This window comes from Phaenicophaeus curvirostris, chromosome 7 (assembly GCF_032191515.1).
Source record: "Phaenicophaeus curvirostris isolate KB17595 chromosome 7, BPBGC_Pcur_1.0, whole genome shotgun sequence".
NCBI lineage: Eukaryota > Metazoa > Chordata > Aves > Cuculiformes > Cuculidae > Phaenicophaeus > Phaenicophaeus curvirostris.
In genome coordinates this window covers 20,472,468-20,616,646 of record NC_091398.1, presented here as the reverse complement: position 1 = coordinate 20,616,646, position 144,179 = coordinate 20,472,468, and the positions used below count along the sequence as shown (strand labels likewise).

Sequence of the window (144,179 nt, the reverse complement as noted above, 5' to 3'; positions counted from 1 at the left end):
ATAGAATCCTCAGTTCTAGGAGAAGTAAGGAGGTGGGTCGGAACGGCCACCTTGGACTTCTGGAGGGCAGACTTTAGACTGTTTAGAAGGCTGGTTGATAAACTTGCTTGGAAGGCAGGAGCCAAAGAGGGCTGGATACTCTTCAAGAAGAAAATGCTGGCAGTGCGAGAATAGGGCATTCCTACATTGCCGAGAAATGAGCCATCAGGAAAGAAAACTGATGTGGCTGAGCAGAGAACTTTGGGTGGATCTCAGAAAAAAAGAGGGAAGTATATGAGCTTTGGAAGAACTGGCAGGCATCTCGGGAGGACTACAAGGATGAAGTGAGAGAAGTGCAGACAGAAAATCAGAAGGGCCAAAGCCCATCTAGAAGTTAAATTGGCCAATTCCATGAAAGATAATAATAAAAATTTCTATAAATATATTAACAACAAAATGATGGCCAAGGAGAATCTCCATCCTTTACTGGATGCAGGGGGAACAATAGTGACAAAGGATGAGGATAAGGCTGAGGTACTTAATGCCTTCTTTGCCTCAGTCTTTAATAGTAAGGTCAGATGTTCTCAGGATACCCACTCCCCTGAGCCAGAAGACAGGGAGGGAGAGCAGAACAAAGCCCCAGTGACTCAAGAGGAAATGTTAGAGACCTGATTGACCAATTAGACATTAACAAGTATATGGGATCCAGCTGAGGATATTAAGGGAGCTAGTGGAGGTGCTCACCAAACCCCTTTCGATCATCTACCAGCAGTCCTGGCTGACTGGGGAAGTTCCACTGGACTGGAGGATGGTGGATGTTACACCCATTTACAAGGAGGGCCAGAGGGAAGATCTAGGAAAAAACAGGTCTGTTAGTCTGGCTTCAGTGCCAGAAGAAGTCAATAAATAATTTGATAACAGAATCTACACTAAGTGATTTCCATCACATATAATTTTAAATAGATACCAGCTTGTAATATGTTGCTTTGTAGGAATACCTTTGATGTTGAAATGAATGTGAATATCTACCTGTCCCTAAATGCTGTTTATATAACTTTAAATGCACAGGATTTTTCTAGCAGTAATATTTTTTCATTATATCCACAGGCACTAGAAGCGCTTTTTACCATCTACATCACTCAGCAAAGGGTGCAAAGAGGAATTGTTTAGAGAGGTAAAGCTTTTTTCTACCTGCTTTGTTTTCTATGTTTAGCTATCTTAAATCAGGTTAGATAATAGTTTAGATGTCCAGTGAACTTTGTGTTTGTTTCCCAGGCTAAATAATGCAAGTTTCATTACTAAAATCATTTGAAATGGGAAAAAGGCAAAGCAAAAAAAGGAAAATATACTGCACAGTAAACCGCTGCAGTGATTCATAGAAGCAAGTAATGTGAGCTCACAGATTATCCAATCTCTACTTGCTTTGAGTCTGATGTGCTCTCTGAAATGAAGATCCAACAATCCAGGCAGCTGTTCAGCAGCTACAACAACAAATACCAAGGATTGAGAAAAACAGAGGCCTTTCCCCCTATTAGACTATAAAATCAGGGGTTTGTGCCTAGTTGTGAATGGTGGGTGAGATCTGGTAGGTTCTTGTCTGGCAAAACGAAGTCACACTCTGTCATACATTTTTTTTGAATATATCAATTACTGTTTGAAAAGCTTTTTTTATAATAGAATCTTCTCATGGAGGATTATCTGTGCATTTACAGATGTGTCTCTGCATAAGACCTAATATCTTGATCAGTTGTTCTATAAGAAACAAAAAAAACAGTATAAAATAATAGATTTTAAACAGATTTTAAAAAAGCCTATATGAAACATTAGCAATATTTTAACAGTCATTTGGTTTTGCTTCCTTTTGTTATACTCTACACTCTACAAATAACTTTTTAACTACCTTATAAATTGAAGATATTTATGATGCAATTCATAGTTATCCATGCTCTATAAGCCACATAGTAATTGTAGCTAGTATTATGAGTCTGTATTATCTGTAGGTCTCTGGACCCAGTAACGTTTTAGAAGATGGAGCTGTTGAATTGCTTTTAGCTGGTTCAGTAATGGTTGCAATTGTTTTGCAGTTGACTGCAATTCTGGGCATCATTAGTTAAAAAAAGAAATTGCAGCAACAACAAAATAAGAAATAATCAACAAATTACATTCCTAATTTTTGCAGTTAGCTTGTAATTTGTTGATGGTTCTCTAACAGATTAAGACCTAAAAGCATAAAAAAGGAGGTAGTTTGTAATGTAAGGTAAAAAACAAACAAACAAACACACAAACACAAAATACTGAATTCACCCTGATATAATTCTATTGGAATTTAATGAAATTACACATTTGAAAAACAGGGAAAAATTTAACGAACCAGAACCAGGAGTCGTATTCTGCTTCTGCAAGGGATGTGGCTACAGTAGAAGAAATAGACTGGTTTGGGGGAGAACGAGGCCAGGGTTACCACAGGAGGTGCTCTGCAACCTTTATGCCAGCCTGCACCTAGATTTCCAGCTACCATTTCAATTTCATGTTTTACGGCTGAACATCCAACAACTTGAACTTGCCAAACTTTGCTACTGCGGTGTACGTAATGGTATGAGAATTGCAGACACTGTGCTTTCTCTGGGAATGAAATTATCATCTTGTTCAATCCCCATGCCCAAACAGGGCTACCCAGAGTAGGTTGCTCAGGACCATGTCCAGATTGCTTCTAAGTATCTCCAAAGATGAAGAATGAGGCTCCTTTTGTATGCAATGGAGAAGCACTAGCACATACCTGGAAGTGGGAGTAGCTTGTTCTACTTGAGGTTGGGAGGGAGACCTCATTAATGAAGTCTTATATTGTAGTCTTTTAAAAAAAGTGGGGAGGGAGAGGAGCCGACATGAAATATTTCTATCCCCTTCCCAGACATCAGAAAAAAAGGAAATTTAAAGATTTATGTCTATTAATGATTTATTAAATACAGTTCAATTATCTCACTGGTGAAAAGAAGTATATTGTGTATTTATAATGGAGAAATAAAACTATTCCCTGCAGTCATCTTAATAAGATGGTTGTTAACCATTGGAAAACTATTACATTGAGACAGGGATTTCCCTGAGACCAAAAAAGAGGTACAGAGATGGGTCCTCTGTGGCTGATGTGCTTGGACTTTTTAATGAATGACTGGTATTAACTAAGACAGTCTTTTAAAATTGTGTTGCTGTTTTTAAAGTTGTTGGGGTTTGATCTGTTTCAATAGCTTTGTTAACACTTTGCAATGAACACTGCAAATCATAACTTTTTAAGGGAACTTAAATCTAACCTATTTTTTATTTGAACTGAGTGGAATTTCCTTAACTCTTGCCCATATTAGAATAACTATTTTTAAAGCTCTCTGACAGCTCTATTTCTCATTATGATAGAGTAAGTCAATGAGTTGTCTATTAAAAAAAAAAACACAATGAAACAATTGTAACAAATTAGAACCCTTTTCCACTATCTCTGCATAACTTTGCATTCTGGCTGCATTTTGCATTAATTGGGTTTTGAGACTGTCCCTTTCCAGTTCTCATTTTCCCAGCAAAGTCTTTGCATGACCTGAGCAAAAGAGAGTAGCCAGTTTTACCAGGAAGAGTGCAAGGAGGAAAAACAAGGTAAAACTGAACCCCCCCCCAGATCTTACATTGTATATTTTAACAGACAAAATTTGCTTATGCAAAGTGGAGATTTGTAATGGAAGCAGTCCCACTGCCTTTAATATTTTAATACGAAAAATATACAGTGCTAAAGTTTGTATACATTTCCCAGTCAGTATATTTTGTTTCCTACTGGGCTTTCAGTAGTCATTGAAGAGAAGCTGTGGTTGGAGAGAAGGCAGTTGGAGGAAAGGACAGGGGGGAAAAGCAATGCACACGGGGATCTGGGTGCAGACAGGCTCGCATTGAGACAAGGAGCCTGTGCTTCCTTCAGCTCCTGCTGGATCTGCGCCTTAGCCTGCAGTTTCTGACTCTTGCAACACTCTCTGTTCCTTTTCTAGGCAGTTCTGTGGCTTCCATAGAAATCAGTGGGTAAACGGCCTTTCTCCTGCTTGTTTCCTGGCCACAGCAATTTCCTCTGTGTTTCTTAGACTCTCTATGGTGACCGCTTTTTTTCCCTTTCATGCTGACTTACATAGGAAAAATCCCAAATGATCATCTGTACTCAATTTTCTTCAGCGATTTAACTCTTCCTGCCACTGATGTTGCTTTACCAAATCTTTCTGAGCAGCTTCTCAGCCCAGATCCCTGTTCCAGCATCGCCCGGGTAGGACAACATCTTAGTTTGTGATGGGATTTAAAAGCCATGTGGAAAATCTTGTAGGTCGCCGAGTCTGACACCATATCAAGACAACACACAAAGAAATACACTTGACAGGTGGTATGAATCTTCCTAAAAACTGATAAAACATCTTCCAGAAACATCTTTGAAATCTGTAGTTTGTTCTTTGTTCATCAGTTCTCTCTAACATGTGGCAAAATGCTACCTCAAGTAGGAAGAAGCAGCCCTCTAACCGGCAAGATTCAATCATTGTTACGAATAATATCAAACTCTGCACAATGTGTTATAACGTGAAAACTAGTCCCTGCATTCAAAGAGATACTCTGGTCCCTGTAGAACGCAAGTCTCTCAATCCTAATGGTGATCTGCTCAGAACAGTAAGAGGGTAGCCAGTGACTGCAGGAAGAAACGGACGGCTCCAGAAACTGGGTCTTTCCAGCTGGTACATTATACTGAGTCACCAGACTGGCTGATTGCATTGACACCTGCAAATCTCATCTCAAAATAAATAAAACGTATTCCAGCACATCCCAGGGGAACCCAGCTGGGCCCACCAGCGCCTCTCTAACAAACTTTGTGCTTTCTGAGAAAAACATACAAGCAGGTGACATTAGCGAAGATCATTGAATCATTCTTGTCAACAGCGTGGAAAAGCATTATTGTTCTGTGTCATTTGGCTTTCAGTGCAGTGATTTCAGATAACAAACTGCTCATTTGATTCTTTAGCTTAACACGTGGGTAATGTCCTCTGCTGCTGCCTTTGGGACACGGCAGAAAGTAGTGAAAGCTCCAACTGCCTGCAGTGAGATGGAAAACCACGCGAAATAGATACCTGTCCAGGGACTGTTTATTTTGTTATGAACTACACTTTAGTTTAACATATTTAAGTAGCTGTGGAAGTAACTTCTGACACATTTTCACTTTCTAAAACTCATCGGTTCTCCTAATTCACCCAAGAAGTCCTGTAGCATTTTCTCTTTGGAAATCATGCCAAGAGCACCCAAATAGCCAGAAAATGAAGGATAAATCTTGGCTCCAGGCTCTAGTTGGTGCCATTAGTGAGAGGACACAAAGCAAATTTTTTTGAGAGAAAGATAGGGTAGGTCATTGAGATGACATTGCTTTACAGCTAAGCTCATAGGATCTGGTTATATCCCAAGTTTTCCTTCTCTTTTTAACCAATATTTTTGTTCTCCAATGACAACTCATTAAGAGAAAGGTCCTCCGGCTTTAACAAATTCTACCTATGGTGTAAGTCTACGAAGTAGTATTCTGTCTGGGATTTTTAGGGTAGTTATTTAAGGATTGCCAGAGTAGAGGATTGCCACTTCCAGGACATATATTATGTTATATTACTAGCTTGTTTGATTGCATTCAAACTTCAAAATCTAATCTCAAAATAAATAAACTATGTTCACAAGGTCCCAGCAGAGGCATCCTGCTGTCTCAGTGATGTGATAAATAACAGCAAAAACCTAGATCCTACTTTTGCTCAAAAATATATTTCCTTATTGTGGAAGATAAAAGAATCCTTCTCCTTGAGGCCTGAAGGAAAAGAAGTTATCAGCTACCGGGACAGAAGAAAATAAATCACAAAAGACTTCTCAAGGCAAGAAAAGATAAAAGGGAGAGAGTTGAATGTTGATTATTATTTTTCTGAAATGGGGATTAAAAATAGCTTAAGAAATACCCAGTTGTGAAAGCTTTCATAGAACACATCAGGGATGAAAACAACTCAAAACATAACAAAGACTAAAAGGATCCTTTCCTGAGGCTAAAGCAGATTGCTTTCTCTGAGCTAGCAATGTATTGTTTCAAGCATGGCTGGAAAGAGGCTAATAGTGTTTCGTTTGTAGCTGTCCAGAAGATGGAAGAATGTGCCCTTCTGTGACTAATGAATGCATGCAGGAGAGCTGTCAGAGAGCTGGAGTTCCGTGAGGCGGCAAGAGGAGTATTGTGAACACGTGTAGCCTATGGGATCAGATCATCCCTATGTCAGAGTCTGAGTGCAGTATTCATCCTGTTCATCTCAAACATCCCGTGATTGCATTTGTTTTAATCCTTCTTTCTGTGAAGACGGACCTTCTACGACCTTTAAATGTCTTCTTCTCTCACCCTGTTCACCTGTTACAGGCATGACAAAGCGGCAGAAGCCCAGTAATAGCACATCTGTAGCATACAACGGTGTCTATAGACTGGCCAGTTTCAGAAGGTCACTGTTCTGTATTTAGAGCTAGAGAAGAAAATGCCAGAGTTTCTGGGAGGGGCAACTCTCAGGTATTTGTGTCTTGGTACACAAGGCAGTTCCTGTTTCTTGCAGCTTTTTGGAACTGCTCCTGTACGCTGACAGCCAAATCTATGAAGGCCAAAGCTATAAAACGAAATATTGGAGATGAAACCATCAAAGGGATTTTTTTATCCCAGATGCTCAAGAATTATATTTGGCATTTCTGCCTGGTCAAGCCTGTCAAGCCAAACGCAATTTCTTTTCTTTATGTTCAGCATGTTTGCAATAACTCTGTAAAGCCTATAGAAAAGGTCTGGACCTTCTGCCAAGAAGGGCCATGTTTTCAATCTTTGTGGCAGGTAACAATAAATGGAGCATTATTCAGGATGGGACACTAAAGGATTTAATACAACGTCCATTTTTAAGTACAGGCCTTTTTAGCATAAGCCTCTCCCCAGTACTGCATTGTTCCAGGACAGTCTTCATCAGCTGGTATTCTGAACATCCCACAGCAGAACCTGGCAGTTTGATAATACAGTCAAGTTATTTGTGTTTCTGTATTACTACTGTTTTACCTTAAAGCGTAAAATTTGAGGTTTTTTTGGTTGCAGCCTGAACTCTAGATAAAGAGTTCTAGAAAAACTCCAGGTAAAGCAGTGTAGCTGACTTCTTAATTTAAGACAAAAAGAATTTAGAGCCCCTTATAGAACTATAGCTGAAATAGTACATACCACTGTACAAAGTACTTGACACCCAAGACAGTACAGAAGGGATTTTGTGAGCAAAAACATTACTCTTGTTTGATTTATGTTTAAGAAAACAGGATTTAACAGATCTTTGACATACATAAAAGGAATGCAGCAGCAAATCCTTCACTATCACCCAGGTCTCTTTTGCCATAAGCAGTTTCTAAACCTCCAGATTTTAGGCCAGCCACTTGGGTCAGAAATGACTGACAACTCATGTAACTATCATGTAATGAAGTGGTTGGAAATTACTTAATTTACCCTCCATTATGAACCCTTCATCTGCAGCATCCCTAGCTACTGTTCTCCCAAAGCCAGCTGCTGTCTAGAGCTGAATAGTAGCAGGCCTATTAAGCCTCTTAAATACTTGCATTATAATTCTGCAATTGGGTGGCCAGAACCTTAGTCTGTGCAGTTGCTTCTATAATTAAGATTCTATCAGTGTTTCTATTATGAACCCCGTTTTCAGCCCTATATAATTTAAAGAGGCTTCTTTTCTTTTTTAACAGCGAAGCAAACCTATTGTCTATGATTTCATGTACATTGTGTTATTTCCTAGTTAATAGTCAAGCAAATCTTTGAAACTTTCTAACATTTTCCATTTACTCTGAGCCCTCTCTTAACCATTCACCAATGCACCTTTTATTCTGAATACATGCATTTAAAGGTTATTCTCCTCTATTATGCCTGCTCTTAGTCATACACTCTATAAATACGCTTAACACTATCCTTCAGGGCAGAAATTGAGGTCTGACGGCTACACAAAATTGGACAAGCCAGAGTTAGGTTTGCAGGTTTAGAGTAATAACTTCTGGAGGCAGAGGAGTGAGGACATTAGTTTCACTAAGCCTATTCCAATATTCAGGCCCACATTTTCAAAGCTTTGTAGGAGCAGAAGATGTCTATTTTGGAGTTTCATCTTCAGTCGTGGAGTCTCAGGTGAAACCACTGTGGCCATAGGAAGCAAGTAAAGATTGTAAAAAAAGCCATTCTGTCAGAAATGTATTACCACAACACCTTTAATTGTCAAACCTGTGCCCCTTTCAGATTTGTCTGAAAGCTACTTACCAGTGTCTAATTCAAGCAGAACTATTGTGCCTTCAGCAGCTTTGGGAAAACAGGCAGTCAACCTGTACTGCAGCCAAGTCAATCACTTCCACAAGTTGAAGTGGTGGAAGCTTTAGTTAATTTCCAATGTTCTATTAATAGCAACTCCACGATTCAGTTTTGCTGAGTTTCTGGTTTCTGAAATAAAACCTTCAATTCTGGCCTTAACTCACTTGGGGAAGAGGTCTGTAGATTACCTCCACAATTCCTCTCCCCCTGATCTGTTGATGGCATCTGCACTCCTCAGTGCAAATTACAGCAGTCAGAGGAACTGTTCCTGATAATAACCAGAGCATGACAACACTGACTACATCTCTAATACATGCCCATGCTAGCAGCTCCAAGGGAAAAGCAGAGAGCAATTCTGCCAGCTATCTGCTGCCTAAGTGTTCTCCTCACAGGGATGCAGTGGGCTAGGTCCGATCCTGCTGATCCCTTCCCTCCCGGTGACATAAGGAAGCTGCCGCATGTTGCAATATTATCAAGTCAGAGTTTTCAGTTGGAGGCTTATTAGCTCCAGCTCTTTCTCTCCTGGATACAAGTCACTCCTAATTATCTCACAGAAATTGGTTTCCCTCCCTTGTGCATTAGTGTAAACCAGTGATAATGCAATGAAAATTGATGGATTTTTACAGTGGTAAAAAAGGTCTAGCAGTCAAGGCTAGGCTTTCTGAGTTTGGAGTGGCCTTTTTGTGCCTTGCAGAGCACAAGAGAAGAACCAGCCTTGCAGCATTCTCGCTGGAAAGACTATGCCTAAGAGCAACCTGTCCAGTTACTGCCTTCCTCCCATGCATTTCATTCCCTTTTCAACTGCATAGCAACTAATGACCATAAAACCAGATTTACAGAAGCCCCACATTACTCCTGTATTTAATTAACTTCTAGAGCATCAGACCATAGTATTTAATCACAGCCTGCCTAGTTTCAGAGCGTTATTTGGTCTGAGGCTCCCTAATGCTTGGCGTCCATCCAAAGTGCTTCACTGCTAACTTCTCTTTACATTTCAGGCAAGGTCTGGTCTTTTCACAGCTGTTCCTAGCAGCAGGTCAAGAACAGGTTCAGTCTCACACCTCTCACGTTTGCACACATGCTGACCATTGATACCTTACTTTTTTTATTAGATAACCTCAGTTCCAAAACACCTGCTGCTCCTAAACTGAGACCGTGGAGAGTGTTACGTGAGTACTCAGCAGCCTAATAGATGGGTGTAAAACTTCTACGTGTCATCAGGTTTTTACCAGCCATTTGTGCAACCTGGAGCTACTTTTTTTTTTTTTTTTTGTAGACTTGAAGGTTCCGTGCTTTATGACTTCTGCTGACGTGAAGTTCTAAGTATTGACGGTGCACAGCCAGGTGGATGTCTTCCAAGTAGCCATAGTTTGTTCCCTGTTTGCTTGCAAAGGAGATAAAATTTCCTTGGGCACTGCTAACAGATGAGTTGTTCTTGAACATACATCACGCTCTTTACAGCTCCTTCCAACCCCAGTCCTGCTCTGCTGAGACCAGACTTAACGAGTAGATATTGTAACATGCAATTCCTCATCCTGGGAAATACTTTAAGAGCAGGAATTAATAAGGTCATGCATTGATTAGGGGATAAAAAAGTAACGACCAAGAGCTATCTTTAGACCCATCCTGTTCTCAGTCACTGGACACTGCAGCTCTGTTGCTGCATAAAACTAACTCCTTCAGTGCTTGTTTACTGGAACAATCCCTTTTATTACTTTACCCACTTAAGACGTGGGTCTTCCCATAACTCTGACAGTATTCACTTAGTTTAATTTTAAAGGCATCCATTAATTAAAACTATTCTATTTACTGATTATTAACAATGCCTCAGAAGCTTTAGTTCTGATGTATTTGTCTATGTTTGAGCTTAAGACCATTTGAGCAATAAATCATCATTTTCTGCCTGTCTAAGCCTCTAAATGATTCGGGTCAAACTGGCTGGTTTGTGCACAGTATTCCAGTAGCTTCCTTCCTGCTACACATGTCTGGGTTTCTCTGTCTACCTTTATTCCTGTTTGCGCAGCACCAACCATACAGAAGGGTTTAAGGAAAATAAAAACCAAAACCTCTGCTTTTCTTCAGCCACTGTGTTTCCTGCTCTGCAGCAGCATGGTGGCCCCTCCAAAACTGTTTGCAACGTGTGCTCTGCAAAGGGCAGCGTGGCAGTTTCATCTTTTACAAACTGGATTTTAGCCAAGAGCCATAGCTGATGGTTTCAAGAAGGCCACTTCCCCATCCATCTTACTCAGACAATTGTATGCAGTCTGCAAACTAATATTCCTCATTTACACACGTGTGCCTTCTACTTCATTATTTTATTAATGTAGTAGAAGGGGGCTGATTTATGTATTAAATTAATTATTATTCTTACCAAATGATGACATGTTGTTATCCAGGAAGATGCACTTGCTATCTCACAACTAATTCTGCCAATTAAGTTTTCATGATTCTACCACAAAGCACAGCTCATTAACCTTAATTACTTTTGAAATGCAGCTGCTGAGTTACACACAGAAAAGAACAGGTAGGTTCTATCTGTTAGTTAATTTCTGCAAATGGAGTTTGTTGTCATTAGGTCTTAAATGATACTTTCAGGCAATCTTGTTCCCTATTTCCCAGATAAGTTTTGTGCCTTTCTCACCTAAGAGGGTTTTAAATGTTTCTTTTTTTTTTTACAGGCTAGCCTTTCACCACAGAACATTGGACTGAGTTCAAAGATATTTTCTCAGATAAATCTGGCATTTCATTTCAGCCCTTAATGGGAATCAATGGACATGTGCCGAGAACATCCCTCTTCAGAGAGGTGGAACCAGCCCAAAAGGAGTGATGGCAATTTGATGGAAAGCTGAGATGGTGTGGTAAGGCGAATGTTCCTAAGAAAAAGCATCTCATGTCTAGCAGTAATGCATGTTGTTTCTGTCTCCAGAGAGGGGCACAGTTCCTATTTCTCTGAAAAGGTTGAGTTGAGTGATTAAGAAGAACAAAACGTGGCTGCCTATTTCTGGGTTCACCACATGTGGGCTTGAAACTTCTCCAGACTTCCTGAGGAAGAGTGGAATAGAATTTCTTTGGTTCTGTGGGAATAAGACAAACTGACAATTAATGCAACAGTACTGAATGGCTCTCAAAGGGTATAATGTCTGAGCAGACTCATGGAGTTGCAAAATCTCTGTGCCTTGTTTTCCCACTAGCACCTTCAGGAAGCATGAAGAGTGTTCCTGCTTTGACAACACCTCAGTCTTGTAACTGCAGTCTGAATATTTCATATTCCCTTTTACAAAAAGCTGTATGCAATAGCTGCTGCCAATGCCAGGGTGCTTCTACCTCCTCCTCAGCCTGTCACGCACCTCTTTATGGTCACAAGACTTGAATTCAGCCACAGAAGTGTTACAGGCAATGGCAGAGGCTTTCTTCACCTTCTACTTTGTATGTGGTGTGTTTGGCTTTGCAACTTACTGGGAACTGGGTAATTGGAAGTGAGTCTCATGAAATCAGCACCAAGCAATTTGGCCAATCCAGCTTTAAGGCTGTTTACATATTTAGGGGCCAGATGGAAGTGTGTGGAATACTAGAATTCACATCAGTGGTTTTCAAGCACAAATTCGTAAAAATGACAACTTTTTGATGGCAAAAGACTGTTGCTCTCTTTTATTCTAGTGGTGGTGGACAGAAGTATTGAGTTTGGGTAACAGTCAACTTCTTTTCACAAAGAAATCTAATTTCAGATTGTTTTGTTGTGATCTTTAATGACATGGAAAAGGACCTCTAAGAGATATTTAACAATGTGTTTCACTGTGACGTAGTACTCATGTTATAGTAGTCTCTGCTGAGAGATAACTTATTCAGGATAAGGTATGCAACACACTAAAGCAAGGATTTAGCGTCTTCAGTGAAGCACATGAAAAATTATTACATCTTAGCTCACGAAAAGTTATTACATCTTACCAAACATAAACTCTGGGTAGGAAATGGCTGCCACTAATGAAATGTTTATCAGTTCCAGAGCCACTCGCCTCTTCATAATCTCTGGGGAAACAGAATTGTCATGAATATCTATTGTAGGTTCTAAAACACCCTGGAATTTATGGGGCATTGGCTGGGGAGAGAAACAATCCATTGCATTGTTGCTTGAATTGTTGGGATTTTTTCTTAACACAGGACTAATAGTTCCAGTCCAAAGGCAAGGTAATGAAAGTGAACATACCCTAGAGAAGCTTTCACCAAATGAAGCTCTTCACCCACAGATTTGTTCTCAACAAGGAATGGGCAGACATCACAGAGCCAGTCAGCCAGGAGGACAGCATCTGGCTATCATCTGCCTGATAGCCACAGAAAACCTACAAGCAATCCACAAAATTGATGGTGAGTACCTAGCAGCAGAGGAGAGGTGTCATACAGGAGCCACCTTCCCAGAAGGAAGTGAAACAATGACTGTTTGCCACCAGCTATGGATCCTTTAGAAAACTTTGGATGAAGGGTGGTGAACCACAGCTGCTGTCAAACACCTAATAGCAAGAAAGAAATGAATATGGTTGATGTTCTCCTCCCAAATCTAAATGGCATGTGCATGGAAGCATAAGACTTGCTTAAGCCAGCATAGTGCTTAGCTTTATTTGTGTGATTTCTGTTTTATCAGCTCACTGCAGCAAACGTTTTGTACTGTATTAAGAGCAAAGAAATTCTTGTAAGATATAGTTTATTTACATATTATTCACTTAGCCCTCTTACTTTGTATTGCTGCCTCTAGGTATACTAAAGTTGATTTTTTTCTTGTAGTGATGATGAGGGATGGTGTGCAGGGATGTAAGCATGCCTGAATGGGCACACAGACACAATTCAGAACTGGCCACACCTTCCCAACTAGAATGCCTGGAGAAACACTGGATGTCTGCTCCAGAGGAAACCCTTGTTACAGAGAGGTGGCCAAGGATGGGAAGGGGATCAGTCACCTCTGCAGGCAGCACTGGGGTAAATCCCAAACAAAGTGCAGAGAGGTTTTTAATACTAATCAGTAAAACACTAGCATAATACAGGAGAATATAAGCTCAAAGGAAATAAGGTATGGGTTTCTAATCATGCTAATATGGATTTCCTTCCCGTGCTTGATTGAGGGTCTTTAACACTGTGTTCCAGTGCTGTTTCTGCATTACTGAAAATGACCAGCCAGGGCAGCTCTCCTTGTGGAGGTCACCTCTCTCCAGATCTGTAGTACCAGGACCTTGAGGTGCTGGTTTGCATGAAAATGCTGTGCCAAAGCTTCATGTGAGGCCTTCCACGCACAAGGGATGCTCTCAAAAAGATTGTCTAAACCTTAGATTCTTAACAATCCTTGACAAACCACTGTCCACCTCCTCCAGCTAAGCTGTGGCATCAGGCCAGATCAGGGATGGATTCTAATGCTGGAGATGTGGTGCACGCCACCAACTAGTGGATTCCACCTTGTATGAAGGAGCTGGAGAGCAGATCTCTGCCTGCTGCATGTCACCTCACCCCACGAGTCTGGAATGAAACACTACCCATTCCCTTGTCAGTGCCTGTGGGGATGCACGCCGTGGAACAGCTTATTCGAAACACTGCTCTTGGGCAGCATTTCTCACCTAAGACCATAGAATCATAGAATAGTTTGAGTTGGAAGGGACCTCAAGGCCCATCCAGTTCCAACCCCTCTGCCGTGGGCAGGGACACCTCCCAGCAGACCCGGCCACCCAACCCCCCATCCAGCCTGGCCCTGAACACCCCCAGGGATGGGGCAGCCACCGCTTCCCTGGGCAGCCTGTGCCAGGGCCTCAGCACCCTCAGTGTGAAGAAATTCTTCTTTAAGTCTAGTCTAAATCTGCCCCTCTCCAGTTTGTAGCCATTGCCTCTTGTTCTATCGCTACCAGCCTTTGTATACAGTCCCTCCCCAGCTTTCCTGTAGCCCCTTTGGGTACTGGGAGGTCGCTATAAGATCACCTCAGAGCCTTCCCTTCCACAGGCTGAACAAACCCAACTCTCTCAGCCTGTCCTAATAGCAGAGGTGCTCCAGCCCTCGGACCATCCTTGTAGCCTCCTCTGGACCCGCTCCAACAGCTACGTGTCCTTGCGTTCAGGATTCCAGAACTGGACACAGCACTCCAGATGAGGTCTCACATGACGGGAGCAGAGGGGCAGAATCCCCTCCCTCGCCGCCTCCGCCCCTCGTGGCGCTCGGCCGAGCACTGCAGGATGAAGGGAGCCGCCGGCAGGCTCGCCCGGCCCGGCTCGCCCTCCGTACGTCGCGCGCCCCCGATTCTATCGATTATCGCTTCCCTTAGCGCCGATTCGGTCCCGTTCGCCCTCCCGCGCCGGCAGCGCCGCTCTCGGCCGCCGGGGGGCGCCGCCGCGCTGGGTGCGGGGTGGTGGGGCGAGCGGGCGCGCTGCGGCCTCCGCCCGGCAGGGGGCGCGGCGGCAGCTCCGGGCGGTGTCGCGGTTCCCGGCGTGCCCCGCGCGCGCCCCCGCGGAGCCGGGCGGGAGGGGCGGGGCAGCCAGTGCCACGTCCCCGCTGCGAGGGGCCCGGCGCCGCCGCACCATGGGCGGCTCGCAGAGCGTCGAGATCCCCGGTGGGGGTACCGAGGGATACCACGTCCTAAGGGTAAGTGCGGGGGCGGCTCCTTCCCGGGGCGCCCCGGCCGCCGCCCGCGGGCCCGTGGGTTGGGAGCCGTGCAGGAGGTTTAACAAGGCCAAATGCCGGGTCCTGCACTTGGGGCACAACAACCCTATGCAGTGCTACAGACTAGGAGAAGGCTGTCTAGAAAGCTGCCTGGAGGAGAGGGACGTGGGGGTGTTGGTTGACAGCGACTGAATATGAGCCAGTAGTGTGCCCAGGTGGCCAAGAAGGCCAATGGCATCTTGGCTTGGATCAGAAACAGCGTGACCAGCAGGTCCAGGGAGGTTATTCTCCCTCTGTACTCGGCACTGGTGAGACCGCTCCTCGAATCCTGTGTTCAGTTCTGGGCCCCTCACCACAAGAAGGATGTTGAGGCTCTGGAACGAGTCCAGAGAAGAGCAACAAAGCTGGTGAAGGGGCTAGAGAACAGGCCTTATGAGGAACGGCTGAGAGAGCTGGGGTTGTTTAGGCTGGAGAAGAGGAGGCTGAGGGGAAACCTCATTGCTCTCTATAACTACCTGAAAGGAGGTTGTAGAGAGGAGGGAGCTGGCATCTTCTTGAATCAGATGCTGCCATGGCTCGCAGCCTTGCCTGCACCACAACACCTTTGCCACGGCAGCCAGAGCATCGCTGCCCTCCTGGTAGGAAAGGTGCTGGGTTAGTTTTTGTTGGTACCAGAACGTTTTGGACCAGCGCTCTGTCTAGAACTTGCCCTGTGTTTTAGACATGTGGAAGAGTGTAAGACTGCTACTTAGGTGAATTAGACCAAGCAAGGAGGTGTTACACTAGCTTGCTAGCAGCATGTCTACACACACTGTGTACAGAACTATGTCTCTACAACTGTTTAGAACACTATAGTGAGAAAACCCCCAAAAATTGTATTTCATGTGTTAAAAAATGATCCATAATGCATTTAAGAAGCAAACACTGATGTTCTGATCAATTCCAAACATACATCTGTTAAAATTTGCATATAGGCTAAAGTTATGGTGATATTTGTTCCTCCCTTACTACTGGTATATAGTAATCCAATGTTAGCTAATATGTAACAATCCATTTTGGTTTTTCTTCCTCTTCCTCAACCCAAAAAACACTTTTGCAGTTTGGTAAAAATGGCAGATTTTTATTTTTTTTTAGCATAAGTGTCACATGCTTTTTACTTTTGAGAGTTGTAAAATCAGTCAGTATTCTGAAGTTACTCTGAAGGTTATCAGTTCTGTCAGATTGCTCAGTTCCTACTGTTTGATTAAAGCACGTAATGAATTGAGTTGTAGCTCTTCTATGAAGTATAATTATTCTTTTTTTTTTTCTTGTAGTCTTGCATGAATCTGGCTCCTTTTCATCTAGACACCTTTTGGTTGTAATGTTTTTGCTACGACTTCAGTGGCAATGTTTGCCAGTGTTCGGAAATGTAGTTGTCAGGTGCACCTTAAAGTAGTTGGTTTCTGAGAGGACAGCAGTGTTTACATTAAATGCAGGAAAGCACCTGCCTGCTGTGTTAAACAGACTGATATCTGCGTTTTTTCACTGTGATGCCTTCTTGCTGATATCTTCAGATGCTACAACAATGAGCAAATGTTGTTTTTCTGTGGACGGGCATCAAATTGATTATGATGTCCATCTAACAGGATATAGGCGAGTGCTTATATGTGGTTGGGAGTGTAGATTCAGAGTAGAGTAAAATTCTGAAGTTTCACAGTTAAAATTTGGAATGTTTACATTGAAATGCAAGTGACTATAATTTTCCTTTGTAGTTTTTCCAAGTCTAATTTTGCAGTCAGTATTCTGTAGTAAGTTTTGCTGAAGGCATTATGCATATCAGCTTGCGCTGTTTGAGTAGCTCAACACGAATGCTCTTGTCTGTCTGCCTGCATAGACCAACCAGGAAATGTTGCTGTTTTCTTCTAACTTGTTTTCAAATAGACTTTCTTTCCAAGCTCCGTATTGTAATCAGATAAATGAGAATGGTAAAAAACAAGTGGCAGTAGTCTTTCTATGTTATAGATCTAAGATAAGGTCGAATTTCTTTGATAGCACCAGACTTCTAAAAATAACATGCAGTGGTCATTCTTTAAGATTTCAGTAGTTGCTGGAAAACTAGAGAAATGTCAGGAAAAACTTTTCAATTATCAGAAGATTTTATTTGGGATGGGCAGGTAAATGAGTGTGTTAAAAGGCCATGAAACAAATGAGTGAGGTGGTTCAAAATGGCATAGAAGCCAGGAAGTTGCCAGAGGGATGGGCAAACTGAGACTGCTACAAGTCAGAGGTTTCTCACATTGAGGCTTTCAGACTGTACATTCTGCCTCCCTATAAAACAGGTGTCAAATCTCTTCTGGTTGCAATAATAAAGGCATCAATAATTTCTGATGTGATTTCTGCAGGTTACTTAAACCTTTTTGGCAGCTCCTGCTAATATTCAGTGTGGTACCATTTTCATTGTGAGCTTTATTATCAGTGCTCTTGTAACAGGAAATAGGAACACTTCAGGGCCAAAGTGTGGAAGGAAAGCGATTTCATCAGGTGCCTACTTGACAGAAAAAGTTGCTGTGCCTTGCATTGTTGGGGTGTCTAGGCTTTGAAGGGTAGCCCTTTTTTATTGCTTAAGAGGGAGAGAAAGTTACGAACTGTTTTTTTAGCCTGGTCTCTTCTTAGGTGGACCCAATAATTGGTCATTTGTTTGAAACAATTCTTTGGAATAAATTTTTATTCATCATGTGTGGTTTTGTTGTTAGACCTCCATGTACTGATTGATGTGATGTGCTCATAAATTTTTCTTTGAACTAGCACCTCCCATGCTAGTAGCATGCAGTAGTGCTGTTTACCTCTAGGGATTTTCCACATCAGTAGTTTTTCTCCTTCATACATTTCTTTTAATGTATGTTACATGGCTGATTAGAGCAACTGTCCATGTATTGCCCAATGTGTGTTTCTGCTTTTCAAAACAGAATGAAACAAAATTTGAAATAACTTTCTTGTTCAGCACTGCAAAACTGCCATAGTTTGCCTGGCCTGTTGTAGCGATTTATAAAATTTCTTCAAGTAATAGATGATGTTATGTGCTGTTCTCCCTAAATGGTACTGAATAGTAGTGCCCAAAGTTTAGATTTCTAACTTTTGAGTGCTTTGGTTTGCCGTAGTGGAGATACAAACATGTTGACTTATTTTTTAAGAGAGGCTCACATTTTAAGAGCTCAGGTTAAATTCTCTGTGCTAAAGTAAAATTTGTTGCTATGTATAGGGAATCTATTTTCTTAGAAAAAGCTTATAAAGCTTTTTCTCTTGAAAACTAGGTGTTTCATAAGGAAATTCAATACAGTTATACCTTGTAATGCATTAAAGTAGCTGACAGAAATAAAATAGATTCTATCAGACCTAACAGGGATTTCTTATATGTGGCACCAAATGGAATTTTATTACCAATTACAGAACGAGTAGAAGAACTACAAAAATCTTACTTCAGCATTTTGTTGGCAATAAAGTAAATATTACTTAGAAAGCGTTTCTTATGGAAGGAGCATCAGAGCTTCTGCTCCTTCAAAGTTGTGTGCTTAGCTTTTGAAAGTTTAACTGGACACTGGTATAAATTATCTGACTGTTAACAGTGAGAGTCTTAATCTGCCTCTGAAAATCAGGGTTTCCATGTCTAATTCCATATAATGTAGCATTGCTTGTGCAGGACTTAAGTTTGTGACCATTGTGTTGCTGAGCAGCCTTATTATAATGTGTAATATGTAATCATCTACTCTATGTAGGCATAGAGTGGTGGTGTTGGGAAAGGTTGTCAGCAACAAGAGAAACTGTATTTACGAGAAGAAGAAGTCTTTTTAGTAATGCAGATTAAAATAAGCGTCTTGACCTTGAAACCGTTTTTCTTGCTCAATTTTTGACAGTGAATTAAAAGTGAAATAGATTAGTGTGTAATCTTTTGTGCTCAGCAGGTCTGCTGTCTAAGTGCTGCCATCTCAGTGAGAAACTCAAGTCCTGCAACTTTGTACAAGACTGAAATGGTCATAGAGCCCTTCTCTGCTTTCTGACATTAAGCGCTCTTGATAGAGGTTCTCTTCCTTTGCTCTTAAAAAGCTCCAGTGGCAACAGTTCCGAAGCTTTCCCCAGGTACTTTGTTCCACTGTTTTTCTCTACTGTTAGGAAGTCATGGCATTTACGTGCAGTTGTTGGCAAATTGCATATGTCTGGAATAACAGCTGGAATTGAGAGAATTGGACTTCCCAAGCTGCCATGGATGGTATCTTGCCTGCACTGGCATCTGTTGTAAATGGTATTACTTGATTATTTCACAGTGCTTATTCGATTACAAAGGCAAGCTATGGCACACCTACTTGGGCATACAGCAGAGCTGCACAAATCCAGATTGCTTAGGAGGTCAAGAGTTTGTGTACGTGTGCGTAGAATCTTTATTTCCATCATTAGCAAGAAGGTTTTTGTGACCTTGTATTTCCTAAGGTCCTTGTTTATACTTTGTTGTTGTAGTTCCTGGAAGAGAACCATGGCCACAGAGCTTTGAGCTGTGTTGTGCATTTGGCACTGCGTGATGGTGATGAATTGTGCAGGTAGCTTGCTGGAAATAAGGTGATGTGACATAAAACCTCTATGGGGTCTGTGTGATTGTTGCCCGTCTTTAAGGAGGAGACTTTTCACATGGGGTGAACTTGACACTTCTGTTTTGCATTCCTGGGATTTCCAGGCATAAAAATGCTTTTCCATCAGTGATGTTGGGCTCAAACAAGTTAGGGAAATAGGAAACATTTTGTAGCTGAACCTGTGTGTGGCAGCATGAAGAAATATGGTGACAGAAGGGATGATGCTTCTGAGGTGCAAGTATGATGCTACGATAAGAGCTTGATCTCTTTTAGGTACAGCTTCCTGGTAGTTTTTACATTCCTGCTTTGAAACAAACCATGCAGAGATGTTCAGTATTCTGTAATGGATCCAGGGAAAGATATTCAACATCCCAAGATACTTCCTGCAAACTAATAGTTTGGAACTTGGAGACTTCGGCAGTACCTAGTTTGAGGCAGACTGTAATTAATTTACTTAGAATAAAAAATCTGCACATTCCAGGTGTCAGTGAGCTTGGCATGGAGGGATGCTGACCTTGTGTAACTTTCATTCATTGTAGATTTTCCTTCAGATTTTAAAAAATTACTTTATTGAATACTAGTTACTGTTGGTTCACAGTATTCAGGTATAATTGATCAGAGGTTGTGGATAGGGATATGGTATCAGGCGTTCTGTTGCTTCATTTAAGACATTCATTTGGAAATGGAGGAAAATCTTTGAATAAAGGGTGAGCCATGTCAGGACTGCTTTGCAGCTGTCCTACTGGCTGAATGAAGTCTGGCTTTTCGTGATTTCAAGACCATGACATGTATCTGATCCTAACAATCTGATGTGTTACATGAATAAATGTATCAGTTTGCTGGATTTACTGATTTTTAGTTATGAGTTGTAGAATGACATGTTCTGTCTTTTAAATTCTTGTTTTCCCAATAACTTCTGAAACCATCTGCCAATTTCATTTTGGTATAAACCCTGTATGTTAGGCTCATCAAAACCAGAAAATGTAAGTATTTCTAGGGCACATGCAATAGGCGGTGGAATGAGAGAGAGGCTATTAAACTATTTTCATGTCACCTCCCTAAACTGAGGGAAGAGCAACAAACAGCACAAGCTTATCCTGCATTAGCTACTAGAAGAACCACATCAGAGGAGAGGATGTTTTGAGTGACTTATTACAAGAGACAGTTCAAGCCTAAGAATGCAATTATGGAGCGTGTCCATAGGAGACCAGAGTTCTTTAATTTTACTTTCATGAAACTGTTTATGTAAACTTTCTTTGGCAGGAAGGCCTTGAGTACCCAGTTTAATACGTAAATGCTTTCTGCACTTGAGAAGAATAGTTCATACGGTATATTTTAGCCTCTGTGTAGCTTTTCGCATAAGCTAAAACTTCTGTTTGTGGAGGCTCTTATGAAGTAGTTCTACATTCTTGAAAGTTCTAATATCTAAACTTAAAAATGAGCTCTAGGGGCAAGTGACTAATGCCAAAGCAACATCACAGTGTGCCCAGGAGTTTCTATGCAGCTGGTGCCGGAGGGTCTGCTACACGAAGCTTAGCTTGTACTTTTACCCTGTTACCTGGTGCACAGTTTGCTACCTGATCTCTAGTTATTTTTGGCAAGAGACATCTTGAACTGAGAGATTGGGTAAGTGACATGGAGGCAGTAGTTTGGATCTAGTTAGCGGGACTGCAGGTTACTTTTGTAGTTGAGAGCTGTGGTTCCGTACCGCTAATATTTGGCAGGAAGGGTGAATATTTTTACCCCTAGTTGTATAAAACTATTATCAAGGAGCATGCAGGCATCTTGGAGAGACACTTCTGTAGCAACACTTCAAGTTCTAGTTGGAAAATACAAATGTGAGGTTTGGGGATGTTATTGCTGCCTTGTTGTTTTTAATTACTTTGGGATAATGTTGGTTTCTTGCTTTTTGTTGCTTTACAAATCTTGGACAGTAATCAGTGTGTGTGATGTGACTCTGAAACTACTGATTCCAGATTATCTTTTCTTTAATGAATGTTTAGGTTATGTTAATGTTCTAAGCTTCTGGCATCTGTTACAGAAAGCTACCCACGACTCATCTGAGCGTTTTTCAAAGCTCTGGTTTTGTGAATGCGTCAGGCAGAGATAAATAGTCTCTTAAGAAGACAGTGTTAGTAGTAATCAAGCTTAATTTTATTTTCCATTGGAGATTTTGTTCTAGATGAGTCATATTAAGAAAACTCAATTCCTGCAGAATCAGACTGGTATTCAACAAGCTATCAGATATGTACCAGTTCTGTCAGATGGAATAACTTGTAGTGTAAGAAACCACACTGTAAAGGTAACATCTGTAGATCTTTTTAAAAGATGAATGTAGCACATAAAAGAAGAAGCAGCCAACTGGTAAAATGAGTCAGCTTACAAATAAAGAGAGATATTCTCTGCTACAAAGGCTGTAGACGAAAACTGAGAGCTATATTGGAATTGCTTTTGTCTGCTGACAGTTCATGTAATGGTGAAAAAACAACACTGGCAAAACATCTCTCAGTCACTCCATTTGAAATGAAGAGCGTACTTCAAGCTTCTGGGAGCAATGAGTATCCAATACTTAGGCTTTGTCCTAGTGGAGTGGTTGAATTATTTGAGCTCCCATAGCTCCAAAATTGCATGTGTCTCTTTTCCTGCAGCTTGTTGGTATGTTAATGAATCACTGGCTGTACAGATGCCCTCTGTCTCAAGAATGTCGATAGGTGATGTTTAATCATGAGATCACCCATCCTTACACAGATATGACTGTTCTTTTCCTCTAGTAGGCATAAGAGAAAAAGCAGTGTCCAGTGTTTGTACTTCTGTGGAAAGATTCTGCTTTATAACCAACTTTTTCAGAATTCACTGACCTTGTCTTTGACCATGATCTCCTTTATTGAAATAAACATCTCCAGTTTATTTGCTGTGGCTGTTCAGTAATGCATGTCCCAGGGAGTAGCCACTGTTCAGTCATTCCTCAATAATTTATAAATCACTGTATTTTTAAATGTTTCTCTCTCTCCTTTTTTATTTAAGGGAGAGATTTTCAGTCTGGAAGGTCATATTTGAACACTTAAAAATTGTACATACAAACATCAGTAGCTTCTAGAAGTACCATTTGCAGAAGTTGAAATATAATACTAATCTATGAATCGGCACTGGGACATTTGTTAAATTCTTGTTTCAACTTTGTTAGGTACAAAAAAACTCTCCGGGACATAGAGCTGGATTGGAGCCGTTCTTTGATTTTATCGTGTCCATTAATGGTTCAAGATTGGTAAGCGTGTTGCTGTTTTATAACTCTGAATATAAACAATGTGTTGAGAATCTTATTTTCATAGGCAAACCATTGCATTTGTTTTATTTGAATGTATATAAAATATTTCTAATATTTCTCTTTAGTTTAAAATGAGAAAGCCTAACTGAATCAGAAATGGATTTCTTCCACCCTGTGGTTATAATTCTATCAAAAATCTGGCTGGATAGTAAGCATGAAGACAGACTGACAGACTGCAGATGTCTGCTCCCTGCAGACATTTGTGCCAGCAGCAGATAGTACTGCCTGGTGATCCACCACTACTACCTGCTTGTGTTAGTGCCACCCTAGTTCTGTCTGTAAAAATTGCTTGTGTGAGAACTTGCAAACTCATTGCAGTAAAACAGGTTGTTTGAAAGAGTTGCTCTCAAAGCTGTTAGCTGGGCAGGAAGCTTTCAAGCAGAGCTGTGGTGGGACAACAAACCACCAGGGCAGTGGAAAAGAACAACTGTGGTTAAGCTCTTGCACGGATAAGGCTGGATCCAAGAAAGCCTCTGAGAAGCTGCAGGGCACAACATATCACAGGTTTAATTGAAGTGCTCTCATGTTTGGAAAGCATAACCTATTACAGTGAAATCTTGGGGTTTTGCTGAAGTTGTATTCTAGAGTTGTGAAGGGACTGGAAGCTTCTTATAAAATAGCTCTAGATATGTATTCTGATAATGTGCAATGTTTGTAGGACTTTTGAAATACAGAAGTGGTGCTGTAGAACTGGATGCTTGCTGAGTTAAACACTAAACCGAGCTCTTGTTTGAACATTTGCAGAATAAAGACAACGACACTCTCAAAGACCTGTTGAAAGCAAATGTTGAAAAACCTGTAAAAATGCTCGTGTACAGCAGCAAAACACTGGAACTGAGAGAAACGTCAGTGACCCCCAGCAACATGTGGGGTGGCCAAGGCCTACTGGGCGTGAGCATTCGCTTCTGCAGCTTTGATGGGGCCAATGAAAACGTATGGCATGTTTTGGTACGTATGGACTAGTGTTTGTCCTACTGTAGCTTACTGTTAGTTTTTGGGGGATTTTACTGAAAAGTAACTTAGAAAGGAGTGCACAGTCCATGAAATCAAATTGGTCTGTTTTCTCTTCATTGATTTTTGGATTTGGAAAGACTTTTGAACTTGAACTGTATGTCTAAGTATATTGTCAGATCTCTTATTTACATCAGTACTTCTGCACAATACTCGGGGCTTCTTGTAACTGTACCAAAGGAGACTGTTGTTTGGCCACTATACCACTAGTTCAGTGACGAGTCTACTTATTGTGTTGAAGACTGGACCAATTTGTCTGTTTGAACCCAAAACTTGTGTAAAGCGCACACCCAACTGTTCTGCTGCACCCTGACAGTTACAGAGTGTTTTGTAACTTTCCATCTTAAAACCAGGAAGTGGAACCAAATTCTCCTGCTGCATTAGCTGGACTTAGACCTCATAGTGACTACATCATTGGAGCAGATACAGTCATGAATGAGGTAAGTATATGAAAACAAGATTTTGAATTTTTATAAACTTAAAAAAAATTGTGCTCTAATATTAATATCTAAACTAGATTTGAAATCTGGGTTGTGCCATGTGTCTTCTGAGTTGTGCCACTGAAGCATGTATTAAAGTTGGCCTGGTGATAAAAGAACAGCACTGCAACAACTGCAACGTGTAGCAGTTACCAAGTTCTGTTACAGAAAGTTAGAACTAGGAAGATTACTTTTTTATTTTGTTGTTTGATATTAGAATAAAGAAAACCCTTATTTTTATTCTTTTCCAGTCTGAAGATCTCTTTTCTCTTATTGAAACACACGAAGCAAAGCCATTAAAACTTTATGTGTACAACACAGACACAGATAATTGTCGGGAAGTGGTGATTACTCCAAATTCTGCCTGGGGTGGAGAAGGCAGGTAAGGAGACAATGTGTTACCGGGGTCGGGACAACTTTGTTATAGGACTATCACAGAAGCTGCTTGCTTCAGTTTTCTACAAAGAATGTTCTATGCAAGCCATTTCTGCTATAATAAATTATATATTTACTTGAAATTCAGATTTTGTTACTAGTGATGGGAGATATACACAGTAAATTAGCTAACACAAAAATGCACAGAATGCAATGGTTGCTTTCTGCTTTAGACTGCTAGTTGTATATTCTTAGTGTTGCACAGTACCAGAACTGCAAAAAACTGAGTTGAATTCCAAGCTATATGCCTGATAAAACTGGGTAGTTTAAGTGAAAGTGAAATTTATTGTGTGCTAAATGCTTGTTGTTAAAAGAATTTTGTTTCGGTTGTCTTGTATTATTTCCCCATAGAAAATAAGGCAACACTTGGTAGGGGGAGGGAAAGGCTGTACTGAGCTTAGCTTGAAACTTCTTGGCACCTTGAGTCATACATGCATTGCTCGTTATGGAGTTCGTAGTTATAAAGTCACTTCACTGACTTTTAAATGTTCATATTTTAAAGCCTAGGATGTGGCATTGGTTATGGATATTTGCACAGGATACCTACACGCCCATTTGAAGAAGGAAAGAAAATTTCTCTCCCCGTACAGTTGCCTAGCGCATCTCTCAGTCCCCTCAAAGATGGCTTCACAGAGGTGAGTTGTAGTCGCTTCTTTGGCTTGGTAAAAGTGGACTATGATTTTATATTGCTTTTCTGTTTTTATTGGTTCTTGTGGAAACAAACCCTAATGATGTAACTTTCTTTCAATAAGGTTCAGCTGTCCTCAGTTAATCCCTCAGCCACGTTACCCCCTGGATCAGCAGGCCTTGAACAGAGTCTTTCAGGACTTTCAATTAGTTCACCTGCAACTACTGTCAGTAATGTTCTCAGTACAGGTTAGTGTGAGAGTAAATAAATTCTGAAATGTGTAGGGTTTCTGACTGTTTTTACATTCACAGATGCTTCTGTCAATTTAATAGAAGGCAGAAGAGAGAATAAAATCTACTCTTCCCCAAAATTTTCTCGACAACAAAGGCTTGAGTACTGTAATTTTGCTCTGCTTGCTTGCAACATAATCACAAACAACTTCTGTCAGAAATATGATACGTCTTATTCAGAATACTATTTTTCTTCAACACTTTTTGGTTAAAGCAGATAATAATTCTCCTGTAAGCAGTTACTTACTTTTACTCCTTGAGGTAGGGAACTGAAGTATGAATAGAATTAATGTTTTCCTGTGTACTCCACCAGGTGTTCCAACGGTTCCATTATTACCACCACAAGTTAGTCAGTCCCTTACCTCTGTGCCACCCGTCAACCCAGCAACTACCTTACCAGGTGGGTAGGTAAAATGTCTTAGAACATTTCTGAAACAATAATCTTAAGGGAACAAGGGAAGAAATGTGTCTTTTCCACCGCTTTCTGTGGGGGCAGGAAGGCATAACTTAGATGTTTCGTGTTAAAGTTCTCTCTGCATCCTCTACAATTTTTAGATTTTTTTTTTTTTTTAGAGTACTGCACAGCATGTCTCTAGCACAGAAGACTGAGTTGGCAACAAAGTTTAAAGTCATTTACCTTTTAGGGTCCTCTGCACAAGAGATGCAGCATTCAGGATTTCTCAGGAAGGGATTAGCTTTGCTGTTTGCAACATTTCTTGAGTTAATGTAGTGTTCCTTTCCATACTTCATAAACTGTATGTTGCAAAATACTTCTGCAAATGACTTCACAGTCTCTGGTTTTGTCCTTTGCACCTGGACATCATGACAAGGAGAAGGATCTGAGAAGGCACATCTTGCCTTTTTCTGCATTCCTTTCATCTCCATTTTAGGAAACTCCTTTTTAATACTCAGCTTGATCACTCTTCCTGGTATAAATAGAGGGGTAACAATAGAGAACTATATGTTGCAGTTACTGTTTCTGTATTATATAGTAATTTATATCGATACAACAAAAGTAAAAGTCTGTCTGCAAAGTGGTGTGCATTATTTCCTGATAATAACTAACATTTCAAACACTAGTATTCCAGAATTATTCACAGTAGATAAGATGAGGATCTTATAGGATTTTGTCATGTAAGTGGTGCCCTGGTAGAGGACTCAATTTTTGCATTCCAAAACACTGAAGGAGTTGTGTTTTATTTTGTATGCTATGAGATGTGTAGATAAAGTTGTATCCAAAAGTTTTAAATAATGTTTGGAGGTATTGCTTTCTAACATAGAAAAACTGCGTAGTAGAACTGAGTGCATGCATACATGCATAAAACAGCAAACTACTACGTTCAACTTCTGTTGACGTTCTCTTCTTCCCCAACCCCTTGTTCATCCCTTCACTGAAACCTCCAAATATGAATTTTCTTTTCACCTTGAAATAATTGCCTTTAATGAGAGATGAACTTTGAATGCAAGCCTGCTAATTCCTTGCCATAGCATTCTACTTCCCTTAGAAAAATCTGAAGGATTGAGATTATGTATTTGCTAGTCCAGGCTTCCTGCAATAGGTATCCATTTTCATTGTGCAATTTCAAAGCTGAAGCTCGGGTGAATTTGCATTCTTTTATGTAAAAGTGATAATCGGGATGTAAAGCAATATCAAATAAATTTAAAATATCAATAAGATCTCAGAAACAGTTAGGAAAAAACAATTTTAAGTTTTCAACTGTAACTTTTCCACTCTTCTCTTAGGACTGATGCCATTACCAGCAGGGCTTCCCAACCTGACTGATCTGTCCAAACTTAATTTACCTGCACCACATGTTGTTCCAGAAATCATACAGCCTGGTATGTGCTTCTGCAAGCTGAAATACTATAATAGCAGGTCTCTCCTTGACACTCTTCAGAGTCACCTGGTGGAGTGCTGAAGAGGATAAATAGAATGTTTGCCTGAGGTGGGAGTTGACAGTACTGCCCAGATGAGGTAGACAAGGAATGTCTTTATCTAAACTAATTCTAAACCTGTGTCTATACTTGTTATTTCATCTTATATTATGTGATTTATGGTCTCAAAAGAGATTGTGCCAAGAATGAAAGCATATAGTTTATGGGTAGAAGAAGATACGAGATGTTTCCTTGTCTACTGGATGACGAGATCGAAGCACCCTGATTGAATGCCAGCAGTACAAACTAATACTAGATTTATGGTTTTGAATAAAACAAAACTGCTGAAGGTGCAAGTGAAGCAAGCAAAAAGAAATTGCAAGCTTACCTGTATTAACTTGTTTCTGGCAGTTTAAGTGAATGCTAGAAAAATCTAATCATATTATCAATGCATTCCCTCTGGGGAAGGTAGAAGCAAACTTGAGTTGATGCTGATTCTTTAATTCTGAAATCTGAAAGGTATCAGGCTTTGAAACCAGCCTGCTGAGTCAGTGGTCCAAATATATCATGCTCATACTAAGTTAAAAAAGCTGCTTCATTTCCAAGATTGAATAGGAGATTAGAGAAGGCAAAAATGTTAAGCAAACAGAATCTCTCCAGATCTGTGGTTTGCAGCAGCTCACTGCCTTTTTTTTTTCTTTATTTTTTCTTTAGGTTTGTCACCCCTTCCCTCCTTGCCACCTCTGAACCTAATGGGAGTACCGCCTCTATCAATGCCACCCAAATGTGTTCCTCTGCTTCCTTTGGTCACAGAGGCATCTACAGCGCCTACAGATTTGCTTCCCTCCATTACTCAAGCTGGAAGCTTTCCCATCAATGCTGGCGCTACTGTAAATGTAGAACAGACCTCTGCGCTCACCTTGGATAGCACTACCCCAACTTCTAAGGCAGCTGTTGTTGATGGATCAAGTGAATCCTCTACAGTTAATGAGAAAACATCTGGAGTCACAGATACACAGGCTTCTGAAACATAACTCCAGATTGCTAAGTTGGATTGGCTTGGTATTTCTTTAGCCATGGGATACATATTTGAAGAGCAAGCTATCATTTATTTCATACTAGTTTGTACTTAATCTTTAGGAGTCCTGTAAATAATATGGAGGTATAATAAAAATAAAAAGGGGTTTATAAAGCGTGTGTGGTCAGAGGGCAGGAAGAGTACTTGTATGTAACCAAAAAAAAAGTCAAGGTGGTAAATAGAATTCCACTGCCAAACTCGGAGATATATGTTTTTAATATAGGCTGACAGCCTTAGCCTGCTAGGCCTGTCCTTGCTTATAATTAGCAAATTTTGCTTCTGATAGAAATGAAGCAGTTCTTGCGTGTGACATTTATGTACCATAGTTCTTGTTCTTTGCAAGTGTCACGTTACTACAGTGGGGATGAGAACATTTAGTCCGAGTTGTAAATTTTAGTACTGCAGAACTTCCACCTAAAGGTATTTCTATTAAAGTTGCTGAGTGACCTGTTAACTGACATCTCGTTATTCAGCTTGTACACAAATCTTTAAGCTCTTGAGAGATGCTCAAGCCATGTTTTGTGACTGCTGCTGCATTGTTTCATGTGCCCACTGTAAAATGGCATTTGGAAGGGAATAAAGGAAATGTTAAATGTAGCACACAATTTGGCACTTCATGACTACTGTAAGACAAATTAATGGGTTAAGCATACATACAGCAATAAATTCCTGGAATTTTATCCTTTGTGTGACAAAATATATTTATTTGTTTAATGCTTAAATCGTCATTTAGTTGGTTTTAGCTCAGCTCTTTCTAGCGCAGATCCATGAAAGGGCTCTCCTCTAGAGCAATGGATCCAAGAGGCAATTCTTAATGAGGGACAGGATCAGCACTAGCAGTTAGATCAGTTGCAGCAATGAGTCATAAAATCTGCCTGCATGTGACTCATGCTTGCCTTTTTTAAATTGGTGTTCGGATGAAAATTGTAGATTAAACACTTCTACAAACTGGTGTGCGCTGTGCTCCAGGTGGTAGCCTTTGCTCCTGCTATCGGGTACTGTTGATGTGGAAAACATCAACAGTACATCTGTAGTACAGAAGTACGACTCTAGTGCTACACTCCTGGGATTTCATTTACATGTGTGCTACAAGCATATGCAAACTGAAGTCATACAATCGGCAGACTGGAGCTGAAGTCCTTTTCAACAGCAATACAATCCATGTGGCGATGTAGTGTGCCTGATGAGTGTTTGGGACAGTAGTTGCTGATCATTACAGCTGAATGAATTCATTCAAGTGAAAACCTTATCCAACACCTGTCTCGTCTTTGTATCACTTCAGTGTTTGTCTTTCCTCTGACCAATCACCTGCTGTGTCAAAAGCCTGTCAGACCCCAAATACTTTTTTCACACTGTAAGTGGTTTCTTTTCTCAGCTGCTTGGAGTGTGAAATCCCTCTGCCTTGGTAAGGAGGAGGTCACTGTTTCTCAGAACGTATTTTTGACTTATCTTTGTAGATCTGTTGTCACATACCTCAGAATTAAATCTTTACCTGAGAAGAGGCACGTTCTTTCTTTGTATACAGAGAGAGGCTGTTGGTAGTAAGCTTCATAAAGCCTTGCAGGTCTAGTAGTCTCTCCTGTGACTTCCTTACATGCTGCCACAGCTGGAGCAGCCATCCTTAGTTTCCTTACCTAACCCAAGAATGGTAGAAATTGGTTTTGTCACATACCAAATGCAGAGCAATTGCTGATGGTAATTGGATGCAGTGAACTAGAATCCTCAAATAGTGTTTTTTCTTATTACAGCATGGCACAGTGGCCTTTTGAGTAACAGCTGAAGTGAGCTGGCATGTTCCTGCCCTTCTGTTCAGCAGGCTGGCTGATGTTGTGCCCATCTACAAGAAGAGTCAGAGGGAGGACCTGGGGAACTACAGGCCTGTCAGTCTGACCTCAGTGCCAGGGAAAGTCATGGAACAGGTGATCTTGAGTGCCATCATGAAGCACATGCAAGAGAACCAGGTGATCAGGCCCAGTCAACATGGGTTCATGAAAGGCAGGTCTTGCCAGACTAACTTGATCACCTTCTATGACAAAGTGACCCACCTACCGGACGAGGGAAAGGCTGTGGATGTGGTCTTCTTGGACTTCAGTAAAGCCTTTGACACAGTTTCTCACAACACACTGGGCCCCTCACCACAAGAAGGATGTTGAGGCTCTGGAGCGAGTCCAGAGAAGAGCAACAAAGCTGGTGAAGGGGCTGGAGAACAGGCCTTATGAGGGACAGCTGAGAGAGCTGGGGTTGTTTAGCCTGGAGAAGAGGAGGCTGAGGGGAGACCTCATTGCTCTCTATAACTACCTGAAAGGAGGTTGTAGAGAGGAGGGAGCTGGCCTCTTCTCCCAAGTGACAGGGGACAGGACAAGAGGGAATGGCCTCAAGCTCCGCCAGGGGAGATTTAGGCTGGACATTAGGAAAAACTTTTTCACAGAAAGGGTCATTGGGCACTGGCAGAGGCTGCCCAGGGAGGTGGTTGATTCACCTTCCCTGGAGGTGTTCAAGGCACAGGTGGACGAGGTGCTAAGGGTCATGGTTTCGTGTTTGATAGGAATGGTTGGACTCAATGATCCTGGGGGTCTTTTCCAACCTAGTGATTCTGTGATGCTGAAGCTGCAAACTTTTGTAGGTGGTGGGCAGTTATCTCTGGTAGCAGACAAAATAAAATGCCTAGTTTGGAGTCACACACTTCTTACAGTCCCTTGTTGCTAACTTATGGATCTAGCCTTTTGCTAGGTATGAGAGCAGTGGAAGTAAGGCAATGTTTAGGTGTAATCATGGGCAATTCTGCTAAAGATAATGACTTCAAATTTGAAGATAATTCAATGGTGCTGCATGTAGGCTACAATCTCCCAGTCATAAACACGGAGAAGTCAAAAACTTACCAACAGAAGCAAGGACCTTGAAGTTGTAATAGTGCACTCTGCCCCTGTTTAAGAATTCTCTCAACTCGATTTAATGAAACAGAACCTTAATCGCTTCTGGCAAGGGATTTGGATCTCCACCCCCCCAAAAAAAGAGAGTAAGGAGGAATAAGGACTTAAGATACACCAGAGGAGTGATAGCCAGTAAAACCATTTTTCCATGAGTTCCTGTATTCAGCTGTTAACGAACAGTTACAAGTGGGCATATTAGCTTTGTTTAAAACATTGACAATGGAGTTCCTTAACAAGTATTTACAGCAGACAAGAAGGGAGATGTGCCTTGCATCTGATTAAGAATGATTAACATGTGTGACGTACTGTAAAATGGAGAAGGTGTTTTCCTGCTCCACCAAGGGCTGCTCTGGGAGCAGTGCTGCTCAGCGGTACGTGTGTGTGTGTTGTGAGTGCTGGGCTGTCGCTAGGGCTCTGCTTGAGACACCATGAACACACGCTGAAGAGCAGCATTTTGCGGCTTGAGGCTCTGCCGGTCAAAGCAGGAACGTGGACAAAGTGTTAACAGTGAACGTGTGGAAGCTTTGGTGGGGTCAGAGAGGGGGCTGCTCCTGCCAGCCATCTTTTCCATCAATCCTGTCCAAAGTTAAAACTCCCTATTGCAAATGGAGTGCCATTTGTTCCCTGGAAGCAGCTGGGCAGGGCCAGGAGATGGCGTGCAATAGTTTCTTTTTGCCGAATGCACAGGCTTATGAAGCGATGAGGGTGGTTGGTCCCACCCCCACCCTCAGCAGCAACTGCAAGCAAATGGATGCCAGCTGGATGCTGAATGAGAGCACTTTGAGGAATCACAGATAACTAAAACCAACTGATTCAGAAGCAGAAATGGGCTGAGCTTAAGCTGTTTCTCAATTCTGGAATTTTGCTGGCAGTTCGCTGACTTAAGCCAAGGTAACCACGGGGCAGGGTGAAAGTTTGTTTGGAAGAAAGCAGATCCTTACAGGCAGGGACTCATTTGAGATACCATAATGCTGAAGCAGAGGCCTGGGTAGTATTGCCAGCCTCTCAGTGATGTAAGTGCTGATTATGGAATTCAGTTGAAGGAGGCAGGATAAGCATCAGTGATGTCTGACCGTGGCGCCCTGTCTTCCTCAATCACAGACAGGCTTTGCCTGCACTAGCCAAATACACGTGTTCACAGTCTCTCCTTACAGTGGAGGCTCCACTGGCACCGAGCTCAGATTCTTTGGTTCATTGCTTGGACTTCAACACCTAGAACTGTCTCATTTCAGGATTGAATCCTGTAATGGTAGGCAAGAATCTGGCTGCAAAAGTGTGTCTTCATTTGTAGGTCGTAACTAACTCATACTTCGTAGTCCTGCTCTGTATGTTCTTCATGGTGGTGCCAACATCTTAACGCACATTCGCACAGCCAAGCACACACTGACTTGCACCATGTTGCACTTTCCAGCAGTAACTTCAGCTCAGAAAGGGAAAAAAAATAAAAAAAAAAAACACCTTCAAACTGATTTGCCTATAACACACACGGTAGAAACTTTCCTTTTTTAGCTGTGGTGTAATGGGGCCAACACATGCTGCAGCACAGTTTTAAAGTGAAATACTTAAGGTGCGAGAATAAATCTCAAAAAAAAACCAACCAACCAACCAATCCCAAAACCAAACAACCCAGCACCTTAATCAAACAGAAAACTTCATTTAGCTCAGGTGAACCTCCAGTAGCTCTGCCCTGCAGACCTGGTGAAAGAAGTAAAGCACAGTAATGTGCCATTTTACAGAATACCTAAGAGATTAGCAGATGGTGGCTAGAGAGCTTGTAAACTGAGCAAGGAACAAATACATCCTTTTCCAGAAGCCTCAATTCATGTTTATCCTTATGCCTTGTGAATACATTATGTTGCCAGGGTGAAGCTAGCAAATCAGAATTTCACTTGGGTGAATGACTGGTGTTTCTTAGGAACAGCCTTTGCACACTATTTCAGTTGCAAGTTAGTACCAAAGTGCTGGGTTTATGCTATGACATACTTGGCATACAAAAGCACATCAAGACTGAGAGTTCAAAAGCCGCAGACCTGGCATGTGGAGACTTGGTCTGGTTGAGAAGATTTAGGTGGGTTCAATGATTTTGTTACCTTACTTGCTCGCAGTGGGAAAGTGCAGTCTCATCTCTGTCTATAGCCACACTCCTGCCCCTCCTTGCACCTGGAAAAGGCAGGGTTTTGTCCTGAGAGGAAGCTGCAAACATTATTACTCTGTCCTGACAAGCTGATTACAGCCCCTATCAAATAATCACGTTCTCAGCCTTGAAACTTTTATCCTATGGGATCAAAAGATACATTTCATCCTTAGTTGTACAACATAGTATTTTTACTCTCTGAACTGTTTCTTTTCTTGTGCTAGGTCCAGTTAATCCACCTTAAAAGCTGCATTCCAGAATTATCACTCAGCTCACCCACAAGAAAGTGCTTCAGAGACCACAGAGGTCAGGCTCACCTTGGGCAACCCGTGGCAACAGTGAAAGCCTCTTCTGCCAACAAACAATCCATTTTAATAACAGTCCTCCTCTACCAGAGCTGTTTGCTCTGCCAGCAAGTGATGGCATGTTCACATCCTTTGTTCGTGGCCCTTGCAGCTTAGGCGAGCTATGAAACTCCAACAGAAGCTAAAAAAAGAAAACATGAATGATGAGCTGAAGATGCAAAGCCTGTGGTCAACATAGGATTGCTACTTACATAAGAAAATCCTGCAATGGAAGATTATAATATTAGCAAAAGCAATGCAGAGCTATGAGCTCTCTATTTGACAAGGGGTGCTGGATGTAATGGGGGTCACTGAAGGTCACATTTTCTGGACCTTGTGCAGAAAGGACATTATAGTACTGCCCAGATCCTGCTCCCTGAAGATATCTCTTCCCAGCCCTTGCAATTTATCAGCCAATATCCTCTGCTGGCAGCTTTCATGAACAAATAGCTCATTTCAGTGTTCTTGCTCCTAAATGAACAATAGTCACAAAAAACAGATCTTCAACCAGCACCACTACACTGTCACCTGGTAGAAGAAAAATAGCTTCCATTTCTTTGCACTGGACAGAGAGAGAGAGAGAGCGAGCGTGCATACGAACGGTTTAGTAGCTAAGACTTAGTAGTGACCATCTTGCTACCATCTCGCCTTTATCCTTCAAACTGATTTTCCTTGAAATTCTGTCCTTGGAGTCTTCAAAACAGCCATCTTTTAAAACAAGCTGAAGATTTCAAACCTCTCATCCTGCATTTCCAACCACTTGTTGTGCAGCTTGGAGCAGGATTGGCATGTACTATCAGGTTGTGTTTAAACAATTTAAAGAAAGAACCTGGGAACTGAAGCTAGCTCAGTGAAAGAGCATAACTTAAGCAAGAAATATTATCTGTTGGAAACAAAAGTAAATTTTTTTATAAACAGCAGCTCAGTATTAAAACTTACTGGGCATCAGTCAGGTTGCTAAAAGATAGAACTGTATGAAAAAATATGACAAGCTATCTCACAACACTGTTTGTGCCTTCCAATGAGTTTGTGTTCACGTGAAACAGGGAATGGAGCAATGGTGGTCCCAAGCAGTGACACTACTTTACTAAGGCTTGGAAGTCTGACAGTAGGAGATGGTTTTGTACACATAGACAGTACTTGAGTAAAATCCTGTTAGAGACCAACTGCAACTGCTAAGAAAATAGAAACCAACTGGAAGTCTGTGTATTGCCAAGTAACATGCTGGGCACTGGAATGGCTGAATTTAAATTACCTTTTGTTTCAAGGTTACATTTTTATTTGAAGCAGATTTCTTACTCATCTTGCTGGTAACACCTATTTAGAGAGATGGCAACAAAAAGCAAACAAACCCGTGCTTGCTCTCTAGGCACTGTTTAATAATGAAAAGGAACTTACTGTTCCTAACCCACTTCTTGACTGTTTTCATTCCTAACTACAAAAAAAGTAGTAAAAATAACATTCTTCTGGATTGCACTGTGCTTCTGATTATTTTTAGCCTAAAAGTACACATCATAAAGGAGTAGGGAGACTTTGAGGAATTTGGGGTGAAATATCAAGAGCTTTGAGGAACTGAACCAAATATTTTTCAAATGCTCCGTGGAAACTGCCATGCATCATTCCTACAGAGGCATGGCACACTCATGTGTCCTTACCTGGCAGATTCACATTGCTGGAGTTCCATATAAGGAGAGTCTGTCCCAGAGCCTTTAACCATCTTGTAGAAGTATGCACTTCAGCCTTGAATCCTATCCTTACAAAGCTTACCTGTCAGCCTCCAAACTTCTGCCTCCGACAGCTCGACACCATCTTGCAATAAATACATTACCAGTGGCTTCTCTACTGGACTTGCTGCGTCAGTGCCTGCTGCCAGAGCCCATGCTGCAGAGGTAATATTTCAGGATAATGCCTGAAGGCACCTCAGGTTCTTGTCCACTATATCATCTTCTTCCCCTTTTTTGTCTCTTTGCTTTAGTCCCCATGTTATTTCTAGATGGGGCCTTGTAGTTTCACTCAGAAAGTCTAGAAAGTATTGCCAAAAACACAGGGTAACTTCTTGTGGTGTGTAGAAAGAGACATGCTGAAAGAAAGCTGTGAAAGGACAGAAGCCAGATGGCTTTCTCCTTACTAATCACTGCATTTGGCACTCTGCTTGGCTGTTCCACAGAGCAGAGGGGTCCTACTGTCACCTCTTGCCTAGGATTCCTCATCTGCTGTTTCACCACAGGGAGTGCCTGTGCTTTTTGAGCTACCTCTTCTTGGACCTTCCAAGAAAAGGAGTGGAAGTCGGCACCCACATCCACTACCTGGTGGGCTCAGAATACCTTGGTCTCCACCATAGCCTGTGCTCCACTGCGGAGCTCTGCAGCTTCAGCGGAAGACGTAGGCTGGCCTGAGAGAAGATCATGAGTCAGTCAGTGGGAGAGAGTGCCTGAGGTACCACATCCTGTCACTGTGAAGGCACAGCAGTGGTTTTCAAGAGGCAGGTTAGCAACAAGCAGCTTGCTTGCACTCATACCTGTTGCCCACTGGATGAGAGGCACCGTGCTCTCTTCAAGGAGAACTCTTCAAAAGGAGTAAGAGTAATAGAAAGCTGTTGTTACCACACACAGGACTGAATGTGAACAACCTCTGTGACTGATTATGATGCTGAGAACAACTCATGGGCACAGCGCAGTTTCAAGTGCAAGGTCTTTGCTTCAAGCCCCATGTGCCATGCAAGGGGGATATTGGCTGTTTAAACAGCAGATGTGCTTCATTAGAGGAGGGTCTTTAATTAGTCCTGTACTATCTTCTTATAAAGACTAGCAATGTGCTTTCTGAAGGAAAGACAGTATTTAAATTGATTAGGCAAATAATAAATAATACCCCCAACCTCCTGTCTGCAGCAGTCTCCGAGTGCTGGGCATATGGTGTCTTTCCAAACCACATGGCAGCCAGTGAGGCTGAGTTGGTGATTATTATTTCACCCGCCTTTTCCAGGAAATAAAACATCTGTTTCATCCTGACAGTGGGACTCCCCAGCAGTTAAGCTAAGGTGGTTGAAAATGAATATAATTGAAAATTATTTTAAGGAAGCAGAAGGCAGCAACAGACTTTTCAAATTTGATAAGACTTCAGTCACCAATACTTTGACAGCCATGGAATTTTTCATGGCCATAGTCAGCAAGGACCTGTGTTTCACAACTCAGAGAGAAATCTTGGTTTTGAAAAAGGGCATCTTTTCTGCTGGGCTCAAGGGAAAAGTGGTTGTGGCTCTCGATTTAGCACAAGTGGAACAGCTGTACTTGTTGCAGGTCTCAGTCCTTCTGATTAACAGTGGTATTTCTCATCTGTTCAACAACAAAGGCAGCTTGAAGTGCTTGAAAACTTGGACTGTTAGTGTGAAAAAAGGAGCATGAGCAGACATGCCATTCTGCAAAATACATAAGCAGATTAAGGTGGTTTTGGGGTGTAGAACAACTTCTAGAATTATCTATTCCCCTAGTAAGTTAAAACCAGTATTATTGACCATGAATGATTAGCCAGCGGGCTGACTGAATAGCTTAGCTAGGCAGCAGTGAAGGGGAAGGGCAGCTGTAAGTCTCACCTCCTGGAACAGCAGCAGAGCCCAAAGTGGTCAAAAGAGGCAGCCCCAAAAAGAGGGAGAAGTATTTAGTGCAGCTTGTACCGTCACAGTGGTCTGGTAAAACTGAGCAAAAGGAATTTTAGACCAAATACTTGTAATAATTCCTATGCCTCAGATTCAGCTGTATAACAATCTTAGCAAGGAATTGTTCAAATCCCCTTCAGAAAAGGATAAAACAAAGTCTTGGGTTCAGCAACCTAAAGAATAAGCCTGTGCTGAGTCACTGGAACAAGATGAAAAACATTTGCTGGTTTGTGGGATTCATCTCATATCCAGCAGAGTCTGCTCGCAGACACCGTAGTGCTCCTCTTTGAACTGGTTTGGCTCGGTGGGTGGATGGGCATTTAGTTAGCAGTGGTCACTTTGGATGGAGAAGGGTTTGGAGAACCTTTATTCCACAGGCATTCACTGAGAACAGATTCCAGCTGGCTGCAAGCACTCCCACTAGGATGTGAAGCACAGTGAGTTCTTAAGCGAGCGATTCTTCTGAGCACCTTCGCCAGCAGGTAAGCAGAAGCGCCCTGGCATGCGTGACAGCCCCGAAATGTACAGTCAGTCATGATTGTGCCACCTCTTAGGAAAGACCTGATTCTGCTTCAGTTCAAAGCAACAGATGTGGACTAAGCCTTCCAAAAATTTGTATCCATATAAGGCAGAAAAACGTAATAAAAAGGAGTCCGAGTCCAACCAAAGAGACAACAGAAAAGCAAAATGGATCTTGGGTAAATGAGACTTTGCCTATTGCACCCACTTCTCTATTAGCTTTGACTAGGTAAAAAAACAATAACTGCCCAGCCTCCTGCTGCTGCCCTAGCTGTTGTCCTTCGCTCAGCAATAAAATCAGCAAATGGCACAAAGCTGTAATAGAGGCTGCTGTTCCAGCTATAGACTCAGAGCTACTAAAACTAGGCAAGATCATTTCCTTCTTCCACCTTCCCACCATAAAACATCACCAAGAGTTTCTGTGCAAGCTTCACATTCCTGGATGAGCTGGAGAATATTTTGAGAATAAATTCAAACCTCAGTTTGATAGCCGCGGATTATATACCCACAACTATTAAAACTCTTACTGTGTTTTGCTTGCCTCACTGCAAGTAAGGGGTGACATTTCCTTCCCCATTATGGTCTTTGTAATGCTGTGTGAAATGGTGTTTTTTCAAAGCTACACTGCAAAAAGAGTGCCGTGCTTGCCTGTTGGCTACACATCCACAGGTGTCTTTGCTGTCAGTTATTGATGCTATCAAGAAAGCTGCATCCCTTAAAAGGCTTCCAGCTGAATTTAAGCTCCAGACCAGATACTTTCTCTCTGCAGGGTAACTTTTACCATCAAATCTTACTGGAACAAGAAGGCTTTAAAACTAGTTAAAAATGAATGAGGAAATCAGTGATACCAATTATACGCCAAATGAAGAGAAGTCCCTCTGTCTCATTAGCACTGTTTAATTATGCTTGGATTTAAATTCTAAATATAGTTCATAATAATTCACAAGGGCAAGTGTTTGCTTCCACTGTTGTAATAATTTTCATATCTGGTATGTTTTCTCTCTTCTATAAGACCAATAGTTACAAGGACCTGTCTGCTTGCAACATAAATAAAGAAGGTGTTGGTGCTTCACCCCTCAGAAGTGAAAAATGTTGGTTAAGCAATGGCTTATGTTTGGTATTTACGTTCTTGTGAGAGTCCAGAGGTCTCAGATGACTTCTTAGCTTCCTGTGCTGCTGATGTGTGAACACATGTAGAAGGTCCCTGATACAGGGTCCTACACTCGTATTAAGGAAGAGGCATTATATTTTCAATATGTATGCGTGTATAATTTAATATATATTACTCACATATCTATCTAACTACCTCTTTAAATGCAAAGCATGAGAAGACAATGAAATTTGCCTAAGTTTGCAGGAATTTGAATTGTATCTCCCTAGTCTCAATCAAGCACTTGACCCAATCCATATCTCTTTGGAATTAACTTTAATGTCTTTGCCAGTTTGTGATTATATTTATCACATATATATATATATAACCATTATAAACTTGGTAAAAATACTATTTCTAACTACTTGACTTAGTCCAGTTATAAGTAGATTTCTGCAGGATTCTAGAAAGCCACCCTTAATCTCACTCTTCCATCAAGGGGTTCAGCTGACAAAGAGAGGAGACCAGCTCTTTCCCTGCAGAACTGGCCAGAGCCAGTTCTCAGCTCACTGTGAGGAAACCTACTCTTGGGGCATGCACAGCGCACCTGTCCAGAATACAAATGAGGGAATCTCTTGAGTTTGAGGAAGGTGGAGTTTAAACAAGCATTTCTGCACCAGCCAATGGCAATGGAGGGAATGGCGCAGTTCAGTGGGTAGGAGAGAAGCAAACACCCCTTTTCTCTTCCAAGCCTGGTTAGAAATTCACAGTGTTAAGAAGCCCTATCTAAGAAGACAAAGATTTCCAAACCATCATCAGCATTTTTAAAAGCACAGTGGGTGCAAACATGCTGCCTAGCCTGGCACCAGTCTCTGCTAATCCTTTATCAATGGTTTTGTTTGACTCAGAAATACTATTAATTAGTCTAGCCACATATAAAGGCTATTGATCGAGTGAGAATTTTACTGCCCTCAGAGCTGCAAGTTTATTGCACTTACAAAAAACATTTTACATTTGCATCCTGAGTTAGTACGTATCTGCCGAGAACAGATGTAATTGCTTAGTCACAATGCGCAGAGGCACCTGATGCTCAGTGTCAGCTCAGCTTTGGGTGTCCAAAGGAGAGTGAACATAGATGCAGTATTAGAGATTAGCTTTGGACGCTTCAATTCATGCAGGACCTACAGGAATAATCACTTTCAAGCCCATGGGATATGGGATAATTGGAACACCAGGTTTTTCCTACATTAGTTTAGTCATGGAACACTTGAAAAAGATGGGGAGTTTTTGTAATTCCTGCTCTCTAGAGATAATTATGCAGAAATGGTGCTGAGTGCTTAAAAGCTGGTAGCACTCAGATCACCGTGGTGGCTGCTGTGATCTTTGTTGCTTCTTGGAAATTTTCATTCTTTTTAATCCCTCAGCAAACAGCCCAGCCCACCATGAACTGTGTCCTAAATCTCTCTCATACGATAAAAAAGATTGGCTTGGTCAAGTATTTGTGTGATGGCGCAATAGAAATACTAAACTAACTAGCTACGTCAGGGCCCCGTGGGAACTGGTGTTGGCTCCCAGGAAGATGTTTCCTACATCTCTCACTGCTGGTTTTTCCTGATGCTACAGATCATCTCTGCTGTTTGTTGTCAGTCAGGTGAGAGACAATCTCTCCTCACCCTCTTGTCCTCCTCTTAACATGACTCATTTTGGTCAGTGAATGAAGCTAGGATGCCACCCACAAGGAATACTCTTTGTTCCAAGCCCTGGCTGAAAAGTTTCCTCCTTGTCAAACCGAGCAGAGACCCACAAACAACACTGACAGCAAACTCTAATCTCTGGCAGTTTAGGGGGCTGTAATGCAAACATGAAAGAACATAACTGCTGGATACAACTTGTTGCTTTAACGAGAACATGCCCTTGGGGTTTATGACAAACAAATTCCAGTTGCTTTATTGCATTGTGTCTCAATTCCCCCCTGTCGTTTCAGCTGGATTCAGCGCACTGTTGGATCATGCCTGGAGAAGGAAGTTATTTGTGCAACTGTGGAGGGAAGGAGAAAATCTCTGGCAAGATGTCCACACAACGAAAATTTGAGTATACTGGTAGGATAGCCAGACGATTGCCCCCATCAGAGAGGTGCTCCTCCTGAGGGAAAGCCAGCGCACCAAAGCCCAGCTGCACGGGAAAGCCTGGCTCTGGGGAAGCCCCTCTTCCTCCAGGGGCTCTAGAGGCTGCACGGCCAGGCAACGGGGCAGCCTGAGTGAAAGGCGAAGAGCTGTCCTGCACTAAGCTAAAATCTAAGCTGCCATCTCCAGAAGCGCCTCTCCCCCTGTTCCCTGCACCCACTGGTGCTCACGCCTGCTTCCCAGCGTTAGCTGCCACAGCTCCGTGGCTGCTGGGGGCCTTGGCTCAGCTCTCGGTCCTCCCTGAGGAATAACCCAGCCAAAAAGAGCACCCAGGCTTGCCAGCTGATGAGACTCTGGTCTGGAGCCCAAAGGAGGCCGTGGGTGTGAAGAGCTTGGGGTGAGCCCCGGGTTAGCTTACGTCAGTGGCAAAAACCACATCTCCAGCTAGGACTGTAAAGCAGCGTGGTACTAAACTGTGGACCAAGAGCATCATCATAGCTCTCACACCTTTTGTGACTTTAGTCCAGTAGCACTTTTTCCCTTCAGTCACACAAATGAGTGGAAACCAGTATTTTTATAATTATTAAGACAGAAACCTCTGATGTATAACCACACCCTAATAGAATCAGCTTATGTGAAGCACTCAGAGAGCTTTCACATTAAATATTTGTCTTGGTTCAAAAATACAAAATCTTTAATGGTAAAAGGATATTCAATTGCCCTAAAGCACTTCAGCCATGCTATTGGGATTAGTAACAACTACATTATATTTTTTAAGCAAAAACCTCTCTTGTAGGTCATATGTTGCAATAGCTCTCGCTATTTCTTTTACCATATTAGAAATTAGTTTAGAACTACTTCCTATCGTTAATTCACCTTTGTCAGCACATGTCCTATTAATAACATGTTGGAAATCATTCACAGTGACTATCACAAAGAAATCCATGACTTGAATATGATAAAATGATACTTTAAAAGGCTTCTGAGTTGCGATTTTATCTTTTTAAATTACAAGAATAACAGTAACAAGACTAAAATCCAAAGCAGAGAGAAGACCACCTGAATTACAATCTTTCCGGCTATTTTCAATTACAAATATGTTCTGTGAATCTTGCTTCAAACTATTAGGTGTCGATGAATGCATTTTATAGATTCATCACTATAGTATTTGAGCACATAAAGGTCCAAAGTTTCTCAACAAAAGACTAAGGCTTAACACAAAAATCGAGGAGACAAAATTCAGAAGTTTTAGAGTTAGGTTGTTTTACAGATCCCTTTCCCAAGTCTATAACTCAATACTGCCTTGAACTCTAAACAGAAGTCAAGCTTCACTTCGGAAGCTTTGATTATTTCAAGATTCATCCTCCAACTCAGATGGATTGTATAAACCACGTGTTTTCCTCCACCTTTTGTTACAAGTTATTCCTCTCTGCTTTACATAAGCCGTAAGAGAAACAGTTTTAGTATTTGTGAATTGATAGCTGAATGCTAACAAATACTGATACCCCATGCCAATTTCTAGGAAAATTAATGTTACTAATATTTAAATCCTCTGCCTGCAGGAGACAGAGAAGCCGTGGTGTGATACCCCAGAGGGATGAGCAGCTTCGATAGCTCAGTAACAGCATCCGCTGCTCTGGCATTGCCATTCCTGAGCTCTGTGTGAAGTGCAGACAGGTGAAGGTAGATCTTTAGCAGTCTGAATACAGCACCTTGCTTTGCCATCTAGTGGATGCTGGGAAACCATGTGCTTCCTTCTGCCCTGGGCTGCTGGCAGGTATGTCTCACGCACACTGCCAGTGACAAGCAGAGTTTCGATCTAAGTCTTTGCTACCAGCTATTATACCAGCTTATATCCACCCAGTGCATGTTGGCTGAGTCTGAAAGTGTTCTGGACACACAGCAAGTTACCTAAGGGAGCACAGCTGAAGTCACACCATCCGTCTGGAGCCTTGTCTAGCTGACTCCTGCTTGTTCTTCACCAGTTTCATATAGGAATGGCTCATATTGTTTTTTCTCTATGATCTCTGTGCCTTGTCTGTGTTGCTCCTTAGCACAAAACTAGCAAAATCCTTTGCAAAACCCAGAAACAGGAAACCATGACCTGACTCGCAGAATTAAAAAAAAATAAAATACAAAAATAAAGAGGCCTTCACATTGTTGCCTGATGTTAGTCAACAGAGCACATCAAAGCATGCCCCAAAATAGAAAAGCTATATCAAAGTAATTCAGCTGAATTCCTCTCCATGGTCTCTATAAGGAGAAAAAGCCCCAGCCTTCACAGTTTTCACCATGTTTTGTTTAACATGCTACCTATACAATGTAAGTTTTAATTTTTCCAGTATATTAAGGTATTGAATATAAGTGCAAGAGGATGAGGTTCATTAAAACACAGGATATAAAGGATGAGAGAGAAGTAATTCTCTTTTAACTGTAGGGGTTTTGTTAATCAGGTGATGGGACAATAACTTTCATGATACGCCGATTTGTTAGATTGGAATGTGTTTGGGCTCAGCAGCAGAACCGTCCCAACATCTGACAGCTCTAGGAAGACTCAGCGTCTGATTCATCCTTATGCAACCCTCCAAGCAACATAAGGATTTTGTGGTGCCATATAAATATATGTAAATTGATGCTTAACCAATGGAATATGACACTCCAAATGCAAGTGCTCACGTGTAGCTTCCCAACTAGTATGTTACTTACCTGGCTTTGCAGTAGCAGGGTATGCAGGGAGGGTATTCAGTGCACCAGTCAGCGATGAGAGCTCTGCCAGCTGTCTCTGAGCCACAGCTGCAAGCCTGAAAAGAACCATTTGTGCACTAGTTAGGGTGATTATTTTTGTCATGAAGAAAGTTTTCCATTATGCAAATGTACAAAGCTGTGCAATAACTTTTCATGTGGCTGTTCAGAGGGACAAACCTAGGAGAATGAAAGAAGCTACACCTCCTCCCTAAGTCAAAAGAAAATACTTTCTCCCAAAGTCAATCCCGTGTATGCAAGCATTTGGCAGGACCTGCTCCTCTGTCATGCTTAGCCCAAGGGCAGATGAGGTAGAAGGTAGGAATCTGGGAGCATGGGGGAACATGTTTTACTTCTTTGAATCCTCTAAGTCCTTGCTAGTCCTATCAGTTTTAGGGGAAACTGTTATTCTACCAGTGAAGGCAAGTGAAGATGTACTGGATCTGCTCACACATGCACAAAGCAGCATGATTCTTGGTGCTCTGTCCTGCAAAGCTCTCACCAGCACTAGTGAGCAGCCTGTTCACTTTTCCAGCTTTCCCTCCAGGCCCACTGACGTCATCAGTATGGCCCAACAGGTTAAGATAGTAGAAATCTTTTCTCCTGCTTTTGTCTTTCATTCACACTACTTTGAATTCTTTTCTGGAAGCGTTAGTGGGATAGTGGGAAAGAACTCATGCTGCAAATCACATCCCCGTGTATTCAAATGTTGTTTCTCAAGGCCCTGCAGACATCACCCTGCTCTTACACTGATGCTTACAGGGATCTTTGCTGTCCATCCAAGTGCAAACCATTGCACATTTCAGGAAAGCATCCTCCACAGATTATAGACCGGCTGCCTGGTGACATCCTCTTCCAACAGTCCTGGAAGACTGGGGAAGTCCCACTGGACTGGAGGCTGATGTTGTGCCCATCTACAAGAAGGGTCGCAGGGAGGACCCAGAAAACTACAGGCCTGTCAGTCTGACCTCAGTGCCAGGGAAAGTCATGGAGCAGGTGATCTTGAGTGCTATCATGAAGCACATGCAAGAGAACCGGGTGATCAGGCCCAGTCAACACGGGTTCACGAAAGGCAGGTCTTGCCAAACTAACCTGATCGCCTTCTATGACAAAGTGACTCGGCTGCTGGGTGAGGGAAAGGCTGTGGATGTGGTCTTCCTGGACTTCAGTAAAGCCTTTGACACAGTTTCTCACAGCATTCTGCTTCGGAAACTGTCAGCCTCTGGCCTGGACAGGCGCACACTCTCCTGGGTGGAAAACTGGTTGGATGGCCGGGCCCAGAGAGTGGTGGGAAATGGAGTGAAATCCAGCTGGAGGCCAGTGACAAGTGGGGTTCCCCAGGGCTCAGTTCTGGGTCCAGCCCTGTTCAATGTCTTCATCAATGACCTGGATGAAGGCATCGAGTGCACCCTTAGCAAGTTTGCAGACGACACTAAGCTGGGTGGAAGTGTTGATCTGCTGGAGGGTAGGGAGGCTCTGCAAAAGGATCTGAACAGGCTGGACCGCTGGGCAGAGTCCAATGGCAGGAGGTTTAACAAGGCCAAATGCCGGGTCCTGCACTTGGGGCACAACAACCCTATGCAGTGCTACAGACTAGGAGAAGCCTGTCTAGAAAGCTGCCTGGAGGAGAGGGACCTGGGGGTGTTGGTTGACAGCGACTGAATATGAGCCAGCAGCGTGCCCAGGTGGCCAAGAAGGCCAATGGCATCTTGGCTTGTATCAGAAACGGCGTGACCAGCAGGTCCAGGGAGGTTATTCTCCCTCTGGACTCAGCACTGGTGAGACCACTCCTCGAATCCTGTGTTCAGTTCTGGGCCCCTCACCACAAGAAGGATGTTGAGGCTCTGGAGCGAGTCCAGAGAAGAGCAACAAAGCTGGTGAAGGGGCTGGAGAACAGGCCTTATGAGGAACGGCTGAGAGAGCTGGGGTTGTTTAGCCTGGAGAAGAGGAGGCTGAGGGGAGATCTCATTGCTCTCTATAACTACCTGAAAGGAGGTTGTAGAGAGGAGGGTGCTGGCCTCTTCTCCCAAGTGACAGGGGACAGGACAAGAGGGAATGGCCTCAAGCTCCGCCAGGGGAGATTTAGGCTGGACATTAGGAAAAAACTCTTCACGGAAAGGGTCATTGGGCACTGGCAGAGGCTGCCCAGGGAGGTGGTTGATTCACCTTCCCTGGAGGTGTTTAAGGCATGGGTGGACGAGATGCTAAGGGGCATGGTTTCGTGTTTGATAGGAAGGGTTGGACTTGATGATCCGGTGGGTCTCTTCCAACCTGGTTATTCTATGATTCTATGATTCTATGATCCCAGAGCACTCGTGGACACCACACCAGCCCAGTTGTCCTAGAAGTTGCAAGACCAATGCCTGAGGTCTGCAAGAAGCACTTGGACCTCCTAACATATCCGAGACCTTACAAAAGCTGCAGTCTGGTGGACCCCATACTGTGTCTTACTTGATTCCAGATTAGAGATGGTGGGTCTAAATGTAGCACAGTTGTCAACAGTCAAAAATCAGGTATTTGCCTTTCCTCCCACAGCGGGGGAAAGGCCTGTGCACAGCTCTGAGGAAGGGAAGCAGGTACAAGGCTGGTTATCAGTATCACATATCTCAGCAAAGCTGAGCATGGAAGGAAAGCCATGAGGTGGGCTGTACACAACATACCTTCAACATACATCTCTGTGACTTGAACCTTTGGTGCCCTGGCTACACACCGGCAGTAGCAGAAGACACGAGACTGCAGTGTTTGTCTGGTTTGTGGAAAGGGCACCTGGAAGCACATGGCAGGTTACCAGCTCTGTTTATTTTATTAGACTCCTTTAATCAATCTGTGGTCACAGAGACACGAAATTACTGGATTGTTACATCTCTGAAAATGTTTGCAGTTTTGCCTTTCCTACAAATACGACAGAGTCCTCAGCTCCACAGTCCATGGCTCCCTGGAGCCAAGTAAGCTCCAGGTCTCAGGAGAGGTATTTACACCCCGAAGCCCACAGCAGGATGGCACTGGGACTGTGGAAGTGACAGTGCCCTGGTCCCGGTGACACAGCCGCAGGCAGACACAGCGGGCTGGCAGGCACATGGCGAGACCACAACAGTGAAACAGCATCAGGCTGTGCCGCCAGGCGCCTCTCCCCTGAAAAAGCAGGGGCCTCCCTCTGACAGCAGGTGATATGTAAAAAACCCAATTTTTTAAAAAAGAAACAACAGCAGTTGAGACTGCAGTGTTCTGCACATCCTCATCAGGAGACTCTTGCCACTCTGCCACCAAACTTTGAGGCGGCCTCTGCCCAGCCACCCCCCCACCCAGGCTGGGCTGCCTCATCCCCCTTCCCTGTGCACTCTCCCACTTCTGGAGAAGACCAGAAAGTCCCAGAGACACCTCACACCCTTCCTGACGGTCCCCTCCCCCCCAGCAGTGCCCCTCACCCTCCCAGCTCTCTGTAGAAAACACAGTGGCAGGTAACGAGAGGGTGGTTGCCACCAGCCCAGCCAGGGCCTCTCTGCTGCCACAGCCCCTCTGTGCCACGACAGGGGCAGCTTCAGCCCCAGCAAAGCTGATACCTGGAGCAAAACTGGAGCAGTGATGCTGTTCGGGACCTGCATCCAATCCCAAAACTGGGTGTGCCATGTCCTGCCTGACTGGGAGATCTGTGGGCCAGGGAAGCCTGGCCAGGCTGGTCGCTCTGTGGTTTCCTCATGTTGGGGAAGACGTCAAAGCTGGAGCAGAAGCACCCAGACTGCTTCCTTTCCAGGGCTTGCTTATTTTAAAACACACCTTCACAGGTTAGGCTGGCACAGGCCAGCCCTGGCTCCTGCGCAGGGTACCAAGTGTGCCCCACAGCAGCGGCTCGGCACTTCACGCACCCGTGACTCGCATACCGAGAGGGCTCGCTGCTTTGTGCGCTTTTGAAAGCCTCTAATTATACAGCGGTTTGCTCATAGCCACAGTGTGTGGCCAATAGCACTCGGGCAGCCAGCCAGAGACACGATTCCCTTCCACTCCCCTTGTGAGTGCTAAAGGCACTTTTTAGGAAACTGAAATATTAACTAGCCTCTATGAAAATGGTATCTACCAACCAGCAAAGCTCAAGTGAAGGGTGAATAGTGTTCCACGCTGAGACCTGAGTAACTTCAGTGCAAACATAAATAAAATAAAATCGTGCCTAAACATGGCTGTTTTCCAGAAACAAGCCAAAAATCTTTTAACTCTGGCTGCAGTGACCCGTAACACTACAATCATAGTAGAAAGTGCAGAACTTCTCTTACTGTCACCTGTTTCATACATAGGGTTTTTTTATTAATACATAGCAATGCAGTATTTTGTCATCTTCCAGTAAATGCAGAAATTTAAAATCATTTATGAATTCAGAAGCCTTTTATTTTCAAGGTTCATTAAAGATTGCCTGATGAAGTTTAACTTCATTCCTTTTGCTCACTTGCTGTTAAATCGCTTAGGAAATCTAGTGATGGATGTGATGAAATTAGTAAAATGTGCATGGAACAGTCTGAACAACCGATGGATGACTTACCTAGGATAGGATCAGCATTCATCCACAGCTGCTCAGGCTTCTAGACTCAGCCGCAAGGGTACTTCTGTCCCAAGCACCGATTGCTGAGCACCAGGCACCAAACATTAACTCAGGTATCTTCTTGTGACCACAGAGTGACACCACAAGGGGATACAAAACAAAATTAACAGTACTGTAAGATGCCGACACAAATATGACGGTGTGTATGAAGAGGTAAAAACCTCACAACTTTGATTAAAAAGATGAGATCATAACTCTCTTTTTCTTCCATGTATTTCTATATGGATCTTTGTTTAAAGTGAGTTTAAGGTTTCAGAAATGTGTATTTGCAAAGCTGGAGGAAGTGCCATTTAATCAGCCACAACAGCCTATCCCCAGATGCTAACGAGGAAAAACAAGTCTGTATGCAATTAGTTAAATGCAAAAAAACCCACTTTTTTTTAGGTAGCTGTAAAATTTCCAGTCACTTAAGTAGTCCTCTATTACATTGCCAAACTTCCTCTAACTAGGGTTAACCATAATAAATTCCAGATAAATAAAAATACATTAACAAAATCCTCCATCTTTTCTTTAGGCAAAACATTCTTCGATCTGATTTCCAATATTGACACATCCAGAATAAGAAGGAATGAAATCAAACGTGAGCCTACAGCTGTGGCACACACTCCTTGAAGCCTGCACCCGCATTGTAGTGGGTGAAAAGGATGCAGACTCAATACTCTGATGTAATATGAAGCAGAAATAATCACTATTTGAGTCTAATTTTACTCTACGAGCTAACCATTTTATTCCACGATTACAGAATTCTAGAAAGACCCACCTTCTGATAAGGAAGCAGCACTTAGAGTTGCTTCTGTGAGGTTTATTCAGTGGCACGATGCTTTGGTTACTTCAAAACTTCATGATGTTTACGTTTCATAGAATCCTCCCTTTTCACCTCCAATGTTACTTCAACTAATTATTCTGTTACTGACCTTTTTTTTTTGAAATTAAAAGAGAGTTTGCTTTAAATCGCTCTAGTGTAGCTCAGTGATATGCTTAGCCAATTTGCCCTTCCTTGAAATGCAAGAACACACAATGAAAACCTTGACATTTCAACTGTCATTGTTTATTACTGTTTTGGCTACATTCTCTACAATTTCAGCAGCATCTTAAAGAGACAGTTAATGTTTCTTTATATACAATGAAAACAAAATGGCTTGCAACATCAGAAACAAGAGCAACAGTTTAACTGTACAATACTAAATGAAAACCTGTGGTAATACAGCCTCCTTTTTCTGCAACATGGACAAAATTACATATAGGTATTCAGCATCAAGAACAGGATAGGAAGTAAAAAGAATAGTGAACGGGAGAGAGATACGCTGTTCTGAAAAATATGTTTCTACCATACAAGGCAGTGAGAAAATGTTTCACATTTTAAAATATCTGTACAAGCCACAAGAAACATTTCCTTGTTGACAGGAACTTCCCAAAATGGAGAATAACCATGAGTAACTTCTACATCTAGTATCAATGCTCTCTGCAGGTTGAGAACGCAATAAACTGACTTAAAGAACTGTACTTTATACTGCCAACACAGATCGGTTTTACATGCCTTGATTGTTAATGAATTACCTACTCTTAATCTCTCTATAACGTACAGTTGACTTGCACCTTAAGGAGGTCATTTGATGCGCAAAAGTAAAAGCAAGGTCATTTAGCAGCAATTAAAAGCGCCTTGAGGGAGACTTAAAAAAAATACAATATCCAATTAGAAAAAGCCATACTTTAAACATTTGTACAGGAATAAGTCGCTGAAATTTAACTGAAAATGTGACATCTGTACAACAATTTACAATAGAGCTAGAAGGGAATTTATCATTATTCCTGCATAGAACATTATACATGACCTGTTTGCATTTGGTTTCATACTGTTGCTTGCTTATATCAGAAGCCTGGAAAGTTTCACAAGTTTCAATACCACAGCAAATATAATATTTTTAGAAAATTGAGCAGATTTCAAAATTAGCAACCTATTTGTGAAATAAGTACCAGGAATTCCATATCACCCTTCCAATCTAAATTCAGTGAAACACCACCACATTTTTGGAGGTACAAGCCTGAGTTGCCAAATAAAATACTACAATTTTATTTGAGTAATCTGATACAGAACTTATCTTTGACCATCTTGCACTCCTTACTTTGGTATCAAAAAGATCAATGTCTTGGAAAGATGGCAGTTTATTCAGTTTATAACCAGGCACGGATTTTTCCTGTGTTTTCAAATTTACTCACTACCTTTTTTTTATTTAAATAATGAAAAACTACCCTTCATGTTAGAACTTTCCAGTATCAACCAAACGTATTTTAAGTATTAAAAAGATTATTTACAATGTTCCCCAGAAAAAACTAAAAACCTTTTCTTCAGTCTTAAACACAGTATACCTGTTAAGTGTGTAACAGGCAGTGTCATCCTTCAATGTTTAAAGGTATTTCTCAGAAGGGTACATTTATTCACAGTCCATGATCCATTCCAATCATACAAATGACACTATGTAGGAGGACTTCAGTCTGAAAACACAGTTATCAAACTTGTCCTGTGTAAAAACACTCAAATGCTTTCAAGCTCTGCATCTGGAAACTACACAAAGGTATCATGCCATTCCTCAGTTGGAGAAATTTCAGTATGAAATAATGCTTGAAGTAGGTGGTGTAGGGGATGCTGCTAGCCCAGTCATATGCAAGTTTCCTGAAGAATTTGATCTCCTCATATGAGGAAGAAGATAAGGATCATTAGCCAGCTGGTGGACATCAAACCTATCCTCTTTTCGGTATGCTAAACAGCGTCTGATAAAGGCCTAGAAAAGAAACATAAAAAGTTACAATACCATTCCAAATAACTATGTCTGGTTACTAGCAAATAAGCATGTCCTCCTGGATAAATGAGTTTCTAAACAAATTCTCGTTCTTATGTAATTCAATTCAAATGACAGTGCAACATTTTATCACTGAGTCCAATGAAAAAAAAAGTAACATCACAGCAGAAGGAAAAAACAACCCAGCAAATTAACTGGCTTCAAATAATCACACTTCAAGTATGCATTTCCATGTTTAGGAACTATATTTACAAATAAAACATTAGCTCACACAACTAGAATTCTGCAGGTGTTATCCCTGTACAGCTTAGTAAAAATCAGAAGGCAAATGTCAGTGGACTGAAAAAATAGAAAGGAACTCTACAGAGCTTCTAAAACCATTCAGCTGTGCAGCAGATGAAGAATAGATGGAAGGAAGATGCGGGGAGAGAATTTCAGCACTTTAGTTGACCTTCGAAAGCCAGCATTGCCACACGTGCCATGACAGAACAGAGCAAAACATGAAATCTGACAATGGTGGTTCCTATGACCAACAGGCATTAAACAACTAACAGACTAAGAAACCACTACACAGCTGCAACTCTTTTCCCAGAAAAAAAAAAATCAATCTTCAAAACATCTAATCAACTGAAAAGTTCTGTATCTAGCTTCAGGACTGTTCTTGAGACCCTATGTTAACCCATGTTTAGGTCCATACAACTTTAGTCAGTCATTTTTTTGCTGAAAGTTTCTGTCAAGTCTTGTGTCTAACACACACAGAACATTTGGTCTCCTGAGAGCTTGGGCTTCAACATTTAATGACAGAAAATCCTTATTATTGCTACAGAACTGATTAGCACATCATTACTCAATTTAGAACTTAATTTAAAAGAATTACATATCTTGTCTTTGATAAATCTGTTCAGCTGTTTGTTCTTGGCTCCAATTAAAAACTGGAGATTAAAGGAAAAAATCTGATGCAAGTTCCAAAGAATCCTGCTAGAATTCACTTCTATCACTTACATATCCAGCGTGAACAAGGTAAAAAAATAGAAATCATACACATCTGTTAATATATATTCACATGTTCTTGGATTTTATTCAAATTATTCACAAGAAATCCTTTATACCAAGTGAGTTGTTTAGAACTGTTGGTAAGATCTCAGAGTAACAGTTTGTGTCTACAACGTTTATGGAATACTTCACGCTTCTGTGCCACTGCAGACACATTACTGCGATGCAAAGGCAAACATCACACAAACCAGGAAAAAGTTAGGAGGATCAAAGGACAGTTATAGTCTGAAAGCTAACTAACATTGTCATTTCAGGTTCCATATTTATTTCATCTCCATGTTTTCCAAATCATAATTTCAGTTTACAAGCTGTTCTTTTCCAACTGCCAGGCCTATAAATCTGAAAGACAATTTGGATCCTACACAGTCATCAAAAACAAGTTAGTCTGAAATTGTTTTACAGCTTTTCCACCAGAGAATAACTCCTCTCTCTCTCGCACATCTACGTGACAATGTTAATAATAGAGAAGAACACTGAAAGTTTATGATATTCTTTCAAACAAACAAACAGGACATGGAAACACAGAGAATGTAAAATAAGTTGCCAGTTCTCCATGCTGAACTGTCTACTTTTTCCTGACATCGTCCATATAAAAACTGCTAATGACAAAGAAACAAAGTTAAAAGACAGGGATATAAACTATTAAAGTGTAATGTTACCAGTTTATATGATGTGCATTTGTCAACTACATCTAAGCGATGCAAAATGAAAACAAAAAACTCAACCAAACAAAAAACCCCAGGACAAACTTCAAATCTTCAATCAAATTTTCATGAACTTACTTGGAACTTGCTCACAAACACTATTTTTAGAAAGTATAAACAATGGAAATATACCACAAATTGTAACAGCAGGTTGATGTACCCAGAAGACTTATTTTCTTAAGAAGTTACAGCCTCTAGAGACATGTTTCCTTTCCTTTTAATCTTTAGAAGCTAAATCCTAACATTCCTTATTTTTTTCGCAGCTTGTGTCCCAAATCTAAGTACATTTAATTAGTTGCTGAAACTTCAGCAGGCATTCTAATATCATGGCATTTTTTTCAACGAGCACACCTCTACTGCATCTGGCCATGAACAGATCTTTCAAAAATTGGGACAGTTTTACAAACAAGTAACATATATAATGTTTTCTTTCATGTTCACAGAATCGAATTTGTGTTACGGATGTTCATAACAGCAGTCATTTGGGAAACCACCCTAATCTGTTTCTGAATAGCTAATCTGTGGAGATGAGTTTGATACTGCAGACATTTCAAAATAAGTTTTTTAAACAGAGCAAATGTTGCCATTCACATCTTTGTGTCAGATCAATTATTCTGGCAGGCTTATTCCTCAAATAAGCAGCAACATACCTTTAAAATTCTTAACCTTAAGAATTTGTTTCTGAACTTAGCTTTGAGTTAATACACACACGCGATGACCTTTCAGAGGAAAGAGCATTAACAGGCATATCCTCCAGGTATTTGGTAGTCAAATAGTTCTTCAAGCCAATAAGGCTGCAGAGAGTAACATTAACTATTTCCAGAAAGACCTTGCTACTGTTAGCAAAAGCAGTTCACAAGAACTTCTAGTCAGACTAACACACATAAGTTTCTCTGGGAAAAAGCAAGCAGACAATTTTTGAGGCAGCCTACTTCAAAATTGCTTGCAAATTTCTGGAATCTATACATAGTCTCGCTTTCAAGTACATGACTTTAACAAGGCCCAGAATAAGTTGCTTAAATAAAAACATCAGACTATTAGTTCTCCATTACGTTTTCCTACACATTCAGTCTCATTGCATTCTTAAGTTAACAGCAATTTTACAGTTAAATCCTTTATTATGAATGTTTTAATCATTACTCAAGAGCTTGTAGAAAAACTTACCTTGGCTTCATTGCTTACAACAGGTTTGACAGGGAACTGAACTTCTGTGGCTTTTAATATTGTGTTTTCTTGTAAGATATCTTGCTGTGATTGATTGTGGCCAAATGGCTGAAAAGTAAGCCCAAGATTTTCTTCAGTTATTCAACCACTTTGATTTGATAAATAAGTACACTATGGTAAGTTGTTGCAGTGTTAATGCAAACTGCTAATCATTCCATAAAGAAAAGTTTCAGTCAAGGTTTTCTACACTTCTTGTATCAATGCACATCATCAAAAAATAACATAAGTAATCTTCCACATAGATTCATGTCTTTATGACTGTAATTCACAGTCTACTTCAAACAGGTATTTACACTGAAATGTGAAGATTTTCAAACAACACCCTCCTCACCTTTCTACCATAAAGGCATTGGAAAAAGATGACTCCAACTGACCATACGTCAACCTTATTAGAAATCTTTGGTGGCTCTTTGCCAACTACAAAACACTCTGGAGGCAGATACCTGGAAAACAAAACATGCATCTCAATGTCTGCAAGTAGATGCACAGCATCACTAGAACCTGTTCAAATACCAAATTAATTAAATTAAATACTAACACTTCACACACACATCTCTGACTTTTAGACAATTGTACAGCTGCTTTATGATACACATTCTAACACATTTCACACCCATCAAAACTGACATTACAGTTTTTTATATAGTCAGTCCAATAGAGGGTCTATTTCATACAGCATAAACACTGAAAATCACCACATTTTAAAATCAGTTAAATATGGACCTTTTCTATCTATCAGAGCAAGAGAAGATGAAAGCCATACAGGGCATTTTACAGCAAGTCCTGGTTAGGAATCAAAGATAATCTATGTATAGCTTAAAGACCCTTTACCTAAGCCCTTATTAAGAATGATAACATTAACCAGAGGGGTACATGATAGACAAAGACTATCGGTATTTATGTTCCTACGGTCTGCAGGAAACCACACCTTAAGAGCTGAAAGTTGAGGAAGTTCCTGTGCCATTCCTGAATTACAAAAGAACTTCTGAAATGGAACATCCTTCAAAAACAAAACCAAACCTCCCCAGCATATCAATATGTGGGCAGTTAAGTATGACTGATTAAGCTGAAAAAGGCATAAAAACTATTAAAGCAACTACAGACCAGACATTCTTTCATCAACAGTGTATAAGGCTTTAAAAAAATTCTTAAGAAATATTTGTGGAAAGTGGGCATAAGCAGAAAAATGAGATAAGACTGCAACACAAACATTAATTTCACACAGTATGGCAAAATCACTTCTGGAATACTCCACTACAACCCTTACTACAACATTCAAGAAAAATGAGCTTAAAGTGATCTAAGTGCAAAGAAAGCTACTGAGATGGATCCGATGAATAGAAACTATAATTCAGGGTAAAAAAACCTGACGGCTCTAACAACATCAAGGAGCAAGTACCAGGAAGGGAAGTAACCTACTTCAGGGAGGACAGTGTTGGCACAGGAACAAACAAGTATAAACTGGCCACAAATAAACACAGCCTGTAAATTAGAAGATTAGGTTTCTAATGATCAGAGAACTGAGGTTACGGAACACACTTCAAATCAGATTACTGGGGACAAAACACTAACTAAATTTAATACAAACGTCTCTAAGTTTACAAAAGAGATTATGTGAGCTAACTGCCTGGGAAGGCAGGTAACCAGGCCCAGTGACTGAGGAAATCCCTTCCAGCACTATGTTGCTGACAGTTTGAGCAATCTGCTCTGAACACCCGTTCCTCACCTCAAACTCACCCAAAATATTTCCCTCCTTAACGAAGATTTGGGCTCAGAGAAAGTGTTAACTAAAAACATCGAGATTCATCATGAACCTCTAACGGTCACAGACCTTTTTTCATCTCTTGGTTTACAGCACCATGAGTGCCTGTGGCACTTTAGACTAAACCCAGAGGCCAAAAATGTGGCACATATATCTGTACAATATCTAAGTGGGTGTTTAAATAGGTAAAGCATTTAAAAAGTAGCAGAAGTCTAACACTTCTAAAACACATTAACTTGAATACTCATATTTTCACAGCATGTGTGCACTGGCACTTGTGCAACAGTACGCGTGTTCTGTTTTCTAAAAATTCTGAAGGAAAAGGCAGAAACTTTATGACATGCAACTTCCGAATGTGAGAAAATTTGCAGAGTAAATAGAAATTACACTGGCTTCTCTGTTTAGAGTTAGATTCCAGCTCCTGACTGATCTTGCTACAGGCAGAGTGACGAGAGAAAGAGCAGATGAATTCACAAGTAACAACCTAGCCAATATAAGGTTTCTATTTCATCCACCCTGACCACATACTCGGGCTCAATGAGCTACTGTGCCATGAAGAAGCTGCATCTTTTGAGAGTAAGTTCTAGGAACAGCTTTTATGTCAGCAATGAAATGCTTACTGTCATTCCTGTTCTGTAGGCAGCTTTAAAGTTTCAGCTTTTTCAACAAGCATGCTAGTGCACATAGAAAACAAACCACAGCTGCTGGGCTGTCATTAACCTTTAGGATAGAAGAGTAAATACTCTTTTGTCCTAAGGACATTACCTGCTGGTAATCCCTACTCTAAGATTTCCAAGGACTAAGCACCCACATTTAATCATCATAGCTCTGTCAAATGTCTTCAGCCACATGCAGCCAAAGATTAAACACCTGCTTCTTCAGGGAAACAATGTTTCTAAATCCTAGAGATCGCCTCCACATTTTTATATATATGTATATACATACACACAAATAAACAACAAATGCTCACATCCTCTTATCTTACTTGCTATGATACCATTCTAATATTTAGGAATATCAACATTCACAGTACTGCACAAAAGTCTTTGCTTGCCATCCATGTTAGAAGTTTTAATCCTAGCTCTCCCACCAAATAAGCTTTACTAGAACATTTATGAAATCTGAACAATAACCCAGAGTCTAAACAGCACAATCAAACCAGGCATTACCAGTAAGTTCCTGCTCCCTGTGAAGTTAAATCCATTCCATCCACACCATAGCTATCATCATCCATTATTTTGGACAGGCCAAAATCAGTAATTTTTATTTCTCCACATGCTGTTCCATCTACAAGAAGGATATTACCTATCCAGAAAAAAAGAAAAGAAAAAAAGAACAACCCTCAAAAAAAGCTAACAGAGTGCTTTATTTTCAAAACCAGGTTCAATTTTCAGGAACATCTAACTTCGTGAGGGATAAGTAACAGCTTCCCATCATCTTTATACCCTCAAGTCTAGAGTAACTTGACTTCATGGCACATTTCAGTGCAGTCTCATGAACTCTCTACGTTGTCATTATGATGTGAAATGGTGCTGTCAGCTGGGAGCTGGATGGACATCAAGGAAACACCAAAATGTAGCAAGGAATCACCAAAACACAGCAGTGTACCAGTTACAATCAAGTTTCATAATTTTCTGCCCAGAACAAATCCTATAGTGCAGTTCCAGGGCTTGCATATGCCACAAAATCGTGCCAAGAAATTGCTGCAACACTACGAATCTTATGCCATCTCTTAAAATTGTAAGCAATTTCTTGATATCAAAGCTATTTGATGAAATTCCTCTGAGAACAACAGCTAATGAGACTAAGAATACACTGCAGACAATTCCAGTATATGAGGGAAATCTATTAGGTTTGTGCAAAAATAATTGCCATTTTTGTCATTGTAAACTGTGATGCATATTTTCGATTAAACTTTCGCTTAACTGTGTTGACATGAAATTCACTCTACTTATTTATGGTAACAGTTTTGTTTTCACTGTTCATTCTTTTTTATATTACTCTGTCAAATTAAAGATGGGAAATAAAGCAAATTCAAGGTATTTTGTTGTATGAGTACAAAAGGCGATGTAAAGCAGTAGAAACTGCTAGCAATATCAACCAAGCATTTGGCCAGGGGACTGTCACTGGATGTGCAGCTTGACATTGGTTCCAAAAAGTTCGTAATGGAAATAAGGGCCTCGAAGATGAGGAGGGTTGTGGACACCCTTCTGTGATTGCCAACTGAGGGCCAGTACTGAAGTGGACCCAGACAAAACAACTCCAGAGGTTAAAGTTGTTCAACATTTGCACCAAATAGAAAAATTAAAAGAAGCTCAACAAATGGGTGCTGCATGATTTAAAAAAAATCAATTACAAAGTCTGCTCTGCGCCTCTGTCGTGCAGCAATAGCGATCCATTTCTTGATCACATAGCGACATGTAATGGCAAATGGATTCTATATGACAAACAGCAGCATTCTGCGCAGTGGCTGGACTGAGGTGAACCACCAAAACGCTTCCCCAAATTGAAACTGTCTCAAAAGAAGGTTACGGTCACTGTTTGGTGGTCAGCAAGTAGCATCATCCTCTACAACTTCCTGAATCCTGGCAAAACCATCACAGGAGAGAAGTATTGCCAGGAAATTGACAAAACACACCAAGAACTGTTTACATCCAACATCGGTCAATCAAAAAGGACCAGTTCTCTGTGATGACACCACAGTGCATATCTCACAAATGACTCTGCAGAAGCTGCACGTGCTGGGCTACAAAACTCTACCTCACCCAGCTTACTCACTGGACATCCCTCTCAGATTACTACATTTTCAAGCATCTCGACAACTTCCTGCAAGAGAAGGTTTCCCACAACCAAACAGTAGTTCAAAACACCTTTGAAGAATTATTACATTCCAGAACTCCAGAATTCTATGCTACTGGAATAAACAGACTTGGTTCTTGTTGGCAAAAAGGCATAGATTCTAATGCTTCTTATTTCAATTAATAAATTTCACTCTAAGCTGAGATACACTGCTTTAAATTTGATGGGTAAAAATGGCAATTATTTTTGCAGCAATCTATTATATGAACAATTTATTACACCGCAGCAAGCAAAATACTAAGAGTTATATTAGAAACCCCACGCTTAGAAGTGTAGCAGATTAAAGTACATGAAGAATACAAGCACCATTCATGCAAGGTGGTAAAACAGAGGCCAAGGAATCAAGACAGAATATATCGTTTATGACAATGCTCATTATTCATTGTAAAGAAAACTTCTGTAAAGTCCTGTTTCAAAGTGCTCGTGCTAGAATGCTGAACATGACTGATAACACATTTCAAACCTTTACAGGCTAAGAAATACATAATTGAAAAATTATTTACATACCAGCATTCCACAATAACCAGATAAGATCATTTGTTGGGTCGAACCTATCTGCTTATATTGCTAAACACCAATGTGTGTATCAATATGCTATACTGACCTTCCTTCTAGAAGTTCAAATCAAAATAATACAAAGTAGAGAAGTTATGACAAAAATTTTTCCAAAGTAAAGAGATTATTTTGGTAATAAATCTAGAAAAAAACTTAAATACTAAGTGTTTCAGTTGTTTACAATAAGCTTGACATGCAGAAGATTATTTCAGTGTTTTCAGGCATGAACAAAATGAAAGATTAAAAAAAAGATGACCTTTTCAATCGCAATAGTTCTTTATTTACCTGGTTTAAGATCATAGTGTATAATAGGGGGCTTGATCTCATTGAGATACCGTAGTGCATTTACTATTTGCATTACAATGGACCTAGCTTCCTTCTCTGACATCAATTTATGTTGCTTGAGATAGAAATCCAAGTCATTGCCTTCACAGTATTCTAACACCGTGCAAAACCTAGAATAGAATTCAGGGAGACAAAAATAAATAACATCTCAAACAGCACAATCAGAAATGGAGATATGACAACCTAGTTTGATGCTGACAAGTTTAAGAACGGATGCCTGAATACTAAAATATATGTTAACAGAACATGGCATAGCTATTAGCTTATGAAACCTGAAATCAATCACAACATTCATACTTACCAAAAGAGAAAATGCACCCATATTGATGAGAGGCTAGGTTAAAAAAATCTGTATTTATGTAGGCACATTTCTCAACAGAAAAATTCATTCACTATCCCTTAAGATGCGACACAATTTCATGCAAAGAGGTGCAGCCCAGTGGCTACACTTAGGCTAATAACACTCCTGATGTCATTTAGTCTTGGAAGCTTGTCTAAGCTACAACAGCCTTTCAGAGCTGCCCTGCAGCATCCCCTGCTCTGCCCTAAACCATTGCAGCACTGCTAATCACGTGCTGCAAAACACTGTTTTCATCAGTAATATTTAGCTGAGACAAAATTCTGCAACTAGTGTTTCTGGGTTTTTTAAGCACCCTTAAGGAAACCCGAAACCCTTTGAAAAGCAAGAACATATTATTTTTGTTGGAATACTCTTGATTTCTGTTTAGCTAATCCACAGCACTAAAATCCTTGACAAGTTATAGAAAATATATCGTTTAATGCACTTACGTATCTGTATCCAGGGAGAAGTAGTCATACAGTTTAACTATTCGGGGGTGATCCAGTTCTTTGTGTATCCTGTACTCTCTGCAGGCATGTCTAGAAGAAGATGGATACATTAACCTTCTACAATCAATAAAATGCTATTCAATTTAACATATGAAGCATAAGTCATTAATATTTACTTGTGGTAGTTTTCTTTCTTTTCATCCCTCCAGCTTTTGTTAAGCTGGTGAATCTTCACAGCAGCGTATCTTTGTTCATAAAGATCAAAAGCCTAAAAAAAAAGAAAACCACAAATATGGGAAAGTTATAATGAAAGACAATAAAAATAACACCCAATAAAGAGAGGAAAAAAAACGGGCATGTAATACGCAAGTCTATTGGCAAGTCTATTGTAAAGCTACCTCCCTCAATGGGTTAATCCAAAGTTTGTTCAACTAGTGTTTGAAGAGTATACCATCTTACAATCCTCCTAAATCCCCCCTCCTTCCCCCTGAAAATTATATATACATCTGTAGGTGGCTCAAGCATCAGATTTACCAGACCCAACGCACTCTACCTTGTATACTTCACTGAAGCCACCTCGGCCAAGTAAATGGAGCAACAAATACCGTTCATTCAACGTAGGGTGATCTTTAAATCTCAAAAGGAAAAAAAAAAAGATCTATTTAAGGTATACAAACAGAGTCTAAAATGTAAACCTGTTAGTATTACTTCTCAAATGGAGCTTGCTTTTTACTAGCAGTATCCAATAAGCTGAACAATATTATACCTCATGGCACAACTATACAAGGCCAATTTCAGTACCTTTTCACTAGTTAGTGTACAAATATTATCACAACACCATCGTCAAACCCATCAATTTTGGCAAACATTTCATTATTTTTCTCTATTTTTCATGAGGATAAGAAAAGTATGCTTAAATCTAAGAACATGATACAGGAGTTCTTTCCTTGTGCCGAATTTTAGAGAAGTCTCAAACTTCAGCTTTCCAGAACAAATAAGAAGGATATTCTTCCAATTTCACATGAAACATGACTGGACCATTTGTATATACATGGTCTTTAACAAAAGGGATTTTATATAACACTAAGAAGTTAACAAGCACCAAACAGCAATATGGGGAAAAAGTGCATCAAAGGACTGACTATTCGTACTCTAGTCAAAAGCAAGAAGAAAGCAGTCCTTCCAAACACAAAATGCTGCTGCAGGACAGAGGAAAGGACCGTGCTCTCTCCTGAAATGTGCAGAAGACAAAACATATCCTTCCACCCAGCCACAGGGGTAGAGGGGTGAATACGCATCACACTTCTAATGCAATGACAGTGTAGTACTTGAGGGAAGATGCATATTCTTGCTTACTGTGCGCCCCTATTAAACATTATTTTTTTGTTTTCCTCACTATGAAAACACATATTTCAATGTCAAATTTTGCAGTTTACTTTATATTTGGGATGCTCAGGGAGGGCGTACATGGGCAGAGGGGAACATTGCTAGAATACAAAAAAGGGTTCAGCTTTGCACCACAGCTGAAAATCCAACACGATATGAGTCAAGCCCCAACAGCTACTCCACTTCAGAACCTTCTCCCTTATCTAACGGCCATGTTGCCAAGACGTGTTAGGAAAGACAGCAGGGCCTACAGACCTAGATGACTTCTCCATTGCTTCTGTCTCCTATATTTTAAGTTGCAGCTTGGCCACTTGCTAAACACTCAAGTCTAAACTCCCACAAAACCATGAACAAATAGTTTATAAAGCTTTTTGTTCTGTACTGTAAAATGAGGCAACATTGCAGAAAATGAGCAGTGAAGCTGCAGTATTCTGCTTGTCCATGTCCTGCAACTGTGTTTTCAACTGAGATTGTAATTTGGACATTCTCTGTCCCACATAGCCAATATTTACACAAATGCTGTTGCTTTTCTGTGGCATTAATTGTTTTTTGTTGAAGGATCTCTTTTCTTTTTTAAAAAAATAAAAATCTAATGAAAACACTGAAGATTAAAAAAAGTTGTTTAACCTGCAAAGAACTGCTTGCTCATTTGTTGTAAGGCACTTATTTTAAAAAAGGAAGTATTCTGTCATTGAACCGTAAGCATCAATACCCATTATTTTTCATATCCAAAACACACCACCAATTTGGCAATCAATTAGCACTATAGCCACTTGGTAACAGAAGTTTTCTGTATTCCTGCAGGATATAGAGACCATTAAAAGAGTTAAGTATAATTTCACATCTCGTTGCTTCAATCTTTAGAAGCGTTTAAAATCTTTATTCTGTCTAGAAAGTAAAAAATAAATTAAAATCCTGAAATCTAAAAGCTAGTGTTTCATGAATATTTACTAGTTCAGAAAGTCTCATCACCTCCTTCCCCCTGGCTGCTCATTCCACCTTTACGCTGCCCTCTCCTCACAGCAGCATAAACATTTTTGCAACTGGGGCAAAGAACTAGACCAGGAAATTCATCCAGGATTAAAATTAATCCAGAAAATAAAACACAGGAGCTGGTTTTAATGTGGATCAATTTCCAGTGTCTGTTCAGCAAAGAAATGCCATTACAAGCATGTGAAAGGAAACAAGGCAAGGGCATAATGAAGTAGTCGGGGACATGCAGATCCACTTCCTTTCAAGCAACAGTGCCAGCCTTAAGTACTGCTGAAATTGGAAGACAGACTATTTTTTTAGTTATGTAATTATTACTTTCAAACCTACATAGTAATAGCTAACAATAAATAACAATTTAACACTATGATATATTGCCACGCAAGCTGAAGTACAGAGTAACATCTAACATAATAAAGAAGATTTTGCATTTGTCTTTTTCCTACTAAGTACAGGTACCTGAAATCAAAGTGCAGAAAAAACCCAAATCTGATTTTAAACATTGCTGCTGTTGCATCAAACCTCCCTGCCATTTTCTTGCACTACTGTCAGCTAAGTAAATTGCATTAGGTTCCCTTAAAAGCATTTTTAGGCTAGTAATATGCTCTAGCAGGTCTTAGCTATCCTGCACTATAAATTGTTATGTTATTTCTTGCATGTTCAATAAAACCATTAATAAAGTTATCAAATTATAAGTATTCCTATACTTTAAAAAAAGTTTAAATAAGTTGGTGTTTAAAACATACACATAAACAAAGAGAAACAAAGAAAAATGTGTGAATAAGCCTCTCTCACGTAGGTAAAATGTGACTTTAAAGCATTATTTTAGAAAAGACATGCAAAACTCAGACAGCAAGTCTCTTACTGTGAATTGTCTTCATTATTTATTCTTTTCAGTTCTCTTATGTGAAGATTCCTAACTCTTTCCAAACGTTCAAGTTCTGCTTGTATTTCAGCCTCCTCCTGCAAATGAAAAGAGTGAAATATAAAAGCTCATTTACTACCCGTTTGAAAAGGATATTTTTACCCCTGCATCAATACTAGTGGTGATGGAGGAACATTACATTAAAAAAACCTGCTGAACTAGAAGAAAGCACTGCTTTTCTCTTAACGCCAGAAAAATTCAGAAAGATAAGGCAAAAGCCTGTTTCAAGGAACCTTTCTGTCCATGAACCCACAGGTAATGGGATGTTCACAGTTTTATTCTGCACTGTAGGGATGCTATTTGAAATGAGAGGCAGCTGGGTTTTGTGCTTCAGCCAAGGAGAGAAATTATCTGGGAAGCGGTCTGAAATTGATGTACAAAGCAGAAAAACCCAAGATACGAACAGTTATAGATTTTGTACAAACTGACAAATTAAGAAAATATATTTAAAATATTTTGAGGTTGAAGTGAAACTCAAAAAATGAATAAAAGAATACGTCATTACAGCAGAAGCATTCTAAAGAAGTTGATACAAGACATCAAATCCAAGCTAATTTTAAAACATTTTTCCATTTGTCTCTTACTAAAATCAAAAACGTAGAATGTGTATTGCCTGAGATTTTGAGTGTAATTTCAAAGGAAGCATGTCAGGTACTAGCACATTCACTAACTGGTTTCTACACTTAAATCATCTCATCTCTATGCTGCATATTAGAAAACACTGGAACAGTTGTTTTTTCAGATTCTCTAAAAAGGTAAAGAATTCACGATGCCTAATTTGTGGAAACTTATGTATCTATACTCAAAATGAAAAATGTATACTCATTTAAAGACACTGTAGAAAAGGTTATGTTGATTTCAGCAACAGCATCTCTATAACATGGAAGTTCGAATAAAAGGGAGACAAAATTAGTCCATACCAGAAAGCTCATAATTACGGAATTATTTTAGCTGAAAAAGAAAAAGAAGGCCTGGCATCTGAGATGTATTTTTTTGTTACTGTAGCAGTGCCAGTGGAAGCAGCACCCCACATCATCACTTGTTATTTTGGCACAGTCTCTTGTACAGCCACATGGACCAAGCTGGAAAACTAGTCTCAAAAATATATATAGTTGGTTTTAGAAAGAAGCTAGATCAGTTCTCCAATCCAATTTATACTGTGGCTACACAACCTGGTGGTGCTGGTAAAAGCAACAAGGCAACAAGTCATGGTATAACGGGAAGGAGGTATAAGGCAGCAGAAAGAAGATAAAATGCTGTAAAGCTGGTATTTCCAAAAACTGTAAATCATAAAACCACATCCTGAAACAACAACTGTATTTATATAATCTAAAACACGCATTAAATGACCACATTTCCAACAAGTTGAGGCCAGACTAGATGATTTCAGTGGATATCCTGAATTATTCCCATTAAGCTAAGGAAAAAAACCTCTCATACCAAAACTGGACACTTGATGAACCTCCATTCAGAAAATTAAAATCAATTAATGAGCTGGAGTAAGTAATACTAATCTGCCAGCAGATCTGGGTGGACCATTTGTTCTTCCTAACATAAAATGTCAAGGGTTCCCCTCCCTATCCATTTATACAAGGTTTAACGCTTTATTTTTATGTATTTTATATATTACGTATTTAGATCAATCTTTGCAGTTCTGTGCTAAATACCCTGAAATGACATGCAGTTCTTCATAACCAAATTGTTCTTTATAAAATATTCTAGCTCTTTTCCTCCCTGCAAAAGGCCACACACTTACACACACACAATTGTCTATGTTCTTCCCAAAGGCCGACAAAAAAAAATCCATCAGTTATGCCTCTTTGGGGCTTTTTTGTTCATATATTATGCAATTCAGTGGTTCTCAAAATGTGGTTCATAGGCCAATGTTAGTCCAAAGAGAACTGGCTGGTTGCATTGTTTCCAGCTGTTATTTAGGACACTCAGGCTGTGAATACCTTTAAGCAAGAATGAACCAGCTTAGCTGCCTCAGGTCACTGCTATATAAAAGAAAGTGAGAAAACAAGAGCCTCTCTCCAGGACCAAAGCTGCTAGCTGGCAAAGAATTTCCTGGGGAGCAGAAGGAAAAGAAAACTGGTGGCAGCAGCATGTACAGGGCAAGAAAAATAAGAGCACCAGGAAAGCATCTGGAGAGTGAAAAAGGAATAGGCAGCAAAACAGCACATGCAGAAGGAAAGAAGGAAATAATGTAATCTGCAAAGAAGCACTAGGGAAGAAATACAGCCACGTAAAAAGAACAACAGAATTGTTTTCCTTAGTGAACAAAAAGATCCATGTTGCACGCAAGAATGAAAATGCAAGTCTATTTTCAGACGTATTCAAACATGATTTGCTAAGAAATAACATTTGTTTCCCCTCTGGCATTTAGTCAAGGAAGTTCCTTCTTATAAATTGTGCCCCAGCAGTGATACTTAAGGTGGAAACAAAATTCAGGCTCTAAACAACATGGTAGCAGCTTTCTTCATAAGTCACTTGAAATTTCCATTAGTCTTCAAAAAAGTTAAAGTATGAAAAAAACCCTACAGTATTTCATAGAATCATTAAGGTTGGAAAAGACCTCTACAATCATGCGAGTTTGGAACTATTTCTAACGCATTAACAAAGAACTGTGCTGGCTGTGGCTGGGAGAGTTAATTATTTTCACAGTAGCTAGTGTGGGGGTTTGTTTTGGATTTGTGCTGAAGACGGTGCTAATAGCACACGGATGCTTTAGTTACCCCTGAGTAGTGCTCACACAGTGTCAAGGTCTTTCCTGCTCCTCTCCCCACCCCATCAGCAAGCAGGCTGGGAGGGGGCGAAGCCAAGATATCTGACCCCAACTGACCAAAGGGATGTTCCACACAATATGACATCACGTTCAGCATATTAAGCTGAGGGAAGAATGATGGAGGGCTGAGGGGGGGCTAGGGGAGGGGGGAACTGTAGCAATAGCATTTGTCTTTCCAAGTAACCATTAATGCATGACAGAGCTCTGCTTTCCTGGAGGTGGCTGAACACTTGCCTGCTGGTGGGAAGTAGCAAATAAATTCCTTCTTTTGCCTTACCTATTAAAATGTTTTTATCTCAACCCATGAGTTTTCTCAATTTTGCTCTTCCAATTCTTTCCTCTATCCCACTAGCAGGGAGCGAACGAGCGTCTGTGTGCTGCTCAGTTGCTGGCTGGGGCTAAAGCACAACAAGAACTGCATGGGCAGTCTACTTCACCAGTGTCAGCAAGTTTATGTGCGGATTCCCTACCACAGATTCAAGAACTTTCTTGTCATATTCTTTGCAGCATCTTCTCAAGGGGCCCAGTTCCATTTATTATAATAGGATTTATAACAGGTGATTTGTACATTTGAAGAGAACAGGCCTGAAACAGCCTCTTGCAACATTTCAAGAGGAAAAACACTAAGACCTGTTTTGACTGAACATGTCAAGAACTACTGCTCAGCAGGTAAAGGTACTTTCCTTTCACATTTGTTGAGGTATTTCTGCCTGCTTTGACTGTCATTCCTCCTCACAGGTTATTCCTCTAAAGCTTAGCTTGAATAAGCAGACTGAGTAGAATGACAGGCTTCAAAAGAAAAAGTAATGTTTTTTTCAAAAGTCAAAAACTAGAGTAAAATATCTCACTGCAAAAATAATCTTCTCTGTAAAAAAAAAATCTTCTTTGTAAAGATAGAAAAAAGATTTTTCCACAGAAGTAAGAAAATTATATTCTCTCTTGTGATAGGTAGTATGCTAACTGATAATAACTGAAGCGGATACTGTAGATGATGAAAACATGATAATAGTTCAGAAACGTGGTGCTTTGTAAACTGGACATTTTTAAAGGTTAAAACCTAACGTAAAAAGCCATGTATCAAACTTGGCTGACTCCATTTCTTCAGCTGTGAAACAACAGCAGTATTGGTGGCATCATCACTGTTACAGTGTTAGAAAGATTCAAGGAATCAGCACAGTATTACACTGTATGGGCTCTCTACTACTCCGCTGTATCCCAGTGTTCATGGTAAGTTGCACAAAAAGAAAGAAGGACAGTCACTATTAAGACATAAAATTGTATAGCACTTTTAGTATAATGCTTTCTAATCAGACAGCTCTCAAACAGTCCACTCCTTATTTTGACAGCAACAGTTTTTATGTTTTTGGACACGGTCAAAAAACCCTTAGAATAACAGACCACATACACACCTTTTTGAGATGTCCTAATCGAAGCTTGAAAATTTCTTCCTGCTCGTGATACTCTGCTAGAGTCAAACTGAAAAAAAACCCAATACAAACAGATAAATATAACTTTTATATGATAGTAAACCAAACAACAGCATTCTTTCTTAAATACTACAGTAAGTAAGTATCTTACATTTATTATTTAATACCACAATACTAGGACTACATTTTTGAACCACATGAATATCTTGGTTTGTAATTTCAGGGTCAAAACATACTTACAGAATGCCTCTGGTCTGGTACTCTGGAATGTTAACTGCCTCACCCACTGGACGATTTCTGCTCCCTCAGAGAGCCTGCTAGATTATCTGGGCGCATCCTGAATCATAAGACCATCCTAATATTTTAGCTGATGCCACTCTTCTGCTTGGTTCTCAACTCTTACACTTAATGAACCAAAGGATGGAGATCCAGAAACCAACTAGGCAAGACTGATAACGCTGGATTTCTGAGCTGTGATTTAAAGAATGCTTTGCAAACCCATACATCCCAAGTTCATTAACTCTACACCTTGCATAAGACCACAAATTCAGTTCTGAATTGGCAAGCAGCTCTTTCACTTATTCCTTTTTCATCTTCCTTTGATAAAAGATTCCTGGCTACAATTAATTCAGTTGTCCCCCACTGTCTGTAGACTTGCTAAGACATGAAGTCAGTTATCACACAGGAGGTTGTTTCATACGTAAAAATAACTAAGGAACCCATAAACCGACTTGCATGCAGTATCTGACAAATCAACAAAACCAAAGAGAAAACAAACCACCAAAGAAAAGAAACAAAAGAGACATCAAATTCCAGAGGAGATGCACATGATGAAGGGAAATATAGAATCATAGAACAGTTAGGGTTGGAAGAGACCCTAAAGATCATCTAATTCCAACCCCCTGCGGTGGGCAGGGACATCCCACTAGATCAGGTTACCCAAGGTCCCATCCAACCTGGCCTTGAACACCTTCAGGGATGAGGCATCTACAACTTCCCTAGGCAACCTCTTTCAGTGTCGCATCACTCTCATGGTGAAGAAATTCTTCCTAATGTCTAGTCTAAATCTGCCCATCTCCAGTTTATACCCGTTGCCCCTCGCCCTATCACCACAAGACTTTATGAATAGCCCCTCTCCAGCTTTCTTGTAGGCTCCTTCCAGGTACTAGAAGGTCACTACAAGATCTCCTCGGAGCATTCTCTTCTCCAGGCTGAACAACCCCAACCTCTCTCAGCCTGTCCTCGCCCTGCTGGCCAAGCTTCTTTTGATGCAGCCTAGGTTATGTTTGGCCTTCTGGGCTGTGAGCACACATTGCCAGCTCACATTGAGCTTCTCATCAACCAGCACCTCCAAGTCCTTCTCTGCAGGGCAGCTCTCAATCACGTCATCCCCCATCATGGACTGAAAACAGGGATTGCCCTGACCCAGGTGCAGGATCTTGCACTTGGCCCTGTTGAACCTCATGAGGTTCACCCAGACCCACTTCTCCAGCCTGCCCAGGTCCCTCTGGATGACATCCTGTCCTTCCGGTGTGGCAACTACTCCACTCAGCTTGGTGCCATCTGCAAACTTGCTGAGGGTGCACTCACTCTCGCTGTCAATATCATTGATGAAGATATTAAACAGCACCAGTCCCAGTAAGGATCCCTGAGGGACATCACTTGTCATGGATGGGAAGAGTCAAACATGGGATGAGAAAGGAGAAAGAGGTATAGCTTCCTTGAAAAGATTCACACAAAACCCTACAGACAAATTAAAATTAAACATTTTATTTTTTTTGCCTAGTTCTACTCTTTCTTGCATGATGAAAAGCTAAACCTAATAGCATAATACATTTTCACAAAGTCCATATTTTAGCCAGTTCAATTATCAACTGTCCAAGAAAGATAGATTACACAAGGCATTTGGAAGGCTAAACGTGCTGTTCGTACTGCAAGTCTAAAGAACCAGAGTATCTTGAGAATCAGTAGTACTTTCCCCAGAGGTGTAGGACACCAACTTTGATAAAATTTGCAGAAATCAAATAAACTGTAAGACTTCTTCCCCCCTTTTAAATATGGATGAAGTTCGCCATAGTTTTCAGAATTCTAAACCCTGTATTTATTGGGTCTCAGAAGTTGTTAATGAATGAGTGCATCTTTTCAGGATAAAACCTGGTGGTTCTGAAGCCTTCATAGTGCCCTTTCCTACATCCTGATGCCATAAATACTGAAATTCACTGCCCTTTTTCTGACTTGGCCAGGACAGAAGACTGAATTGACCAGATATTCTCCACAAGTGAAATTGCTGGATTCTTTTTTGACCACAGGATCTAAATTTCCAAGAACCTGGAAACAGCCTCACAAGACTGTAGTTATTTCTTTGACTTTTTGGTCTATAGTGCATAGAAAATACTCAGATCAGGTGATAAAAGCACACACGACCATGCCCTGCCAGAATTTGAGAAGGAAGCAATCCTGTCTTTTAAGAAACATCATACAAATTTACTCTGCACCTTTTCCTACTGGAATTAAAACCAGCTTTGTATTCAAGTCAACAGACATCCCCAAACACTCTGAAGGCAACAGGGTGAGGAAATTTGCTTCTTCAAGAAAGGCAAAAGGTCCCTTAGTACCAGATTTTTGGGACTGAACTTCTATATTCTTTTCCTGGAACAATTTCCTCTGCGTTTAGACAATTTACACTACATCGTATAAGAAGAAGCATTACATGAAATGTGAAATGAGGTGTCTCAATAGCTAGGAAAGCTGGCAATGCATTCTCTCTACCATTCAAACAACAGCAAGAAACCTAAGAAAAAAACTGCTAATTCCTGCTGTAATACATCTGCTAAATCTATCAGAGAGAGCATCAAGGCCACGCTAGAAAACTCACAGCGGCACTCCTGACATTTTTTCAATCCTTCCACTCAAACAGCTAACTATTCTAACATGGATTAAATTCTCAATTAAAAAAGGGAAAGGATCAATGCCAGTGTGTACAAGGCTGAATACTGTTCTTTCCAGATTCTTGTCTGCAGAATAAATTACAGGTTTGTGCATTTCCAGAAAAGCAGATAGTGAAGTTTGTCTTTCTCAGGAAGAAGAGTATTTAGGTGGCTTAGTAAAGCTGAACCACAAGTAAAACACACTGAAAACATAAAATTTTCATTGAACATTGATCCCCTGAAAAAACTAACATAAAATAGGAAATCTGGTCCTTTTTATAAAACCTCAGCTATCTATGCAGAGTCAAGACAAACTGCCTAGATGGCTTGAGCAAGCATTGACTTCCACAAGATTCTTAAATAGCCCTCTTGAGCACAGAGCACAAGTTAGAGGCCATATTGAAAACATTAAGATTCAAAGTCACTCCATGTTTCCATGCTACATCCCAATAAGTGACTGTTTTCGATTTTTCTATTTCCTAACAAATCTAACTCTATTAGAGGCACAGCGTGATTCACAGCAATTTGAAACTGTTGTTACTGACCACCACATTTTGGAGGAAAGCACATAAAACACTGAACTGTACACAGACATAGTCACTTTGGATTTTGTTCCTTTACTTCCATAAAACAAAACTTTACTCCCTCAGATTCAGAAACATTTACTTATTTTTTTTTAGAAGTAGGATTTTATTACTTTGTAGCTAAAATATACTTTATTTTATATTCATAGTAAAATAACACATGATAAATAGCAGTAAAACAATGACGGTGAGCATGTTGTCTGTTTTCTGGCTATAGGCTACCACCTCACTGCACAGGCTGAAAACATCCAGCTTAGAGTCTGCTTCCCATCAGCTCCTTGCTTCCCAAGTGCATCCATCCCACTGCCTTTTGCAGGGCAGTGGCATGCTGGAGGCACCCTCTGAAAACAGAGGTCACCTACAAGACACCATTTCCTGCAGCAGGGGTTGAACCTCCACCACCTGAGACATGCAAATTCAGAGGACAGGCTGAGGAGCACAAGGGAGAGACATCAGCCAGAGCGAGGCTGCTATCATCCACTAAATGAACTTAAGTTGGACACTTAGGCTTAAGGTTAATCTGAGGAGCACTGGGGAAGCAGGGCAGCTGGGAGTAGGTTGGATGAATTAATCCGGTGACAGTCTGTTCCTGATCATGATCTTTTCTGCTCAGAATTATTGAGCAATAAGTCCTGAATTTTCACAAACTATCCTACACATGCAACAAACTCCTGAAATTCCCGAAAAAAGCACTGGACATATTCTGTGCATGTACTGTAGTTCTCCTGTTATGTGTAGAGCTATGGTGCTCCACCCTTACTTGTTGCTGGAAGAAAATGGACAGCTTACTTGTCCCGGAAGGCTTTATTATCTCCAATTTAAACTTTTTTTTTTTTTTTAATTAGCAAAAACAGGCCTTCCAGTAGTCTAACAATGTTTTCATAAGACAAATTTCTAAGGCTTTGACACAGTATGCATGGGGCTTCACAAGATCAGACAAAACGATCTTCAATGATCAAAACAGTCTTACTAGGGGATACAGACAAGAAAACAAACCAAAATGGCCATATGCTCCTTGGTTTTCATGATGATCAAGCCTAGTACACTTACAACCATCTCTCCTCCTACCTTTTCCCAGCTGAAAAATCACCTTGGACACACAGGCAGAGCAGAATGTGCCATGCCCCTAAGTAGCCACAAACGTATCCAATATAAGTTTTTGGCCACAATTTTTGAGGCGCTTTTTTTTTTTGTTCCAACCTCATTCCCACTCTAGTTCCTCGAATTTCTACAAGGATGGGCACATGCTGACCAAGTCAAAGCCTTCTATGAGGTCTTTTTGCTTATTGTTTCCATGTTTGCCTTAGAAAGAGACTGCCTCAGGAAAGGGGCTGTCTTTACTTGTCCTGTAACACCCAGACATATTGTTGGCACTTCAGCCTGAAAAAGTTTCTGAAAATATTTTTATTTGTTCCATACAGAACAGAATGCTCCCTCTAAACGATGCATTTGTTCAGCTACAGTTACAAATTCTGCCAGCTCGCTCTGCTCTCCTATTCCAAACTGCATGCTGGGACAACGATGCATATAGACTCCCATGGAGAAACTGGGAAGGAAAGGAAGAGATGACTGGGAAGTGAATACAACTGACACAGCTGAAGCTGTACAGGAAGGACCACACCACCTAAAATAGATAAAAGGTTGCGCCTAGAAATTATTGTCCAGTGAAATAAGAGCTGCTTCCAAAAAGTGGAAACTAGCATTATAATCTCTCAAGTCTTCAAATAATTTGATATAGAGGTTTTGAACGGATATTTTTTCCAGGGCTAAAAAGGCAGCCTTTACTTCAATAAATGGTTTTTCTTTGAATAAATTTCAATTTATTCCTTTCATGTAAGACTAACAAAAGTACTTTGCTCAGTAGGAAAGACGAATCTCAAAACTGAAACTACTTTTTAGTTTTGGTTTGGGCCACATGTTATTTAAATATCAAACCCACCATTCGCTCACAGGACACTGGCAGATGGCCACTCATATACTAATAATTTCACTGCAAAAAGTTTGTTTTTAAATTTGTATCAGAGACCACAGTATATTCAGCTACACTAAAATAACACCCTTATAAAATATTCCTCAGGCAACGCCTGTTTTCAGACAGGGCTTCGATAGTGCTTGTTACAAAGCAGTATTATCATTATAGGTCATTTAGTCTTGTCAATCTCTGCAGCTGAAGAGATTTTCTAAAGCAAATAACACAGTGGTAGAAACACTTGTTGCTAACAACTGCTAGCAAGTTGTTTGTTTAAAAAAGATCTGCTTAATCACTAGCATATATGTTGTACTGATTTACTAGCGGTTTAGTTCATTAATCTCAAGCAGCTCTGCATTTCCCCATGTCTCTCAAGCAGAACCTCTTCCATTTGGCTACACTAATTAAGATCATTACTTTTGAAGTAACACAGGAACAGTGATAAGCACAATGTAATAGGAGGGAATCACATACAGCAGATGACAAATTTACTCTAAAATGGAAAAGCACAACTAATAATTGTTTTACCAAGATAAAACACATCTAATTCTGTACTGAAAAGCAGAGGGGAGTCAACACATACTACTACTATACAAAACTATAATGAATCCTAAAGACAAACATTTAGAAAGCCCTTTCACATAGAGGCCTAAAAGCAAGATGTGCCTTAGTGATCCCGTGACCTCAGGACACATTACAGACATTGTAAAGGGCAGAAGCAAAATTTTTAAGCTCATCATACAGGCAAGCAATCTCATATCTATGTTATACAATGATCAAATTAGGATACTTAAAGGTAAAATAGTTCTGATTCAGTAACAGCTTACATTTATGGTAGCATTAAATACAAAAGGGCAATTCTGATTGTTCTCTTCGCAATTCCTTAACCAGCAAGCATTTTCATGTATCATTTAAAATGTAACTGGTTAAGTCAAATCAAATGAAAATTTGTAAAGTTTTTAGTCCTTTGGAAATTAATTAAAACTGCATAACACCAGAAAACATTCAGACGTCTGTTCTCAAGAATTCATCTTGTCCTACTTAACAATTAGAACAGGTCTTCCGTATTTTTTCCCAAATGTACACTTTATCACCTCCTAAAGCAGCAATAAGATTATGGAAATTTAACACGAATGAAGACATAGTCAAAAGCTGGGAAGTTGAATGTTCTGTAATTTTCTCAGGACTTTTCCATTACTTAAATGTCATTTTTAATAACAAGAGGTATTATATTTGAGCAAAAAGCTATTTTTAACACGACTGTAATCTTTACGTTACTATTCAGAAGTATTAATTAAGAAGAAGAAACACAGGCTCTAGTATTACTAAACAATCTGAGTGATGACTCCTTGCTTCCTACCAAAATACAGGAGGAACACTAATCGAGATTTGCTCACATCACCAGCCTTACTACTGTATTTTTATTATATTTTAGTCCCAGCCAAATAATTTCACAATGTGAACTTTAAGAATGATGCATTATGCAAAACACACACAGCTATCATTAAACTGATGGCCCAAAAGAGACTTATTTTGCAGATCTAACCAGAGTAATTTATTTACCCTTCGATTCCCAGAAGTATAAATTACTACCTCTACATGTAAGAGGTAACAGGCTACCATGTTCAACACCTGTAGCCTACTTCTGCAAAGTAACAGATTAATTTGTAAGTCTTTTCCACCCTAGTTGTTTACTTTTTCTTTAAGCTGACTAGGAACGCATACACTATCAGCTGCAGCCCCTTAGCTTCAAAGCCAATAACTAGTATCTCCAAGCAGCAAGTTCTTAAAAAACTCAGAATAAATGTTGAGGACACATCTTGCCATGCCTTAAGTTATATCATTTCTGTCTACAGGAAAAAATGTCGCTTGAAAAATGGAGAACACTTCAATGGCTCCCAATTTTCATGTTTAAATGATAAAAAAATTTCAACACAGTCAATATGTGAAATTGGATCAGTGAATTCTGGTAGTTGCTCTCAGGACCTAGATTCAGAAGGGGAAAAAATACGATTTTTTCCATTTGTTTTGGACACATCTTTAAATACTAAAGGCTGAAAGATGTTTTTCTTGTCAGCTAAAGACTGCTGTATGAAAAAAGAAATGATCTCTAACTAAAGGAGAGGCCCCTAAACCAATGTGAATAAACAGAAGATAGGTGCAAGTGAAATTACAAGAGTAGGAAACCAGAATAAGGACTCCTCTAGATCAGAACAACAGAAGGAACATTGCATAAACACGGAATGGGTTCTTCTCTAGTGACTTTACCAAAAATAAATTGAGCAATTGTATGACATCTTCGTAGGCAGTGGTGCAAATTCTCCTAACATCAGCAAGTCCTTAGTGAGAATATAGCTGCTGAATATACTGAGTGTTTTTTAAGCTGTTATTTGAATAGAACTCACACAGACAATATCTGAGAATTTATGTAAAAGACTGATTGAAATGTTAAACTTACAGCTGTGGTAAATTTGGTCTAACAAAGGGATCGTTTTCTGCCCCATTCACAGCTTTATTTTTCCTCTGCTTGGGTTCAGAATTGGCAGATGGTGCCTGAGAATTATTTGTAGTTGGAGGCTTTCGCTTGGCCAGGAGCTTTCTTTGCCTTTCAATGTCTTCCCTTTGTTGATTCACCCATTCTTGCTGCCTGTAAACCCCAAAAAAAGCATTATTAAAGTTTCATAATTTTGCATCTTTTCAAGAACTATCTTTTAACTGATAAAGCATTATGAATTCTTTAGAAAACTTACTGTACATGTGAAAATGTTTCCCAAGAAAAAGAACACCAATGCTCTTCATGAGGTGAAAAAAATTTGCTGAAGTTTTGGAACAAGTTACTTTTGAAATATGTGGTGGGGTGTTTTGGTTTGGGGGTTGTTTTGTTTTTAAAAACGTTACACATAATTTCTGTACTAGGAAAAGGAAAAAAAATATGTATCTGGGCTGGTGGATACCTTCTTTTCTACCATCAAAGGAAATCAGCAGAGTCAATAGAGAGTACTTGGTTTTTATAGGCCACATACTGAATTTGTTCTGGCCATTCCCAAATAAATAATCAGGTTGGTTATATGGCAAACAGTTGGATCTTCTAGACAAAATTTATATACAGGTTGTTTTTAAGATTGTCTTAAAAAAACCAGCGCCCTAGACAATCACATATGGCTCAGACCACATACCGCCCTTCAAAACCAAAAATCTTGGTGAATTATTTTTACCTCTCTCTCTCCCCGCAAAGACTGAAACAAGACTTGTTACCAAAGAACACTTTTTGAGGCACTGCATAATTATTTTACCACCATCTCTGATGGTCTCCCAGAGCCCTTTACCTTGATCCCACCTCTGCTGAAACACCTGTTGCAGCAGCTCTTTTCTAGGTGGCTGCTTTCCCATCTGCTTGCACTAGAACCTACCTGAGCATGCCAGATCCGTCACTCCTCATGGCACCGAGGAGCTGGATGCCTGAAAAAGCTGCTACAGCGATGGATGCAGAGGCAGCACCTATGTGACCAATAAGAACTTCACAAACCTCATCTACCCCAATGATCCCCAATGATACGTGGTTAGCTGCTTGAAAAATCACTGATCAAGTTTTGTAGCTCTTTCTACCAGCTGAGCCAACTAATCACATGCTGTTTAGTACATTCATACTTTCCTAAGGATAGCTAAAATCTAGTGAAACCAAACTGTCTTTCAAAAGACACCCAGCCTTACTATTCTCTCAGTTGATTAGGAAGTGCTGTACTATGTTCTCAGGCTTCAAAAGGCAAAGCAAAATACAATGTATGAAAGCCACTCTAATCCTAGGATCTTAGTAATAAGAAAATCCACTAGAGGGAACTAACAATTAGTGAGAATTTTAAGAACATAGCATTGACTAACTTTACAAGATTTTGAAATGCAAAGCCATCCGTCCACTGTTCAGTAAATGAAGCACCATGACGAACTGTTGTAAAATGCCCCAGGCGCAATCTGTCTTGCATGCTCTTCTCTCTGCTTGCCAGCTTTTCCTGTGTGCTCTAATAAAACAAAAAAAATCCCCATATTTAGTAATACTAAGTGTTCAAAGTCAGTAAAAGCACTCAAGGTTTTTTTTTCCTCCAACAAGGAGAGATAGAAGGAGAGAAGATGAAAATACCTGTTATTACTTTACTCCACCTATTCTAATTTCTGCAGAACTCAAACATCTGGAGATGTAGGGAACTGGGGTTGTTTAGCCTTGAGAAGGAGGCTGAGGGGAGACCTTATTGCTCTCTGCAACTACCTGAAAGGAGGTTGTAGAGAGGAGAGTGATGGCCTCTTCTCCCAAGTGACAGGGGACAGGACAAGTGGCAATGGCCTCAAGCTCTGCCAGGGGAGGTTCAGGCTGGACATTAGAAAAACATTTTTCACAGAAAGGGTCATTGGGCACTGGAACAGGCTGCCCAGGGAGGTGGTCGAGTCACCATCTGTGGAGGTGTTTAAAAGACAGGTGGATGAGGTGCTGAGGGGCATGGTTTAGTGTTTGATAGGAATGGCTGGACTCGATGACCCTGGACGTCTTTTCCAACTTAGCAATTCTGTGAGTTGTCAGAATTGGTACTAATGAAGATTTCTGCACAAAACCCCTGAGTTTTGACTTTTGTTTTCCTATAAAGTTTGCTGCTCTTCATAATTAACAAATTTTTTTTTTGTAAATACAGCAAAACTGACAGCATATCAGCATCGTACAGACATGTAATTAAAATTATCTCTGTACCAGTCTATTATACTAGATAAGCCCACTTAGATATCAGAAATAGCGCACCTACTATACTTAGCCTGGAAACTCCATTGGCAGAGCATTTATGTTACAACTTGCACCAAACTGAGCTCAGGAATGCACCACAGGTAGACTTAACTGCAATCAGCTACTCACTTGCAGCAACACAGATGCCCTTCTTGGAACCAGCCACTACTACCACAAGCATCCTTGGGATGTGGTAAATGACTAAGTTTGCCTAGGCTGCTTCAGCACAAGAAGAAAGAGCACTGTGAACACTGCTGACAGAGAGAAACTTCTTTAACTCTTACAAACATCTGCTTCTTAAGAAACGCCTCTGGCCCAAAATTACACACACAGAAAAAAGTGAGATGTGGACAGAATTAAAGACATTTCTGTAAACAGACTTCCAGATTGAAGAGGTGGCCTGCGTGGCCTTTTGCAGAAAATAGCCAACGTGATATTTGCAGTTTGAAGCTGCCCACCTAGCATCATGCTTAACAGAACTGATGCATATTCTCCCTGCCTTTCCCTCATGCTGGAGCTTAAAAAGTACTACAATCATTTACTTATGGCATGCTAGTGAGGAAACTCTCCTTAATTCTCTAACAGACCAGTCTGCACCGTTGCATCTGACAGCAGCAGCTAGCAGCTAGTGTTAGGGAAAAGAACTGGCTGTTTACCTTAAACTTTTCTGTATCGTAATTTGTAATAAGCTGATATTCTATTTGCTTTTTGTTAGATTTCTTTTAAAAATCAGGCTAATTAAAAGATGAGGGAGAGTATTCTTGTCTTTTATCTCAGCCACTTAAGTGTCTCACAAAGAGATTTTATCCTTCTCCCCTCCACAACAGATTATGTTCAGAACATTTTTCATCCACTATAATCTTATTCTTGAAGTTTGTCCAGAAAATTTGCCACATACTAAATTCTTGTCTTTTATGCTTTCCTGGATCTGAATTACTCAAAATAGGAAAACTGCCCTTAAAAAAGGCTCAACATTTTATTTTGCCTATTCAGGCTTACAAAAACACTTACAAAACACTTACTGCTAGATAGAGATCACACACATGAGGTTTCAGTCTCAGAGACTAACATGAAAAGTTACGAGTGAAAAGAAGGAATCATAATGGAGTTCTATAGCACCTTCACAATTTTTATCAAAGATTTTAAAAGCAGTAAACTTACCTTTTCAATGAGAAGCTTCTTGCTCATTGAAATACATTTGTTTAACCTTTCTTTATATTTTTCAAGTAGCTTTTGTTGTTCATCTATTTGTCTTCTAAGATCACAGTTAGCCTAACAAATACATACAAAATAAGAAAAGATATATCAAAACACTATAATTTTAATGAGCTGTCACAGAAAATCAAGGTATCTACCTTTACATGACTAAAAGTAAAAAAAACGCGCGCGCACCTGTGTGTATATATAGAGGCAAAAACTTCATTTCACAGATCCCAATCTGCAGGATGCCTCGTTTCCTCTTTTATTTCCTTTACACTGAGCTGCCTTCTGTATTACACAGCATTCAGCATATAAGTAACGTATAAGAGCTTTTTACCAATCACTTTCCCAGTCCTCCAGCATTAAACCAAAAGTTAAATTTAGCTCCAGATCTTTACACCTGATTGCTGAAGTCATGTGAAATTCTAATGTTTTTAATTTAAAAGAAAACAAGGAATTCACTATGATAAAAGTTCAACTTATCCAAGTAGGAAGTTTAACAAGTTCCCTCACACCTCAATTAACTTATTTAATAAGTTTTATTTAACTTATTACCTTAAAAAAAACCCCCAGCAATATTGTTTAGAACTAATGATTGGAGGAAAGAAAAAAGATTAGGTTTGTCTGTCCCATAGACATGTGCTAAACCAGCCTATGTGTACAATTTTGTAGCCTATGATATACTTGTCCACATACAAACAACAGTAAACAGACTGAAACTCATGAACATGGGGGTTTTTTTGTTTGCTATTTCATACTTCAATATATTACCTCTCCAACACTTCTTTCAAAAGGGCAAAGCTTTAAGATTTTCTTTCTGAAAATAACTCTCAAGAGCAGAACACAGTAGAGCACAAGTTCCTTATTAAAAGTTGTTACTTATTGCTCATAATAATTCCTGCCACTATCACCACCATTCTGAAACCACCACCAGTTGTCCCACTGATAACTACTATTCACAGTAAGAACAACAAAAAACCCACCTGTTACATGAAATTACATTATGAACTTAAGGGATTAATCAACTGCCTGCAAAACAGCATCAGCTCTCTAAGTATGTCTATAAACATACTTAATCACTAACGGGCAGCAACAGAGAGGCAGAAAAAACCTTTGTATGTTTCATTTTATAGACTCCACAGATTTTCAGAAAAAATTCACAAAAATTAAAAACTCGTTTCATCTTTTAACGTAGGTAACAGTAGGGTAGCTTTTAAAAACAAGAATTATTCAAACACTTAAAATACTTGCCTGAGATTCACTGTCCATTGTTCTGAATAAATATCTTTACCCCATCTGTTAACACTTACCCTGAGTAAGTCATCGATACGACCTTCTTTCTTTTCCAAGTCTTGATTTTTATTACTTTCTAGTGCAGCTAATTTCAGCATTGTGAGATCAGTCTAGAAAGAATATTTTTAAATATTTATCCTCTCCTTTAACAATTATAGCATTAGTTTTCTCATTTTTGTTACGCAGAGAAATAAACTACTTTAAAACTTTCAACAAGATCAGCATATCTTATTTTCATGTGTTTTAAAAGACATTGGAGATTCTTATTCAAAAACCACCTTGCTTCTTCATGAGGATGACTGAACAACTGGGATAAACCACTAACAGCGTTAAAGAGTTTCCTCACTAACTGAAAAGTTATTGTTCACCAAAAAGCATATAAAACAGGTCAAGAAGGTACATGTCAGCTAATTCCTTTAAATAATCTATATCGGGTCAACAGGTGAAGTAGCCTTGTTCTGACTAACTTGTGAAAGGGAACAGATCACGTCAGAAATGGCAGAGAGGATAAAATAGCTGCTTTTGGCTTCTGAAAGTCATGACAGAACTACATCTTGATCATTTTGATTAACATTTCATTTTACTTCTTCAATGTCATATTTTAAATGCAGTATGACAACAGCAGCTGTCACTTCAAATACTGCCTGCAAGAACAGCCTCCTTCTAAGATCATACAACAGGTAAAATCTTGAGCAAAAGCCGACCAAAGACATGGTCACCTAACTGCTCATGATGTACAACACGAAGCAGAGCAAGCACAGAATACAAAACCAATCAGAGACATTTAAATTATGAGCCACTAAACTTAGCAGAAAAATGCTTTGACAGTTTGTAAAATGGAAAGCTTTTGAAAGCCTTGAAGAATTTAGAAGTTCAAAGACAAAGAAATAAATGTAAAGTGATACAGAATAGCTGTACTCAGAAATACTTACCTGAGTAATTTTAAAAGATAACTGCTTTGGTTGTGTGATAGGGTGGTCCCCAAAAGCTAATGAAGTAGGAGAGGGACTATTCTGTCGAACCTGTAATGGATGAAAACCAAGGATTTTAGATACAACTGTAATATTTAATTATGAACATAGCCTTGTTTACAAGTCTTGGCAGAAAAATCACACAGAATAGAGAAATAAGGTTTCTTTATTACAGAACATACTACTTGGAGCACTGCATTGAGAATTATCACTATGCTGTTATATATCACTTGCAGTTTAGAAAGGATGCAATATATTCTCTGAGAAAACAAAGATAATCCCTTTTGGAAAACAGACTGTAAGGTTATTTATGAAATAAATAATGGGTTTATGAAAGGCAGGTCCTGCCAAATCAACCTGATCTCCTTCTATGACAAGGTTACCCACTTAATGGATGAGGGAAAGGCTGTGTATATAGTGTGCCTGGACTTTACCAAAGCCTTTGACACTGTTTCTCACAGTATTCTACTTGAGAAACTGCCTTCCACTGTCCTGGACAGGCGCACCCTCTGCTGGGTTAAAACTGGCTGGATGGCCGGGCCCAAAGAGTTGTGGTAAATGGAGTTAAATCCAGTTGGAGGCTGGTCACAAGAAGTGTTCCCCAGGGCTCAGTGCTGGATCCAGTCCTGTTCAATATCTTTATCAATGGCCTGGATGAAGGAATTGAACATAGCCTTACTAAGTTCATGGATGACACTAAGCTGGGAGGAAATGTCGATCTGCTGGAGGGTGGGGAGGCTCTACAGAGGGACTTGAACAGGCTGGATCAATGGGCTGAGGCCAACAGGACGAGGCTCAACAAGGCCAAGTGCAGAGTCCTGCACTTGGGACACAACAACCCAAGCACTACAGGCTTGGGAAAGTGTGGCTGGAAAGCTGCCTGGAGGCGAAGGACCTGGGTGTGTTGATTGATAGCCAATTGAACATGAGCCAGCAGTGTGCCCAGGTGTCCAAGAAGACCAATGGCATCTTGGCCTGTATCAGAAACAGCGTGGACAGCAGTTCCAGGGAAGCAATTGTGCCCCTGTACTTGGCATTGGTGAGGCCACAATTTGAATGCTGTATTCACTTTTGGGTACCCCACTACAAGGAAGTTGTTGAGGTCCTGGAGCGTGTCATTCAGAGAAGGGCTGGAGTTGTGTAGCCTGGAGAAAAGGAGCCTGAGGGAAGACCTTATCACTGTCTACAACTACCTGAAAGGAGGTTGTCGAGAGTTCAGTGCTAGTCTCTTCTCCCAAGTAACAACTGATTGGATGAAAGGGAATGACCTCAACTTGCACCAGGGGAGAATAGACATTAGGAAGAATTTCTTCACTGGGAGGGTTACCAGGCACTGGAACAGGTTGCCCACGTAGGTGGTTGAGTCACCTTCCCTGTAGGTGTTTAAGAAACGGGTGGACAAGGCGCTGAGGGGCATGGTTTAGTGTTTGATAGGAATAGTTGGACTTGATGATCTGGTGGGTCTTGTCCAACCTGGTCATTCTATGATTCTATGAAATGTCTTTTCCAGCCTAGCAAGTCTAGGATTAAGACAATACAATACTGACATAAGGTCATCATAGTCTTACACAACCTTATTTTTCTGATTCTAAGCTTTCACAACTCAAAAGGAATGAGAATTATTTGTGAAGTAGCTACTTCCCATGGGAGAACCAGAAAGGGGAAGTAGTGTAGATAAGAACACAAATCCCATTAAAGAAAGTTCCCAAAACCCACTAGTTTGTGTGAATGAGACTATTTTCAAACCAAATTCCACAATCTCTATTACACTCCATACTGTCACCAAGAAGAAGAGGATTCCTGAATCTGAAGTACATGGAATAAAAACTGAGGTCTCCCACCAGACAAAAAAAAAAAAAAATATCCTTTCTCTAACTGGCAAAATCCATTTGCCCATTCAGAATCACATGTGGGTATGCTAAACACTGAAATCATGCATGTGAGGAAGAAAAAATCACTTAGCATGACCAACGAAGAGAATTTTAAAAGGATACAGGCAAATTAGGTGTCAATTATTTAAAAACTTAAGATTTATCAAAAACTGAGCTTTTGAAGTCCTGACTTAGGGACTCAGTTTCCTCATAAGTTAGAAAAAATCTCCCTTTTTTATGTTAGGCTTATAATAGATGTCATTAGAACATTTATTCAATATTTTACATAATTATTCTGTATTTAAAAATGATGTAAAGAAAAGTCCCAAAGTTAAGAGAAAATTTTAGTTTTAATATTTAACTTGATTTTTTAAATTTTTTTTTTCTGCTGAAATAATTAACTTCTTCCCAGGATTCCTCCCTTTGAAAACTCTTCCCCTGTATTAAGTTTCTTTTCAATTATGCTTATTTCAGACTATGAAAGTATCTCCAGCAGTTATGAAGTTCATAAACTTACAGAAGAAGGAGCGGAATGTGAATTCTGAGGAGATCGAATTGCAGGAGGTACGCCTCGCACTGGACTAGAGCCGTTTCCACCTTGGTACTGTAGAGAAGATATGGCCCTCCAATTAGTCAATCTTCTTATCAAAATACACTATACACCTACTGAATGATACTGCTCATCTGTAACACAGAATCTGGAAATTAGACTGTATTACTATTAATAGCGTAGCCTATGGCCATTTAAAGAAAACAGTGAAAAAAAGCGGCTTTTGTGTTTTAGCTCAGGCTACATCAAGAGACCAGAGACCAGTGCATCTCTACTTCAAAGTTTAATATTCAAACTTAAATAAAGGAAAAAAAAATCCTCTCAGGAGGCCTCTCCATTACAAGCAAAAATTTTGTAACATCCAAAAAAGCTAAAAGTACATTTTAAAGCTAAAGCAAATTTACAAACACACAAAAACCCTACCTCAAAATAGTCACTAATCTTGTGACCACGTGCCCCAATATTCTTTCCTGAAACAAATACATTAATACATTAGAGTTGGTTAAATGAATTACTTATAGATGTGTCTTGTGTTTTTACCTATACTGTAATAATAGCTAAGTCTTACCACTTCTTAACTGGTTTTCTTTGATGTGCTAATATGTGATTTCCCTATGAAGAGATTTAAAGGACTGGCCACAACAAAGAAATTGAGAAAACAGAAATTAAGTCACACTTCAATTCCTAAAACAGATTAGTGCAGATGTAGCAGTAAACCTAGACCTCTTGTAGATAACAGGAAACTCATCTCTCATCCTACAGATACCTTTCATTCTAAGTCCCTCCTATTTTCAAGCACTATCTCAAAGTCCACCCCCTTCCAAAATACCAAATTAACAGAGTTTATTAACATTATATGCTCAAAGTGAGTTTATGTGAACAAATATTCAGCCCAAGGATTTCCCTAGATGCCAACAACAGTGTGGTCAAAGAGGATAACAAGCATTCCCATTCCTCCCAACCTGATTATGAATCAGCTAACTCACAGGGTTATCTATGGAGGCAAGCAGAGCACAATGAGATACTAGAATTTCTTTTACCTTAATCATTATTGAGGCATCAGAAGCATCAATGTGAATTAATCTTTCTTCAACATGAAGACCTGACCCATACAAGGCATTCCAGAGACTGTATCAATGCCTTACCCAATGGCATAAATGCTTTCCTCTATTCTGCCCTAAGGTGACTGATAAATCTTAAGGCCATATTTGTCTCTTGTACAGGTCTGACTATCTGTTAGGAAGCAACTTGAAAACGGACCGTTGTTCAAAGCTTTTTTCCTTTATAGAAAGAATTATTTTGTGATAAGCCAGAAGATCATTAAAAATAAGTCCAAAAACGTCATTTTGGATTTTTTGGCAAACATTTTCAAGCTCTTCTATTGCTCCAGCCCTGAAGACTTTTTTTCTAGTCCAATATGCCTCTATATTGGTACTGCTGCAAAACTTTGTGTCACCAAGAAACACCACAAAGCAACATAAAAATTGGGAAGCCCTTTTTGTGTCGAGACTTAACAGAAATATTTAGATAAAATAATTCAAAGGCCTAGAAGAGCTCACATGTTAGGAGTATGTAGCACCGCTACTGCGTTCTACACAGTTCTTTACCTACCCTGTAATTCTGCTAGTCATTTCTGTCTTCGTGCTTAATTCTCATATAACACTATCAAATTAAAATTTGCTTTAATCCAGATAAATGAGATGAACTGCATTCCTTTTCAGCATAGAAAAATCTATTCTACATCACGTTACAGAACTCTGCACTGAAGAAATACATCAAATTATTTGGGCACAGCCAGTTATGAATAGACTTAGGCTGATTTTATCCCACTTTCCAATTACCTTCATGTTCTAAACAATATTTCTTCAACACTTATGGATTACTTTGCACATTACGAAGTCAAAATCCTAGGTATGCAACATACAAGAGGAGGATCTGTTGTTTCTTTTTTTTAATGCAATAGCAGTATCTGCTGTGTTTCAACTGTACTGTACTACTCCAAAATGCTGCAGTTTCCTAGGCCAGTTCCTTGAGAATACTGTAGTGCAGACTATTCAGTTTCACTGCTGCTGACAGTAAAATAGTAATTATAAGACATTATAATCATACTGTCTATGACAAAAAGTTCCTAAGATTTCTGTCATCTCTAATATCAACTCTCATTGGTAGCAGAAATGATAGACTAATAAAACAATGGAACTAGGAAATTTCATTCAAGTTCTTTGAACAAAGCAGGTCTCTATGAAGCAACATCTAAAAAGAAATTAGTTTGAGTCAAGCTACATAATTCTTCTACTAATAACACATTGTGTCATGAAGACTTCCAGGTATGGAGCCCATTGACATGTACCGAAAGTGACATTTTCTGGATCAGTCAGAAACAAAAAAATCCAACTCATACAGATGTTATCAAAACTATTTCCTCTCCTCTTTTGACAAATTTTTGTCTTGAGGTTAAATTTCTACCATTCACCTTACAAACATTAATATTAAAGAGAGGAACAACAAAAAATATGCTTTGTAAACATTAAACTGGAAATCGGTCTCTTCCAGATTTCCCCATCCCTCTAGGCAACTACACTGTACAACAATCCACAGAAAAGGAAGAATAACATTCCATTTTTAAATATACCTGAAAAACAAGCAATCCAATAATATATTTGTAACTGGTTTCACTCCTACCTACTAAAAAGAAATACAAACCACAAAGGTATTTTGGATAATAAAAGCCGCTACAATTTTTAAAAAGTATACACAGTTGTACCATAGCTGCAAGTCACACAGGCAGTAACGCACGATTCTTATGGGCAATTACCAGCCCAGTTCAGGTTTTACTTGCCCATCCCTTCCAGTAACAAATAGGGGAGGGGTGTTTATACACAATTTATCATTCAAAACCCAACACCAGCATTATGCCAGGAAGAAAACCATTTTTTTTTTTACGGCAAACTGTCAAAACTTTTTACATTATAATTTGATTAAATACATGCAATAACAATCTAATTAATTTACATTTCAGTTTACCTTGGCTGCTTTCACTCTGAGTGTCTGCTTTTCTTTTTCTTCCTCTGGAAGGTTCTGACTGTTTCTTCTCTGGAGTCTATGAACAACAAAAAGAACACAATCCAACAGTAGCTCTATTTGTTGATGTTATTGCTATATTATTGTGGAATAAATTTAAATCTTCATTCATAAACATGAATTTGCAGGGATGTAACTTGGGATCATAGTTAAAGTAGAAAATATGGTCCTTAGTCAATCAGATAAATACAAGCTAGAAAAGATATTTAATAAATTGAGAATTAATTCTTAAGTAATATCCCAAAAGGCAATTCTGCATATTAATTGTTAAGCAACTACAGATGTATATCCATGCTGTAATTTATGAACACCCAATTTAGTTTTTCACTGATGCCTACATTTTACCAAGATCTTCATATTATAGTTGTGGGTGTTTTAAAGCTTAATACTTAGTGAAAGAAGCTCATTGTTGATGGAGTTTTTTCTACACAAAGTTCTAGTGCTTCAATAGAAAGCCAATGATGTTACACATTTGCAGATACATCAGATAATATATATATTTAAATATTACACATGTATGTACATCATGTATATGTAAGTATATAAATGTAGCTCAAGGAAGTCAAATAAAAACATCAATGGTAAGTGAAAAAACACAAATCCACGTTAATAATTTATTTCAGAAATAATATATTTAGTTGCCTAGAAACTACAATCAGCACATACTACATGGATAACAAGAAACGGCTGTGATCAGAAGCATCTCTAAATTGTATTTGCTCTCCCTTGATCTGAGGATTCAAACCAGTTACATCTCCCCAGTGTGAGTTAAACTCTACAAGCTGCTTTGTTTCAAGGAAAAGCTACTGCAGCTGTGTATGTATTCAGGCTCCAAGGAGCCTCATAAGTTGGAGGAAGCATAGAAGCCATTACATGAACGCTGTTTTACAATCAGGAAATCAATGATCCCAAATATATCAGACTAAATTTGAGATCAGTGATAAGATGCTTCCTTTTTTATGATTTTTTAAATTTTATTTTATCATTTCACTGTACTCTCTCAACACAGCAATTCATATCAAAATTCAAATTTCAACCCATCACTGAAAGCATTTAAAGTATGTTTCAGTTCCAAAACCTTCACGTGGATAACTTCAAATAAAAATTTAATACAAATAACCTACTTTGGTGAAGAAACACTTTCAGTTACCTATGATCTGTAGAAAATTATCAGTTTAGAAAAGAACAGTCAGAACAAGAAAGGTCTTCCTTATCTATACCATGTATTTTTTAGAAGCGTTAGCTCAGTGGGTAGCTTCATAACAACAGCTTTGAAAGTTTTACAATTGCATTATATTATTGCATTGTATTATCAGACTACAAATGAAGTTTGAATTACATACATTTTATATTAAATAAAGTCTTCCAAGTAAAATCTGAATCTCTTACAGTGCTGTCACACATTAGCAAACTGTACAACACAGACTTCTGGAAAAGAAGTTCTCAAGACTGTAATATTGTAAAAGCAGGAAGCATAGCTTAGAAATACTACTTTAATAATTTGCAATTACTACCAGGTAAATAGGTAACACTAAGCTATCTTTCCACTAAACTAAATTGAAACTATTTAACCAAGCATTTTAATGTTATTCCTATTTTCCATTTTCGCAGTTACCATTCAAACATGGTCAGTTTTACCTACCATATCAAGCAAAAAAACCCCCAACATTGTTTAAAAGCTAATTAATGACTAAATGGTTAAAATTAAAATTAGTTTCTAACTACAGTGACTGTTGCCTTGTATTTAAAAACCAGACATTTAAAGAGGTTCATACTTTTAAAACCAAAACTCAAATAATTCATAAATGTCTATTTCCTTAATCTCTTCTGATTTCTTTCAGTGTTTAATTTAACCTTCCAAACTAAAAAGTATTAGCACACTAATGAGGTAATTAATGAGGTTACCCAACAAGGTCATGTTCACCTTCTCCAAGTACAAAATTCACATGGTCATGCACAGCGCACATCAATCACTTGAAAATGTTCTCTAAAATCCTTTCTAATGAATGGAATCATACAAATTACAAGAAACTGAAGACTAATGGGGCTGAGGAGTATCCTCTTTTTAAACAAGAATGAAGCTGCTCTAGTTGCTTTAGAAGGATTTACATATAGCCAAGATTATATTTCATAAGCAAGATAAAATAGTTTTGAAGTTATCCAAAGTTAGATGGTAAAGCTATGCTCAAGTTACCTGGAGCATGGTAGATTAGCAAAGCCTCATACAGCACGGTCTTGATCCTAGTTTACCCCTCAATTTTAACGTGCTTCTTCCCCCGAGTTTTCTCTTCACAGTTATAGTTTCAAATCTTAGCTTTTGACATCCTCTTTTATAAAACAAACATTTCCATGTACAATTCTCAACTATTTAATCTCCCTAATAAAGATACCCAGGTAAGTATTTTCATCTGTATAGTTAAATATTTTCTACCATTATCGTAGAACTGGTAACAGCATTACTCAGGGAGGTAGCATTGTGGAGGAAAAAAATTTAAAATCACAAGTAATAAAAGGTGGGGGTGGGGGGGTTGCCTCTCAATACTTACCTCTCCAGTATGCTCAACAGTTACAGGGTTTTTTTCCAGTTGTTAGTATTTGTCATGTGCATAATGAACGAGTTGATAGTTTTCCACAATTACTTTCTTCTAAATCTAACCCCCCCCAAAGCTTTATGACAACAGCAAACACACACAGCAGTCCTGTTCTCCTCCACAACACATTATAAATTCCACTTAGATCAAACCTTTAGTTACTTCTGAAATTACATTAATAATGAGGGTTCTGTATTATTTGGAACCACATCAACTGAACGGCTAAAAGCAAGCAGGGCAGAACATTTAAATAACTAACCAAACTGGACAAATGAAGGTGCAGACTAAGCTGTGCTCCTTTAAATAAGTCATTATCTACAAAGAACAAAAAATACTAGTTGTAAATAAAAGAATGCATTTGTAACCAGAACAAGGAGGAGTAATCTACTTTAATAAGGAATGGTGGGGAAGGCCAAAATATTGGAAGACTACCAAAAGCACTCGTTCACAACATGAGGTAGCCAATTCAGAATTTATCTTAACTACAAGTAGCTAATATGCACTCAAATTAAGACCTATGTGCCACAACAACAAAGTATTTAATAAAATAATGTACACATTGAAAAAGAAACCGAATACTGGTCTGGATATTCAGATCAAACATCCAACTAACTTTTATTGTGCTCAACTGAATCCAGAATAGAGACTAGCTTCAAGTTACCCTGCAGATCCACTTTCACCTCTGTGGAATATCTCAATTAAAACTATTATTGACATAAGCGCCCCTCTTCATGTATCCATCAGATGGAAAAAATAAAAAAGACTCAAGTTCCAATAGTTCTGTTTTCTGCAATCCCATGTGCAAAACATAAAAACAAAAAAAAAAATCACACCAGAAAACCAAAAAGGGGGATGTGTGGAAGCCTGCCTTGATCTGAAAACTAAATGTGAAAGGCTTGCTTACTTTCAATGTGCCACTTAGTGATGAAAGCACAGAATGATGACATGAATCTATCATCACAATCTGATCAGAAACTGACAGCCTTGCTAGAAAGCAATTTCAATGATTGAGATTCACATTTCTGCTTTTTTCCACCCGAAACCTCCTGTAATACAACAGTACTCTCTCAACATCAAATGATGGCGCTCCTTCCTGTACGAGAAAGTCCTTGTATTTCTCTACTACCATCTACAAGACAAATTCCCCATTATTACAAAAATCTTCATTGTCACACTATTAAAAAAAGACACAACACACATTAAAAATCCTACGACCTGTTTGCAATATTAAGGACTAAAGTGTACTTTTTATAGAATTACAGCACATGAGTAACCAGATGTTATTTTAAGAACAAAACTCTAAAAACTTATTAAAATATTTGCTATTACAATTATAATCTCATTTAAGTGAACACAACTGACAACTTCTGAAAATGGGTCAAAAAGTCATATTTCATTTTTCAATGTCATTAGGACTCATCTTTCAGAAAAGAGAAGAAACCTGGAACATTGTGCACTGGAGGACTGGAGGTCCATGCAGGGACTTTCCTAAAAAGAAGTCTCTTTCTATTTCATTATAGAATCCAAGTTTTAGAAAATACATTTTTTTTTTAAATAAGTTATCCCTACCTAGAAGCATGGTTTGAGGTTAAAACACTGCACAGAGACTGAAAATATAGGTCGAACTTTCAAAAGTAAAAGCTTTGGAAAACCTTGTCTCTGCATCTCATGTATACAACTGTAACATAACGTTTTTCTACACCAAGAAGTTATTACATGTATAGTCAGTGTTCTGAGATAACTCGACTACTCAGAGACACGTTTTTCTGTCAAGGAATTGCAATAATGCATCATAACCTTCAGGCTACTGCAGCATATTTCCATTGCAGCACTACATCAGAACTGCATCACTGCCCAAAGTATTTCTAGGAAAAGCCATGAATAAAAACAACAGGCAGACACTCTTCTGGTTAAGAAAATAGTCTATTTACAATTGAAAGGAAAATGCAGCCGGGAAACGCATGAGGAAAAAACATTGCAAAGGGAAGTCATGAAATCACACATACAGAACGTATTACTTATAAGTCATCAGTCTTCGGAATCAACTAAATTCACTTGCTGGTCAGCTCAGCAAAAAGCAAACATCACATCATGCCTCATAGTGACTGAATGAATAACGAGACCTCAAAATAGAGCTTTAACATGCAAAAATAACACTGAAAGCACATTCCAAACAGCTCTCCTCTGGCATGACACATACTGAAACACAGGTCTAGCCTGAGCTAGAAATACACTCTTGCTTACAATGGGTATAATCTCATCAATATGTGTGTTGTACACAAACAAAACTGTCAGAGGGACTCACTGACCCCAAAACAGCTGAACTGTAAGAGCTGCATTAGTGTCACTATAGCAATGCTGATCACCAAGAGGAACATCATCTACTCCAGGGAAGCCCGCACACTGCACTTTAAAACCCAATACATCTTTTTTTTGATTATGAAGTGGTACTAGGTAAGAAAATACACAGTGACTACTGCAGCTTTTACAAATGCAGGTAATCGGTACTGTCTGACCGTGGAGTAAATCCAGATTTTTAAAGAAAACACAGCAAACTAGTTTATAGGGTATTTCCAAAGATGCAGCCAAAGACTAGTCAAAGTTTATCTATGCTGACGAAAACCTTATTACTTATTAAACAAAAGACAGCACATTTTAAGCATTTTCAGCTTCAAAAGCTGTAAGTATCCCCACAGCACAATTACATAGATAATGAAGAAGCAGAAGCGGCTAGTTTCATGATCAAAAGTACAAAGAAACTTTTATGAAGTCCTGTTTCCTCCTCCAAGAGATGGTATCTATCAGTAATATAGGCTTTTTCTTATCTAGATGTGTATTTTGCATTTTACTTTAAAAGCTTCTATATAAAAAAGGTATCAAAGTAGACTATAAAATCATGATTTGTCAGCAGTAAAATTTTGAGTTAATAATGAATTTGTCCTGTATACTTACCTCTGATTCTTTATCACTTAAAGATCCCAAGCTTCCAAAACTGTGATTTGAACTTTCGTTATTTGTTGAGGCCTATAAAGAGAAATAAAATACTAAATATTATATACAGATTTATAAAATAGCTAAAAGACTATTATCACTCAATTATAACAAGTAATAGTAATAAAATTTCATGCTTGCAAGAAGTTGATTAACTATACAGCAGTTGTGACTTGCAAGGGAGACAAGAAGTTTGACAGGTGGATGTTTTGACAAGGCACAGAGAATTCTGTATTTTGATAGCTTTTAAACCAAGAAAAACTCTACAACATTAAAAAAATGTTTCAGCCTTATTTAGGAACAGCAAAACATCCAATGAAAAACCCTACCAAGTGGTTCCACAGAATAAGCTAATAAAGTCACTATTGCTTAAAGTGCTGGAGACAACTAAAACTCTTTATTTTTCAAAGAAAAAGGGGTTTAATTTTCAAGACAGACATTAGGTTACTGCAGAGATTTTTTTTTTAATCCATTCAATGACAGAAAATTACAACCTATTGAAAATATTATTCTATGTTCTTAAACCATTTCTCCTAAAGTATCAAATGTAGACTATGGAGAAAAAAAACTGTGAAATACTCCCAAGTTACAATTTTTACTCAGAGATTTTTTAAGGCTGATTTATTAGGAGATCTTTTGAATGCAGAATGGCAACAAGGACGTTTTATTGAAACGGTCTTTTCCATGTTCACATAACAAAAAATGCCAACATCAGTTGAGCTTCTTTTTATTAAAAAAAAAAAAAATACTCCTGGATTATTCTCTCCCACATGGGAAGGCAGAACAAATACTTTGAAGTGAAATAACAACTAGTTCCAAGGCAAACACTCAGCTTGCTTCAAAGCATTAAATTCCAGCACTGTATCAGTTTGCAGGACAATACCAATCTGTGGCATCTTCTAAATAATTAGATCATCTCCGAATTAAAATTTCTGGAGAAATATTAACTAAAACCACAAAATTCCCATGTGTTCCTACCCTAGGAAGTCTCCAGTATAGAAATGCCTACATGTAGCTCTTCCTTGTGATGTCTCAGTATCCAGTCATCAGAGTCAGCTAAGACAACAATCTCAGTAACCTATTCCTGTATTTCCACCCTTGCTTAACGAAAAAGGTTGAAGATGATGAGCTTTTCCCACCCCCCCAATAATTCCAAAACTCTTCAGCAGAACAGTAAATAAGGGTAGGCTCTCAGAACAGTAGTGCCAATAAATAAGAGTTTATCTCAATTTCATTACTAGAAGAATAATGACTTGGAATGTTTCAAAAAAAATAACCAGTAAGTGCAGCTGCAACCTCTGTATTCTCTTGCTAGGTTAGCCAAATGAGAACTTGGTATGTGTGGATTTGGGAATGTACATGAAGAGGAAGTTTTCTCATTTTTGCCTTCAAAGTGAAAACATACACTTGGACATCACTTTTATACATTACATTTTCCCCGTTACCTCTGCACATTAGATCAAAAAAGTGTTATCAGTTTTCTCAATAAAAATCAGATAAGGCTGCTTTGACATCCCTGATCAACACTGTATTAAAAAGAAAAAAAAAAAGCATATTCCATATACAACCCAGATCAGTTGCTGCACTTCATGTTATGTGCTTGGATACACTGCTCAGAAATAAAAGAAATACAAACAAAAATTATATAATTATATAAAATATATAGAATATGTATAATATATACATAATTAAATGCAAACAAAAATTATATAATTGCCATTTCACTGATACTGGGTGAAAATCACAAGATACTGGTGTTCCCGTCTACTTTCCTGCCTCCCAAAACCAAACAAAAAGTAAGCACGAAAAAGAAAAGTTATTGCACTGCATACTGAAGATCATTTGTGGAATATTTCTGGTCAAAGGTAAGAAGGACAGTGTCTTACATGAGGCTCCACATCAATCGGAAGACACCGTTAGTATCTTCTGCAGTTTCCAAAGCATTTGGTGGTATTGATAAAGTCACTTTATCCACCTATCTATTTGGAAACAACTGGATGACAGAAAATTATCTGTTCAAACAGACCTTGGAATGTACTACAGACAAGAAATCTGTTTTACACAGTAGGGCGAAAAAGGAAATTAGCTGTTTTAAATTTCTTTTTTTTTTTTTTTTTTTTTTACTGGCTAATTTGGATGAACAAACTGAGAAGCTGAAAGTGAAATGTAATTCAGCTAAAAGTGGTATCAACTAACAATAGACAACAAAAAAAAGACCTGCACAGATTTATGGAACTCACAGTAACTCACAGGGGATTAAAATAAAAAGAACACCAAGAAATCTGATAATTACATTTAAAGAAAATGTATTGCACACATAGCAGTACACCAATTCTGAGAAGGAAAGGCTGGCAATAAGGCAAGGAACCAACACAGCTGTACCAAAAACTAATAGAAGATTTTGTAAACACACTAAAAGTCAAATGAAGTTAAAGGTACAGATCCAGTCATGAAAAAGGACAAACAGTAACCTGAATTATAAGCAACTACCAGAGCAATTATGTGAGCTAATAAATTAGGGGAGTAAGTAGTACAAGAGAACCCAAGGAAAAAAAACCAAAGAAAGATTGGCCAGAATTACTGTTTGTCTCTATCTGACAAGTATACATTTTTACAATCATAATTAGAAGTCAAATAAATACAAAAACAAGAGTGCATCAACCACACTGTGTTAATCCAACCTGATTCCTTTCCCTGACCATTTAACTCTCTTCTTGGTTAAAATGTTGGTAACAGAAGTGACATGTCACTTATTTTACAGCTTTGTGAGAGTTACCTTCATGTCACTCTAAAAAAAAAATCAAGATACGATGCAGGATCACCCTGCATTGTTCTCATTTATTTGTAGCTTGTTAGTAGTCATCATTACAGCACACACCTCCAGAAATTTCATTAACATCCACAATCAGGTAGTACTCTGTTCCGTAATCTAGATGAATAATTAAAATGTGGAATAGGAAGTGAAAAATACTGAGCTTGTGTAACGAAAACATGAGGACATTGCAAACACTTTAGAAACAGAATTCAGAAGTACTTTGGTCATGGGGGAAATGTCTCTAAAAAAATAGTATTATACCTTTTTAGCATCTGTTTATTAAGTATTACATATGGTGAAGAACATTCAAATACAAAAAGGAGTACTTCTGGCTAGGCAATAGTATTGCAGAAATCAATCTTGGAAGCTGAAGCTCGCAACTTGAACAGAATTTGTAATAAAGGCAAATTTATTTGTAGATGTATCAACTGAAGGGTAATACATGACATATGAAAGGTAATTAAGCTCTGCTATTTGATGGTCATAAGGTTTTTCCGTAAGTGGTGTATCCTGGTTTAGATACTAATGGGCAAACTGCAGAAATTCTGCAATGAAAGTAGGTAAAAATCAACATAAACGTCTAGAAAAGTTGAAAGAATTTGGCTTCGTTAACCTAGATATGTTTATCTTCAAACAAGTCTAATCTTAAAAGTAGAGGTCACACCAGACTCCCTGTGTCTATTTCAAGCTGAACTCTAAGTAGCTGACCATCTGCAGAAGGGACAACTCCACTTAAATACTGAAAAAATCTTCCATCTCTGATCACATATGCACCAGAGGAAGACCGCAAAAGAGCCTGTATAAGCCCACCCTGCAGTGTTTTTAAAAACAATTTGAAGTCCATGCCATAGATAGGTTCAGGATAAACAAGCCTACCTCAAATAATATACCAGACTAACGAAGATTTTCCAAAGAGCCTCTTCCAACCCAGTACTTTAGGAAGTAAATCATGTGGGCAATATACAAGCAAGACAGTGTGAGAGAAATCAGTATAATATTTCAAATACAATAGATCTGGATGGCTGCTCTTAGAACTTACTTTAGCTCCAACACTGCAACTTCCAGTACTCCCAGTGCTGCCACTTACTACTCCTGTAAATCTTGCCTCTAACAACTCTTGTCTTCTTGGGTCCAGGCTATGAAGCTCATCCATTGCTCCTAAAAAAAGATAAATAAATTCATTATATTCCCCAATATTTGCAGTAGAATATTTTACAAAGAAGCCAAACATATCTACTGAACTATGCCAAAAAGGATTTATACTCTCAACTTGACAATGCTTCACCACCTGTTACCTAATAATGAACGCACTCAATGAATTCCAGAAATTTTGGATAAAGGTCTGTGTATCAGAATAGCCATGTTAATTTTGGTGAAAACTAGAACCTGTTAGAGGCATGTAAGAGAGGTGGAGTCTGCAGCCTGCGATACGCCAAACAGGCAATTATTTATAGGTTAAAGACTAACTGACAGGAGCAAAATACTTTCCAGCATAAAATCTCTCAATTCTGCATTCCCGTTATTTTCCATATTATTTGTTTAAGCTATCAACATATCAATGTCCAACAAACAAGTAAGAATCATCAGAAAAAACGGATAATCAGAAGATAGACCACAGTCCAACACATGTAAGGGAATGCAGAGTTATATGGAGGTTCGAAGAGCAGAGAAGCAAGGAGCAGGATCAGCAACAGGAAAGGAGCCAAGAGTAACAGAGACCCTTGCACAGGTGGTGCCCTGACAGAGCCCTGCTGAACAGGGGAAAGCGGCACTGCTGGTACTGGCAGAGAAAGTAAGGTGGAACGAAATGGAGGAACAAAAGGAGTTTCTGATGAGCTCAGCCTACATGAGTAGGCTGCAACACGATGTGCTGCTTTCTAATTTATATTTAAATCACTTAAGGCTGTTTAATGAGTCTGAAAGATGATCCAGACAAATCGTTTTCCATATTTACACAAACTGCATTCTTTGTTTTTATCTTTTCAACTACTTGAACATTCAGTTTATCTTCAAGTGGAAACATTTCAGTTGCTTATTTAAAATATTTAATGCCAAAGTCTTTATGTACTATCTTAATAGCATATCCCTCAAGTACCATATAAAGTGATACAACCCTATTTTTTTCAACTAAGACACAACTGAACAAGTTTGCACTTTTCAGTCCCACAAGACCACAGCAGTTCAGAATGGACTGCAAGTAATAACTATGTGTATTCAAACAGTGCTATGAAAAAAACTTTGGGAATTCCCTCTTAAAGAAAACTACAGTTTGCAATGTTTAAGTGTTTCTATGAACTTCGGCCCGTCAGCTAAGTATCCTTGACAATCAAGGCACTGGTGTAGCTTTCATCACCACTAATATGACATGAGCCACTTTCTTATACAACTCTGGTATCTCACAAATCTTGAGCGTTCAAGAACTAGACAGACCTTTCTGTAGCAGGCGTTTTGGCCCCTCCTGGCCATACAGCTAACCCTCCTGGCAGAGAAAGCACTGGCTCTGCTATGTGGCTAATTCAAGCCGCCCCTGTTCCTGTGAGAAGGCGGCTGATGGCAAGTATGGTGCCAGTGCACCTTTACCACAGAACCCAGCAGCCATACCCCCTCTGATGGAAGAAAACCACACCAAGAGAAAAATCACCTGGAAGGAGACATTTGGGAAGAGTGTTGTTGGCAAAGCCTTCTTCTAAAAATCAAATTGCACATGGCAGGTTGAGGACACCATGTTTTGTTTCTGGAGGTAAGGGAGTTTACCCAGATGCAGCCGCATATGGAGCTTGAGGTCTTCTTTTCCAGCAACACAGGGGAATCATGCAGTTTGAAACTGCAGCTGTCTTATTATCAGCAGTTGTAATGCTGCTTCTGAATTTGCCTAGTAAAAACTTCTCTAATTTCTACATATTTTATATCGTAAGCTCTCTGGGGTAAAGACTGTTTTACTATGTGTTTGCGCAGTGCAGTCAGGAACCCTTTTAAAACTCTTGCTTCCTAAAATGAGCTTGTGCACTGCTTCAAGGAGTTTCAAAAACAAACTGTACATTTGTGCAATAAGGCTTCTTATTTTTATTCTTCTTTAAAAAAAGGCAGATGTGTGCAGCATACCTTTCCACATATGTATGTGATCTGTGTCTTAATGGAAAAGTATTGCTCTGAAAAAGTGTAAGAAACAAATCAAACCGGATTCATTGGGTAAGTTTAAAAGATTATTGCTTTGCTTCGTAACAGTAAAAGTGCACATTACTCTGAAATAACCAACTTTACCTTACCAAAGTAACCCATTTCATGAGCAGGACTAGCAATATTTTTATTTACTAGCCTACTTGGTAGTCACTGCCCACAAAAGTTCAGAGCTTACTTAGAATTACTGACATAATTCTAGCGATTACAAACCATGCATGTATTACAGAAACAGATACTACCATACCCTACATTGTTTATTTTATGAAATATAGAAAAGCAATAAATAAGCAACGTGGATAGCTACGGCTCATTCAAAGTGTTGCAGGGTAAAATTGCTACTGTGGGTGTCATGTACTGCACCCAGATACTAAAGCACTAGATGGATCAACACCCTGGGTTATCTCACCATTCAGAATGGTAATTTAGCAGGTGGAGGGGGAGTCCACAGCATAGGTGAAATACAATACTTCATTTTTTCCTGTACAGATTTTAGAGCCTACACACACTAGTGAACACACAGTATTCTCATAATTACTTCTGCTGGAGTGTTTTTTATTGGTATATTTGGTGTCTTGATTAAGTTTTGGTTATTGTGGTCACATATCCAGAACCAAAAAGCAACACACGATCTGCCATCTTTGTGATCTGAAGAACAAGACAGAAAAGCTGGACTGAAACCTTCTTTCAACACAGAGCAAATCTTACGAAGCTCTATTACACTGCCTTCCTCATTCAGGCTGTAATTTAAAATACACCATTCACTCACAGCCGTTTTTTCAAGAATACACAATTCTGTATAATCCTTCAGCTCTCACCACAAGTTATCTACTTTTAAAGGTACTGTGAGATTTAAGGCACTTCATGAAAGGAAAAAAAAAAAATACAGTTTTTTGAAACATTAGACTTTATAAGTTCTCCTGTTCACAGAAGACCTTGCTGCCCACAAGACTGACACAACTTACAGTTTTGAAAATATACACAGATTGCTTACTTGAACTGACTTCATTCCTGCCCCTGAAAGCAGACTCACTAACTGAAAGGACAGTCACTTGACACGAGTCCTTGCTTACAACAGCACTAAATGGAAGACTGGCATCGCTATCACCTACTGCAATTCTCCACAGAGAACACCTGGAAGATGACCCAAAACTCACAGAAGAGCCCTCAAAACTTACTTATTTCTTGTAACCACTACAGATTTTGGAATGCTTCTTCTAGTAATTTTTTTTAAAAAGTTACCAACACTGCCTAGCTCTTGTATTCTGTGGGAGTGGTGGCATCTTCCATATCAATTTATCTTTCAGGAAACATACACAGCCTCTCTTCTAAAAACTAATACAAAATACACAGTTTTCTTGTCCTGGAAAACAATGCTTTTTCTAAGAACTCTTTTGAGAAGACCTCCACGCTCCTGAGAATTTTTTAAGCAATGGGCTATGTCAAAAGTCAAAGTTATAAATTCTGAGGAACGTTTTATAAGCTTTTTCATGGAATTTGGTACAATCAATTATACCATATTTTATATATGGTATAAATATGCATTTATCCCATTACGTTGATGTTCTAATGATTTAACTTCATAACAATTGAGTATGACAGCTCTTGTCATTCTAGAATACACGTGTACCAGCAGATAAAAGGAAAGCTTTAAAATATCAAATGTAAAACAGACTCAGAAAATTACTAAAAATACAGATTTTTAAATCCTGAAGCAGCCTCCTAAAAAAACAGCCCACACAACTATTTTTCTTTTGTTCTTTCACCAACATGAAGATGCACCTTGTCTCTGCAGCCACATGTATTTCCTTCTAAGTAAGCTACTCTCGTCTCATTTGGGGAAAAAAAAAAAAAAAAGCCAAACAAACTTAAACCAAACAAACCATGCACTCAACTTCATTCTTCTATCTCTGATCTTTGTGAAACTCTGGACTTCCCTTACCGCAGAGCCAACCAGAAAGGACTTCATCATTCTCCAGGAAAATAAGGTAATGAAGATAATATTTCTGCCTCCAAGAAAATTAACTATTCGCTAACAAATTATTTCGTACTTAAGTACACACTAGCAAGTCATCATCATGTTGATGAAGGTCTCTGCCTATTAAAACTTGCTAGTTATTACAGTTTATACTGTATGTATGCTTCAGTACCTCACATAAGGCTAACAGGGAATAAAGCAACAAGTTTCTCAGTAAATGAACATACAGAGCTCTAAAATACAAGTCTAATCAAGTGAAAAAGCGTGGCAAACAAAAATGCAGTAAGACAAACTGTATGAGTGAAAGCAAATTTCTTGATATTTAAACTGGAAAAAAATACCTGTTCCATTTGAAATCTAATAGTTCCATTTGTACTGTGATTGAGAAATGAATCCCCAAAACACCACAAAGCTGCCCTGTGTTGCTAAGCCAATACCTTCTCTTTCTTTCACAGCACCACAGAAAACAATTACAAAACAGCCTTGAAAACTACTAATGTGTTAAGAAAACAAGTTGAGATGCTGGTATGATGGCATCAAGCCAAGCAGCAGTGATTTGAAAAGAGTTAAATTCTAAGACAACAGCAAAAACACAGAGCTTGCCCTTAGCAGAAGGCTTTGAAGCACATCACCATCCAACATGAATCACAGTCCTGAGGCCACAGTCATTCTGCAGGCTCAGAAGTCAAGAAGGTCCCGCTCAACCTAAATCAGCAGCCAGTAGGGCAGGCAGTAAGATACAACCTCTGAGATTTAAAGTAAAACAAACAAAATAATCCCCCGACTATACTTACATCCTAACAGTGGCTACATAACCAATGGAGGACACAGTTTACCATGGTCTCAGCTCTTCCAAAATACTCAACAAAATAACAACAAATAGCTACAGATCACCCATGAAAAAGTTTAACCTGGAAATCTAGAAATGCTTAAAATCACTGAGCTTTCCAGTGAGGAGAATGAACGTATTTTGCAGAGGACTATGCAGCTACTATAGCATCCAAACAACAGGTAACACAAAAAAGTTCAGCGTATTACATTCAAATGGCAAACCTGCACTGTAGCTGCAGTCAACAAGTCAAACAGCAGCAGTGGATACAATGGAAAAGGGGAAAAACACATCTTGATGTTAAAGTGAAACCAGCTGTTTGAAAAGAGCGATAAGAGATTCTTAATGACGGAGAGAGATTTCTAAGCCCAGAGTCAGGAAAGAACAGCATCCATTTAATTTATAGTCTTTTTAATTAAACAGTGAAAATGCAACATTTCTCAGCACCTGATCCAGTAATACTAAAGCACACAACACAGAAAAAGAAGCATCAAAATAGTATTTCTCACTGAAATTACCTTCTCCATTCACGCACTTCTGTTTCCTAACAAACACACTCCCCCAACCACTGCTAAGGTGCCTAGAGGAACTGAAAATGCTTTTTCTAAAGAGAGTTTTCTTTCTGCAAACTGATCCTCTTAAACTGTGAAAGATTTTGTCCAAACGAATGGGCAGAGGGCAGGCAAGTGAAATGACTACTGCTTACGGGAGGCTAGGGGTGAAAGGAATGAGGGGAAAAAGCTGGATGATGAGCAGGCAGACAGATCAGTCTTTATTCTACACAAAACCTGTAGGAGAGAAATAATATAACTGGCAAATTTTGGCCTAAAACCCCACAATTATAGCAAATCTAACAAATTATAAGGAAAGAAGTCTTCCCTCTAAACATCAGATGACAGCAGTTTTTGACAAGCGTTATAAAATTTGTGTCTGCTGATTACAGTTGTATGATTGTTGGATGCAATCTTGTTAAAATGCAATGTATAGAAAACAAGGTTTTCCTGATGCAGAGAAAGAAAACCAAACAGAATTAAAGAATCACACCATGGCAGGTGTTGGAAAGCACCTCTAGAGATCATCTTGTACAATCCCCTGCTAAGGAGACTCCAAACACTACTGAAGAGTTGGCAAGGAAGTGCATTTTGGATAGGTTGTTGGTTTACATGGACTCTACCATTCAACATTAATTCTTCTGGTGCTGAAAGAACAGGAAAATATTCCCTGTGTCCCTTTTCTCCCCGAGATGCAATCTATCTCTTTCTGGAAGTCTTTTTTGAACATTTTTAAAAATCAACATATCTCCCTTTTATAAAACGCTGTTTGAATGTTGTTTATCACATTTTTCCCAGTAGTTCAACAGTCCAGAAATTTCATCTGAAACAAAGAAAACTGTGGCTGCTGTTTAAGTAAGGATAAGTAATTTTCTGCAAATCTTTCTACAACAGAAATCAACTTTGCTAAAAAAATTGTAATGATGTGTATGCTTAATCTCTGTGCTGCCAGGTTTAGGATTTCAATTGTCTGGCCAACAACCTGGAAAGCAGAAGTGAATACAGAGAAATATGTTCCTGAGGGAACCTCTGCTAAAGCCTTGAAGAAAGACTTGCAAATAAACAACTTGGGCCAACTCCAGATCAGCTAGGAGATATTTGCAGGTAACAGTTTAAGAAAGTTTAATTCTCCCCACCTTTCAGCTAGGTGTCCCATTCTAAGGATCTCTTGGCCATTATGCATCTCATCAGAAGGCAGTAGGCAGCACAGGCAGAGATTAATTTAAAGGTTGCCTACCAATCCCTTTATTTAGCCACAAACCAACAACACATACTCATGCATGTGGGTATATGCTACAAGGACAGCAACTTCAAACGGCTCATTCAGAGCTCAGGGAGTGATTCATACAACAGAGAGGACAATAGCATCCCCAGGGTCTATTCTGTTGTAACTAGGGCTGAACTAGGCATGCAACTATGTCCAAGACAAGCCAGTGATATCTTGTTTGTGATGAGCCCCTCTACAAATTCTACCCCTTGGAAGTACAACTGAATTGCCTGAGGCTAAGAGCAACGCATGGGCATCCCAAAAGCAACAAAGTGCTCTTATTTATCTGTAACAGCATTCTCCCTACATATCGCATATAAGTAATCGCGGGTTACTTCTATACCACAGAGAACAAACCTATTGCACAGATGTAAACACAATCTGAGGTGCAGCACAGTACCTAACAAGAGCACTAACATAGGCAATAGAAAGACTTGAAAAGAAAAAATCCAACTGACTGAGCACCTTTAAAAATTACATCCCAGACGTGAAAAATGAGAACGTGTGTGTCTATGGCACCTTTCAAGACTGACGTCTAACAGTTAATGGTGCTGATGGGGCTGAAAGCTACTGAACCTGTTTTGCAATAGTCACTGAAACAACAGCATGTTGTATCACAGTCCAATCCTGTTTATTATTCAGAAAATGAGTAAACATTTAGTTTGCCATGTGAATCCTTAGAATTTTAGCTAGACTCTTCTTTATGCTAAATTTTCCTGAAGGAATTCTTCACAGATCAAGTTCTTCCCACTTTGCCACAGAAATTACTATGCTATTATTTTTGCAGGGGTTTTTTATGTTTTTTTTTTCCCAAATTAATGACAGGAGTCAGCTAGTATAGACTAATTAACAAAGAGAAGATAAGATACAGCATAGAACATTCAACATGGTGTCTACCTATCTATTTCCCAAACTGTACTGGAAGTGTTAGCACAGTAAATACTGCTATGAGCAATAGAACCACAAGGTCCTTCCTGAGTCTGTTGAATAAAGTTTAGCGTCATGAATAAAGGTGAAAAGGACAACCGAAAGAACTTGCAATATTACTAGCATCTTGAAAGCTGTTTGTCTTCCAACTGTCACCCCTCAACAGCAGTAAGGAGGCAATGTATCACTGTATTTTCTCCTCTCCACCACACACCTTAACTAGAAGAAAACTGCATACCACAGACCAGTTCATGGGTATAGTAACATAACCACCTGCTGTGCACAAGAGCAGAACAGTCCACATGGAAGAAGAATTCCCCACATCCCAAATTCCTCTCCACATCCCATAATCCCTTCTCCAGGCTCCTAAAAACAATACTGAGTTAGGTAAGGTCAGAGTGTACTTCCAATATCAAAATTTCAAACTACAAGATCCTTCCCCATCATGAGGGCACTCATCCATCAACCAAACAGAAAAGCCACTATAAAAATGACTCCACAGAAAAGTAGCATCAGTGAATAATACCCCTTCTGAAAATGTCCTGCTTAAAAACACTTATTCTGAATTCATAAAACTAAGAGCTTAAACAACAAAAAAATTGCTAAACAGATTTCTCAAATTGTTAGCTACAACAACACACGCAGAACAAGCCTGACAAAGAAGTCAACACTCTGAACATATACAAACTAGATGGGTGGTACCTGAACACGTCCTTTATAGGGAATGGTATCCATTCCTTTAAAACATGGCACTATATAATCCCTAGGGTCCTATTTTCCTATTTTTTAAAAAAAAAATGGATTACTCACTTGTAATTGTTCTCTAGACTGTTCTGAACTGCCAAGAGTGGTCAAGGAACAGGTTCAGATTTAACGGAAGGATTCTGGTGGCTTTTCAACACCACCAACTTCCACTCTCAATAATGAACTGGCAGAGCCAGGGTGTTTCAGAGAAGTAGGTTTGTTGACATAGCCTTCACTGACCATTTTGCACTCTTCATAGCTAAAAGTAGTAACAACCAAGTGCAGGTTTATTGCCTAGTTGACTCGCGCTGTCTAAAGTACTGCTCTAAGCATTTAGTCCATTTAGAACAAATGTATAGACACTGAAAAACAAATACATCTTCAGTAGAACTCTTTTTTAATGACAGTATCTGATGTGAACATCTGCTACAGTGACGGAATAATCGGAGATACAAAGCACTCATTTACGGGGCTTTCAATAAAGTTTTGTCCAAGACAACTGTCAGTTTTGGCTGCAACTTGATAGCCAACTGATACTGATGGTTCTTGTCATCCCCGACCACTATAGTCAGTGCCTGCATAAATGTCATACTAACCTCTCTAAGGTTTCCCATAAAGCCTTAAACAATCCTGTCTAGGTTCCACGCAGCTTTCTCCTGGAAAAGGAAGATTCATCACACAGTCGTAAGGTCAAAAGCAGCAACCTTTTTTCACAGTTAAGAACAATGTCCTGGTTAAGGAAAAGCTACACTAAATGCATTGCTTTGTGACTGCATGCTACCAAGTTAGAAGGAAGATTAGAAGAAAATATGATGGCATTCTTTTGGGTTGCTTTAGTCTACTGGAGATCTTCGGTCAATCAAAAGTAAAAAAGTCTTTCTTAGTGTCCCGTAAGGCAGTATTAGTGTTGCTATGTTGCACTGTACTACTACTACAATCAATAAACAAATATACAATACAGGTGAGAAGTTTAGGCTTACAATCCACTCTATAAAGTAAGAAAAATCTATTTATATTTTACAGAAAGCACCTAATGCCTTGCCCAAATTTATGCAAGATATCTGTGGCAGAAACACTAAAAGACTGTCTTCCTACGTAGCAAACATCTACCTCGAACACAACATTACGTCAAGAGAGATAAAAACTAACACAGCCTGCGCTGCACAGATGCAGGTGACGTGCTGCCTGCCCATCTCTACCAGCTCCCTTTTCATCTCTGTGTAGAGGAATCTGTAGCAATTACTGTTGCTTCCAGACAGCTCTGTAAAAGGTATCCAAACAGAAAGGAAGAAATAGAATTTGCCTATTTCAGCTTCATTTGCTGCAAAACCAGATGCTCCCTGTCCTCCTGGGGAAGAGGCAGCGAGACGCACGCTGGAAGTTCATGGGTCACTTGTTGGTGATGTAGGCTAATAGGTCACAAGATAACAAGTTCTGTGATATTCTTAAAAAGTGCATCTCACACTAAACAAAAGTTCACTACTTTCCATCTCTCCATCTATTTATTTGCTGAAAAGCACTAAAAGCCTGGAGCAGTCCTGAAGAAGAAACATCTACCTAGAGAAATATCAGAAAGTACAGCAAATTTCATTTGCTGTATTCAGTTATAAGGAAACAAATCGGGAGCTCTAAACTCTCGAGCCCACGAAATGGCTGTTCTGCAAAAATTTAAAATGGCATGGGCCGTTCGCACATATCAAAAATAAACAGTAGTTGCTGCTATCTAAGGAAGGAGTGAAAAGGAAGCTGAAAGCAAAGGTCACCTACCAAGCAGGAAGAGTGAGCAATGCCCTGTCCCACAGGGTTTTTGGTTGTCACTTTCATTCCTCAGAAAAAGCAAACTATGAAGGAGCAAATGCAAATTGTCCACCTTTTCCCCAAATAAATTTCTATGCAAGTTACCTATATAGTAGAAAGCTAGTCCAGCCCCACTCCCTCCCTCCCCCGACCCCCAACAATTGTATAGAATAAATGTACCTTACTTTTCAGAGTTATAATACCAGTCATTTGGTAGTTGAAAGCTGTATTTGTGTCAATTGGAGTGTGATTCAGTTGTTAATTCCCTGAACTTCCTAATCTCCTTACTTCTGTAGTTCCCACTGCCATTCTGCCCTCATGATCTTGCAGATCTCGCCAGCGCAGACAGCCCACTGACCCTCAAGGCTGAGCACTTGGCTCCCTGGAGCATACAGGGCATAATAAACTGCTGATCACAGTACACAACTTTTAACCTATATTTTTCTTGGATTATATGACACAAATAAGAAATTAAACAAAATATCCCAAGTCTTTCCAATGTATTAATCTACTTGAATCATAATGTTGTGATTGAATGCAATTTCAACCCCCAAATACTTACGTGAGGCCACAGCTTAACACAAAAAATGTAAAAAGCTTAATATACCTCTACTGGGACAATTCACCTCTAACTATAACCACAAGACTAATCAACAATTTTGAACTACACTATTTTAAGAAAAAAGGTATTAACCTCAAATAACACAGTCAATTTCCTCTTTTCAAAATACCTGTATGGCATGCACAGCACTGGAATTACTAAAAATTGAAACAAACTCCCCCTTACAGTAGGAGATTTAGACTGCAGAATCACAAGCTTCATAGGAAAACACCACACCAGTAGGCAGCTCATGCAGAGAGCCAGGCTATGCCACCACTGTCTTCCTCTTGTGGGTACCTTGTCTAGTAGTTCAGCCATGCTCAAAGAACCAGTCAATGAGAGATTGTTCCTCAGGTGTTTCTGTGGTTGTTCTTTCCTTTTTTTTTATATTTACAACTAAACCAGCAGGCTCTGCACTGACAAGACAATCCAAGCTTAACTGAGTAGGGGAAGAACACATTTCCTCCAAGTCCCTCACAAGAAGGAGCCTCTCAGAATACAGCTCTCAATAGATAAATTACACACACACAAAGCTGACATGTTAATGACTACATCTACATTTTCCTAGCACCTCACAGCATTGCTCCCATCCTACAGATAGGGTAAAAATTACATTTGTATGAAATCACACTCGAATTGGTGAAAAATCAAGTTTAAGGCCAAGGGGAAAAATATTTTACAACTTCATACTCATCCTTCTTACAGCACAGCTACCAACAGCATACCTTGAATTCAGTTGCAACTTTGTGTACTGAACATTTTTAAAAACTCAGCACCCACCCAGTTAACAGACAAACATCCTCTGTAACCATCAGTCAAAAACTCAGTTTTAGTGTTGCTCAGCATTATCATTAACGAAATCTGCATTACAGCCACTTCTATCCAGCACTTACCAACTTATTTTAAACTGCCTTTCTTTTCTGCTATACTACCGCTTAAATTAAAGTTTTAGAAGAAAGAAGAGATTTTCATTCCTTTCAACACTGTCCATCTTGCAGGCTGAGCAAAGAACAGACTTCATGGAATAAAGTTCGTGATCACCTGAACAAAGTTTTGTAACATAAAGCCATAAGGGCAATGAGAAATTAGGAATGGGCAGACATACAAATCCTTGATATTGCAAATAGGGAAAAAAAAATATGTTCAGGTATATAATCAAAATGTATTTCAAGACACTAGTAAAAATACTTACATGCAATTAACATAATCCACTATGTGGGAGCACCTGAACACTCAGCTTTGCAGCACTTGTTGCCTTGCAAAACTAACCACATTTCTTCTTGATGAAAGGATACGGACTCTACACTGGATTCTGTGAACCACTGAGGCTGTAATTTGAGCAAGAACAAGTGTGATCCAAGTTCTTTCCCCTAAGTGACAGGAGGTAAAGCAGGACTTTTCCTTAAAATAGCTCACACCAGAGGCAAAGGAGGACCATTAAACTGCTTGGATGGCTGAAGTGGGCTTCCTGGAGCCTGCTTGTACAGCCAGCCTGATGGAGACAGAACAGCCGGTGCTACCAGGAGGTAGTAGCACACCTGACCAAAATAGTTGACAAATCAGGATGTGTTTCACCTAGCATATATTTAAAATGACTGCTTCCATACTTCTGACTTTAGTGTTTAGTTACCCCTGTGCTAACCACATGGGAGCTCTTTTTAAAACTGAACCAACTATCAACAAATCTATAATGGACTTTTGAGTATCCAGAACTGAGACAGGCTTATTTCCGTCAGTTAGAAAAGTCCAAATGAGACCAGTGCCTGTATGGCCAGACAGGGTTAAAACCCCGAGAGGTTAAAACCCTGCACACAGGCAGCAGTACCCGCCACGCACACCACACTCTTCCTTCAGCAGCCCCAGGCCTGCTGCTTTAGCGGGCTATCTATCTCTGCCACGAAAAGACAATTGAAATATAAGAATTAGTATAAGCAACTGAATAAAAACTGATCAGGAAATAAAAAGTTTCACCAATAGAAATTCTCAGAGAATAAAAGTAAAAAAAAGGTAGGTTGGAGGACACCCTCCTTGCCCTGCCTATGCCCAGCAGGACCTATGGCCACTGGATCCTACGTGCCCTAGAGGCAGCCAATGCAGGTACCGCATTGCCATAGTTAATAGATATATATGATGGAAGCCTACACAAAGAAAAACTTCTAAATATGAAGTGGCATGCACAAACACAAATTGCTGAGGACACCACACAGGCTTTGGTACAACTGTTAGAAGATCAGTCTGGTCTGTCATGAAGCCCATTTACATCCCTAACAGCTGGTCACACTACCTATCTTGGCAGTTACCTGAATCACTAACTCACTATTTTCATCTACTGCTTTCATAAAACAAAGTGTTCTGTAGCATGTACTGAGTATTGCATGCCATTATGATTATTTACCAAACGAGAGAACTCGCACTGAAAATGTCTTATTTTGCCAGAAATGAACTGTTCTGCTCAGTACCTTTGGATTATTTATAGAGCAAACCCAACAGATTCAGTGACTAAATGGATGTAACAAAAAGCAATTGTATTGACCTATCTTAACTTAAAGTCTAAAAAACATAACCATTATTAAAGATCAAAACACTAACGGAATCTGTTATTTAAAAAAAAAAAAACCTCATCTGGACTTTTATCCACAATTTTATAACTGCATTTCACCTTTTCTCAAGTGGTGCCAAGCAGAATTTTGACACCTGAGGTAAACCAATATTCCACTTCAGTCTTTCAAGACACACACATACGTGGCTGTGAACTCCTAACTGCACAAAGCATCCACCATCACCGATAGCTCTACAGCTGGAGGGCTCCCACATGGTGATGGGCCATGGGACACAAGGGGAGAAACTCCTGGCTGCATCCTTACAAAACTGTGTCACCTCCAGCTCAGTGAGGGCAGTTGACACTTGAACACTGGGAAGGTTCTTCCTCCTACCTCATTAGCCCACTCCCTTCACCAGATTACCCTCCCTCCAGCAAAATCAACTGCATGCACAAGTGAAAGCTAACCACAGGGACCACAGTTGGAGGAGGAAAAGGACTGTTTAGAGAAGCATGGAGAAGCAAAGGAGCAAGACAATACTGGAGGTCACCCTTGCGGCCCATCACAAGTCAGGAAGGGGAGGAGGCAGGCCAAAGGACCTCATATAGGACAGAGCACACATCTCACCCAGAGAGTCACAGGGATGGTGGCGCACAGCCAAATCCTCCAACTTCTGACAGTCACTGGTACTGCTGCATTATCACTCATCTCCCTTAGAAAGATGGTGTTTCAAAGCCACAAGAACAACAAAAAGAAGGCAAAAATAGCAGGTTCTCTCTCTCTTTTTTTTTTTTATTTTTTATATGAACAAACCTGAAGAAAGAAAGATTTAAGGAAAACAGCAGGAAGGTGGTGTCAGACGCTGGCAGAGACCTGTGCCTGTTGTTTGCACTTCTCTAGAAGAGAAAAACAAGTGAAAAGCTTGGAGAGAACAGCACGTTGCGATTTAGCCAAGAGAACAAATCAGGTCAACTTTCAATCACACGACATTGGGGGTGGGGGGAAATCACTATTAAGGTCATTTACTGGAAACTATTTTGTTGCCATAGCTTCAATATTTCATTCCCAAATTAGGATATATGTCACAAATGTAAAAAAGGGGGAGAAAAATAAAAGAAATATAATATTAATAAATAATGTAATACACAACCAGACTCTGGGTTTTTTGTGAACTACATGTTTCTATTCTTCTGATTAAAAGCTAACAGGAATAAATAAAGCTAAGACTCAAGATATAGCAAAACCAGAGGGGTTAGAACTGAATGATCTTTAAGGTCCCTTCCAACCCAAACTACTCTATGATTCTATGAAAACTAGCAAAATTAATTTAGCAGCCAAATTTTGTATCAACTGCAATACTCATCAGCGTATTTAACAAAATTACACAGTTAAAAAAAACGAAGCAAGTTTTTAAGAACTTTATAGTAACAGACAAAAGGAATTTAGAACCCTTTTAGTAAAAGGAGCTGAAGTTTCTGTGTAAGCTTAGCTTGTTTATGAGACTGCTATGGGGGATGGGATGTCCTAACAACAACATTAGTATTCCTAATGACTAAACAGACAGCTCATCACGACTTCACACACACATTTTGTATACATATAAATGTGTGTGCATGCATGATATCTGAAATTGCCCCTTCCTTAATACTAACCACTTGGACATCCTGGATGTGACAGCCTGTAACAAGCAAGAGACTGAAAAGACCTATGGATGCAGAATACAAAATACCACCTACCAAGGAAGCAAAGACAATGGTGTTTGCCTTTCATAGTTTCAATACTTGTGTTACCCCTCTTAGGCATTATTAGTATCACAATCATTTAATAATACAATTTAATTAGAAAGAGGTAATATGCAATCTGATTATATAAGTAGAGGTAAATTAAATAGGCAATGAAATTCACAAAAAGCAATCACATATTAGGCCATAACGTGCACAGCAAAAAGTGCTTTTTTTATCTCATTTGAAAATTCTAAACCTGCATCTTCAGGAATTCTATTTGTATTCTGTAGTAACTTTAAAACATGAAAATCCCACTCTTCATAATGGCTTTTCATAATACTAAATACAAAGGTACTAGAACAAAAATTACTCCATATCAATCAAAGTTAAAGCTTGTAGAAAACTTCCTAGATAGCCTTTTATCATAGTTCAGTACTGTGAATAAAACTACTGAAACCAAAATGCAACACTTAACAATCAGAAAGTTTCTAAAACACATACCAAAGGCACAGCAACCACTCCCAAACAACAGGCAGCACAAGGAAGAACTGACTTACAGAATGAAAAAAAAACACCAACAACCAAACAAAACCCCTATAGTGACTAGTACCGATAAATGTACTCTTAATAATCTATAATCATCACCACCATCACAACTAAAAGAAACAAACAAATAAACAAAAACTTTGTGAAGATAATCACACCACCAAGACCACCATTACTGTTCCTGCCACAGAGCAAGTTCTCACCTGGCTGGCAAAGTGCACACACCAGGGGGAAAATATCTGGGAAAGGGAAGCAGGACACTTCCCTGGGTATAGCTTGGCAATACTAAAGCACACAGAAAAAGGGATCCTGTCCTGAAAAAATAATTAGAATAAAACTACTTAAAGAAGCCGGAAGGAACTGGATGATCAGAAAACACAAGCCAAGACTTTATGGTCTTTGGGGATGATCTTAAAGTTACCAATCACAACAGAAAACAAGGCATTATAATTAAGCTATGAATCATATTAATGTGTGTGGCATTTTAATGTGTTCATTCCAACATAAAGTTATTCTGAAGTACGGACGTCATCCTGTAGTATGCACAATGCCAAACAAAGAGGTAGCTTGAAACACATACTGCTTCCATAGACAGTATAACACTATCTTCTAAATACCAGATCTGAACTAAGACAAAGTGCCATCATTTTCTACTCACTACAAATTCTAGTTCAAAGGGCAGCAAATGCTGGCTTAGTTGTCATCAAATATTGCTGCTATTCCTCTTCAGATAAGAGCTGCTATTTAAAAGGAAGGCAAAAGACAACCAAGAGGAATATGATGAAAAAATAGCACCAAGCACTTCTACTTTGTAAAGTTTCAAAACTTCAGGTAAATCTTTTAATACAACTGTTAAAAACAGATCATTACCCATCAAGACTAAAGGAAATTGCCAATAAAATCATGACATAACAGCGTGCCAATTTTTCCTATGTAAGGTAACACAGTATTTGTAAAAGACAAAACCCCAAAGCTGTTTCCAAGTTACTCTACTTTTCACCACACATACAACGTATTTGTTAAGAGAACTGGTTTCATTATGATCTTTTATGTGCAAATCCAGCTGGTCATTATAATGATAACACTTAGAAAAATATAAAGCCTGCTGTAAGGCACCAGTGTTAACCAAACAAAAAAATCTGTCCTGTCTTAAACCAGTAAACGTTTTAAATTATAATTCTGTATATATTAATTTAAAACACATGTTTCTACTGATGTTAAAGAGAATATTATTAATAATGTGTGGATTTTATTTTTAATTGCTTTATAATGAAAATACCAACTTCTTAAAGGACGCTACTATTCTTATCACTTTTACTAGGAATAAGCTAAGAAACAGCAAAGACTGCAACCTCCCTGACGATCTAAACAGCATTAGCTGAAGTACAGCTGCAAAATTTAGGACAAAACTGTGGAACCTATGAGAACACAGCATTAACTAGGAAAAAACAATACTTAACAAACACAGCTATGCAGTGTACAGGCCTGATTAGCCTAAGCCACAGGAGTAAAAGCAGTAAGTATTAGAAATCCTGCTTGTAGCATCATCTGAGTTTGTCTTCATAGAATCAAGAGCTCCAAGGGTTCAGTGTTGGTGAAGAGAAACGGAAAACACCTCTGCTGTTTAAGCTGCGTCATCAAAGGTGCAGCAGAGAATCACAAAGCAAAGACCAGCAGCTAAACTATATTCTTTCAGACTTACAGGAGTTGTGAAGAGCTACGTAAATATTTATTTGTGTATTTAACGTTACTTTCCAATTTGTTGTCTTTAAGCATATAGTTCAGAGGTTCCATTACTCACCAAAAAAAAAAAACACTTGCAATCCACCAGAAGCTACAGCCGCAGGACACAGCGCTTAAAGCATCTATATGCTTTGAGCTCAAGGTTCAGTCATAACATTAGTTAAATAGCTGCAAGGTTGCATGTGTATGTATTGTTTATATGTATGTGACATCATGCAAGGGATTTTTCTAAAGGTATCAAAATTTCATATTATTTCTCTACAAAGATGTTTTTCTTTTTTTTTCCTTTCCATGTGTAGCTGTATTCGAAGTCCAAGGAAAGGAAATCCAGTATGTGCCCATCTCCAAGCAATTATTGTTGGGCTTCATTTCCTGTAATAGGCACTCTAGAGTTTCTAATCACCATCCTCATCTCCTAAATCTGAACTGCAGAGCGCTTTGTTCTTAAGGACCTTATAAAGAAACCATCAGAGCCTTTAAGTTTCCACCCACTTAAAACTGTGCAGTTACAACGATGCAAGATACACTGCTTAATGGTCCTGCTTCCCCTCTCAGCAAGCAGAGGCGGTCCCAGGGAATACCTGCCTCCTCCATGACATTCAGTTTCACATAAAAGCTCCAGTAAATTTAGTTTTCCCTTCCAAAGTGACCAGATTCCCGTCATAGTTGTGTAATCATCCAACAACCCCTAGCTTTCCCTCTAAATCCTTGGAGGACACTTCTAGGCCTCAGTGCCTCTCCAGCTAAAGCTAAAAAGGAGCGCAAGGTGAATAATTTTTCTTAACTGCATATTTAAAAAATATGCTCCAGCATTAAACATGTAAGCTAAACTTGGTAAGAATCTATGGTGAGGTTTAAAGTTTATGATGTATTAAATTCATTCAAGGGACAAATACATTCAAAGAATGTAAATTTTAATGCTGTGCCAGCAGCCAAACCTTCATCTGGCAGCCACCATCCAGTCACCTGAACTAGAGCTGTGGAGCAGTCAACCAGCTTTCACCAGCAATCACTTCTACCATCTTCATTTGTCCAACCACTTCCACAGTTGGTTCACTCGGAACTGCTAAAGAGCAAGTGACTACCTGGAAAGCAGGAAAGCCTGGCTTTCTTTTCCAAATGACGGACAAGAAGAAACAGCAACTGTATTTGAGCCATTAGGTCTGACTCTTGCAAGGTGCATTGACCAGAAATAATTCATCTTACCAACTACAGACAATTCTGCTGAATCTGGTTTAAATGCAAAACACATTTGGATATAACTGTTTCTTCTTCTGTATCTAGCACAATTAGGAGTCATTTTATTTAGCTAATAAAGTTAGCTAAAAGCTGTCTAAAGCATGGAGAAATACGTTTCTTAAACATTAAGAATCTAAGCTGCATAACTGCTTAAATAAATGCATATAGATGCACACCCCGCTGCCTAGCAAGAGGCACGATCAAATTAGACCAATTAGAATCAACTTTTCTTTAGGAAAAATAATTAAGTACAAATGTAAAATAAAATTAAAAACAATTATTTAATCAGGATTTCCTGCTTGCTGATTTAAGTCATGATTAAAATTAGTAATATAATCACTCTGATTTTAGTCAATCCCTCCAGTACGGACCCATCCGAAAGGCTCGCAGAGCCCCAGCCTTCCCCTGTCCATCTCCAGCATGTCCAGCCTCACTGAAGCCCTTCTGCTCCCCTCTTCTGGGATTAAGTTTGACTGAGGTCGATTAAAGTTTACAAGCATTCGTGTTCCCATCACCTACCGCATCCTCCCAGGATAGGATTTTTCTGCTGGCATATTCTGGTGCCCTACTCAGGTACAAAAGAAAGGATTAAAAGTTGCAGAGAGAAGGTGCCTGGGAAGGAAGCAGACCCTTAGTTTCTATCCTCAACAGAACAACATGATAAAGATGGGGTCAAGAAGGGGGGAAACACAGGACCCAAAACACCTTCTGACGCTCACTAACCCTTCTCAGCTACTACTGAATTCAATCCCTACGTACTGAACACAAAGTGTAGTACTTGTCCCTTGTTATCGTCAGCAACCACCAGAAGTTTTCCACTTGCAAGCCCACCCAAAAAGCTGGGTGATGTTCTGGTGGCCTGCTTCCATTTAACTGCTCTCCAACAACCACAACTGAAGCACCATCACTCTCAACAGAAACCCCGCCCACTCCTCTTGCTCTATCCATCTTCACCTCCACTCAAAGCAATTCAGCAAGCCATATTTCCCCTTTCCTACTTTACAGGTGAAGCATACCAAGCCAAACAGAAAGAAGTTGATGAAGTTCATGAGGTCCATAAAGACAAAGCCTTTCTTCCCTTTCCTCTTGTGTCCTTTTATGTTTAGGGGAGCTACGGTTCAGGAAATACCCTGCTAGATAAACACAATTCAGTAACTTCAACATTTTTCTTGTATAAAAAACTCAGCGTGGAGGCAAGGAATTTAGTATGGGAGTAATCTGGATTGGGAGCAAATACCATGGCAAAACACAACCTCGTATCAGAAACACAGAAAGCATAAAGGATTATTTAAACCTGTCATAGTTCCGTAATCTCCATTCTTCAGGCAGCCAAATTCTACAGACCTAACTTTGATTGTGATGTACATATACAAAGTAGCCTTTCCCTGGAGTCCCAACAGTTTTTTGCAAACATTTAGGACTACCAGGCTCTAAGAAAATCGAAAGCAATGTCAAGACTAATTAAAAACCAGAGTTATTACTAACAAGAAAGTTTTCTTCAGTTTCCTGAAGAAAAGAATTACTTGCTAAAAGAAAAAGCAAACAAGAAAAAACACAGAGGGAAAAAAGAATGAGAAAAATAATAATAATAAGCTTTTTATTTGAATGGAGATAATACTAAATATAGTAACTAAATACAGTCACTGATTCTCTCTCCATTTAAAAAAGGAACAGGTTAATGGGAAATTCCATTCTAGTCAAACTAAAACAGAATCAAAATAAAACAATAACCCCAGCACTAATTTGCTCTATTCTCTGCAGCACTTGCCTTTCAGAAAAACAGATTCAAATAAGGGCCCACATTAAAAAGGTCATATTTTCCCATTTCTCATTTGGGTACACTATAAAACCTCATAGTAATTTGGCATAAGCATTGTCTCACTATGAGAAACACGTCTGCAACAGAACCACCAATAATTCCACAAGCTAGAATCTGTGCCTATCAGTGGGACAACATACGCAACACCTGCTCATGCTGCAGTCAGCCTAAACAATCTTTTATGATTGCTTTGCTCACCCTCGGTAAAAACACACCATAATTTTTAAATGCAAAGTGGTCTTATTCTTCTCTGCTCCCAGGTAAATGGGCAAAACCCATAAATGTCTAAACCTACAGCAGAATGATAAAAACCAACAAACTTACTGAGAACTTGCTGGTTAAACAAGTAAAGCAGCTGAGTTTTTAGACTAGAAACAACAGAATAAAAACAACCCTGGAAGTTTTAATAAGATGAGGTAACTTTCATGTCCATGGACTAATACACTGTTCGTAGCATAAGTGACCCAGCATCTAGAAACATTTTCTAGACTGAAAACTTGAGGAGAAAATCAACTGCACCTTTATGCTCAGATGGACAACTACCTTCACAATTTAGGTAACAATAAAGACAAGTAATATACATTTATGAATTTTTCTTTTTTTTAAAAGTCACCAACAAAATTTGCTACACCTACAACACTAGTTCTTCAAAGCACTTCAAATACATGTCATGAGTTTATTTACCATTTTGTCACTGTATGTTAATTTGGGCTCAAATTTGAAAACCGAAATTCACATTCCGCCATGGTAATTCAAAGCTGTACCAGGCATTCTGGTTTGCTTTCAGTAAAGTGGTTCAAAGCCAACGGCACACATGAAAAATAAAAGCATTGCAAAGCATCACGCTTGACTACCAGACAGAGGCCCTGCTCCCCATCTTAAAAGAGAAGCTATTCCAAGGCACTCTCGTGTATCTCCCCAAATCTCTTCTGTCCCTCTGCCTTGTCTGCAATGGCCTGAACACCCTCTTTTACAAAATAGCACTTCCCAGCTATGTCCTTCCATCTTTTTACTTACACACACAAAGTAGTCAAAAGTCAATAAACTTCAAACACGAAGTTGAATGACTGCAGTGTGGCACAAGGTTTAGCCACACAATCACATACTGTACGTAAAATACTGCATAACGGTCCTCAGGAATTCCTGATAGCATCTACCACAAGGCTCTTTAAGAAGTGACCACACATACGTTAATGACACAAAGAACAACTGACGGAACTTCAGACATTCATGATCTATACTGACATGCAAACAAGAGACAGTTCTAGTGCAACAGAAGTGTACAGACAAAATTGCATTCGTGTCCACCCCAGTCATTTCATTTAAAAACATGAAAACTTAAATTCAAATCCATGCAGCTAGGCCATGATGCACCTGTAAGTCAAGATATAGAAAGTAACACCCAAAGAAAAACATTGTTGCAAAGTTGTAGCGCATTTCAAAGAAGATTAATTATTTTCTGTAACTTCACTTGTGTTTGACAATTAGTCCCTTTCTGATACCGGCAAGGCATTGCAATTTTTTGAAGTAACTGTGTTCAACAGTTACATATGCCAGAGCAGCTATTTTTGCTTTCTCAATAGTAGAGCTTCAGACAATATTTTTAGGACTTCTTATATCAGGGTCCTGGGGAGTTTCTGTTCTTATTGAATCAGAACCTTTATAAGCCCATCGGCAAGATGTGGGCTCACGTCAAACTTTCATAGTGAACCATAGGCAGGTCGGACAAACCACAGCGCAGCGGCTGCGCTCAGTAAAGGCCTGTGCATCCAAAGGCAGTATGGACATGGCCACCACAGAAGCCAAGCAAAGGGATTTGAATCCTCTAAACCGAAGGCCAGCCTAGGCCACAAGCTCAGCCCAAGCGCCAAACGCACTTTATCTGGAAATATTACCCACTCAGACCCAGCACAGGCACTAGCAGCAAGAATCCGGTATGGGCCAGCAGCCTCACGCACTGCTCCAAAGCATGACAAGTTCAGAACTGATGGGAGCGCAAACTCCGATAAATACACTACACTGAAAATACTGCAAACTTATGAGTTTGATCTGACATCATTCTTCCACGTACACAAGCCACTGCCCACAGACATACTGACGTGTTTACATTTCAGGGCCTACTGCTGTCAGGCAAGATACTTCACTGTAAAATATACCTACGTAAAGCAAGGTGTGACAATAAACTCCCCTGAGCACGAACGCAAAATACAAACCCAAGCATGGCCGGCAGCTTATGCTGATTGTCAAACAGAACTACCTAGTGAGGACACACCATTATCACGACCCAGGAACACCGTGCAAATACAGTACATTACAGTACCAAGCGCACGCCAGGGTTTTGATTACTCTATAACCCTTGAATCTGTATTAGAGGATGTAAATCACAGTACCTGGAAAAAAAACCAACAGCATGAGCCGTAAAAAGGAAAAAAAGTAAAAAGCATCATCAACGTGTTAAAAATCGATTTCACAAAATGTTTTTTCCTTGCCTAAATTGAGGTACTCGAGGAACACCATTTTTTCTTAAAATAAATACACATATAAAAATCAGGCTGCAATAAGCATTGCGGGCTCCTATGCTGGATAGCTGAAATACATCCAAAAAATCCCCATGTTTACACTCTACGGGAATATTTTATGCGTGCATATTCATAGCAAGTGTTGCGACACTAAGGAAACCTACTTTCTATAAACTTAAACTATATATTTGGCCATCGGTTGTGGTTTTTCCAAGAGCTTCAGTTTTCCGGCGAAGACGAGCACAAAATGCCTGCCACTTTACTCAGCATCTTTTAACATACACCATAATCCCTCTTCAGGTATTTTCTAGAGCATTTCATGTCAATCTACCTGCAGGAGCGTGTGCAAAAGTGACACGGAGTGATACAAGTCTGACAACTACTGGCGTGGAAAATGGAGAGACCCGGACGGCGCTCGGTGCTTTCAGGGTGCCGACTCCCCGTTAGCAAGTCCTTACATCACTTATCAACCAAAAAAACCCAAAGAAAAGAAGGGAAAGCAGCGGGTGAGCGGCCACAGGAAGCGCCGAACAACAAAGGCTCCCCATTTTCGCTATTATTTCTATTTTAAGTTAGCAAGTTTCTTGCTCGGGCGGTGACGTTTCGCTGCAGGAACGCTACCCGGCGTCCCTCCGACCGGGGCGAGTCGAGTCAAATCCCGCAGCCGCTCGGCACGTTACTATCCGGCGGTGAAAGTTCTCCCGGGGCGGCCCCGGTGCCGGGGAGGGGGCGGGGGGGGGGGGGGATCGCCGAGCGCTGCCGCGGCCGCGGAGCCGCTGCCCAGACAATGCCCGCCCGGGCGCTCGCCGCCTTCCCCGCGAACACCCACAACGCCCCGCTGTACCACGAGAGGGGAGGAGCAGGGGAGGGAGGAGGAAAAACATTCTCCTCCGCGGCGCGACGGAGGGCGGGCGAAACTCGCGGGTGCCCCCCCCCACCCCCCAACCTCCCGGCCAGGCCCCGGGCCGGCGCCCCCCCCACCCCCCGCCCCGACCTCCCGCTCCCCCCACGCCGTTACCTTCGCGGGGCGGCCGGGGGGCGGCGGAACAGCCCTGCAGGCTCGGCGGGGACGTGGAGAGCCGGGACCAAGATGGCGTCCCCTCCAAACTTCCACTGCTACTTTGGACACTCATCAAGCTACTTTCCTGGAGCCCGGGAGGCGGCGCGGCGGGGGGACGCCCGGCGCCGAGCTCATGGCCGGGGGGGGGGCCGGCCCGACCCCGGCGCGGGGAGGGGATGGATGGGGGGGGGGTGGGTGGGAGGGAGGGAGGGAGGGAGGGGGGGCGGAGGAGAACGCGGGGCTCACCCGCCCGCACCTCTGCACTGCGTCGCCGCCGAGCAGCCGCCTGTCTCTGAGCTTAACCTTCCTCCTCCTCCTCCCCGCCGCCGCCGCCGCCGCCGGGGAGGGGAGGGGAGGGGAGGGCGGGGAGGGGTCATGCGCAAACACGATCGTGAGCCGAGCCGAGCGACCCAGCCCAGCCGTAGCCGCGCTGAGGCGGGGGGGCGGCGCCGCGAGCACCTGGTCCCCCTACCCGTATGCACACACTGGGCGGCCAGGTCTACCCATCCCTTCAACCGCTGCGAGCCCCCCCTGCCCCCTATACACACACTCGGCGGCCAGGTCTACCCGTCACTTCAACCGCCGCGAGCACCCCCCCCGCCATACACGCACTGGGCGGCCAGGTCTACCCGTCGCTCCTACCGCCGTGAGCCCCCCCCATACACACACTGGGTGGCCAGGTCTACCCATCACTTCAACCGCCGCGAGCCCCCCATGCCCCATATACACACACACACACTCTGGGCGGCCAGGTCTACCCGTCGCTCCTACCGCCGTGAGCCCCCCCCATACACACACTGGGTGGCCAGGTCTACCCATCACTTCAACCGCCGCGAGCCCCCCACGCCCCATATACACACACACACTCTCTGGGCGGCCAGGTCTACCCGTCGCTTCTACCGCCGTGACACCCCCCCCATACACACACTGGGTGGCCAGGTCTACCCGTCGCTTCAACGGCCGCGACCCCCCCTCCATATGCACACATACTGGGCGGCCAGGTCTACCCATCACTTCAACCGCCGCGAGCCCCCCGCCCCATATACACACACACATTCTGGGCGGCCAGGTCTACCCGTCGCCTTAGCCGCCGCGCCTTCCCCCGCAACCCCGCCACCACAGCCGTGGTGGCGGGGTTGTGGGGGAAGGCGCGGCGGCCCATGCGGAGCCTTGTGGCAGGCCCCGCACTCCTCCACACGTGGCAAAGTCTGTTCTGGAACAAAGGGTGTGACAATGAGTTGGGTTCCTTAAAAGAATACCGTGGTTTGCAGACCTACGACTTCTTTATAGGCGCAGAACGCAAATCCGGTCAGGCAGGCGCAGCGCTTCACGTCGCGGTTGCTGCGTGGAGGCATCCTGGCCATCTCCTCCTAACCTACTTTTCCCCCCCTCTTATTTGAGAACGGCAGGAATAGATACTAATGTTGGGTTGCAGATCTGTGCACAGCACGCTCTTCCCTTTTTAAAGTGACATCTGTCAAATTATCCAAGATCTTCACCGCCCACGAGGACACGGCGTAGCTGGAAGTTTCTTAGCGATTCAGTATTAACGTGAAGTAAAAATTAGCGTGTTTACTTGCTAAAGAAGTCTGTTCAGCACATATATTTAGTAACAGCTATACATTTTCTTTTGGCAGAGAGAAGCGATCTGATACTTCAACCAAGACTTACTTGTTTTTAAGAACTTGATCCTAGAGAAGACTTCTCGGGCTTTACCTAAGCAAGTTACACTTCAGCGTGAAGTAAAACAGTGCTAATGCACTCTGGCTGCAATAGTTTTATTTAGCAGCTAGCATAGAAACTTCTTGCAAGGTTAAAACCAAAACATACTCATAATCCCATGACCTACAGCATAAGCGAACACCACCTCATTTCCTGATGAGTCTATCCTGCTGCAGCATGCTGGGTTTAAAACCTGCCAAGTGAGAAGCGATAACTTAAAGAAATTCAGTCTCTTTGTTTATACTCATTTGCATCTGCTTAATACAAACCCCTGCTACTCTTAGAAAACCATACATAAACAAGCGTACTTTCTGCCGTTTTGCTTACAAACTGTTGCCTACAAGTCATTGCACTGATATGGCTGGGATTCCTTGTTTAAATAAAGCGTCAGTCGCATTGACTAGGGGAACAGGATATGAAGAGGAAGATCCCATTCATTACTTCTTGTATCAGACATGCAGTTTAAGTATCATAAAAATACCAAAATGTCTTTTACATTTTCATAAAATAATATGAAAAATAATAAGATCTTTGCAGTATCTCATCGTGTGTTAGAAGGCACCTCACTGAGGGGCCAGGAGTGAGTGGGCACATACTGCAGGATTCCCCACTCATTAAACACAGCACCTGCTGCTTGGCAGAAATGGATACCTGCTGCAAAATACAGGCTGGGGTCTACTTTTCACAGATTACTAGACCTGTAGCTCTTGGTTTTGTGAACTCTGGATACAGATTGAAAGCCGAATGTGATTTGTATAGATCATCTCCAGATGAGACAATCTATTTAACTATAGAAATACATGGAGGTGGTATATTTCCCCTCTGTAGTTCATAGAAAATCTAATTTCATAACCTGCTAGAGCTGACACTGATTTTAAGGTATCCCTTTATTTGTAAAGCTGCATTGCTTCAGTGTTACCAGTTTAATGGTATCACAGTAGGAATCATAGAATCATAGAATAACCAGGTTGGAAGAGACCCACCGGATCATCGAGTCCAACCATTCCTATCAAACACTAAACCATGTCCCTTAGCACCTCGTCCACCCGTGCCTTAAACACCTCCAGGGAAGGTGACTCAACCACCTCCCTGGGCAGCCTGTTCCAGTGCCCAATGACCCTTTCTGTGAAAAACTTTTTCCTAATGTCCAGCCTAAACATCCCCTGGCGGAGCTTGAGGCCATTCCCTCTCGTCCTGTCCCCTGTCACTTGGGAGAAGAGGCCAGCACCCTCCTCTCTACAACCTCCTTTCAGGTAGTTGTAGAGAGCAATGAGGTCTCCCCTCAGCCTCCTCTTCTCCAGGCTAAACAACCCCAGCTCTCTCAGCCGTTCCTCATAAGGCCTGTTCTCCAGCCCCTTCACCAGCTTTGTTGCTCTTCTCTGGACTCACTCCAGAACCTCAACATCCTTCTTGTGGTGAGGGGCCCAGAACAGAACACAGTATTCGAGGAGATAAGAACATCTTCATTAATATCTTTTAGAAATTTCCAAATGCATTCTAGAAGGCTTCCCTTATTACATAGTATCACAAATGTACATAATGATTTTTCTCCAATGCGCTGCCTTCGCTATGCAGTAAAGCCTAGTGGTCCAGTGGCCAAATGGATAAATGTCTCTCTCTCAGTGGTGAGTGGTCAGCTCAGTGTCACCCACCTAAAATGTTAAAAACTAGATCAAACTCAAACAGTACTGAATAAGTACTACTCATTCTTCTTAAAAAATATAATATATATTAGATCCTTTTTGTTGCCTTCTCGTTTTCAGGAGCAGAACAGTGGGCTATCAAGGTTTCGTATGTAAACACTACATACCATCATCAGCCATAACTGGAGGGAGTAGATATGGGGAGATTGCCTTTCAGTGGGATTGCACTGGATAATGAAGAAGGTGCCACATACCTGCCTACAAGGGAAAGCTTGACTCCAGGAGAAGCCTAAGAAAGCTCATTTATTTTTGCTACCTGCTAAGGAAAAGGACCTCAATTCTCAGATCAGAATGAAGACAAGCGAAATGCCTATGTGCTATTTCTGTGTCAAATGGAAGTTAGCAAGGTTTATCACAGCAGTAAGCCTCAAATCAAGGACACTTGAAGAACACAAAAGCATCATGAAATGTCATTATTCCAAAGATAAAAAAGCCAAGCAAAAAATTCCTGAAAAACATTAAAATTGTGAGAGCTTTCAACTTTGCCACTGGAATACCTGGACTTGTGCAAAGCATTCAACACTGTCCTGCACGACATTCTTGTCTCTAAGTCAGAGACATGGATTTGACAGATGGACCACTGGATAAGGAGTTGTCTGGATAGTCATACTCAAAGAGTTGTAGTCAACAGCCAAATGTCCAAGTGGAGACCGGTGACAATTGGCATTCCTCAGGGGTCAGTATTGGGACCGGTGTTAACATCTTCATCACAGACAAAGACAGTGGGATTGAAGGCACCTCCAACAAGTTTGCTGATGACACCAAGCTGCGTGGCACAGTCAACACACTGGAGGGAAGAGATGCTGTCCAGACGGACCTTGACAGGCTTGAGAAGTGGGCCTGTGCAAACCTCATGAAGTTCAACAAGGCCAAGTGCAAGGTCCTGCACGTGCGCTGGGGCAATCCCAAGCACAAATAAAGGCTGGGTGGAGAATGGATGGAGAGTAGCCCTGAAGAGGACTTGTGGGTGCTGGTAGATGAGAAGCTCAACGTGAGCTGGCAATGTACACTTGCAGCCCAGAAAGCAAACCATATCCTGGGCTGCACCGGAAGTATTGTGACCAGCAGGTCGAGGGAGGTGATTCTGCCCCTCTACTCTGCTCCCATGAGACCACACCAGGAGTACTGCATTCAATTCTGGAGTCCTCAGCACAGGAAAGACATGAATCTCTTAGAACAAGTCCAGAGAAGGGCCACAAAGATGCTCACAGGGCTGGAGAACCTCCCATGGGAGGACAGGCTGAGACAGATGGGCTTATTTAGCCTAGAGAAGAGAAGGCTCCAGGGAGACCTTATAGTGGTCTTCGAGTACTTAAAGGGGGCTACAGGAAAGCTGGGGAGGGGCTCTTTATCAGGGAGTGCAGTGATAGGATCCTGGGTAATGGTTTTAAACTGAAAGAGGGGAGATTTAGCATAGATATTAGGAAGAAATTTTTTTACAGTAGGGTGCTGAGGTGCTGGAATAGGTTGCCCAGAGAAGTCATGGATGCCCTATCCCCAGAGGTGTTCAAGGCCAGGTTGGATGATGCTTTGAGCAACTTGATCCAGTGGAAGGTGTCCTTGTCTGTGCCAGGGTGTTGGATCTAGGTGATCTTCCAACCCAAACCATTCTATGATTCTATGATAATTATTTCTGCAAGAAGTTCACAATCTATCCCTAAATCTTTAGAAAAATAAGAGAAGTTGAACTCTTTAAACATCGAATAATACGTGCCCTTAATAACTGGTTATGTCTTATCTCTCTTTTTCCTACCAAAATCAATTTGATATTCACTGGTTTAGGTTTCATGCAAGCAGCAGATACTGCAATAACTGGGAGTAGTGACTGATCAGGTCAGGTAACTGATTATATAAATAATGTATGTTTACATCTTGGTTCTAAATAAGACCGTTTTTTAATTATGTCAACAATTATAAGTAAGGCCTCAAATTCATGTGACAATTGGAAGAGAGGTAGAAGAGGTACTTGATTTAGCAGGCTTGTTGTACTTTAAGAATGAAAGTCAAGTGTTTCCAGAATTGCAATAACTGACAAAATCCCTGGAAAAATATTAAACTATATGCTTCCAAACTTAAATCAGTTTCTGTCAGCTAGAGATCAGGAAAATGTCAGGAATCAGATATCATTAGCATCTTGTCTTTGGATCCTTTTGGTATCTATTTCATTCACCTGCTTCTTTTGATTAAGAGTTCTAAAATATGCCCAACAAGGGTATTACATCTCTTCTCTTTACCTTTCATATATTTAATCAGAAATATTAAATATGTAGCGCTCTCCCATCTTCTTGGACTTGGAGCAAGTTACTTTCTTCAACAGACAGTAGAGCAACCCAGCCTTGTTTGTGTCCTTTCTTCAAACAAGCAATTCTCTTCCATAAGCAATATTCAAGTCCTTTGATTTAGCCCATCAATTATTTGCAATGCTAGTTAAACCAAGGTTTTGTTTGTTATGAAGGCTTCAAATTCTTTGTTAGTTCCCTGTCACCCTAGCACTTTGGATAATAAACCTGTAGTGGTATTTTCTTAAAGCCTAAGTTACAATATTGGACACCGCATATTTGCCTGTATATTTGCCAATATATATGACTTTTATATATAAGCACACATGTCCACGTGTACTTAGGTGCCCCATTTGTAGAAGGACATACACACTCCCTATAACTATGTCAATACCAGCCAGTCTGATGTACCTATCATAGGAGAAAAATATTCTTGTAGCTAAATAGACATACTGGTACAGCAGCTTAGGTAGAAAACACCTAAATTGTTTCATCATCAAAATTATGTATTTATGACATTTCTAGGTTAGATGGAATGCAGTATGCTGGGAAAACATAACTTGGGAGAAGAAAACATTGTTTTCTGTCTTGGTGGGTGCTGGAATTTTGTAGCTCAAACTCCCTGTCCTTCCTTCTCCTGACACAGCTGAGCATCTGTGTGGACCCTCCCTGTATCAGACCAATGTGCTGCTGGCCAGGCTGGGCTGCAATGATGACTAGAATCTTCCAGTCTGTGTCCTGTAGCTCAGAAGATTCCAAATGCAGTTTTGGCACAGATACAAGGTAAAATGCCAAGTGGCTGTGACAGCAAGTGCATTGCTGTGATAGAATACTGTCTCAGACTGGAACAGCTTCTGCACCTGATTGTCACAGAGCTCTTCTGTTTATGAGCAAATAGGAATGCTGCAATTGTACTAATGTTAATTTTCAAGTTTAGTTAAAGTTTTCTAAAATTGATTTAGGGAAATAATATTTTTATAGGAAAAAACTTATTTAGATCTTGTTTAAATCAATTTTAATTCAGTTAAATCACTGAATTAGGGCTGTCTCCCTGAGCCATATACCACACTATATGCTTTATAATTTTTTTAATACAGAACTTGCTAGCAACTCTGAGTTGCAAGGAAACAAAAACATACATAAATAATATACTAGCAAAAATATCTTCCCTATATATACCAGCATATCAAGATGCAGAGAAGCCAAAATGAAAAAAAAAAAATCGCATTAAGTCTACATTCGAGAAATAGATACAAACATCATGTAAGCAAAGATCTATTTTTATCATCCATGTAATTGTCATAAACTGCATTTATCATACCTTTGATATCACCACCATCAGTCAGATCCAGTGATCCACTTCTGCTATCATTATTTATACTCCAAATGTTGGAGAAGCCTGCAAAGTGCTTCCCTTCAAACCAAACACAAAAAAAATTAAACTGTGGGCTTTTTTTTCTACCATAGAAATGTTCCTCTCGACTCCAGTCTCTCTGCTCTAGCTACTAAGATTATAAGCTACATTCCAGTCAGAATCAAGGACAGTTTTACAATCCCTTCTTGTGAATGTCATTTTAACAAAAAATAATTTGGTTTTAAATGCTCCCCGGTGAAGAAATTAAAAAACCCCATCTTGATGGATGCTATGTTCACTTTCTTTTTCCCTACCTGCCTGTTTTCATTTTATTCTATTGCTTTTCTTCCCGTGTCCCTTGCAATCTATGTGTCTGCTATTCCCTGCAATTTTTCCCCCACTCAGGCTATTCCTTTTATTATGCTGCTCTCAGGTAAACAGGCCCCTCTTATCTGTCAGGCTTCCTCTCCATCTTTTTTTGAGCTCATGCTTTTCCACACATCTTTCATACTTACGTCTCATTCCTTATACCTTATATCTTCTTTCCTGAAGTATCTGTCTTGCCTGGAGCTTATTTTGTTGCTTTGATTTTCAGCCATTAGAGACAGACAGTGTTTGCAGAGCCATGTCTGCATGTGGTTTCTAATAGCAATGGGGCACGTCTTGATGCTTTTTTCAGGCAAAAGTCATGCCAGTTTAGGTTTGTTGGGTGTTTGGTAATTGTTGATACGGCCTTCAAATTTTGGCCAGATAACATCAACAATAAGCCTGATAGGTGGTGAAATATTAGATATTAAAGTAATAGTATTATAATTTACAGATTCCTTGCCTCTGTTCCCTTCCAGCTCCAGGTAAGCTGGTCTGCTGCCTCGCTCCACAATGCCCCTCGCGCTGGGAACAGGGGAGCTGCTTAACTCTGTCTGGCCTGACACCCACCTAAGTCCAGTGTCCCATCCCTGCTTCTGCCCAGACATGTCGTATTCCTCCAGGAAAAGGATAACAGCCCCATAGCCAGCCGAGATGGGACAACCTTTCCTTCTCATCCACCACCCCTTCATACGTGCACGTGCGCACACAAGGGAAATAGCTACACAGGAGACAAGCTGCCCAGCACATTCCGGAAGGGTACAGAGAACTACTTGTGATTTCAGATGGCTGAGGAGAAAAGAGAAGAAAGGTTGCTTTGCATAGTATTTAGCTTATCAGTCAGTATTTCCTTATTAAGACAAAGGTAGAAAGTATACATAGAGAAGTGATCACAAAACAGTAAAATTAATGATAGCAAAGAAAGCATGGCGTGGCAGAAACATAATGGGCTTCCAAAAGCAGATTTTAGTTGGCTTCGGGAATGAATGGGTGGGTAGATCTTTTGGAAGAAATTCAGAAGGAAATGGGGGCATAGGAGAGCTGACAGTCACTGAAGGAAGTGTATTAAAGGAACAACAGCAGGCTACCCTGATGCAAAGAGAGCACCGAGAGAGCAGCAAGGCTTCATCAGGAGCTATTTGATTAACTAAAAAACAAGAAGGAATCACATAAAAAGAATGTAAACAAGAACAGATGACTAAAAATGAGTTTAAAAGAATAGCACACAGACACACACACACAGAGGGAACAAATCGGGAAGGCTAAGAGGCAAAATGAGTTACTAGGAAAGGACATAAAAGCCAATAAAAGGTTAACACACACACACACACATAGACACACACAGAGTAAGAGAGACAAAGGAAAGTTCAAATCCAATATCTAACAAGAAAGACTGCAAATAATGTGAGATGGAGAAGACTGAAATATTCAGTGCTCTTTTTTGCCTAATGTGTCTACAAAAATCTTATTACATATGCAAAGCAATTAATTTTAAAAAATGTCCAAGAAGCACAGACCAGAAAAGGGAGGGAATGGGTTAAGTGATATTAAGACATGTCAGTGTCTGATCCTGCTGACTTAAAAGTATAGTTCAGAAAGCAATGGATAAAGCCTGCCTCCCTGTAGCCTTGTGTCTCCTGTTTGGATTAGCCCAGAGCGAAAGCTCTAACTAAAATTTATGGCTGGAATATTCATAACATTTTTCTGTGAGTTTTCCAAGGCTTGCTATCATTTACATTGAATTCCTTGTTGCCATGGAGGACTCTCTATTTACCTGCTCATTTTCACAAAAAATGTAGCAACGTGGTACCTTTGAGACCACCACGACTGAGTCCGGTTTGGATGGAAAGTGAGCAACAAGTTCAAAAGGCATGGTGTGGTCTGACTGGTCACACAGTGTGATCATATAAGCTGTGTTTCCATAGGAAAATGTGCTAAAAATTACCCTGGGGCACTTAAAAAGATAAAATAATCTATGCATGATGATACTGGGGTTTATTTTTGTGGTTTGGAGGGGTTTTTTTTTAGAATGTGTGGAGTACAAGCGAGGTCCTAGAAGACGAGGAAGGATGAAAATACTGCCTGTCTTAGTAATTAGAGTTCAATTGACCTAACTTTCATAAATACTTTATCCATCTCTGAGGGATACCATCACAGGTTATTAGGCAGTTACTGTATATGCATAAAGATAACAACACAACAGAAAATAATTAAGCAATAAGATGTTAAAATGTAAGCTTAGGATCATTATTGTGTCCAACCTCTCTATTTCCTTCTTAGAAAGGGTGAAAGGCTTGTTGTATAAGAAGGAAGCCATACCTGTGATATCCACTCTTTAACAAAGCTTTAAGTTGGGTCCTCTCTAATTCTACCTGCAACGTTAAAAAATGGTGTAGATAAAATCAAGTACCAGTTGATACACAAGTAGTTAAATATTTCTCCCAAACAGTATTTATCAACAGTTTCCTGACAAAGCAGGATGGCAGTGCAGTAACATCCTTCAGGGATTTCTCATCTGTCCTATTCTATTCAATTTTTCACCGAACAGCTTGGATAGTAGAACAGGGAGTAAACTTGTAAAATTTGCAAAAAAAATATGGAAGGGGTAGTGAAAACATAGGAAAACACATCAGAATTCCAAATATCTAGACAAGAGAATCAATATACCAAGCTCATATTATATAGAGAGAAACTAAGCACTACCCATGACAAAAATAAAACAGTACACCAGCAGAATATGATGATGCTTTAACAAGGCAACAGGATTGCAGAAAAGGATTGGAAGGTTCGAGAGGATTTCAAACTAAATATGAGTCAACAACATCACAATGCTGCAGAAAGGCATTTCGCATTCCAGGAGGTATTAGGAAGAGTGCAGTGTGTGAGATGCAGGACCTAATTATTTTGCAATCTTCAGCGCTGCCGAGGCCTCAGCTGGAGCATTCTGTGCAATTTTGGGCAATGCACTCCACAAACAATTTCAACAATTTGGATGGAGTTGAAATGAAATCAACAAGAATGATAAGTTATTTTAAAAACATGACTTACAAGGAAAGGTTGCAGGAATGGGGTTTGGCTTCCTCGGAAAAAAGACAACCGGGGGGAAAATGCATTTTTTAAAAGGCAGCATAAAGAAAGGCATGATCAACAATTCTTTGTCCCCATGTGAATGATAACAAGTAAGTGCTTAATTTGCAGCGAAGAAAAGCAGACCAGATGAAAAACAAACAAACAAACAAAACCCCCAAACAATAACAAAAAAAATCCTTTCAACTTTAAGTCTAGACTAGATGGAATAGGTTTATGGAAGTTGTGGAATCCCCTTCATTTATGGTTTTTAACAGCAGCTGACACAAACATCTGTCAGGGATGACCTAGTTACCCATTTCCAGCCTCAGAACAGGGATGGACTAAATGACCTTTTAAGGTCTTTTTCTGCCCCTCTCCTTTTTTTTCCTATAATGATTTCAGTACTGGAGAACCTGTTTCATTTAACTTGGCTGCCATAGGCTAGGCAGGACAACTGTTCCAGGCGGCCAAGGCCTTAGTAAAATAAAACAAAACCCCATGTAAAATAAGAAATAATTCAGAAAATGAACCACAGATTTTTATAATTGTAAATGCTATTACCATTTTTTTACCCAGCTTGCATATATATCTTTGCAAAAGCTTCAAGCAATACTCACTGTATTCTATTAATAATGATGGAGTTGACTGTCGTATTGAGTGATATGATCAACAACACAGCAGAAATCATAATGCTGCGTTAAATGTAACTTAAAACTATTACACTTGATTAATTACATTATTTCTTAAAATACAGTGCTATTGTCCAAAACATCTATTTAATAACCATTAAGATGTCAAATTGAGATTTTGAATTCTTTTAAAATAACGAGGTATTTTGATTTTAAGTCTTAATTTTAATCTCAGTTTATTTAAAGAGAAAAAATATTTATTATTTTCAACAAGAAATAGAAGTGATACATGAAATACAGAAAAACGACTCGCAGAATAACTGAATGAAGCTCAGTCAGCACCTCAGGGTTATGATGGTATCATAAGCACACGAGAGCTTTTCTCTTGTGCTAGAGATGCTGTCACCAGAAACCTTCTGTGTTTATCCACGGTAGCCTTAGGTATCACTGTTACCAGTACTTAGATAATATCAAGCTATGCACATGCACAGAGGCACGAAGTGTCAGGCTATAGTTACACAGTTGATCTGATAACACTTTCATCCTGACAGCTAATGCAATCCCTTTTAAAGAAACAAAAACATCATTCATGTTGAAGTCTTCATGACTGCTATTAAATTTTACATGAATTCTAAGAGTTGATTTTAAAAATATATATATTTCTTTTTCCATTTTTCATAATTACCGAGAAGGCCTCTTTCAATTACCTAAGCATGAAAAAAATGCTGTTCCAGAATAACATTTTAAATCTTTATTTAAAATTATTCTCCTAGAACTATAAAATGGTTATTTTTTCAGACCAAGTTTGTAGTTTACAAAACTTAAGAAAGTTTTCATGTGTTCCATCCAACCAATCAAGAAAAAAATCGAACTCTTACTACCAGCCTGCAGTGGGATAAAAGGAAACAAGCTGGTAAACCACAGGCAGCTGGATCAAAACATGGGATGTGTGGCCAAAGGCCATGATGTGTTCTGTGTTACCAAGATCCCCATTAAAAAATCTGATCAACCTTTCCAAAAATGTGTGAATTATCAGAACTACACTAAATGATACTTTATCCGTGATCAATGCAGTTGTTCTGTTTGGCTCCCCCATTTCCCATTTCTCTCAACAGGTGTGTTTAATACTATGTGTGTTTTCCAGACACTGCTGAGTGAAAAGGATCCAAGAAGGAGTTTACTGAGGTCACAAGACAAGAAAGCAAAATGCCTATTGCTTTGGTTGTTGTGTGACGTTTGTAAGGCAACTAGGGAGATTAGCTTTAATTTCCAGTCTGAACACACAATTGTATGCCACATTTTTACAAGGCAGAAATGTGAGCAGGAAGATATTGCAGGAACACTGACATACACCAGTGACTCCCTTTTCATCTTCTGGATTGGATTTTTGATTGTTCTGCATCTGCATGCCTAAATGTAGGCCTTTCTCCTCCTTCCCAACCTCGTTTAAATCACACAGGAGATGAAGTATATAATGTAAGAATTATTGTAACTTTATGGGAAATATTGAGAAGTACAATGGCTGTGCTTTTAAAAGTAAGTTCTTACAATGCAAAAAACCCCCAAATGTGCAGTTTCTACCTACAAGTGAAAGTTTGTGCCTATAAATACATGGTTTTGTGGGTTCAATGTATGTAAAATTGCTTCTTTTTAAACCAGCTCAAATTGAAATGAAATTTTAGGCCTTCCCATCTTTCCACCCCTCTGGTATAATACTGCATATAGAATGAATAGCATCAGAAGGGAATTTGTTTGTATCTCATCTCTTTCTTTCACCAAATTGTATTCCCAGACTGTTCCCAGCAGCTGTTCATCTAATTCATCAGCAAGAACCATAGAATACATTCAACAAGATTATACTGCTTTCATTTGCTCCCTTCGGAGAAGCACAGGAAAAGCAGAGAAGTAAAAGAGGCACGAATGCAATACATGTGCATATAGGAAAATACAAAATTCCCACAGTCCTGCAACTCAGTTAAACCTTAGTTATAGGCAAAATGCTACAAATTGCCCTTTGATGTGTTAATAGAAATCTAGCTTTCCACATGGTCCTGTTTTCTTCTCAACACAAGGGATGCTAGCTGCTCTTGAGAAAGACAAAAATTAAATGCCTGTCATATAGTTTTTCCTTGCTTACTTCAAGAACAAAGGGTTAAGACAGGCATTGAAAAAGCATCCAAGAGATTAGATAAATAAAAATGTTTATGTATGTGTATATGTGCATATGATGATAAGACAATTCCTAGACACCTTTCCCTCTCCCCTTGCTGCAACACAGACAAAAGCTGGTGTCAAGCCTGTTGGGCCTCCTCCCTTTCTCCTCTGCTGCAGCTTTCAGTACGCACAAAGCTTATTAGTACCACAACAAAAAGGGATTTTGTAGTTCAAGTGAATCGCATCTTCTGGGGTGTAATCAAGAGCTAAATAAAAGAAAAAAAAAGTCATAAGTTAAGGACTCAAACTGCAAATCAACCCAGAAAGTAATAGATATTAAAACATGCCACAGTATGCAGAAAGGACATTGACTCTTAACCGCACCTAATCAAAGAGGCTTGAAGATCAAGCCAGACACATTCATCTCTTGCTTGTAATTTGCTCTATGGCACTCCAGCAGTGTTTCATAGAAGTACTAACAATCACAAAAACTACAGATGGAAAAGAATTCTGCAGGTCTTTCAGTCAACACAGGATTTTTCATTTTGTATTTTTCACTGGGTTCAGTATCAAGCATTGGTATCTTTTAGTGGTAGACCTGCAGCCCAGTAGCTCTCAGCACACTGGAGCATTCTTCATTATGGCCTAGCAATGTTAGCTTTGCTGACTTTTCTAGAAGGCAGAAGAGGGATTTTTTGCCGGACTCTCTCATCAGCTTCCTAATTCTCCAATAAATAATAAGAGGGTTGGGTTCATCATTCCTGCTAATTTTAGTAGGCAGCAGTTACTGTCCACTAATAATACATATTTATATTTGCAGAGTTGTTTGTTCTGTTATGTTACTTCTTGATCCATAGCTGTTCTTTTCACAAACAATCCTTATTTGTTGCATATTTGTAAAAGTAAATATCAGAACGGAGATACTGTAGCGCGTATTTTGAGGACGGCCTGTGGCTGTCTGGATAGATGTGCAATTTAAATCCTCCATGATGACACCTTATTTTGAGATATCCTTTATTTCCCCTCTATGTTATATTTCAATCTCCATTTTTCAGATTGTCTCCAATTTGTTGGCCCCATTCTGGTCACAAAGTGTCTCTAACTGAATGCTTTCAGTCTGGTCTGTCAGATGTATGCCAGGATGAATCTAGTATCATAGTTCATATATTAGAGAAAAAGATCAAAACTGTATCCTCCACAATGCTGATTAAGGGACAGCTTGAATTCGCAAGGCATTTCAGGGTATACTGCTAAAGATATTGCCTGTAAGAATAGGAAAATTGAATCTATTGCACGTAGTATAAAAAGCCAAATACCGGAGATACTCAGCACGTAGCCTGAAACACACCAGCATGAAATGAGGCAATGAAGTGGTCTCACTGTGCCAAGCTGAATATCTCAGAATGGTGACATCTGATGCCACAATGCAGAATTTTGCCCAGTCTTCAGTAAAACTTCCAGTACTTTCAGACTCCAAAAGGACCCTGTCACCTCACATCACTGTTTTACTTCTTTCTGGTTTGACATACATGAATGTTTTTCACTTCATTTTTGGAAATTATTCAGTAAAATCGTTTTCTCCCCCTTTCTCTCTACCATGTGCACACAATCCTTCAAGAGTTTTCCTACTTGCAATCAAGAAAGCTCAAGTTTCTAAGGGAGGATCATTACAAAGAAATTCCAGGGCCAGCTTTAGTATGAGTCTTGTTTTACCATTTACAGGGACAAAACAATTTTGGTAACATAGAAAACAGCCTCTGCTGAGCTTAAAGCTACAAGGCACCACTCAATCTGAGAGTCAGCTGATTTTAAGTGCGCAATCAAATACGGACAGGGGAAAACTGACTGATGTGTTAGAGCCTCCTTAATTTGGAAGAAGATATTACACAGTGCACTGAAGCACCCATTATGACTGATATTGCTGCATATATGTATAAGCTCAGCAGAAGGTGATCTCCATTGCTTTGGTAGGAGGCACCCAGACACTATTCAGAGAAAGAACAAGTGCTTCCATGTCATTAGTTGAGCTGAGAGAAGCAATCAGAAGTACAAAGCAGAGATCCAATTTCATGGGGAGAGGCTGAATTAAATTTTGGACTACTCTAACAAGTATCTGGGGAGCTGCAGGAAACTATTATGCAATATAATTTTATCTACGGGATTCATTCTCATGCAAACGCATCAAGGAGTTATTTTCTTAGCTGACATCTAAACAACCCTATCAAAAACCGTACGTTAGTCTTACCTCAATTGATGACTTGTAGGTAATGTACCAGCTAAAGACCCCCTGTAATGTTGCTGATGTCCACAGCACACTACCAGCTGAGCAGTGGGTCAGTGAAAACTGGGATCCCAATCATGAGTCTTTTTCCTTCTTTCATGAGGTGCCAGGTGCCTCCCAGAAATGCACACATGACAATATCTGCTTTACAAAAGGTAAGACCTGAGGAGAGAAAGTTAATGCAGAACTAGAGAGGAACAAAAAAGAAAGCTGAAAATTCAACAGTGCCTTGAGGGCTCTAAAAACTTAGTTATAAATGGTGTGCTTTATTAATAAAAAACGAAGAAGCTTTACATCTGACATTATTTGATGAGTTTAAAAAAAACTTACAAAACCCGAATGTTAATCAAAGTTCCACAAAGAACCCCAACGCATCCTGAGTCTACCTCATTCAGGTACAAAGAAAATGATCTTATAGAAACCCAGAAAGCTGGTGACTAACATTAATACACTGCTCGACCGGATGCTTGCAGCAGCTGTTATTGGCTGTGGACGTCATTCAGTGTTATCCTCTGTCTATGCTATTGCATTGATGATGTGCTGGCAGAGGCTGTATTTTTTGTATTAGCTCTCCTAGAAAAGCACAACTACACCTTAGGGGTAAAATTGTGATCCTACTGAAGTCAGTGGCAAAGTTCTCGTTGTTATAAATAGAACTAGAATTTCACATTAGGAGTTATGATATGGAGAGATGTACTAATCCTTTATTCCTCATCTGTCTCTCTAGAGAAAACTTATATTTACTTTTGCAAAATCTTATAAAAGACTCAATGCCGACACATGAAAGAGCTTGCCTATTAGACCTGGCCACTAAAAGACAATGCATCTCATTTTCTGCCTTCCAAAGACAGATTCACCATCCATATTCAACTGTCATAGAAACAATAGTGAAAGCAACGCCTGTCTCGGATGACAGGACTCAGTCAAGATTTAAGGATGCTATGGAAGCAAGGGGAACATAGTTTGCTATTAAATACATCAAGAGTATTTGTTATTCATGTACTTAATAAAGCCCACAGACCTCAGGACAGCCAAAATACTTGTTTCATTGCCACAAAACTTAACCTTTAAGTACTACAATGGTCACGAGACTCACACAGACAACTTTTTATATAAATTCCACTTTTTTCACGGAAAGTCCTATACTATTTTCCTATCAGACAATTCCACTTCAGGCAGTAAGGATAAGTGCCTGATAACAGACAGGGCTCCTTTAGCTGCTTGCAAATGGAAATTACCTGCTTCCCATAATAATGGACCCTCATTAGAGAACATATTCGATCATGATTTCTATGATACCTACCCAAGTTCCCAATGGGAGTTGTACTTTGTATCATAAATGTAACTTCTTTGTTCTATATAGATTTTGTGTCAGTTCTATCTCCTTTTCACTTATTCTAGTCACTATTTTGATCTTCTTGATGATAATACCACAGTACACTCATAAATTCATATGCCAAGTTAGTAAAAAATAAAAAATATTCCAAAGTAGTTAAAAAGTAGTAACGTAAAGTAGTTTACGCAGGTAAAGGATAGTCCATATTCAGTTGCAGGTACTCATTTATTTATAACATTATTTAGAGGCAAACAAAGTGGCAGCAAGATGTTTTTGCACATTAGTTTCTAAGTTTTATGTAATTTGTTATTGTTTCCCAACCATGTCTCAAGCATGCCTAAAGAAACACAACTGCTATCTATGCAGTTCTAATATTTTTTCTGAGTGGAGCTGGGAAGGAACAACTCAGCTTGCTTTGTTTTGGATTTTTTATTTTGTTTTATACGTACACAAAAATACGGGTATTCATGCTGGAGCACACATCATTAAAGAAATGTTCCTTTTCTGTAGCTCCTAAGACAGAGCTGAACCATTCCCAAAGAAAACTGTTCTCATACAGTCAAGCTTTGCTATTGTTGTGGAAAGATCCATTGTTCTAGATGACCCATATTTTATTTCTGAGTGTTAGTATAATAAATCCCTTAAATACTCCAAATCTCATTCTTGGAGCACCTACAGAAAATGGAGGACACTAATGCTGATTTAGTATTCTTTGAACAGACAGAGCAAGCAACAGCAGACAAATGGGCAGTATCCTCCATCCCAGAGAATGTGCAGCATTGTTCTCTGCTACTGGCAATTCTTAAATACCAAAGTTACTGCTATGCATGTTATCATAGCACCCTCACTCTGACCTAAAAGTGAGCTAACAATGAGTTGACAATGAGTGAGATGAGATGAGATGAATATACACCAGGATGGGACAATTTCTTGCGCAGCTTCATAACCAAATGCAGTTAAGCCACTTCCATGCCCTTTATGCTGATGTGACAGGTATAAAATAGCTAGGTGGTTCGAGGATCCTTTGTATATATAGCTTTATTGGCCTTTTATGATGGCAGTTATCTTATTGAGGGCTCCTGTTATTTGGTCCTTATGCTAGCAATGACAAACTGTTCACTGAATAGCTTCTTGGCATGGGAGTCAACAATTTGAAAGCAAGTTCTATTTAGGGACTTTGGGGGAAAGAAAGGTACGATTTCTCTTATAGAAGCTTTGATTTTTCAGTGCTGTCATTCCAAACCCTAGCCCTTCTACCTGCACATGGTAAAGGGTAAGATAAACCTTTTGGCAAGGAATGCTGCAGGGCAGTGGAATAAAAAATCCATCTGGTGACTAAGGCACCAATAACTGAGGCTAGCACGCATTCAGAATAACTCAGGAGATCCCAGACTATGGCTCAAAAGAGCAATTGTACTGTTACTGCAAAGTTCCTATAAAGAACGTGAGAGCAGAGTTCACAAAGACACGAGCTTTTTTCTGCTTTTCAGGATCAGAAAACTATCACCCTGCCTTAAAACAAGCAAGTAATTATTGCTATGAACAAACTCAGAAACGCTACCTACGATCTGATGTGTCTAATGCTGAGTATATTAAGTAGACTACTAAATCCCTGATCTCTGCTAGTCATTATGGGTATTTTTCCACAAAGCACTTTCCAGATGTAATTCACAAACTTGATTCATATCTGATTTCCATATGATTTTACTTTTACCTAAAAATCACAAACAAATCCCAACTCACTAGAGGTCTCAAACTCCCTGTTACACACTACCTTGTCCATTACATCTTTGCTCAAGACACCTGAAATCTCCATGAAAATGCAGAAATGGAAAGGGACTGATAGAGGTGTATTATACAGAGGTCCCACATACACAGCAAGATTACTCTTACACTTATGATGCAGTTTTTTTGTCTGATCCCCAGGGGAAAATTTCTTATGACCACTATTTGCAGGAAGAATTTACTGTCAGCATGTACTGTGCACTAAAGGGAAAAAAAAATTAGCTCAGACCACATTCACATCAACCCCACAGCTCTCTAAAACACTCACGTTCAAAATATTTTTGTTCGATAACATAAGCTTTGTTTCAAGTTTCTTTATGGCAGGTCAGTAGAAACCAAAATGAAGGAAGGCTTGCTAACGACTCAAAGCACTTCCCTTCTTTTTAATTTCTCCTGGGAATGAAAAGTATATTCAGCTTTTCCTCCTTTGGCACCACGCTCTGCCCTCGTAGAAGATTACTGAAACAAGAATTTGTGAAGGCTGTTTCAAGCAGAAGCATGTTCCTATGTATAGGAATGATGTTAATTCCTGTCACTCTACACATCAAGCAAGATTGTTGTTAAAGCTGCTTCTAAAGGACCAAGGGAATTTGTGCCATTCAGTTCAATGACTTTCATCACCTCTATTAGACTAAACATGAATGTAATATAGACAAGCCAGATTCCAAAGGTTAGTCTTTCATTTAGGTAAAGTACTGGAGATGCAAAAGCTGTGCAGCATTTACAGGAATCTAACACGGATTCAATAAACCAATTGAACACGAAAGGAACATCCTTTCTAAATGCAAATTATTCAGGTGTGATTTGAGTTCCTTAAAGGTTACTTTTCAGTTCCCTCTCTCTGTCTAATAAATGAGAACACAGAACAGCTTAGTTTCCTTTCTCAAAATTCTTTGTATTAAGTCATCCTGCTGCTTCTATTACAGGCCTTTTCTATAAGGAGCAGATAGAGACTCTGGACTGCTTCTGTCCTGTGACTGCTGAACACCAACATTAATCTTTTACTAAAGCACTTCTGAGAAGAACTGGAAAACTAATTTTAAAAAGTGAATCTGATAAGCAGCAATGCCCAGACTTACTCAAGCTGCAGGATTTTCTCTTTCCTTTTCATTTTGCCAAAAGATTCTACATTTTCCTATCTGGAGTAGTAAAATCACAAATATCAAGATGGTCCCAGAAAATACTTGATACTAAACTGAGCAAAGTTTCAAAAGATCCACCTGGACAGGTATGCACAACAGCTGCAGATCTGCCTATGAAATTTCTTTATGATGAGATCTTGTCTCAAGTGATGTCAGTGGCAAAACTGTTACTCAGAACGATATTTGTTATATAAATGTTAAGCTAGGATCTTAGGAATCATGGGAAAGAAAACATTGTATTCTAGCCTAGTCTAGTAAAAATGTCATATTAGAGATAATCTCTACAAGAGGGACTATATTTGTGCATAAATTAAATGCTGCACAACAGTAGCAACTGAGTAGGAAGCTACAGTGGGTCCTTTGGGGCATTGGCGCTTTCATTAGAGAAATCCACAAGTCTATTTTATACATAAAACTTGCATTTTTCATGGAAATTTAATTTCAACACAACTCATATACATCACTGTCAGATTTAACAGGGATGACTTAAACTGCAGGGCCTTCAGATGAAGAAAATGACTGAATGAAAATGGCATTGAATTCCACAAGAAAAAGAAAGCCCAAATGGTGGTACTGGAAATTACCGCTACCTAACTGGGTATATATCACCATAAAAGATGGAAGAGTCAATTCCACTGGAGAAAAGAAGCACTAGCAGTTTTGTGGATACAGGAAACATTTTGCATTTTCCGTGTTTCTTTTCATAAAAGGTTCAAATGAAACGTCGCAAAATGTTAGAGTTTAAGCTGGAATTGTGGCTATACTGTAAGCGATCACTAAGTCAGATTTCATATCTCACTCTCATCTCAGCTGCATCCTGTATGGTTTTTTAATTGTACCAAGGTCTCATCCATTAGATATCACTGATAGCACAAATGAAATAATCAGCTCATTGAATGTTGTAGGTATAAAATAGACAAGTAACAGTAAGAAACTTAATTAAGAAAAACAGGCAAATTCTAGTTTTGATTCTGTGCAAAGAGAGCACCCAAAATAAAAAGAATTATAATAAAGACTTGTAATAAAGTTCCAAATCAATATCTTCAGCGTACCTTGCATATTTGAAAGCAGGATTAGTCCTCTGCAAAGAACATGTTAGTAAGTCCCAATAAAAATGGCTGGATAATATAACATTTACTAGTTTTCTCCTCTTAGTCGAATAAAGCAGTACTTTCTTACTTGATCTATGACAGGCAGCAGAAATACATTTGTAGTCCACATATTAGACATTTATCTTCTGGAGCCCGGAGACCTTGACTCGATGAGTTCAGCAGGTTTTACAGAGCAGCAGACAAGCAGTTCACGGCTCAGGGCAGACCACTAATGGTACCTTTTAGGCCAAGTGGCAGTGCAGTCCTCCACCCTAGTTTAAGCAGAAACAGATTCTTCTCATCATTCTGCTGCAAGATTGTAAAGAAGTCCCCCCTCCCCCCGCTTTTTTTTTGTGTAAAGTCATCTGTCTTAGTTGGAAGGAAACTCATAAAGTTGGTTTTGAGCTAGAAGCAAATAAAAACCATTCATTTCAAATTTTAACTTAAGTTGCTAACTCGTTGTGGTTTTGTAACTCACATATGGCTGACTAACTTTTAAAACCTCAAACTTTTCATGTCTTAAGTTCTCACAGAAAATGAGGGCACAGTCCTGTTTTGAAGCTCCTATCTTATAGTAAGGTAATGATTTTTATGGTTTTGACTAGCCAATCAGGTGCACATGAACCGCCACTGTGCAGAAGCCCTGCACATTGGATGCAATGGCTAGCACTTAGGTGCTTAATATTGCTACAGGGGTTTTGCACCCTGTTAAGAAGTTCTGTTCCCAGTTCTTTCACTTACAAAAAATTAGCCCTTGAAACACACTGTGGATACTCAGAATGAAAGTTTGATACCAAGTTTAAAGAAAAAATATTTTCCCTCAAAACAGTCTTTCCTCTGCTGCTGTCCACTTGCTAGATGTCCTTCCCTTAATTCAAAAATCACCAAGAGTCTGGCCTATCTGGACTGTAATCAATACAAAAAATGAAGCATTTTCTTCTCTTAAAGCAGAGCTGGGAACTTTCCCACCTCTCAGCCACACCTGGCCAGCCAAAACAATATCCATCAGACCCCACAGGTCATTCAAGAACTCACTTTCCTGGAAGAAAGCCCTTGGGAGCCAAGCAGGGAGATGGCACCTATGCTGCACATGCTCTGCAGCAGCAGATCTGGGCAGAGGGGACCAGGAGTGAGCCAGGGCACCTTGGTGGCACCCAGCAGGCACAACGGCTGAGTGCCTGCCCTACAGAAACACACATCTCCACTGGTGGCAACGTATGCTGTCAGCCAAACCAGCCTAACTGTTGACCAGACAGAATTTCTCCTCCCTCATCCATGTTTTCAGGTAGAGAAGCCCTCAGCAAGCCTCTCCCTCTCTTCAGATAGGAAGGCACAGAACGTTGTCAAAAGAGAACACTGAAGTATCAGTGTAAAACTTCGTTTTCGAAGGAGGAGCTCCTACTATATTTTACTGGATTATACAAATTTATCTACAGTCAAAGTGAAAATGCCTTTTTGTAATTCTGATTCCCTGTCACAGCATTTTGTGTGTCAAATAAGGTCGTATTTGGGCAAAGTTCCCAAACAGACTAAAGTGTGCAGAAGTTAATAAGAAATAAAAAAAACAACACCAGCTTACATCTTGAATGTTGGTATAGAACACCAGCTGCAAAGGTAAAATTAGTACAAATCTTCTCTTAGAATCATAGAATCACCAGGTTGGAAAAGACCCACTGGATCATCAAGTCCAACCATTCCTATCAAATACTAAACCATGCCCCTCACCACCTCATCCACCCATCCCTTAAACACCTCTTGATAATGTTTATTCAGAGAACTGACAATTTCCAGGCAGACTCCCACCAACTCACCCTTTTTACCCCCTGAACACTAGCTAAAACCCAATAGAATACTTTAAATTCTCCCTTTCTAAGGCTTAACCTATGCTTTCTTCCTTAAGTTAGGCTCCTCTTCTGTTCCCTCTCTCAGTTTACTTGCTTCACCTCCTCTGCACAGAGCAAGAGCACATGAGCTATCCTAAGAGAGTTTTGATGCTTAGCAGAGACTGAAATTTGACATTCTATATTCCTTTTTGTCAATGTTTAATTTTGATTAATTATTTTTTGTTTTTCACAGGAGCTACAATGTACACGTAGGAATACGTGTTATGCAGGCACAGCTTTGGTTCTGATATGAGCACTGTTAAGAATGAAATCATTC

At 39.8% G+C, this 144,179-nt stretch overlaps 2 protein-coding genes across 2 annotated transcripts; one reads left to right on the top strand and one right to left on the bottom strand.

Moving 5' to 3' along the window:
- The first annotated feature begins 14,848 nt into the window (after positions 1-14,848).
- On the top strand, positions 14,849-29,395 carry GORASP2 (golgi reassembly stacking protein 2). The gene is made up of 10 exons (XM_069861126.1): positions 14,849-14,978; positions 22,779-22,859; positions 23,664-23,867; positions 24,284-24,370; positions 24,661-24,791; positions 25,347-25,479; positions 25,597-25,720; positions 26,076-26,162; positions 27,506-27,601; positions 28,352-29,395. The coding sequence occupies exons 1-10, from the start codon at positions 14,916-14,918 to the stop codon at positions 28,669-28,671; spliced, it is 1,326 nt and encodes a 441-aa protein (XP_069717227.1). The 5' UTR covers positions 14,849-14,915; the 3' UTR covers positions 28,672-29,395.
- Positions 29,396-49,869: 20,474 nt separating this feature from the next.
- On the bottom strand, positions 49,870-121,296 carry TLK1 (tousled like kinase 1). Its single transcript, XM_069861136.1, has 21 exons — positions 121,067-121,296; positions 97,087-97,205; positions 93,194-93,265; positions 87,594-87,669; positions 84,993-85,039; positions 84,537-84,623; positions 82,110-82,199; positions 81,195-81,287; positions 79,846-79,956; positions 77,799-77,935; positions 76,378-76,566; positions 68,422-68,488; positions 64,168-64,265; positions 61,480-61,561; positions 61,103-61,194; positions 60,927-61,016; positions 60,078-60,247; positions 57,548-57,683; positions 54,948-55,059; positions 54,557-54,664; positions 49,870-51,617 (listed from the first exon to the last, which is right to left on the bottom strand). Exons 1-21 carry the CDS (start codon positions 121,179-121,181, stop codon positions 51,441-51,443), a joined length of 2,268 nt encoding a protein of 755 aa, XP_069717237.1. The 5' UTR covers positions 121,182-121,296; the 3' UTR covers positions 49,870-51,440.
- Between the last annotated feature and the right edge of the window lie 22,883 nt (positions 121,297-144,179).

Excerpts from the sequence above, each read along its gene's own strand:
- GORASP2 (XM_069861126.1), top strand. The coding sequence starts at position 14,916 with ATGGGCGGCTCGCAGAGCGTCGAGATCCCCGGTGGGGGTACCGAGGGA. Across the intron at positions 14,979-22,778 it reads AGGGATACCACGTCCTAAGG|GTACAAAAAAACTCTCCGGG; the intron begins GTAAGTGCGGGG and ends CAACTTTGTTAG. Across the intron at positions 27,602-28,351 it reads TCCAGAAATCATACAGCCTG|GTTTGTCACCCCTTCCCTCC; the intron begins GTATGTGCTTCT and ends TTTTTTCTTTAG.
- TLK1 (XM_069861136.1), bottom strand. The coding sequence starts at position 121,181 with ATGAGTGTCCAAAGTAGCAGTGGAAGTTTGGAGGGGACGCCATCTTGG. Across the intron at positions 77,936-79,845 it reads AGAAGCTTCTCATTGAAAAG|AGCACACAGGAAAAGCTGGC; the intron begins GTAAGTTTACTG and ends TTGTTTTATTAG. Across the intron at positions 61,195-61,479 it reads GCTTCAGTGAAGTATACAAG|GCTTTTGATCTTTATGAACA; the intron begins GTAGAGTGCGTT and ends CTTTTTTTTTAG.